At 48.5% G+C, this 132,548-nt stretch overlaps 9 protein-coding genes across 12 annotated transcripts in view; 3 read left to right on the top strand and 6 right to left on the bottom strand.

The window, feature by feature from the left end:
* Window positions 1–1,287: 1,287 nt before the first annotated feature.
* Window positions 1,288–3,468, bottom strand: LOC118715904 (leukocyte immunoglobulin-like receptor subfamily A member 6). Its single transcript, XM_045579693.1, has 5 exons — window positions 3,237–3,468; window positions 2,818–3,102; window positions 2,370–2,672; window positions 1,861–2,157; window positions 1,288–1,604 (listed from the first exon to the last, which is right to left on the bottom strand). The coding sequence occupies exons 1-5, from the start codon at window positions 3,301–3,303 to the stop codon at window positions 1,288–1,290; spliced, it is 1,269 nt and encodes a 422-aa protein (XP_045435649.1). The 5' UTR covers window positions 3,304–3,468.
* Window positions 3,469–7,767: 4,299 nt separating this feature from the next.
* Window positions 7,768–12,831, bottom strand: LOC118715902 (leukocyte immunoglobulin-like receptor subfamily A member 6). The gene is made up of 9 exons (XM_036432490.2): window positions 12,710–12,831; window positions 12,257–12,541; window positions 11,809–12,111; window positions 11,324–11,620; window positions 10,757–11,059; window positions 10,440–10,490; window positions 9,149–9,256; window positions 8,366–8,424; window positions 7,768–8,287 (listed from the first exon to the last, which is right to left on the bottom strand). The coding sequence occupies exons 1-9, from the start codon at window positions 12,813–12,815 to the stop codon at window positions 8,141–8,143; spliced, it is 1,659 nt and encodes a 552-aa protein (XP_036288383.2). The 5' UTR covers window positions 12,816–12,831; the 3' UTR covers window positions 7,768–8,140.
* A 12,635-nt stretch (window positions 12,832–25,466) lies between these two features.
* Window positions 25,467–59,716, bottom strand: LOC118715895 (leukocyte immunoglobulin-like receptor subfamily A member 5). The gene is made up of 6 exons (XM_045579694.1): window positions 59,683–59,716; window positions 59,482–59,517; window positions 59,045–59,320; window positions 58,598–58,900; window positions 29,834–30,136; window positions 25,467–26,166 (listed from the first exon to the last, which is right to left on the bottom strand). The coding sequence occupies exons 1-6, from the start codon at window positions 59,714–59,716 to the stop codon at window positions 25,988–25,990; spliced, it is 1,131 nt and encodes a 376-aa protein (XP_045435650.1). The 3' UTR covers window positions 25,467–25,987.
* Window positions 34,016–45,869, top strand: LOC118715901 (leukocyte immunoglobulin-like receptor subfamily A member 6). The gene is made up of 7 exons (XM_045579698.1): window positions 34,016–34,233; window positions 34,400–34,684; window positions 34,830–35,132; window positions 35,337–35,633; window positions 35,905–36,213; window positions 44,553–44,849; window positions 45,066–45,869. The coding sequence occupies exons 1-7, from the start codon at window positions 34,053–34,055 to the stop codon at window positions 45,395–45,397; spliced, it is 2,004 nt and encodes a 667-aa protein (XP_045435654.1). The 5' UTR covers window positions 34,016–34,052; the 3' UTR covers window positions 45,398–45,869.
* Window positions 54,796–56,386, bottom strand: LOC118715909 (leukocyte immunoglobulin-like receptor subfamily B member 5). The gene is made up of 3 exons (XM_045579697.1): window positions 56,112–56,386; window positions 55,185–55,334; window positions 54,796–55,103 (listed from the first exon to the last, which is right to left on the bottom strand). Exons 1-3 carry the CDS (start codon window positions 56,127–56,129, stop codon window positions 54,957–54,959), a joined length of 315 nt encoding a protein of 104 aa, XP_045435653.1. The 5' UTR covers window positions 56,130–56,386; the 3' UTR covers window positions 54,796–54,956.
* A 10,894-nt stretch (window positions 59,717–70,610) lies between the features above and the next one.
* LOC123652103 (leukocyte immunoglobulin-like receptor subfamily A member 5) lies at window positions 70,611–72,997 on the bottom strand. Its single transcript, XM_045579696.1, has 5 exons — window positions 72,878–72,997; window positions 72,683–72,718; window positions 72,241–72,516; window positions 71,792–72,094; window positions 70,611–71,164 (listed from the first exon to the last, which is right to left on the bottom strand). Exons 1-5 carry the CDS (start codon window positions 72,909–72,911, stop codon window positions 71,109–71,111), a joined length of 705 nt encoding a protein of 234 aa, XP_045435652.1. The 5' UTR covers window positions 72,912–72,997; the 3' UTR covers window positions 70,611–71,108.
* Window positions 72,998–84,014: 11,017 nt separating this feature from the next.
* Window positions 84,015–87,729, top strand: NCR1 (natural cytotoxicity triggering receptor 1). Its single transcript, XM_036432528.2, has 5 exons — window positions 84,015–84,245; window positions 84,325–84,360; window positions 84,585–84,869; window positions 87,121–87,399; window positions 87,655–87,729. The coding sequence occupies exons 1-5, from the start codon at window positions 84,212–84,214 to the stop codon at window positions 87,711–87,713; spliced, it is 693 nt and encodes a 230-aa protein (XP_036288421.2). The 5' UTR covers window positions 84,015–84,211; the 3' UTR covers window positions 87,714–87,729.
* An 8,699-nt stretch (window positions 87,730–96,428) lies between these two features.
* Window positions 96,429–104,376, bottom strand: NLRP7 (NLR family pyrin domain containing 7). The gene is made up of 7 exons (XM_036432529.2): window positions 102,812–104,376; window positions 101,403–101,573; window positions 100,884–101,054; window positions 99,433–99,603; window positions 98,438–98,608; window positions 98,127–98,294; window positions 96,429–96,776 (listed from the first exon to the last, which is right to left on the bottom strand). The coding sequence occupies exons 1-7, from the start codon at window positions 104,374–104,376 to the stop codon at window positions 96,440–96,442; spliced, it is 2,754 nt and encodes a 917-aa protein (XP_036288422.1). The 3' UTR covers window positions 96,429–96,439.
* A 15,758-nt stretch (window positions 104,377–120,134) lies between these two features.
* LOC118715903 (leukocyte immunoglobulin-like receptor subfamily B member 3) overlaps window positions 120,135–132,548 on the top strand; it is a 27,769-nt gene continuing 15,355 nt past the window's right edge. Inside the window, exons 1-2 of one of the 4 annotated variants that reach the window (XM_045579691.1) lie at window positions 120,135–120,265; window positions 120,723–121,022. In XM_045579691.1, coding sequence (XP_045435647.1) covers window positions 120,172–120,265; window positions 120,723–121,022 — 394 coding nt within the window. In that variant the 5' untranslated portion in view covers window positions 120,135–120,171. Of the gene's footprint in view, window positions 120,266–120,722; window positions 121,023–126,977; window positions 127,024–127,847; window positions 127,968–129,881; window positions 130,182–132,548 lie in introns of those variants that run through there. The other 3 variants (XM_045579692.1, XM_045579686.1, XM_045579690.1) reach the window with 3 other exon arrangements.

Genomic DNA, 132,548 nt, shown 5'->3' on the forward strand with positions numbered 1-132,548 from the left:
AGGGACTGGGTGAGAGGTGGACTCTGAGTCTCTCCTGGATTCATCCCTACCCACAAAGGTACTGACACTTCCTTGGGAAGGTTGGGCTGGGCTGGGGCTCTGCCTTCCTGAGCTCTGTGAGGCCCTTATGTCACCTCATCTCCCAGCAGACTGTGAGCAGGATGGGACCAGGGATGATCAGACAGAAACCCAACACTCAGAGAAGGAAAGCAACCGCCCAGCCCTACAGAAGGTGAGGCAGAGCTAGGAGCTGATCCAGGGCAGATCCTCCCTGTTCCCTCCTCTGAGCTGAGCCTGAGCTGAGAGGGGCAGAGGGGACTGGGTGTCCAGCCCCTTGTCCTGCCTGTCCCTCCCTGTACAGTGTCACCATCACTGAGACAGAGAGGACAGACCCCATAACAGCATGTCTTGGGGTGTCCCTTGTAAGGCCTTCTCTCAAGAGGTCAGGGCTAGAACCAACAGGAAGTTTAAGCTTTGGACAAAGATTCTCTCCTTTAAAGTTGGAGACACAGGCCCAGGCAGGGGAAGGGTGGGTCCAAGTCAGGAACTCCACAAGAGCCCGAACCCCTGTGTGGCTGAGCCCCTGTCCCAATGGAGGGATTCCACCACCTGCTTCACTTACCCCTCTGGGTGCCTGACTCCATGTTGGGGAACAGCCCATCCTTAGAGCCTCCTGTGGATAAGGATATGGGGTCAGACTAGAAGCTGGATTCTCCCCAGCTGAGATCAGTTGCCCATCCCAAGGAAGGGCCACAATGTCTTCCCCTGCCCTGTGCACCCCCCTTCACCTGGCAGCCTAGCAGCCTAGCAGCCTCAGGAGCCTGGTAGTTCCTGCTATCACTGCCTAACTCCCAGCTCCCCACCCCACACATAAGCCATCCGTGAGTATCTGGGGAGATTCAGTGCCCTCACAGACTCTCAGGACTTCCTGGGTGGTCCGTGCTCCCTCCGAGCCCAACTCTCAGTGAAGCACGAGCTGTGGGCCCTGTGGGTGGTGCATGGGGTCCCACAGGGTCCTGGGAAGGACAGGAACAGAGCGAGGAGCTGGTGCTGACCCTGGAGTGGGAATTGCACTCAGAATTCTCCTACATCTGTGCTGTGGCCCCTGAGACCCTCCCACTGCCCAGCTGATCCCTTCTGGATACAGGAGAAAAGGCTGTGGACAGAGATAGGGTGCCTCTAAGGGACAGATCTCCTCTGGATGATCTTCCCTAAGCCCCTTGCTCCCCTTTCAGCCCATTATTCTCCTTGAGACAGGTCTCTGAGCTGACAGCTCAGTAGACAGTGTCAGGAACCCTCACCTGAGATCAGGAGCTCCAGGGGATCACTGGGATATGACAGCAGATAGGTGGAGGAGCTGAGTGAGCTGTAGCAACTGTAGGTGCCCCCATCGGCTGAGGACACAGGATTCATGGAGAACTCTGCCTGGTACTCCTGACCTCGGTGCTCTGATCTCAGACGAAGGGAGGGATCGGCTGCCCCCTCCTTTGACAGAAGAAACATGGCCATTGGTTTCCGTGACTGACACAGCAGGGTCACGTTCTCTCCTGAGGCGACCCTGGGTCCTGGCTTCACTGAGAGAGAGGGTTTGTCATGAAGCCATCCTAGAGAGAGAACGGTAGGAAGAATGAGGGCTGCCTGTCCATCTTGTTCTGGCCTGAGAGTCACCAGGCCTCTCTCTGGGGACTCTCCTCTCTGTCTCTGTTCCTCTGAGTCTCCCCCTCTAACCTCCCACCCGCTGCCTCTCTCTGTCTCCCCCGCCCCCTGGGGATGCAGCACCTTCACTCTGGCCTCCCTACCTGATACCCCCAGAAGGGCCTGTGAGAGTCTGGGTCCCTGACGGACCCACTTGCTCCTCACCTGCTACCAGAATGTCCAGGGGGTCACTGGGGGCCGACCACTCAGAGGAGAGGTTGTATCCACCGTAGCATCGGTACCGGCCCCCGTGGGAGCTTCTCACAGTGTCCAGGAGGAAGTGGGCCTGAGAAAGCCCAGCCTGGGGCTTCAGGACAAGGCTCTGGGGGAGGTCCTGTCCCCCCTCCTTGTGCAGAGTGAATCTGTCATAGCCGACATCAGAGCGACACTGTAGGGTCAGGTTCTGTCCAGAGGCCACAATTGGGCCCTGCTGGCTCAGGAGGGAAGGCTTCCCAGACTCACCTGGGGAGACCAGACATAAATGACCTGGGCTACTCCTCCCATAAACCCCTTCTCCTGTCCTGGCCCCCAGGTCTCACTGTCTCTTTCTGTGTCTCTGGCCCAGGAGCTCCTGTGCTCCCCTCATCCTCTCACATGGGGTTCCCTTCCCAGAGAAGATTCCAATGTGTCTGGTGCCTCAATCCATGGATGGAATTAGAAGGGGACTTACTCACCTGAGACCAGCAGTTCCAGGGCATTACTGGGATGTGAGCACACCTGGGATCTGTTCTTGTAGCAGCCATAACATCGGAACCTCCACCTGTGGCTGGGGGTCACAGGACTCACAGGGAACAGGGCCTGTGACAGCCCACTGGGCTGTGGCTGCGAATCCAAGGACCAGGAGAACCTGTGATCTCCTTCCTTAGTCAGAAGGAACCTGTCAAATCCCCGCCCTGAGCGACACTGGAGGATCACCTTCCCTCCTGAGGTCACGACAGGACTGGGAAGGGCTGAGAGGCTGGGTTTGCTGTAGAATCCTAGGAGAGGAGGAGGCAGCGTGTTAACTGGGGATCACACCTCCCCCATGTTCCCCAGGACTGGGCTGTGAGAGGGAGATACCATGAGAGCAGACCCCCTACCTGAAGGCAGAGCCTGATGCTGGGATCCTGAGTGTCCTCTCACCTGTCCCCACCAGCTCCAGGGTGTCACTGGGCTCTGACCAGTCACTGGGGCTGTTATAATAATAGGAGTATCTCCCTGCATCCTGCCCTGTCATGTGTGTGATGGTGAACTTGCCCTTGGCTGTGGACTTCCTTTGAGTCCATGTGTTCGCAAGCACACATTTTCCTTTTTTATACAGATCAAACTTTTTGGCCTCCCTGGTCCCCTGACACCGGAGGGTCACAGGGCTCCCTTCAGGAATCACAAAGCCTGGCTCAGCCCAGAGAGTGGGTTTGGGGAGGGGCCCTGGAAGGAAACTAGAGGCTGCATTACAAAGACCTTCCCCACCCTCATCCCCAGCTCAGCCCAGGACCTCTGTGCTCCCTCCTGAGCCCCAGTGGTGAAGGAAAAGGAGGGACAACAAGCTGGGGAGGACTCACCTGTCTGCACTTGCATCTTATGGCCCAGACTCAGCCCTGGAAGAGAGTCCCTGTGAGAGATTTGCATCCTGACGTCTCAGCTGATTCCCCTCCCATCAGGCCCCGTCCACTTGAGCTGCCTGAGCCTGAGGTTCCCCATGAATAAAGGGGTGCCACCCCCTCCTGCTGCCATTTCCCATGTCCACAACTGACCGAGGCAGAGAAGAACGAAGAGGATGGACATCATGGCGTCTGATCTGGCGGCCCTCGCTCTGCAAATGGAGGAGAATCAGGGCCGGAAAAACAGACGCACAGGATGTGGTGGGTCAGAAGCTGCTGCAGCCCTTCCGAGTCCGTGAGCTCTGAACCCACAGCTTGTGGACTCTCCCGCCCTGGGCCTGGCTCTGAGTTTCCCCAAACTAAGGGCTCAGGAGGAGAGAATTCTCTCCGCTGGTCAGGTGCCCTATCCCTCCAGGCGCTGAAGGAATTTTGGTCCTTGATTCCTAGAGAGTATACATTCCGTCTGGCCTTTGGATTCTGTGGCCAGAACTTTGAATGGACTTTGCAGAATCAGGTTGGTGCTGTGCATCCATCAGGAAGCAGTCTCAACTCCCACTGGACGTTTTTATAGCAGAGGCGTTAGTCGTTTATTCCTCAGTTGTTCACATGGAGCTCAAAAATGGAACTGCCCATGGACCCAGTAGATCCCACTTGTGGGAATATATCCTCAGAACCCAAAACACCAATATGAAAGAATGTATGCTCCCCTGTGTTCATAGCAGCGGTATTTGCAATAGCTACGACCTGGAAACAACCCAAGTGCCCATCAAGTGATGAGTGGGTAAAACAGTTGTGGTACATTTACACCAGTTAATCCTACACAGCTGGGGGGAACAAAGGAAATCTTACTATTTGAAACATTATGGAGGGACCTGGAAATTATTACACTAAGTGAAATAAGCCCATTAGAGAAAGACAAGTATCCCATGATCCTACTTATATGTGGAATCTAATGAACAAAGTAACTCAATCAAAAAAATAAGTCCAGAGGCATGCTACATGGAAGAAATGGACAAAACTCAGAGAAGGGAGGGGACAGAAAAATATTAACCAAAGGACTTGCCTGCATATATGCATAGCTCAAAGACATAGATATTAGTTGGTATGCAGTAGGCCCATGGTTGGGTGTGTGCTGGGTGGAGGGGGGCATATAGGCAGATATAAAGGTCATCTGTAATCATGTCAATAAGAATACAAAAGTTACAGTATTATCTTGAAGGGGAAGCTATCTATATAAAAGCCTAAGTAACCAAACAACCAGTTGACTGGTCACTATGACAAACACTGACCCCCAAGGGGTAGACGCTAAATGCAGGATCTGGCCCTGGTTGTCAGTGCACTCCCACAGTGGGAGCACCTTTCAGCTGACCTATGTGAGCCAGACACTGGGCTCACTGCTGGTGAGCACAGCTGTGGGGGTGTGAGCCTCACCTGCCTCCGTGGTAGCACTACCACACGGTGGCAGGTGCAGTGGGCGGTCAGGATGAGCAGGTTTCTTTGATTATATCCCCAGAAGTGGAATCACTGGGTCAAACAGTAGTTTCATGTTTTGTTTTGTTTTTCTTGAGGAACCTCCCTTCAGTTTTCCACACTGGCTGCACCCGGCTGCATTCCCAGCAGCGGTGCACGAGAGCTCCCTCTTCTCCACATCCAGCACCTGCATTTCTCTGATGATGAGTGACTTTGTGAATATACAGCAGAGTGAGGACAGGCTCTGCAAAAATGGTGCGGGGAAAATTGGACAGGCACATGCAAAGAAGAACAAGAAGGAGAAGGAGAAGGAGGAGGAGGAGGAGGAGGAGGAGAAGGAGGAGAGGGAGAGGGAGAGGGAGAGGGAGAGGGAGAGGGAGAGGGAGAGGGAGAGGGAGAGGGAGAGGGAAAGTGGAGGAGGAGAGGGAGAGGAAAAGTGGAGGGGGAGGGGGATGCGGAGGGGAAACGAGGAAGAGGAGGAGGAGGAGGAGGAGGAGGAGGAGGAGGAGGAGGAGGACGACGACGACGACGACGACGACGACGACGACGAGGAGGACGACGACGAGGACGAGGAGAAGGAGGAGGAGAAAATCTACCACCTACTTACACTATACACAAGAGTACACCCGAAATGAATACAAGCCTTTAATGTCGGTCACAAAGGCACAAAATTCCCAGGAGAGTGACACTTCCTGTGTTGTCCCCTTAGAACCACGCGAGGAGCAGAAATTCACAAACACTAAGTCCATATTCAGCTCCTGTGGACCTGCACTTCCTGAGGCTGAGGACTTGGGGACCAGGGTGTTTCTGTGGAAGGGGAGGCAGGGGCTGAGCCCAGCAGAGAAGGTCACAGGATGTGGGGGGCAGGGTCCTCACACCACACATACACACTGTTCACAAGGCGCTAGCCTCACAGGAAGGCGACAACCTGCTTCTCAATCTAAAAATAGCAGGTGCTGAGGGTCTGACTTTCCAGACTGCCTACACGTATTTTTTTAATTTTTTTAATTTTAATTTTTATTTATTTATTTATTTATTTATTTATTTATTTATTTTTAATTTTGTACAGAGAAGAAGGGAGAGAAATAGAGAGTTAGAAACATCGATGAGAGAGAGTCATCGATCAGCTGCCTCTTGCACACTCCCTACTGGGGATATGCCTGCAACCAAAGTACATGCCATTGACCGGAATCAAACCCGGGACCCTTCAGTCCCCAAGCCAACACTCTATCCATTGAGCCAAACCAGTCTCGGCACGTATTTGTTTTTTTATTGAAATGTTTATTTACTGGGGTGACATCAGTTCATAAAATTATACAGGTTTCAGGTATATGATTCTACACCAGGTCATCTCTATATGGTATTGTGAGCTTATCACCCTAAGTCTAGTCTATTTACCCACTTTTTTACTTCCCCCAAGCCCCACCCTTTCCTCTGGCAGTCACCACAGTATTGTCTGTGTTCATAAAGACTTTCTTTTATTTCTCTGCTTAACCCATTCGCCCTTCTCCCCAAACCTCTTTCCTCTGACAGCTGACAGTCTGTTCTCTGTATACACCAGTCTCTCTCCACTATGTTTTATTTTGTTTATTAGATTCCAAATATGAGTGAAATCATAGGGAACTTGTCTTTCTCTGACTGGCTTATTTCACTTGACATAATTCTCTCTGGGACCATCCATGCTGTGGCCAAAGGTAAGAGTTCCTTCTGTATTTCACAGCTGCATATTATTCCATTGTGTGAATGTACCACAGCTTTCCTCTGCTGGTGGGCCCTTGGGCTGTTTCCAGATCTTGGCTTTTGTAAATAATGCTGCTGTGATCACAGAGGGGGATAGATTTCTGTGTATTTATTAATGATAAGCCATTCTGAAAGTTGTGTGGTTTCCATTTCCCTCTCTCTGATGATTAGTGATATTGAGTATCTGTCCATATGTCTACTGGCCATGGGTGTGTCCTTCTTGGAGAGGTGTCTATTTAGGTCCTTTGCCCAATTTTTTACTGAATTGTTTGTTTGTTTGTTTGTTTGGTGTTGAGCTTTATAAGTTCCTTATAAATGTTGGACAATAAGCCCTTATTACATGTATTGGAAAAATAGTTCCCCATTCAGTGGGCTGTCTTTTCATTCTGTTGATGGTTTCCTTTGCTGTGTCAAAATGTATCCTTTCCTGTGCCGTGCCAGCACCTCCAACGGTTCTGTGAGTCTGAGGAGGGTCAGTGAGGAATTAAAGATAAAACAAAGAAAGAGAATATAGCTGTGGCTCTGTGGACCTCCTGTGCCTGGATGAGGCCACAGAGAAGGATCCAGCCAGCAAGCTGAGGTTTTATTTTGTAGTCAGAGGGAAACAAGGTAGTGGTAAACATAGTTACCATGTTCTTGTGAGTTTCACTTGTTTGGGCAGCACCTGCTGCACCTCCCACAGCCCATTAGCTACCCAGGAAGGATCTAGGGAGAAGCTATAAGGTCAGGCTTAATTATTCTAAGAGGGCTCTGCCCTCTAAGCTAGGACCTGTTTGTGGCTCTGACACAGGTCAATCCAAGGTTTAACTCTAGAGCTGCTCCCTACAATTTCCTCCTTACACCTTCATTTAAAAATTTTTTTCTACTGTTTAATCATTTTTAATTGACCATTTTTATTAAAGCATAGTTGACGTACAATATCATATTAGTTTCCAGTGTACAGCATGGGTAGGATATTTAATATTGACTATCTGCCCTTTCCCTTCTCACCCATCCTTCCTTCTCTCCCTTCTGGAAACCATCAGTTTGTTGTTGATTTCTATGGGTCTGCTTTTGTTCCCTTTGCTTTAAGGATGTGAAAAATCCCAGAGATAAGTGACATCTTTTCTTGTCTGAATCCTTTCACTCAGCATAATACACTCTAGGTCCATCCATGTTGTCCCAAATGGCACGATTTCAATCTCTTTGTGCCTGATCTATATTCCATTGTGCATACATGTCACATCTTTATCATCTAGTTGTCTATGGATCTAAGGATTCAATGCAATATTTGTTTTTCCCCCTAAGTTCTTGACATGATAGATTAGGCCATTGATTTATTAAGGTTCTTAATTTTATTATTTCATGGGTTTGATGTGTCACATTTACATTACCATTTCAGTTAAAACTTTCACTTGTTTTTGTTCACACTTTGGTTATTGAGAAGTCTATTTTCCAAAATTGATTACCAAATGTAGAGATATTGGCTTAACTCTACATTTCCAAATGTAGAGGTATTCACTATAGAATGAAGTGATTCCCCCAAAGTCCCAGGGGCACCTCCGGTCTCCACGGTGGATGAGGCACTAGCTGAATGTCCAGGGGGGCAGCTTTCCTGTCCTCTGGGGTCCCTGCATGCCCCTCCATAGAGTGTCTGGGTCTGAGTCTCTCCAGAGCTAGTGGATGGCTAGAGCAGCATACACACAGGGCTCTTCTGGGGGCTCCTCTGATGGGGAGGATGGGAGTGCACTTGTCTGCCTTCTAAGGGCCAAGAGGTTCAGCTGGGCATAGGTCACATCCTGGGGGGCATCAGGTGCAGCAGCCTGGAGCAGGGGGAGAGAGAGGGATGAAAAGTGTTTGGGTTCTGAGAAGTCTCAAGGCCCAGGGAGGATGGGACCCACCTGACTATCCATCTGTCTGCCCTCTTCTGCTTGTCTGTCCTTTGGGTCCAAAACTGCCCCTGATAAAGAAGAAGGAGAGGTGATCATTACCTGCCTGAGTCTTGATGTTGAGCAGTTCACCTGGGCATTCAGATTTTAACAGCCTGTTCTGCTGGGGAGAGACAATGAGACAGAACAGCATTTCCTGAATCATTTCACTCAGCATAATACTGTCTAGGTCCATCCATGTGGTCCCAAATGGCAGCATTTCATCCTCTTTATGCCTAATGTATATTCCATAGTGCATACACGCCACATCTTTATCATCTAGTTATCTATGGATCTAAAGATTCAACGCAATGGGTTTTTTCCCCCTAAATTTCACTGTTGAAATATTCCTGTCACTTATCCTCATGTTGCCAGATCCAGCAATAACTTTAAAAAATCATCCACCATGACCAAGAAGGACTTTTTCTGGAGATGCAAGGATGGTTCAATATTCCCAAATCAATAAATGTGATATACCACTTCAACACAATGAAGGATAAAAATCACATGGTCTTATCAATAGATTGGGAAAAAGCATTTGTGAGAATGTTGCATATTCATGAGACTGAAAAGGATGAAAGATGACCTTACATCTGTGCATTTGTGCTAATAACAAGGGTATTCTTCCTAGGTTTTCTGATTTGAGATTCTGGAGAAATCTTTTTCTCAGCTGACCTTCTCCATCTATTTATTTTTCCTGTGCAGGTGCTCTGTGATCCCCACTGTTTGACCCAGGTCACCCCGTTCTCTACTCACCTGAGGTCCTGCCTTTGTTCTGACACCAGTGTTGGAGGAGGAGGAAGAGGAAGAGGGAGAGCAGCGGGACCATGGCCACCAAGACCCCTATCCAGTACCATTTGGGACCTAGGACATTAGTGAGTCAATGATGCCCTTTAATGATCACATATTGTATGGGAGGCATGTACTGGGGTCTGTCATTTATCTCCTCTCACCTCACACGGTCATGCACCAGGAATTGCTGACACCACCACCCACTTCATTGAGGCTCAGAGAGGTTAACCATGTGCCCCTGGTCACCAGCCTGGATGGGACAGGGCTGGGACTGAAATGAGACTCCTGGTATGAGGACCTGGGGTTCCCTGGGCTGGCCTCAAGCTGCCCCCCCCAGGGGGACACCAGCTTCATGCTCTGGGCTGGGCCTGTCCACGTCTCATCTGGAGCTGAGGGTCCTTCCTCATTACCTGCCCCCTGCACAGCAGGGACAGGATAGTCCAGGTAAGGGGTGGACTCTGAGTCTCGCCTGGATACCTCTCCATCCTGCAGGCCCTGATGCCTCTTGGGAAGGTCAGGCTGGGCTGGGGGCTCTGCCTTTCTGAGCTCTGTGAGGCCCTTAAGTCCCCTCATCTCCCAGCAGCCCGCGAGCAGGATGGGACCAGGATTGAGCAGACAGGAACCCAACACTCAGAGGAAAGAAGGGACTGTCCAGCCTCACAGCAGGAGCAGCAGAGCCAGGAGTTTACCCAGGGCTGATCCACCCTGTTCCCTCCTCTGAGCTGAGCCTGAACTGAGGGGGAGTGTAGAGGGTCACCTGAGAAGGCACATGGACATCCTTTAAATTGTCAGCTGAGCCCACAGGAAATCTAAGCTGTGGAAAAGGATTCTCTTATTTCACACCTGGAGACACTGACGCCCAGACAGGAAGGGCAGGCCCACGTCAGCAAATCAGAGGGGCCTGACCCCCTGCATGACTCAGCCACTGTCTCCCATGGAGGCACCCACCACCTTCCCACAGAGCCCCTCACACACCGTGGATGAGAGAGACCGATCCTCATAGACTCCTGGGATGAGGATGGGGCAGTAGGGTGGAGGCTGTCATCTCCCCACATGAGCCCAGCTCCTCCCCAGCCTGCACCCCCAAATCTCCTTCTGCCATGACCACCCATCACCTGCCTCAGACCCAGGGACTCACTGCCCTCCCATGACACCCGCCCGTCCTTGAGGATCTGGGTCACTCGATCCCCTGACAGACTCTCAGGACTTGCTGAATGAGCTGTGCTCTGTGTGAGCAGAGCTCCCCAGGACTCACCAGCTGTGGAGGTGGGCTCTGTGGGTGGAGGGCTGGTGCCTCCAGAGGATTCTGGAAGTGAGCACAGGAAGAGAGTGAGGGGCTTGGGCTCACCCCGGACAGACACCTTCTTACATCTGTGGGGTGGCCTCTGAGACCTCCCACTGCTTCAGTATCCAGGTGAGGGGAAAGGGGATGGACGGGGTTGAAGGCCTCTAAGAAAAGGATCTCCTGGGGGCGACCATCCCGAGAGACCCTCACCCTGCTTTCAGCCCATATTCCTTCTGGACACAGGACCCTAAACTAACAGCTCAGCAGACAGGTTCAGGAGCCCTCACCTGAGACCAGGAGCTCCAGGGGCTCACTGGGGACTGACAGCAGGAAGGCAGAGGAGCTGCGTGAGCTGTAGCACCTGTAGGTGCCCCCATGGGCTGAGGTCACAGGACTCATGGAGAACTCTGCCTGGTACTGCTGAGCTTGGTGGTCTGATCTCAGACGCAGGGGGGTATCGGCGGACCCCTCCTTAGACAGAAGGAAAGTGTCCCTCTGGCTCTGTGACTGACACAGCAGGGTCACATTCTCTCCCGAGGCCACCCTGGGGCCTGGCTGCACTGAGAGGGAGGGTCTGTCAGATAGCCATCCTAGAAAGAAAGAGGGAGGGAGAGTGAGGGCTGCCTGTCCACCTTATTCTGGCCTGAGAGTCAGCAGGCCTCTCTCTCTGAGGAACCCCCTTTCCATCTGTCTCTGTTTTTCTGTGTCTTCCCCTCTCCCCTCCGACCGTCCTTCCCCCCCTGTCACTGTCTCCCTCCCTGCGCCCTGCACTTTCATTCTGGCCTTACCACCTGAGACCCCCAGCAGGGCCTGTGCAGAGTCTGGGCCCCCGACTGAACCCACTGGCTCCTCACCTGCCACCAGGATGTCCAGGGGGTCACTGGGGGCTGACCACTCAGAGGAGAGCTTGTATCCACCATAGCATCGGTACCGGCCCCCATGGGAGCTGCTCACAGTGCCCAGGCGGAAGTGGGTCTGAGAGAGCCAAACCTGGGGCTGCAGAACAAGGCTCTGGAGGAGGTCCCGTCTCACCTCTTTGTGCAGAGCGAATCTATCATAGTTGGCATCAGAGTGACACTGGAGGGTCAGGCTCTGTCCATAGCCCATGATGGGGCCCAGCTGGGTCAGGAGGGAGGGCTTCCCAAACTCACCTGGGGAGACCAGACATGAATGACAGGTGCTACTCCTCCCATAAACCCCTTCTCATGTCCTGGCTCCCAGGTCTCACTGTATCTCTCTGTGTGGCTAGCCCAGGGGCCCCTAGGACCCCCTCACAGCAAAAAATGTCCATAACCTGGTTGATATCTCAGTCCTTGAATGACACAAGAATGGGACTCACCTGGGACCAGCAGTTCCAGGGCATTACTGGGATGGGAGCACACGTAGGGCATGTCCCTGTAACAGTTATAGCATCTGAACATCCACCTGTGGCTGGGGATCACAGGGCCCACAGGGAACAGGGCCAGGAACTGCCCACTAGGCAGCTGCTGTGAGTCTAGAGCCCAGGAGAGTCTGTGCTCTTTTTCCTTAGTCAGAAGGAACCTTCCAAACCCCTGCCCTGAGCGACACTGGAGGGTCACATTCCTTCCTGAGGACACGAGAGGGCTGGGCAGCGCTGAGAGGCTGGGTTTGCTGAAGGATCCTAGGAGAAGAGGAGGCAGGGTGTTAAATCAGCTCACACCTCTCTCATGTCCCCCAGGGCTGGGCTGTGAGAGGGAGACACCCTGAGAGCAGACCCCCTTCCTGAGGGCAGAGCCTGAGGCTGGGACCCCTGAGTGTCTTCTCACCTGTCACCACCAGCTCCAGGGGGTCACTGCGTTCTGACCAGCCAGTGGGGTTGCAATAGTAACAGTGATATATCCCTGCATCATGCTCTGTCATGTATGTGATGGAGAACTTGGCCTTGTTCCCGGGTTGCAGTGGCTTCTCTTTGTATCGAGGTGCTATGATTGTCCCTTGATTCAGACGGTACTCCTTAGCCCCTGGGGAACCCTGACACCAGAGGGTCACGGGCTGCCCCCTGGGCATCACAGAGTCTGGCTCAGCCCAGAGGGTGGGTTTGAGGAGTGGCCCTAAAAGGAAGCCAGAGGCTGCTTTACAAATCCCTTCCCTCTCCCCCTTATCCCCCAGCTCAGCCCAAGACCCTCTAATTTTACCACTTCACCCCAGCACCTCTGTTCTCCCTCCTGAGCCCCAGGGATGAAGGAAGAGGAGGGACATGGAGCCTGGGGAGGACTCACCTGCCTGCACACGGGTCCTCTGGTGCAGACTCAGCCCTGGAAGAGAGTCCTTGTGAGAGATTTGCACCTGGACGTCTGAGCTGATTCCCTTCCCATCAGGCCCCATCCACTGGAGCTGCCTGAGCCTGGGGAATAAGACAGGCAGCCACCTTTCCTATTCCTCCTCCCCACGTCCACAACTGACCTAGGCAGAGAAGAGCAGAGAGGATGGACGCCATGGCGTCTGCTCTGAGGTCTCCTGCTCTGCAGATGGAGGAGGTCTGGGCCTGATGGACAGACACACACAGGATGTGGTGAGTCAGGACCTGCTGTCCTTCAGGGTTTTCACAGCTGTGGACCCACAGCCAGGGGAGGGTACCACCCTGGGCCTGGCTCTGCATCTCCCCAGAATGAGGGCTCTGGAGGCAACAGCTTCTCAGGTTTCACCTGATCCTCAGGGTCTCCTGTGTCTGCTGATTTGACTCCTGCTCAGAGAGGATGGGACCCACGTTCTGGTCCTGACTCAGGCCCTGAGAGTCTGGCTCTGAACAGCCCAATGGGACACCCGGCCACAGCTCTTGAGGGAGCTCATTTATGAAAGACTCTGCTGAACTGTATCCCAGTGGCCTCAGCATCCCCCCCACCCCGCCTTTTCCTGGTTCAAGGGTCCTGGTAGGTTCTCATCCCTGCCAAGCCTTCGTGTTCACTGCCTTTTTAATGCTCATGATTCAGTGGAGGTATTGGTACTACCCTGTGCTTTGATGTACATTTATTTCTTCAATGGTTTATATAGCGCAACACTTTTTAAATTTTTTTCTTTTTTTTTTTTTTAATCCTCACCCCAGGATATTTTACTTCCATTGAATTTGAAAGAGATTGAAAGATATAGAGAAAGGTAGAGAGACAGAGAAAATAGAGAGAGAAACATCGATGTCTGAGAGGCATTAATTGGTTGCATCCTACATGAGAGTTGAGAAGCAAACCTGCAACCAAGGCACAGCCCTTGACCAGGAAGCAAACCTGTGGCCCTTAGGTGGTGAGGCTGATGCTCTAACCACTGAGAACACCAGCCAAGGCCAGCTCGTCACCTGTACATACTGTCACTGCACATTGGTATGTCAGTATCAGTTGCTTGATAAAGGTGTTTGCTTGCTCTTCTATTGCTCTCTGCTGCCACATTACAGATCTGTAATATTTCTTAAGTGGTCTGAGTACCGGTCCATGATCTCATATTGTCATCACAATTACCTTTTCCCTATCTCCCTAGTGTCGATGGGGAACATAAGTTCTTCATGTTAGTGATTCCACTGTGTCCATTTCCACCTAAGTTCATGTTATGGTGTCCACTTGAAGTAAAAAAGTCTCTCCCACAAGTTAATAAGATAGTTTTGGTAAAAGAACTACTAAATTGTTTATTTTTTATGTTTTGATCTGTTGCCCATCTGGCATCGCTTATTGTAAATGCTGTGAAGCAGGTAAGATGTTCACCATGTCCCAGAGATTCACCTACTGGCCCAGCACCACGTGATGGAAAGACCACGACTTCCCACTGAACCATCCAGGTGATTCCACAGGCGGGGTCTGACCTGGAGTCTTCCTTCTGCTCCTTTGGATGAGGTGTCTCTGTTTTTCAATCTCTCAAACTTCTATAATCTCCATCAGCACTGAATGGCTGGTTTCATTTCCTTCATCTCTCAGTTGAGAAGAATTCTCACCATGTTTGTGGGGTAGTTGTTGGTATTGCTGAGAAGTCAAGGGAGGAAGTGGCTGGCTCAAGTGTCCTCCAACCACTCAGCTGGTAGTGCCACACCTGATACTGAATGTACCTGTGTATGTCACTGCCTGAGAACAGGATTTCCAGGAATGTTGTTCTTGTCTGAATCCTGAAGAGTCTCCAGAGCTTGAAGGAGAAAGTGACACCCGGCCTCAAAGGTGCTCTGAAGGGACAGAAATGACGCAGATGATTGGCCCCCAGGACATGGAGAGATCCCGTGCTCACAGAGACAGGGAGTCAAGTGGAACCTGTGTGAGATGTAGAACCTGCAGTGCCCAGAGGAGGCGCTGAGCTTCCTGTGGGAGCAGAGGCATCTTGCGCAGCCCCAGACTCCTACCTCCCCAACCCTGGGCTCACTGTCCTGAGGGCCCCTTGGTGCCCCAGGAGGGCACCTTCACACCCCCCAATGCAGCCATCAAGTCCACCTCCTTCCTGAGCTCTGAGCTCCACACCCTCCCCTCTCCAGTTCACTCTCAACATTGGCCCTTGCCACTCCCTGTCAGAAACTGTTTATGACTAAAACCCTCTTATGGTCCTCACTGTCTTCAGGGAGAGTCCAGTCTCTTCCTCTGAGCTCAAGGCTGCTCATGATCATCCAGGTGTGACCCTCCCATTTCAGCTCTCACCCCTGCTTCCCTCAGACAGATGAGTATAGCTGCCCATGAACACACACACTTACACACACACACATGCACATTCATACACACATTCACACATACATACACACACACACAAACACACATAGCTTCTAATTTTTTAATGTAATAGTTTCATTATCATTTAATCTAAAATATTCACTTTGATTTGGATTCACACATTGATTATTGGGAAGACTGTTGCTTTATTTCTGAAATGTAGGCAATACGTGTTGGAATTAATGTATGTTGTTTCAAGTCTATGAGGTTTGGAGATGGTCTCAGGGGCCCCATGAGGGGTCACGGTGTGACCCTACCACTCAGCTGGTAGCACCACAGGTTGTGTGGGCAGGGAGGGGAGGAGGTTCACTGGGATGAGTTTAGTTGGAAGATGAGTTGGCCTCACTGGGACTGGAGAGTATAGCTCAGCCTGATCAGCATCAGCATGGACTGCGTGGTAGAGATCCTGGATGAGGCTGGAGTCAGGGGGGAACCGCGGACAGGCTTTATGTAGGGATGGTGGGTGACAGGAACATTTGGGGCCATGAGAATGAAACACCTGAGTTGACAATGAGGGTCTGGAGGAGGCCAGAAGAAGGCTGATGCGGTCACACCAATCAGCTGTCCTGAGCCTTCACCCAAGCTTATCTGTGGGGAGAACTAGGTCACAGAAAGAAGAACCTAAAGCCAGAACAGTGGGATTGGTTCAGTGTGTGAGTAGGTGGGAGGGAAGAATGGAAGGCTCCTCCTGTCTATACCTTGGCTGCCTGCAGGAGTCCATGGTGTGCCCTAGGCTCTGTCAAGGTTTTTGACAGCCTGAGAGATGTTACAACACTGTCAATCACCCACAGAGGCAACCAGCACTGCCCTCGGAGCCTGGGTGTGTGCGTCTGCTTCTCCCTATCACTTCCTCCCTCTGACTTCCTTGTTTGGTGAGCAGAGCTCCTGCTTTCCATCAAAACTTCGGAATCCTTTCTGCCTCCTCATAGCCTCTTGTCCCCCAGACTGTCCCTCTTTGTCTAATGCTGTTTATTCCATCTCCTTGCTTTGGGTAGAAGAAAATGTGGAAGAAAATTTCCAGGTCATAATTTAAGACAGGGGACACATCTATTGAGAGTCTACTTGGAGCCAGTCTCTTTCCCTCTCCCTCTTTGCCTGTTGGGCAAAATTGTGAAACCTCGCTTCTGAGGGTTGTAATGAGGATCGGCATTTCCTGAGACATGAAGGACCACATTTGTCATTTTCTTTCTTTCTTTTTTATAACTATACATATATTTTATTGATTTCCGAGATGGAGAGACAGGAGCATCAATGATGAGAGAGAATCATTGATTGGGTGCCTCCTGCTAGCCCCACACTGGGTATGGAGCAGACAACCCAGGCATGGAATCTTGGAATCCAACCTTGCCCTCCTGGTTCATAGGACAATGTTAAACCACTGCACCACACTGGCTGGAAATCTGGTGTCATTTTCTGAGCTAGTGAAGGCATGTGTATGAGAGATGTGTGGTAGGAAGGGCTGTGTGGAAGCTGCATGTGTATCCCCCAGTCTACAAGATAGATCAGAAGCTGAAGTGTATTCTTGGTTGAATGGCAGATGAGCACAGACAAAAGGATGCAGGATGGTAAGCCTCATCCTAGATCCTAGACTCAGCCCAAGTCAGGAGTAAAAGTGGACATTTCATCGGCGGGTTGGTCCCTAAGCACTAAGGCACTTAGGGCACCTAGGACCTGGTGGGAGTCCTACTCCCATAAAACTCCACGGACACCAGTGGGGCAACCTCCAAGGTAAAGGCAGCTGAAGGGAACCATGCATGTTTCACTTGCATTTATTTTTATTAAAACAACAGCCACATAACATTCAATTGAAACCTTTGAAATATGAAATTCAATAGGATGCAGTAAATACAGAATGTCTCAAAGACAATGTCTATCTAGTTTCAAGAAGTTTTTATAACCAAACACCAAATAGTCCATCTCCCATCTGCCCTCCTGATCAAGCCCAGACAAACCAATTTGACTTCAGTTTCTATGGGTTTCCTTCTTCTGGACATTTTGTATAAATGGAATCACACAACCTCTGATCTCTTGTGTCGTCTTCCTGTCACTGAGCTGCATTATCTTGACGTTCGCCCACTATGTACCAGGTACGCGTGCTTTGTTCTTTATGGTTTAAAAAATTCCAAGGTTATGCAGATACCTTATTTTGTTTGGATGGATGTGACCCAGCACGAAGGGGTTTACAGATGGGAATCGGAACCAGCTATGTGGGATGCACCCTCATGTCACAGGGTGAGAACAGGAGGGCAGTGGAAGAGGTCAACGAAGTCAGGGACGGAGGGAGAGCACCCCAGGTGGATGGCAAAGGACATGGCCCATGTTCTCATGCACCCAATTCTCATCTACCTCGTCTGCTATCCTGGACATTCTCAACAGACAGTTTCTCCAACTGTGGTCCCAACTTTCCTTCAGCACCTCTTGGGATCCTCCGATGGGCTCCAAGCTTCCCCCAATATGAATGGTGCATTGTTCCCTCTGTGTTCACATCCTGGCTGCTTGGAGGGCCATTTTGGTGTCATTTTGAGCCAGAAATAGCAGCACCCCGAGGACCACCAGGACCAAGCCAGTCACGCCTATCCGGATGAGATTCTCCACTGTGTAGTCTTGGGAATAGAAAATATGAATTGTGGGTAAAGAAGTCTGAGTTCAGAGCAGATGTAAAACTCCAGGATGTGGATGTTCAACCTGGGCTCCCACCTCCCCTTCACATCAGCATCCCAGTGATGTCCTGAACTCTGCACCTGCTCTGAGTCACCTTGATAAGAGTTAACTGTGCCCAAGAGCCGAGGATGAGTAAGAAATTGTGTCGGTTCAGAAATAAGAGCTGTGTGTTCTGTGTTCAGCCTGAGACTCAAGACCCCATCAGCTTATTCCCCTAAAGCTGAGATATCCCCATTCTCAACAGCTGGAGACCCAGGGTCCATGGAGGAGGGGTTGATGTTGGGCTCCTGAATCTCAGGAGCATGAAGGAGTGAAAGTATGGGCTGGATCTCCTTCACCGCACCCCGCCCAGGTCCCTCCTCTTATGGGTCTGCTATGTTCATCCTCACCTGAAGTTGTTCATCTATTCATTCTCTTATTAACTCGCTTTATTTTACAATAACAAATATCTACAGGGGTAGATGTGTTTTCCAGATGAAAAAAATATGGGTATGTGGATGCTATCCATGTGATTTTTTTTAACTTAAAAGACAACTAAAGTCAAAACCAAGGAACTCCTCAGTTCTAGTTCAAATGTTAAATCACAGAGAAATTCCCCCTAAATCAATGTTTAGTGGGCACCAAAAGTAGGAACTTCAGTCAATCTCTTGCCCCATTTTTGATGCAAATCCCATGAAATAAACAGAAATTATGAACCTCTCCTTATTACAAAGATCAATGCAACGATTCTAAATCCCATGCCCTAGAATTCAGCTAATGCCTATGGACAATCAACATTACTCTGTAGGGTTAATATCAAAATGGGTGACACCAAGAAGCCTTTGTAATGTGTGTCATGTGGTTAAAAGTCAGAGAAAAGGTAATTATGGGGGATGTGCATCTGTCAGGAAAAGAGAGTATTCCTAGTAAAACCTAATGATTCAGAAGAAGGGATTGGAACAAAGCGTCCAATAGTGCTTCCAATATAAAATGCTGATTTGTAAGTAGATTTGCCTTGACATAACTTTGGGTGTGAATTAAGCTGTTTACTGGAGGGGAAGCTATGGGCTATTTTACCTCACCATTCCATCCTGTGGGATGTGGAGTGAGAAAACTAGGTATGCCATTGGGAATAAAGAAGTGGCATTCCCTTTGACTGCTGGGGATTATAATTTTATATCAGAGGATCAACTGAAAAGCACCCCACAGAGAGGGTCTTTGGGTGGCTCTCAGGTCATGATATAAGTGTCCACATAAGAGCTTTCCTATGTGCACTCACTACCATTTAGAAAATCTACAGGAATCACACCGCTTATACACAAATTACAATGTTAGAAGTGCAATTCTCTAGTAAGTGGGCTGTGCGTTTACTCAATTGTACAAATAGGTGTCACATGGTTCATTCATAAAGCTTATTTGAAAATGTGTAGAGGAGAGAAGGGAATGTCCAGCCCCACAGCAGGAGCAGCAGAGCCAGGAGCTGAGCCAGGGCTAATCCACCCTGTTCCCTCCTCTGAGCTGAGCCTGAGCTGTGGGGTAGGACTTGGGGCCCAGACCCTTGTCCTGTCCGTTCCTCCCTGTACAGTGTCACCTTCACTGAGACAGAGGGGACAGGCCCATAACATCACATCCTGGTGGCTTCCCTGTGAGTCCCTCTCCCAGGAGGTCAGGGCCAGGACCGACAGGAAATCTAAGCTCTGGGCAAGGATTCTCTCCTTTTACACCTGGAGACACTGAGGCCCAGACAGGAATGAGTGAGTCTAAGTCAGTGAATCCAGAAGGGCATTACCCCCTTAATGCCCCCATGGTTCAGCACGTGTCCCCATGGAGGAACCCACCACCTATCCACATGCACCCTCACTTACCCCTCTGTGGGCCCGACTCAGGGCTCCTGGGATGAGAATGACAGATGAGGGGTAGGGGCTGCCTTCTCCCTCTAGAGCTCAGCTCCCCCTCCCCTAGCCTGCACCCTCACATCTCCCTCTGCCACGACCACACCATCCATCACCTGCCTCAGACACTGGGACTCCCAGCTCCCCTGGGACACAAGCCTGTCCTTGAGGACCTGGGTCACTCAATACCCTGACACACTCTCAGGACTTCCTGGGTGGGCTGTGTTACCTCTGGGCAGAGCTTCCTGGGACTCACCAGATGTGGGTGGGGTGCTGGAGCCTCCAGAGGTTCCTGGAAATGAGGATAGAAAGGGGTAAGCCTAGGGCTCACTCTGGAATCTCCAAATCACTTGGTCGCTTCTAGTACATCTGCTCTGTGACTCCTGAAGACACTCCCGCCCCCCACTTAACATTTTCCCAACCCAATGAATGGGAGGATTCATCAAAAGTTAGAGTGTCTCTGAGGGCAGATCTGTACTGGGTGACCAAGACTCAGACCCCTCACTCTCACCCCAGCTCAGATGTCTCTTAGGGGAGAAACCCTCAGCTGTGTATGCTCAGAGAGGCTGGGGTCAGGGGCCCCTCACCTGACACCAGTAGATTCAGGGGGTCACTAGGATCAGACCACTCCTGGGGATTCTTCTCAAAATTGCCATAGCATCTGAAAGTCCATCTGTGGCCGGAGGTCACGGGGCCCACAGGGAACAGGGCCTGGGACCCTCCATTGGGCTGTGGCTGTGAGTCCAGGGTTGAGAAGAGCATGTGATCTCCTTCCTTAGTCAGAAGGAACCTGTCAAATGCCTCCACTGAGACACACTGAAGGATCACGTTCCCTCCTGAGGGCAGGACAGGGCTGGGCAGGGCTGAGAGGCTGGGTTTGCTGTAGGGTCCTAGGAAAGGAGGAGGCAGCGTGTTAAATGGGCTCACACCTCCCTCATGTCCCCCAGGGCTGGGCTCTGAGAGAGAGACACCCTGAGAGCAGACCCCCTTCCTGAGGGCAGAGCCTGAGGCTGGGACCCCTGAGTGTCCTCTCACCTGTCACCACCAGCTGCAGGGGGTCACTGTGCTCTGACGAGCCCGTGTGGCTGAGGTAGTTACAGGTATATCTCTCTGCATACTTTCCTGTAATGAGGAACTTAGCCCGGTCTCCAGACTCCAGTGATTTCTGTGTTTCCAAGTGCTGAAGACTGCCATCTGCATACAGACGGTACTCCTGAGCCTTCAAGCTCCCCTGACACCAGAGTGTCACAGAGCTCCCATAAAGGATCACACGGCCTGGCTCAGCCCAGAGGGTGGGTTTGGGGAGGGTCCCTAAAAGGAAACCAGAGGCTGCATTACAAAGATCTTCCCTCTCCCCCTCATCCCCAAGACCCTATCATTTTATCACCTCATCCCAGCACCTCTGTGCTCCCTCCTGAGCCCCAGGGATGAAGGAAGAAGAGGGACATGGAGCCTGGGGAGGACTCACCTGCTTTCACATGGGTCCTCTGGTCCAGACTCAGCCCTGGAAGATAGTTTCTATCAGGTATTTGCACCCGGACCTCTGAGCTGATTTCCTTCCTATCAGGCCCCATTCACTGAGCTGCCTGATACTGGGGAGTAAGACAGGCAGCCGCCTTTCCTACTCCCCCTCCCTGTGTCCACAACTGACCGAGGTAGAGAAGAACAGAGAGGATGGACATCATGGTGTCTGCACTGATGGCTCCTGCTCTGCAGGTGGAGGAGGTCTGGGCCTGAAGGAGAGACAAACACAGGATGTGGTGAGTCAGGAACTGCTGAGGCCTTCTGGGTTTTCACAGCTGAAGACCCACATCCAGGGGAGGGCACTGCCCTGTGACTGGCTCTGCATCTCCCCAGAATGAGGGCTTAAGGGGAGCCCAGTTTTCAGGGGATGGGTCAGCAATGTCTGAGATCTCACCTTATCCTCAGGATCTCATGTGTCTGCGTGTTTGACTCCTGCTCAGAGAGGGCGGGACCCAGGATCTGGTCCTGACTCGGCCCCTGAGTGTATGGCTCTGAACAGCCCAATGCAACACCTGACCACAGCTCTTGAGTGAGTTCATTTGTGAAAGATTCTGCTGAGCAATTTCCCAGTGGCCTCAGCATTTCCTCCACTCTCCCTGGCTCAAAGGTCCTGGTAGGTTCCCATCCTGCCGACCCTTCGTGCTTCATGCCTTTTTAATGTTCATTATTCAGTGTAAGTATTGGTACTATTCTATGGTTTGATGTGCATTTATTTCTTCAATAATTTATAAAACTCAGACAGTTCCGCAGACATGTACACATAAGGAACTGTTTGACATTAAAATTGGGTCTTCAAAGAACTGGTAGCCCAGAAAGAAGCTCACTACAGACTGATTCATATGCCTTTCAACATAATGATTATTGCTTGTCTCATTTTTGATTCTTATAAGTATATTTCCAGTAGGACATGATCTCACTCATCTGGGGGAAATGGTGAACAACATAGACTGATGAACAAGAACAGACCCAGAGATATGGAGCCATGGGTCAGACTGTTGGACCTCAAAGGAAGGGTGGGGATAAAAAGGAGAGATCAACCAAAGGACTTATGTGCATACATATGAACCTAACTAGTGGTCAAGGACAAAAGGGGCATGAGGGCATGAGTGGGGGGGGGGGGGGATAGGAATGGGGGTTTGAGGACAAATATGTGATACCTTAATCAATAAAGAAATTTAAAAAAAACAGACAAAAAAAAAACTCAGCACTTTTTAAAAAATATTTTTTTTCTAAATCCTCACCACAGCCATCATGTCCACCACCTTCCTGAGCTCTGAGCTCCACACCCTCCCTCCCGTCTCCAGATCACCTTCCACGTCGACCCTTGGCCCTCCCTGTCAGAAGCTGTTTATGCCTAAATCCCTTCCATGGTCTTCACTGTACTCAGTGTGAGTCCAGTCTCTTCCTCTGAGCTCAAGGCTATTCATGATCATCCAGATGTGACCCTCTCACCTCAGCTCTCACCTCTGCTTCCCTCAGACAGATGGGTATAGCTGCCTATGGACACACACACACTCCTAAACTCTCTCTCTCTCTCTCTCTCTGTCTCTCTCTTACACACACACACACACACACTCTCTCTCTCTCTCTCTCTCTTTCTCTCCTCTCTCTCTCTCTCTCTCTCTCTCTCTCTCTCTCTCTCTCTCACACACACACACACACACACACACACACACACCGGCTCTCTCTCTCTCTCTCTCTCTCTCTCTCTCTCTCTCTCTCTCTCTCTCTCTTTCTCTCTCTCACCGGCTCACACACAGTCATGTCTATACACTCTAACACACATGCGCGTGCACTCTCATTACTAGTCACATAACTCTCACAGACATATATGCTCACAAGCATACACACACATTCACACATATGTAGGCAGTCCACTAATACACCAACACATATACGCTCAAACACTCACATGCTATACATTCCCATGTACACACTTATACACATATATAGGCCAGGAAAACTCAAACACACACATTATACACACTAACACCTTAAAACACAGACATACACCTTCACACACATACACACAAATCACTCTCCAACATTCACATATACATTCATACACCCCACCCACATATATACTCACACACACACACACACACATTCACACACACACTCACAAACACACATTTTTTTTAAATTTTCATTTCATAGGTTTGATGTTAATTGTTACATTATTGTTTAATCTAAAACATTCACTTCTGTTTTGATTCATACATTAATTATTGCAAAGTCTCTTGCTTTTTCCCCAAAATGCAGGGAATACGTTTTTGAAATAAATATACGTGTGTTTTTTTCTGTCTAAGAGGTTTGGAGAGGAGGCAGCTCTGTTCAGATGGGCTCAGGGGACCCCATGAGGAGGCACAATGTGGTCCTCACCAGGGTTGTGTGTGTCAGGGAGGGGAGGAGGTTCACTGGGATGAGTTTGGCTGGAGGAGGCGTTGGCCTCACTGGGACTGGAGAGTGTAGCTCGGCCTGATCCTCAGCAGCATGCACTGCCAGATAGAGATCCTGGATGAGGCTGGAGTCAGGGGGGAATCACAGACAGGCTTTGTGCAGGGGATGGTCGGTGACAGGGACATGTGGGGCCATGAGAATGAAACACCTGAGCCCACAGTGAGACCAGAGGAAGCTGATGTGGTCACACCAACGAGCTGTCCTGGGCCTTCACCTGAATTTGTCTATGGGGAGAACTGGGTCACAGAAAGGAGAACCCTAAGCCAGAACTGTGGGATTGGTTCAGTGTGTGAGGGGGAGGAAGAGGAGGATGGAGGGCTCCTCCTCTCTCCATCTTGGCTGCCAGCAGGAGCCAATGGGGCGGGGCCAGGGTTGCTGACCCCAAGAGGAACAGGAGGCCTGGGGGATGTCACAACACTGTCAATCACCCACAGAGGCAACCAGCACCCTCCTGCTTCTCCCTATCCCTTCCTCCCTCTGACTTCCTGGTTTCTGTGAGCAGAGCTCCTACTCTCCATCAAACCTTTGTAGTCCTTTCTGTCTCCTCACCACCTCTTGTCCCCCAGACTGTCCCTCTTTGTCTAATGTTGTTTAGTCCATCTCCATGCTTTGGGTAGAAGACTGCGTGGAAGACAATTTCTAGATTGTAATCTAAGACGTGGTGACACATCTAATGAGAGTCTACTTTGAGCCAGTCTCTTTCCCTCTCTCTCTTTGCCAGTTGGTCAAAATTGTGAAACCTCACTTCAGAGAGTTGTTATGAGGATCGGCAGTGCCTGAGACATGAAGGACCCCACTCTGATGTCATTTTCTTTTTTTTAAAAAATATACATATATTTTGCCGAAGCCGGTTTGGCTCAGTGGTAGAGCGTCGGTCTGCGGACTGAAAGGTCCCAGGTTCGATTCCGGTCAAGAGCATGTACATTAGTTGTGGGCACATCCCCGGTAGGGGGTGTGCAAGAGGCAGCTGGTTGATATTTCTCTCTCATCGACGTTTCTGGCTCTCTGTATTTCTCCCTTCCTCTCTGTAAAAAATCAATAATATATATATATATATATATATATATATATATATATATATATATATATATATATATTGATTTCAGAGGGAGAGACAGAAGCATCAATAATGAGAGAGAATCATTATTTGGGCACCTCCTGCTAACCCCACACTGGGTATGGAGCCTACAAACCAGGCATGGAATCCTGGAATCCAACCTTGACCTCCTGGTTCATAGGTCAATGCTCAAACACTGAGCCATGCCGGCTGGTCATCTGGTGTCATTTTCTGACCTGATGAAGGCATGTGTATGAGAGACATGTGGTAGGAAGGGCTGTGTAGAAGCCGCATGTGTATCTCCCAAGCCTAAAAGGTAAATCGGAAACTGTAGTTCAGGCTTGGTTGAATGGCAGTTGAGAGCAGACAAAAGGATGCAGGGATGGTGGGGCTCATCCTGGATCCTAGACTCAGCCCAAGTCAGGAGTGAAGGTGGAAATGTAATGAGTGGGTTTGTCCCTAAGCACTAAGGCACTTAGGGCACCTCTGACCTGGTGGGAGTCCTACTCCCATAAAACTCCACGGACACCAGTGGGGCAACCTCCAAGGTGTAAGGGAGCTACAGGGAACCATGCGCGTTTCACTTGCATTTATTTTGATTAAAGCAACAGTCACATAATGTACAATTGAGCGTTTAAAATATGAAATTTACTACAATGCAGTAAATACAGAACGTCACAATGACAATGTCTATCTAGTTTTGATAAGTTTTTATAGCCAACCCCAGAAACAGTCCATCTTCCCTCTGCCTTCCTGGTCAATCCCAGACAAACCCATCAGATTTCTGTTTCTATGGATTTCCTTCTCCTGGACATTTTGCATAAAGGGAATCACACAAAACCTGATTCCAGTTTGTATCTGGTTTCTGTCACTGAGCTGCATTATTTTGACCTTCACACACAATGTACCAGGTACCCGTCCTTTGTTCTTTATGGTTTAAAAATCCCAGGGTTGTGAAGATCCTTCATTTCGTTGGGATGGATGTGACCCAGTATGAAGGGGTGTATAGATGTGATTCCAAACCAGTCATGTGGGACAGATTCTCATGTCACAGGGTGAGAAGGGCAGTGGAGGAGAGTCAGAGAGGTCAGGGAAGGAGGGAGAGCACCCCAGGTGGATGGAGGAGGCATCCTCTACAGGAACATGGCCCACATTCTCCTGCACCCAATCCTCACCTTCCACATCTTCTCTCCTGAACGTTCTCAGCAGACAGTTTCCCCAACTGTGGTCCATATTCTCTTTCAGCACCTCATGGGGTCATAAGATGGGTTCCAGGGCTTTCCCACTCTGAATGATGCATTGTTCGCTCTGTGTTCTCATCCTGGCTGCAACAGGGGTCCTTCTGGTGTCATTTCGAGCCTGAAATAGCAGCACCGCAATGGCCACGAGGATCAATCCAGCCACGCCCATCCGGATGAGATTCTCCACTGTGTAGTCTTTGGGGTGGAAAGTAGAAATTGTAGACAAAGTGTTCACAGATGTCAGAGCAGAACCGAGAAATCCCAGGACCAGGGATCTCAACACAGGACACCCACCTCTCCTTCACAGGACATGACCCTTTACCCCTCCATCCCCATCCCCATAAGTGAGAGCTTCTCCCATCATTGATTTTGGGTTTCACCTATTTTGTGGTGGGCTGATGGTGTCAATTGCTCCTGAAAATTATGAAAAGAGGGTGTATGTGAGGACTTGAGGAGAGGTGAACCTTCCTTCAAGGTTCTGTGCTCTCAGAGGCCTCAATTTTCAGGTCATAAATTTTACACAGTGCCTTATTGAGCCCTTTATCTACACTGACAGGTTCCCTGGTCTCCTCATTGGATTATTATTAGTCTGCCTTGGTCTGTGAATTTGGAACCTGCATTGAGCCTCTTTGCAGTAGAGTTTGGCTGCCCACCATAGCTCAGTATCAATAAGAAAAGTGGTTTCAATAGAGAAATTAAGTGCTATTGTTCAGTGTTTTGTCTGCAATATAAGACCTCATAATAATATTGTATTTCCCTATGGAATATGTTCCCTGAGGAACAAGAATCCATGGGTGAGGGGTTAGAATCAGGGTCTCTGCAATTTTTGTATTTATTTTCTTACTCTTTGTTTGTGTTGTTATTGGTGAAGGGTTTTTTAGTTTTGCTTTGTTTTTCTTGTTTTGTCTGTCAGCACCTGCACAGCTATTTGCACCATGTTGTTGGAGGTTAGCCTCAAGGTGAGCCTCCCTGAGGGTTGATCCTACCCACCAATGGGCCAACAGCAAACAAGACCCAATTACAATAGGAGGGACTACATAATACACACATGGCACATTCCTAGAACATATAGCTCAGAGATCCAAGGAGACTGCCCCTGAGAACCATGGGATACCTACGGCATAAGGTTGGGGAGTCACAGCTGATCTCTCTAATAGAGTGTTTCCCAAACTCTTGACATATGTGTACCCTTTCTATAATTTTCGTAACACTGAGTACCCCTCGTACTCATGAAAACATAGAATTAGATGCAGCTAAGCACAGTGCAGTGCATATCCCCACCAAACTCCGGTGCAACGCGTACCCCCACCAAACTCTTCCCTTACCTCTGGGGGTAGGTGTACCACACTTTGGGAAACACTGATCTAATACATAGAAGCAAACACAAAGAGACAGATAAAATAGGAGAGACTAAGAAACAATCCACTTATTAAAGAAAAGGAGCAATCTTCAGGGAAAATTGAGCTAAATAAAATGGAGGTAAGCAATGTATCAGATATAAAGTGCAAAGTAATGGTTATAAGGATTTTCAAGGAACCTAATAAAAATTACAAGGAACTTAGTGGGAACTACAATGGCATAAGAGAACAAATAGAAACCAATTATAAGAACCAGTATGAAATGAGGAAAAACACATCTGATGTTAAGAATACACTGGAAGAAATCAAAAGTAGAGAGAATGAGGAAATTCAAACAGTGATTTATTTGGATGACAAAGTAGGAAAAAAACACCTAATTAGAGCAGCAAAATAGAAATGGTAGTTTAAGATAACTTTGGGGAAATGTCAAATGAAACAACATTCACATCACAGGAATACAAGAAGAAAAGGTGCTAAAATCTTCAACAAAATATTAGCAAATCAGATCCAGAAATAAATTTAAAAGATCCTACACCATGACCAAGTAGCTCTGTTTCTGTAGATGCAAGGATGGGTTCAATGTTCACAAATCAATAAATATGATCACCACAGAAACAACATGAAGGATAAAAATCACATGATCATATCAATAGACTCAGAAAAAGAATTCAACAAAATCTAGCACCCATTAAGTGATAAAAAAAACTCTCAGTATAGTGGAATCTAATGAACGAAATAAACTGACAAACAAAATAGGTCCAGAGGTATGGACACATGGAACAGACTGACAGATCTCAGTGGGGGTCAGGGGAGGTGAGGGAGGGAGGCACAGGAAGAGATTAACCAAAGAACATATATGCATATATGCATAACCCACAGGCATAGATATAGTATGGCAAAGGCCTGAGGTAGGGTGGGTGTTGGGTGGAGGGAGCCAAAAAGGGAGAAAATATGGGGATATCTGTAATATTGTCAAAATAAAAAGGAGAGAAAAATTAAGATGTAAACCAAAAAAGAAAAAGTTGTCTCAATAGAGAAATTGAGTGCTATTTCCAGTGTTTTGTCTGAAATGCAAGATCACAACATCTTATTTCCCCATGGCTGAGAGATCCCCCTTATTCAAAACCTGGGGAGCAGGAATCCATGGGTGAGCATTAGTGTTAGGGGGTCTAGAACCTATTGTTTGGTGGAGCCCCAGGGTCTCATTGAAGGTCCCTGAGCTGACTGAGCATAGAGAGAAGTGTGTCAAGCTCTAACCAGTTTGGTTCAGTGGATAGAGCATTGGCCAGTGAACTGAAAGGTCCCAGGTTCAAGCCCCCTGTAAGGGACTTGCAGGAGGCTACCGATCCATGATTCTCTCTCATCGTGGATGTTTCTATCACTCTCTCCCTCTTCCTTCCTTTCTGAAATCAATAAAAATATATTTTTTAATAAAGAAAAGGAAGAAGTGAGTCAAGGACCCCTCGCCTAAGACCAGGAGCTCCAGGAGGCTCACTGGGGAGTGAGAGCAGATAGGGGGAGGTGCTGCGTGAGTTCTAGCACCTGTAGGTCCTTCCCCCTTCTCTCTCTCCCCCCTCCCCTCTCCCCGCCCTCATGGGCTGAGGTCACAGGACTCATGGAGAACTCTGCCTGGTACTGGCGAGCTGAAAACTTTTATTTGAAATCAGGAGATTGCCCCCTCCTTGGACAGAAGGAAAGTGTCCCTCGATCTCTATGACTGACAGAAGGGCCACGTTCTCTCCTAAGTTGCCTGGTTGCATTGATAAGGAGGGGACTGTCAGGTATGCATCCTAGAGAGAGGGAGGAAGGTGAGAGCTGCCTGCCCACATCATTCTGCCCTGGGAGTCACCAGGCCTCTCTGAGGACCCTCCTCTCTGTCTGTCTCTGTTTTCCCTGAGTCTATTCCTCTTTCTCCCTTTCCATGACTCATGCTGTCTCCTTCCTTGGAGAGCCCAAAGCCCTTGTCCTGGCCGTCATCACCTGAGACACCCCCCCCATCAGCCCAGCCTGTGCAGAGTCTGGGTATCTTACTGAAGCCACTGGCTCCTCAACAACCATACAGATGTCAACGGGGTCACTGGGGGCCAACCGCTCAGAGGAGAGCTTGTATACACTGCAGCATCTGTATCAGCCCCTGTGGAAGTGGGCCTGAGAGAACCCAGTCTGGGGCTGCAGGACAAGGCTCTGGAGGAGGTCCTGTGCCCCTTCCTTGTGCAGAGCAAATCTGTCATAGCCGACATCAGAGCGACACTGGAGGGTCAGGCTCTGTCCAGAGGCCATGATGGGGCCTTGCTGGCTCAGGAGGGAGGGCTTCCCAGATTCAGGGGCTGCCCCTCCCATAAACCCCTTCTCCTGGCCTAGCCCATAGGTGTCACCGTGTCTTTCAGACACTGTGTCTCTGATCAAGAAGCCCCGGATCTTGCCTTGCCCCACCCTCTCACAGGGAGCTCCCCTCTGAGCAAAGATATCAAAACATGGATACGATAGGGATGGGAATATCTCACCTAAGATCAGGAGTTCCAGGGTGTCACTGGGGTGTGACCACACCTGGGGCACCTTCTTGTAGCAGCCATAGCATCTGAATGTCCACCTGTGGCTGGCGGTCACGGTGCCCACAGGGAACAGGGCCTGGGCCTGCCCATTGGGCTGTGGCTGAGAGTCCAGGGACCAGGAGAGCCTGTGATCTCCTTCCTTAGTCAGGATGAACCCATCAAATCGCTGCTCTGAGACACACTGGAGGATCATGTTCCCTCCTGAGGACACAATAGGGCCGGGCAGGGCTGAGAGGCTGGGTTTGCTGTAGAGTCCTAGGAGAGGAGGAGGCGGCATGTTAAATGGGCTCACACCTTCCTCATGTCCCCCAGAGCTGGGCTGTGAGAGGGAGACACCCTGAGAGCAGATCCCCTTCCTGAGGGCAGAGCCTGAGGCTGGGACCCCTGAGTGTCCTCTCACCTGTCACCACCAGCTCCAGGAAGTCGCTGGACTCTGACCAGCCGGTGGGGCTGCGGTAGTAACAGTAGTATATCCCTGCAGAATCCTGGTTCATCTGTTTGATGGACAACTTGGCCCTGTACGTGGGCTCCCATGGGGTCTGCATGTTCCAAAGCAAACGTTTTCTTTCCTTATACAGATAGAACGTTTTGGCATCCAGTGTCCCCTGACACCAGAGGGTCACGGGGCTCCCATATGGGATCACAGAGCCTGGCTCAGCCCAGAGGGTGGGTTTGGAGAGGGTCCCTGGAAGGAAACAAGACTCTGCATTACAAAGACCTTCACCTCCCCATCCCACCCCCTCATCTCCCATATCAGCCCTATATAGTCTCATTGTATTACCTCATCCCAGGACCTCTTTGCTCCCTTCTGAGCCCCAGCGTATGACATAAGAGGTGGGACATGGAGCCTGGGGAGGACTCACCTGCCTGCACACTGGTCCCTTGGTCCAGACTCAACCCTTGATCAGAGTCCCCATCCGTGTTTTCCACCCGGATGACTGAGCTGATTTTCTTCCAATCAGGGCCCCATCCACTTGAGCTGCCTGAGTCTGAGGTTCCACAAGAACAAGGGGGAATTTCCTGCCCGTCTCCTCCTGCTGTCACTCTCCACAAGTGACCGAGGCAGAGAAGAGCAGAGAGGATAGACATCATTGGATCTGAGGGCTCCTGCTCTGCAGATGGAGGAGACCTGCGCCTGTAGGAACAAGACACACAGGATGTGGTCAGTCAGGGGCTGCTGCTGCTGCCTTTCTGGGTTTTCACAGCTTTGGACTTACAGCCAGAGAACAGCCCCGCCCTGGACCTGGTTCTGCGTCTTCCCAGAATGAGGGCTCAGGGGGAGTCCGGGCTCTAGGGAGGCAGCTCAGCAGTATCTGAGATCTCACCTGTTCCTCAGAGTCTCATCTGTCTGCCAGTCTGACTGATCTGGAGACTTCCTTCTGCTCCTTTGGATGAGGCGTCTCTGCTTTTCAATCTCTCAAACCGCCACCGTCTCCATCTGCGTTGAATGGCTGCTTTCGTTTCCTCCGTCTCTCGGTCAGGAAGAATTCTCACCATCTTTGAGGGGAAGGCGTTGGCATTGCTGAGAAGTCAAGGGAGGAAGTGGCTGGCTCAAGTGTCTTCCAACCACTCAGCTGGTAGTGCCACAGCTGATACTGAATGTGCCTGTGTGTGTCACTGCCTTTGAGCAAGACTTTCAGGAAAATCATTCCTGTCTGAACCCTGAAGAGTCTCCATATTTTAAAGAGTAGAGTGATACCCGGCCTCAAAGGTACTCTGAAGGGACAGAAATGACGCAGATGATTGGCCCCCAGGACATGGAGAGATCCCGTGCTCACAGAGACAGTCAGGTGGAACCTGTGTGAGACGTAGGACCTACATCCCATGGGATCAGATGTATCTGCACAGCTCCAGGTTCCTCCCTCCCCATCCCTGGACTCACTGTCCTGAGGCCCCCTTCGTGCCCCCCGTCACCAAGGCAGGGAGGGAGGTCACCTTCACATACCCCAAGGCAGCCGATACATCCATCTCCTTCCTGAGCTCTGAGCTCCAAACCCTCACTCCCCTCTCCAGATCACCTTCCACATAGGTATCTAACCTCATTTCAGAATCTGTCCATTTTCTGCTCAAAATCATTCCATGTTCTCACTGAACTTAGGATAAATCCAGGCTCTTCTTTCTGAACTGAAGGGTGTTCATGATCATCCAGATGGGACTCTCCAGCCTCAGCTCTCACCTCTGTTTCCATCCAATCAGACAGTCCAGTTACCCAATGAGCGCATGCGCAAACACACACACACACACACACACACACACACACTCACAATATACACACTCATTAACACACACACTCACAAACACACACACTCATTAAACACATTCTCACAAACTCTCACACTCACATGCACACATGCACAGACACATAACACAAAAACACGTACATACACATTCACACAGCCACAAATACACATACATACACACACTCACACACATACACACTCACATTCATACATGCACACTCATACACAATTGCACCCATACACACTGACACTTAACACAGACATACACACTCACACATACACACATTCACACACAATCTCATATAATTCACAATCACACGCTCACACTCACACACATTCACATACAATGGGCCATTTTTAACCCTCCCATTCTTTCCCGTATCTAACTTTTAAGGCCATGTGGACCTCACAAATCCCTCCCACAACCCCCAGCTTGGACTAGAAGGAACACTGAGACTTCTGGTTTCCCTTCTCTACATGTGTTTGTGACTGACCAAGGGTAGGTGAAGGGTACAAGAAAAATCCATATAAGCCACTTATGGAACAGCACTTTATTTAGTATATTATCATTTAACTAGAGGCCCAATGCATAAAATTTGTGTATGAGGTGGGAAAGAGAGAGTCTTTCAGCCTGGCCTGTACCCTCTCCAATCCAGAACCCCTCGGGGGATATCCAACTGCCAGTTCATGGGCAGTTAGGCATCCCTCTCCCAATCTAGGACCACTGACCCGTAACTGCTCACCTGCCTGCCTGCGTGGTCACCCCTAACTGCTCTCCCCTGCCAAGCTGATCATCTAACTGCTCTCCCCTGATGACCTGATTGGCCCTAACTGCTCTCCCCTGCTGGCCTCTGCCTCGATCCCCAACACTGTGGCTTTGCCCGGAAGGATGTCTGGAAGGATGTCTGGAAGACGTCCAGTCTAATTAGCATATTACCCTTTTATTAGTATAGATTACTGTTGGTGTTTTATTTACAAATATTGCACTTCTCTCATTTATTTGTAATATGTGGTACATAGGATTTTATAAGATGATCTGACCAAACAGATCATCTTATAAAATCCAAACAGATCATCTTATAAAATCCAAACAGATCATCTTATAAAATCCTATGTACCACAAGGATGTATAAGTTTGTTTCTTATACATTTCTTTTCTGTTAAAGATATCATGCCATTACCACACCCATGACCAGCCACCACCTCCCTCTCTCTTCCTCCCTTTCAGACAGTCTGTATGTGTCCAGGGGCTCTAGAATGTTCTTTCCTCTCAATATCACTCCACCTCTTAGGTCTCCACCTACTCACACAGTCGTTCCTTCAAACCCAGTTGTTCTCATACTTTTTCAATTTCTCCTTTGTCAACAGTGAATTACAACATTAGCCTTAGAATGCCTGAGTCTACTCAAATACAGGAAATGGGTCTCCTGGGTCACGGATGTATTTCTGTTCTTGGTACACATACTCGGCAGGCAGTAGGTGAGCAGTAAATACTTGTTTATGGACAAGTCAAAGGCAGAAAGAGAATTCCCTTTGGGGGAGGCTGAGGACACAGGCAGTGAGCTACAGGTAGAGCCAGCCTGTTGAGGGTGGGCTCAGGGTGGGAACCTGGGTCCTGCTTTCTCTGAGCAGGACTTCCAAACCAGGCAGAGGGCCCTAGGAATCAGAAGTGACCCCAGATCTGGGCTGAGAGTTTCCAGTGGCCTCATCATGGAAACACTCACACCCAGGCCCAGGGTGGGGCAGTCAGCTTGCTGTAGGTTCACAGCTCTGAGGGCCCGGAAGGACAGCAGCAGCTCCTGACCCACCACATCCTGTGCATCTCTGTCCTTCAGGCCCAGGCCTCCTCCATCTGCAGAGCAAGAGCCCTCAGAGCAGACACCAGATGTCCATCCTCTCTGCTCTTCTCTGCCTCGGTCAGTTGTGGACACATGGAGAGGGGGAGTGGGAGGGGCAGCTGCGCCCTCTTGTTCATGGGGAACCTTAGCCTCAGGCAGCTGGAGTGGACGGGACCTGATGGGAACGGAATCAACTCAGACATCCGGGTGCCAATCTCTCACAGGGACTCTCTTCCAGGGCTGAGTCTGGACCAGATCATCCACGTGAAGGCAGGTGAGTCCTCCCCAAGCTCCATGTCCCTCCTCTTCCTTCACCCCCGGGGCTCAGAAGGGAGCACAGAGGTGATGGGATGAGGTGATAAGCCAAGAGAGTCTTGGGCTGAGCTGGGATATGAGGAGTTAGGAATGTCTTTGTAATGTAGCCTTTGGTTTCCTTCCAGGGACCCTCTCCAAACCCACCCTCTGGGCTGAGCCAGGCCCTGTGATCCCTTATGGGAGCCCTGTGACCCTCTGGTGTCAGGGGACCCTGGAAGCCCAGGAGTTCTGTATGTATAAACAACAAAAGCGTGTGCTTTGGAAAACACAGACTAAGTGGAATCCCCGAGACAAGGTCAAGTTCTCCATCACACGCATGACAGAGCATGATGCAGGGAGATACTACTGTTACTATATCAGATTCACAGGCTGGTCAGACCCCAGTGACTCTCTGCATCTGGTGGTGACAGGTGAGAGGACGCTCAGAGGTCCCAGCCTCAGGCTCTGCCCTCAGGAAGGGGGTCTGCTCTCGGGGAGTCTCCCACTCACAGCCCAGCCCTGGGGAAATGAGGGAGGTGTGAGCCCCATTTAACACGCTGCCTCCTCCTCTCCTAGGATCCTTCAACAAACCCAGCCTCTCAGCCCTGCCCAGCCCTGTTGTGCCCTCAGGAGGGCACGTGACTCTCCAGTGTGGCTCAGGGCAGGGGTTTGGCAGGTTCCTTCTGACTAAGGAAGGAGATCACAGGTTCTACAAGCATCTGGACTCACAATCACAGCCCAGTGGGCGGTCCCAGGCCATGTTCCCTGTTGGCCCCATAACACCCATTCATAGGTGGACGTTCAGATGCTATGGCTATTACAGGGACAGGCCCCATATGTGGTCACACCCCAGTGACCCTCTGGAGCTCTTGGTCTCAGGTGAGTCCCATTATTGTCTCATCCATGGATTGAGGCACCAGACACATTATTGGCATCTTTGCTGTGAGGGGATTGGTGAGGTGAGGGGAGTAGAGGGGTCTATGGATCAGAGACACATAGAGATACAGTGAGACCTGGGATACAGGCCAGGAGAAGGGGATTATGGGAGGAGCAGCCCCTGTCATTCATGTCTGGTCTCCGTAGGTGAGTCTGGGAAGCCCTCTCTCCTGACCAAGCAGGGCCCCATCGTGGCCTCTGGACAGAACCTGACCCTCCAGTGTCGCTCTGATGTCGGCTATGACAGATTCGCTCTGCACAAGGAGGGGGGACAGGACCTCCTGCAGAGCCTTGTCCTGCAGCCCCAGGCTGGGCTCTCTCAGGCCCACTTCCCCCTGGACACTGAGAGCAGCTCCCATGGAGGCCGGTACAGATGCTACGGTGGATACAACCTCTCCTCTGAGTGGTCAGCCCCCAGCGACCCCCTGGACATCCTGGTGGCAGGTAAGGAGCCAGTGGATTCAGTCAGGGATCCAGAGTCTGTACAGGCCCTGCTGGGGGTCTCAAGTGGTGAGGCCAGAATGAGAGTGCAGGGCCCCAGGGAGGAAGGGAGACAGAGAGAGAAAGACCGGGGGGGCAGGGGTGTGTGAGGGGGAGACTCAAAGAAACCAAAACAAAAAAGAGAAGGGTCCTCAGAAAGAGGCCTAGTGTCTCTCAGGGCAGAACAAGGTGGGCAGGCAGCCCTCACCCTCTCTCCCTCCCTCCCTCTCTCTAGGACACCTGCCTGACAGACCATCTCTATCAGTGGTGGTACACATAGGCCCCAGGGTGGCATCTAAAGGAACGGTGATCCTACGGTGTCAGTCACAGAGCTCAAGGGACACTTTCCTTCTGTCCAAGGAGGGGACAGCTGATCCCCCCCTGCATCTGAGATCAAAGCGCCAAGCTCGGCCGTTCCAGGCAGAGTTCTCCTTGAGTCCTGTGACCTTAGCCAATGGGGGTACCTACAGGTGCTACAGCTCAAACAGCTCCTCCGCCTTCCTGTTGTCACACCCCAGTGAGCCCCTGGAGCTCCTGGTCTCAGGTGAGGGTCCCTGACCCTGCCTGCTGAGCTGTCAGCCCAGGGTCCTGTCCCCAGAAGGAATATGGGCTAATAGAGAGGGAGGGGATCTAGAGATGGTCACCCAGAGGACATATTCCCCACAGACACCCTGCTACCTTTGTACATCCCTGCCCTTTACCTGGGTCTTACAGGGGTCCTCAAACTTTTTAAAGTGGGGGCCAGATCACAGTCCCTCAGAGAGCTGGAGGGCCGGACTATATGAACTACTAATTCCTACTGTAACACCTGGGCTGCGCTCACTGCCCAAAAAACCTGGCGGGCCGGATCAGACTCCTCTGCGGGCCGCATGTGGCCCGCGGGCCGTAGTTTGAAGACGCCTGAAGAAGGTACCAGGTGGGAAGCAGTTGGGCCCTGACTGGGCCACAGCACTGATGTAGAAGAGAAACCTGAGTTTTGAGGGGCCCAGAGTCCCCAGATCCTCCCCTCCTTCTGTCCTCATGCTGGACCTTCTAAGGACCCTGCCCCCTCCCACACACATACACACACACACCTCCACAGGGCCCCTGCCCACAGCTCATGAGTTACTGGGTTATTTTGCTCTGAGGGAGCTCAGAGGCCCTACTCTGAGTACAGACCAGGCAGAGAGTCCCAGGAGTTAGAAGAGACCCCAGATCTGGGTGGAGGGTCTCCAGGGGCGCCTGGCATCATCCGTGTCCTCATCATGGAACAACCTATGGGCAGTTCTGAGTCTCTCAGGGGATCCAGTGCCCCCTCAGATCTCAAGAACAAACAGGCTGAGTCCTAGGAGAGCTGGGACTCAGGGAGAGATTTCATGGGACTACAGGGGGGCAGGGGCTCAAGGATTCACTCCTTCTCAGCCATAGCGTCAGGCCTGCAGAGGAGTGAGTGAGGGTGAGGACAGGAGGGGTGGTCATGGCAGAGGGAGACATTGGGGCTCAGGATGAGGAGGAGAAGCCGGGCTCAAGTGGGAAGAAGGCAGCACCAAACCCTCATACTTTATCCTGATCCCCAGGAGCCTCTGATGATCCCTCCCTCCACACCATGGCATTGGGCCCTCAGATGGGTAAGTGAGGGTTTCTGTGGGGAGGTGGTGTCTCCATGGGGAACAGAGGCTGAGTCATGTGGGGGTTCAGGAGTTGGCTTGGACATGCCTTTCTGTCCAAGGAGGGTCAGTCCAAGGTGTAAAAGGAGAGAATTGTGACTCAGAGCTTACGTTTCCTGTCAGTGCTGCATCTGAGCTCCTGGAAGAGGGGCCTCACAGTGAACCCACAGGATGTGACATTATTGGGCCTGTACCCTTCGTAGCAGTAACTATGGTTATAATACAAAGTCAGAGACATAAGGAGCCGGCTGAGGTGGAGGAACTACCCCTTCACTCCTTCACTTTCCTGATCTCAAGTCACAATGGAGCCCCAGATGTTCCTCTTTGCATCCTAGTTACATATAAGACAAGACACCAAAGATGCTCATCTCAAGGGATTGCGATGGGCATTATTAGTTGGGGGACTCCTTGGAGATCAGAGGAGAGATGACAAGCATTCCCACACCTCCTCAGCACTCACTGTGTGTGTTTGGTTCTCAGGAGCAGCTGGTCTCCTGGGACCATCACAGAACAAGTCAGACTCCAAAGCAGGTGAGTGTGGGACATGGTCAGTGATGGGGCTGAGTGCAGAGGGTCACATCCAGACAGTGGAAGTCAGGTGACCTGGATACACCTCCAGGGGATGCTGGGCTGGTTCGATATTGCTCTGACCTCTGTGACCTCTCTGTCCACAATCTCCAGCCTCAACCCCCCAAGACTACACCGTGGGGAATATCATCCGGATGGGCGTGGCTGGCTTGGTCCTGGTGGTCGTTGGGGTGTTGCTGTTTCAGAACTGGCAGCCGGGACGGAAACCAAAAGACAACAAACCCACCACGCAGCGAGGCAGAACTTTGGAAATGGATCTGATGCTCCCAAGAGGTTCTGGAGGATCACTGGGTCCTAAGGCAGATCCATTTTAATTGTTTTGAGAAAAGTCCATATTGATTTCCACAGTGGCTGCACCAGTCTGCATTCCCACCAGCAGCGCACCAGGGTTCCCTTTTCCCTACATCCTCACCAGCACTTGTTGTTCATTGATGTATTGATGGTAGTCATTCTGGCAGGTGTAAGGTTGTACCTCGTTGTTGTTTTACTGTGCATGTCTGGTGATTTGTGACGTTGAGCATTTTTTTTTTATTTTATTGATTTTTTACAGAAAGGAAGAGAGAGAGAGATACAGAGCTAGAAACGTCGATGAGAGAGAAACATCGGCCAGCTGCCTCTTGCACACCCCGTACAGGGGATGTGCCCACAACCAATGTACATGCCCTTGACCGGAATCCAACCCGGGACCTTTCAGTCCGCAGACCGACGCTCTACCACTAAGCCACACCGGTTTCGGCGACGTTGAGCATTTTTTCATATGTCTCTTGGCCATGTGTATGTCCTCTTTGGATACCTGTCTATTCAGGCCCTCTGTCCATGTTTTATTTGGATTATTTATCTTCCTTTTTGCTGAGTCATAGAAGAACTTTATGCATTTTGGAAATTAACCCCTTATCAGACATGTCATCAGCAAATAGCTTCTCCCATACAGTGGGATCCCTCTTCATTTTTTATGCCGGTTTCCTTTGCTGTGCAGAAGTCTCTTAGTTTGCTGTTGCCCCATTTGTTTTTCTTTTTCCCTTTGTTTCGAGAAAGAAACCAGAAACACCAATCAGAAAGAATATATGCACCCCCTTGTTCATAACAGCGTTATTTACAACTACCCAAGTGCCCCTCAATAGATGAGTGGATAAAAAAAAGCTGTGATACATTTACACAATGGAATGTCATACAGCTGTAAAATGAAGGAAGGAAGGAAGGAAGGAAGGAAGGAAGGAAGGAAGGAAGGAAGGAAGGAAGGAAGAAAGAAAGAAAGAAAGAAAGAAAGAAAGAAAGAAAGAAAGAAAGAAAGAAAGAAAGAAAGAAAGAAAGAAAGAAAAAAGAAAGACAGACAACATGGAAATTCCTGGAGATTATTATGCTGAGTGAAATCAGCCAATCAGAGAAAGGCAAATATCACATGATGTCTCTTATATGTGGAACCTAATGAACAACATAAATGGCAAACGATATAGGTCCAGAGGCATGGATGCATGGAACAGACTGACAGACCTCAGAGGGAATGGGGGGAGAGGCAGTAAGAGATTAACCTAGGAACTTACATCATATAGACACAGACAATAGGGTGGTGAAGGCATGGTGAGGGCAGGAAACAGATGGAGGGGAGCTAGGGGGATGTGAGCACAAAGGGAACAATACACGGTTGAGAGAAGGGGAGCCTTGGAGCCCATCTGATGACCCCAGGAGGTGCTGAAGGAAAGTGGGGACCAGCAGTTGTGGGAACCATCTGCTGAGTGTGTAGATGTAGTTTGGGTGCAGGAAATGTCTCTCTGCCTGTTCCCTGTACTGGACTCTTCGCCTATTAAAAGTGTATTTTCTTAGGAGGCTGGGGGAAGGTCATTGGGGGGGAAAAAAGGATATATATATATACTACTATTTGTAATACTTTAAACAATAAAATAATTTTTTTTAAGTTTTCTCTCCCTGTTTGTCTTTCTGAGACGAACCCCCTTTTTTTCCCACCCCTGTGACTTGGGGGTCCATCCACATGGCTGGTGTGGGTCCCCACCTCTAGCACCTCATGCTCTCCCCCACTGTTTTGTAGTAAAATATTCTTTTTTAAAATTTTATTGGGGTGACGTTAGTCAACATGAACAAATAGGCTTCATGTGTGGATTACTAATTTACATAATCTGTAGACAGGACCATGTGCCCACCACCCAAAGTCAGATCTTCTCCCATCACCTCGTATTAGGACCCCTTTCTCCCCCTACCCCCTCCCTCTGGCAACCACCACACTGCTGTTTGTGTTCATATGTTTCAGTAGAGATCTCCATTCATGAGTTAAATCATATAGTTCTTAGCTTTTTCTGTCTGACTTATTTCACTTCGCATAATGTTCTCAAGGTCCATCCATGTTGTTGTAAATGATGCTATTTTATCCTTTCTTATGGCCGTGTAGTACTCCATTGCATATACAACTGAGTGGCCAGATGATGATGATCTCTGAACACATAATAACCTGGCCACTCAGTGTATATCCTATAGAATAAAAGGCTAATCTGCAAATAATTGTCCCCTCAACCAGGAGTTAGACCAGCAGGCAGGCTGGCCAACCACCCACGTCTCCCTCGCCTACCTCCTCTACGCCCCCTCCCTCCCCCCTCCCCCCCACCCCCCGCTGCTGGCCAAGCTGGCCGGAACCCATCCATGTATTATAACCACAGTGACACCGTCACTGCTATGAAGGGGACAGGCCCAATAACGTCACGTCCTGGAGGTTCACTGTGAAGTCCCCTCTCCCAAGAGCTCAGACCCAGAACTGACAGGAAATGTAAGCTCTGAGCCACAATTCTCTCCTTTTACACCTGGAGCCACTGATGCCTAGCCAGGGGAAGGGCGTGTCCAAGCCAGCGCCTCCACAGGTGCCTGAACCCCCACATGACTCAGCCTCTGTTCCCCATGGAGACACCACCACCTCCCCACAGAGACTTTGACTTACCCATCTGTGGGCCAAATGCTGTTGTGGGGATGGAAGGACCCTCAGGGCCTCCTGGGGATCAGGATGAAGTGTGAGGGTTTGGTGCTGCCTTCTCCCCACTTGAGCCCAGCTTCTCCTCCTCAGCCTGAGCCCCAACGTCTCCCTCTGTCATGCACCAGGCCTCTAATGTGTGTGTGTGTGTGTGTATGTGTGTGTGTGTGTGTGTGTGTGTGTGTGTGTGTGACTACAAAAACAATACCAAAAAAATCAGTGAAACCAAAAGACGGTTCTTTGAAAAGATAAACAACTTGGCGAACTTTTAGCCAGATAAGAAACAAAGATTTAAAAAATCAGAAATGAAAGAGGCTCAGTAACAACTGACAATACAGAAATACAAAGCATTGTAAGAAAATACTTTGAACACCTACATGCCAACAAACTGGACAACCTGGGTGAAATGCACAAATTCATAGAAACATACCTTCCAAAACTCAATCAAGAAGAATCACAGAACTTAAATAGACCATTAACAGCTAATGAAATTGACTAAAAAAAAAAAAATCCATAGCCCAGACAAATTCACAGGTGAGTTTTATCAAATACTCAAAGAAGAATTAAGCTGAAACTGGTTTGGCTCAGTGAATAGAGCATCGGCCTGTGAACTGAAAGGTCCCAGGTTTGATTCTGGTCAAGGGCATGTACCTTGGTTGCAGGCACATCCCCAGTGGGGGGTGTGCAAGAGGCAGCTGATCAATGATTCTATCTCATTGATGTTTCTAACTCTCTATCCCTCTCTCTTCCTCTCTGTAAAAAACCAATAAAATATATTTTTTAAAAAGAATTAACACCTATCCTCCTGAAACTAATCCAAAATATTCAAGAGGAAGTGACATGTCCAAGCTTTTTTTATGAGTTCAGTGTTATCCTGATTCCAAAACCAGATAAAAACAACTACAAAGAAAGAAAATTACAGGCCAATATCCCTGATGAGCATAGGTGCTAAAATCTTCAACAAAGTATTAACAAATCAAATCCCTTAATAAACTGAAAAGATCATACACCATGACCAAAGACTGTTGCGGGGATGCAAGGATGGTTCAATACTCACAAATTAATAAATTAATAAATGTGATGCACCGCACAAACAACATGAAGGATAAAAATCACATGATCATATCAATAGAATCAGAAAAAGCATTCGGCAAAATCCAGTACCCATTGATGATAAATTAAAAAAAAAAAATAACTCAGCAAAGTGAGAATGGAGAATTGCATGTATCTGGCCAATTTTCCCAACACCATTTATTAATGATCAAGAAATTAAAAATGGAACTACCATCAATCATTCCATTCTTTCACAAATATACTTTTAAAAGCCATTGTAGACCTCACAAATTCCTTTCCTTGCCCCCAGCTTGGACTAGACTCCTCTTCTCATTTTTCTTCTCTACGTGTGTTTGTGACTGACCACCCATAGGCGAAGACGATGTAACAAATCCATATAAGCCGTTTATCTAACATTTAACAGACAATATTAGAATTTAATTACTGTTGATATTTTATTTCTATTGACAGATATTGCACTCCTCTAGTCCACTGGTAACACGTGACACACAGTATTGTAGTATGATCCGACCAAACAGTTTGCTTCTTATATATCCCCTTTGAGTTAAAGACATCACGCCATGCCCTTGTGTGGTGATCACCACACCTCTGCCTCCCTCTCGCTTCCTCCCTTACAGACACTCTGAATGTGTGCAGGGGTCTCAAGAACGTTCTTTATTCTCTAGAATGTTCTCACTCCACCTCTTAGGTCTCCACCTACTCACACCGCCAATCCTTCAAACACAGTCTAGACATGGTCCCCAGTTGTTATCATATATTTTTTTTAATGTTCTCCTTTTTCAACAATGAGTTACAACATTGGCTTTAGAATGCCTGAATCTACTAATGAGAGTCCTCAAAATACAAGAATCTGGTCTCCTACACCACAGATGTATTTCTAGTACCTGGATAAATTCCTGGCAGGTGATTAGTAAATACTTGTTTATGGGCGAGTCAAAGGCAGAAAGAGAATTCCCTTTGGGGGAGGCTGAGGAAACAGGAATTGAACTGCAGATAGAGTCAGCCTGTTGAGGGTGGACTCAGAGTGGAAACCTAGTTCTGGCCTCTCTAAGCAGGACTTCCGACAAGGCAGAGAGTCCTGGGAGTCAGAAAAGACCTCAGATCTGGGCTGAGAGTCCCCAGAGGCCCATAGTCCTTCTGAGTTCTCATCATGGAAACACTCACACCCAGGCCCAGGGCAGGGCGGTCAGCTTGCTGTGGGTTCACAGCTCTGAGGGCCCGGAAGGATGGCAGCAGCTCCTGACCCACCACATCCTGTGCATCTCTGTTGTTCAGGCCCAGACCTCCTCCATCTACAAAGCAGGAGCCCTCAGAGCAGACGCCATGACATCCATCCTCTCTGCTCTTCTCTGCCTCGGTCAGTTGTGGACACAGAGAGGGGGGAGCAGGAGGGGACAGGGTGGCTATAACCTTTGTTCATGGGGAACCTCCAGCTCAGGCAGCTCGAGGAGATGGGGCCCTGAGAAGAAAGAATGAGCTACAATGTTCAGTGCAAAGGTCTCACAGACACTTTCTTGCAGGGCTGAGTCTGGGCCAGATCATCCACGTGAAGGCAGGTGAATCCTCCCCTGGCTCCTTGTCCTCCTCTTCCTTCACCGCTGTGGCTTTAGGAGGGAGCACACAGGTCCTGGACTGAGCTGGGGGATGAGGGTGGGGAAGGGCTTTGTAATGCATCTTTTGGTTTCCTTCCAGGGACCCTCCACAAACCCACTCTATCAGCTGAGCCAGGCTCTGTGGTCTCTTATGGGAGTTCTGTGACCCTCTGGTGTCAGGGGACCCTGGAGGCCCAGATGTTTCATCTGTACAAGGACGGAAAACCTGTGGTTTGGAACACACCAAGCCGAATGAAGCCTGAGGTCATGGGCCAGTTCTTCATCACACGCATGGCAGAGCATAATGCAGGGATGTATCGCTGTAACTACCTCAGCCCCACTGGCTGGACAGGGCACAGTGACCCCCTGGAGCTGGTGGTGACAGGTGAGAGGACACTTAGGTGTCCCAGCCTCAGGCTCTGCCCTCAGGAAGGGGGTCTGCTCTCAGGGTGTCTCCCTCTCACCAGCCCGGCCTTGGGGAGTATGAAGTCCATTTAACATGCAGTCTCTGTCTCTCCTAGGATACTACCATGAGCCCAGCCTCTCAGCCCTGCCCAGCCCTGTCGTGACCTCGGGAGGAAATGTGACCCTTGAGTGTAGCTCATGGCAGGGATTTCACAGGTTCATCCTGGTTAAGGAAGGAGATCACAGGCTCTCCTGGATGCAGGACACACAGCCGCGGCCCAGAGAACCATCATGGGCAAAATTCTCTGTGGGCCCTGTGACCCCCAGCCACAGGTGGACCTTGAGATGCTATGGCTGCTACAGAGAGAGCCTGCAGGTGTGGTCACCACCCAGTGATGCCCTGGAGCTCGTGGTCTCAGGTGAGTCCCATTGTTGTCTCACCCAAGGAGAGACAATATTATTTGGATCTTTGCTCTGAGGGGAGCCCCATGTGAGAGGGTGAGGTGAGTGGAGCGATGGGGCACATGAGTCAAAAACATAGAGACAGTGAGACCTGGACGCCAGGATGGGAGGGACAGCCCCTGTCATTCATGTCTCCTCTCCCCAGGTGAGTCTGGGAAGCCCTCCCTTCTGAGCCAGCAGGGCCCCATCGTGGCCTCTGGACAGAGCCTGACCATCCAATGTCGCTCTGATGTCGGCTATGACAGATTCGCTCTGCACAAGGAGGGGGGATGGGACCTCCCCCAGAGCCTTGTCCTGCAGCCCCGGGCTGGGCTCTCTATGGCCCACTTTCCCCTGGGCACTGTGAGCAGTTCCCACGGGGGCCGGTACAGATGCTACGGTGGATACAAGCTCTCCTCTGAGTGGTCGGCCCCCAGCGACCCCCTGGACATCCTGGTGGCAGGTGAGGAGCCAGTGGGCTCAATCAGACTCTGCACAGGCCCTGCTGGGGGTCTCAGGTGGTGAGGCCAGAATAAAAGTGCAGGCCCCTGGAATGGATACAGAGAGACAGGGAGTTGGAGGGGAGAGGGGAAGAGTCAGAGAAACAGAGACAGACAAAGAGGAGGGTCCTCAGAGAGAACAAGGGCAGGCAGCCCTTACCCTTCCTCCCTCTCTCCAGGACACCTGCCTGACAGACCCTTCCTCTCGGTGCAGCCAGGCCACAATTTGGCCTCAGGAGAGAACGTGACCATGCTGTGTCAGTCACAGAGCCCGAGGGACACATTTCTTCTGTCCAAGGAAGGAGTAGCCAATCCTCCCCTATGTCTGATATCAAAGCACCCAGCTGAGCAGAATCAGGCAGAGTTCTCCATGAGTCCTGTGACCTCAGCCCATAAGGGGACCTACAGGTGTTACAGCTCACACAGCACCTCCCCTTTCCTGCTGTCACTCCCCAGTGACCCCGTGGAACTCCTGGTCTCAGGTGAGGGGGCCTTGACCTTATCTTGCTGATATGTCACCTGATGTCCCTATCCCTGGAGATTCTGAGACAGTGCTGGGGCCCAGAAGTTTGCCACTGACAGGATATTCTGAAGTTCCTACCACTAATCCTTCCTCCATGAATCCTGGGTCCTTCGCTGTCAATTTAGTGGGATTTCTCAGCTGTAGATGTTTAGCCTTATGAGTTCTGTGTCTCTAGCAAGACACGAAACACACAGCACCAAATTATTTCTGCATTGAGATCATTGTTCTCCATCATCCTCAACTTGAGAAGTACAGCTCTTACCAAAGTCACTCAGAACAGGTTCTGAACTCAGGGATCATAGGAGGCTGAGGTCATCCAACGAAGAGCCCATGGAACCTGGCCTAGTAGAGACAGGCTCATGGAGGGACGGTGTAAAAGTCATCATCTGAGAAGTGGGGCATCTGAGAGCACAGGGCCCAGGTGGAAGGCTTCTGTATCCACAGGTCCTCACTCACACCTTCATGTCATGATTCTTAGGAGCAGCTGACACCCTCAGCCCATCACCAAACAACTCAGACCCCAAGATCAGTGAGTGGGAGAAACTCTCAGTTATGGGGTTGGGGGTAGAGGTTTCTGTCCTCTCAAAGGGAGGTGGGTCTCCTGGGTGGACAGCCAAGGTTCTGGATGTCATCCTAGTGTGACTTTGGTCCACTCTGACCTCTATGACCTCTTTGTCCACCTCCCACCCCTAAGACTACACGGTGGGGAATTCCATCCGGATGGGCGTGGCAGGCGTGGTCCTGGTGGTGCTTGGGGTACTGCTATTTGAGGCTCAAAACAGCCTGAGAAGAACCCAGGATGTGAACACAAAGGAAACACCACACTGTTCAGAGAGGGGGAGCCTTGGAGCCCATCTCATGATCCCAGGAGGTGCTGAAGGAAAGTTGGGACCATAGTTGTGGAAACTGTCTCCCAGGAATGTCCAGGGGAATACACATGATTTGGGTGAAGGAAATATTTGTGTGCTCCCTGGACTCTTCCTCCATTTAATGTCTACTTTCTCTCCCTGTCTTGGTTGACTTTCTGTGATGACACCCTCCCACCCCCCGGATTCTTCTCTCAACCCTTCACTTGAGGGTCCATCCCACATGATTGTGTGGGTACCCACCTCTAACACTCACACTCTCTCCCACATTCATGTAATAAAATGTTCTTTACATCTAATCATCATATTACCCGATGGGCATTATCGCTTCTTCATCTCTTCAGTTCACAGGGGTTAACCTGGGCTTCATAATGAAATAAATGGGCTAAATCAGATACAAGCCTGGGAATTAAAAATCCAACATGATACCCAAACCCTCTCTGGAACCACAGTCCTTCCTCTCCTCACCAGACGCCACCCCTGTCATTTCCCCAGAGCTGTCCCCACGTGGCATCAGCACATCAGTGTTTGTGGGGATGGTCTGGGGGAGTGCTGCCCTCAAAGCTCGTGTGTAAAATGCTCTGACTGGCAGAAATTGCCCATTTCTGAATTGACATAAAGTTAAATATTATTCAGCCACAAGAGAGGAGGAAATCCTGCCATTTGTAATGACCCTAAAAGACCTGGAGGGTGTTATGCTACATGAGGTAAATCAGACAGATGAAGACAGGTGCTGATTAATCGCACATACGTGTGGGGTCTGAAAAAGCCAAACGAGTAGAAACAGAAAGAATGATGGTTACCACAGGGAGTGGGGGGGAAAGGAGAGATGTTGGTAAAAGAGTATCAATTTTCAGTGATAAGATGGACAATTTGGGGGGCTAATGTACAGCATGGTGATTACAGTAAACAATGCTGTATCATATTACCCCCAAAGTACCTAAGAGATTGTATACTAAAGGCTCTCACCTCCAATAAAAAATAAAGGGAGCAATTATGTGACTTTTTAATGGAATTGTTAACTAGTTTTATATCCTTAACCATTTTATTCATTAGCTTAGCACCAGAATATTAAATACTATAGATGGAACAAAATAATTGTTTTGACTTCCACATGGCAGTGATCTATGTTAAAATCAATATGTGATTGTAGAGTTTAGGAAAACTAAACAGGACAGTTCAGAGATAAGGCTCAAGTCAGACCCTCAGCACCTGATATTTTTGGGTGAGGTGAGCTGGTCCCCTTCCTATGTAACTGCTACCTTGTGCCCTGCACACACAGTGGTGTGGGAACCCTGCCCACCACATTCTGTGAACTTGCCTCTCAAACTTCACCTTAAGATCTGAAAAATAAGTCATCAAAACCTCTGCTTTAAAAACATCCACAGGGAGTTCACCCCTTTTCCTGATGCAGGAAGAGAGCGAACCTGAAACCACAAAGTGAATTCAAAGTGGTCATTACAGAATCCACAGGTCAAGACAGCTCTTCTCTTTCAAGAGGTTGTGCTGACCCAGACCTGGCCCAGCCTTGACCAGGAATGTGGTGGGTACCTAGGAGAAGTTTCTTAAGACCATGGGCCACCTCCATCTCCCCTAATTCTGCCCTTTTTTGGATGTTGAACCTGAGAGGTACTGTGCATTCAGCACTGGATCATGGACAACTCCACCCCACCACCACCTTCAAACCCCCCCACCTCCAACCCCCCCACCCGCCATTTATAGGGCACCTAGCTATGTCTCTTTTCTAAAATCTCATCAATCTATAATAATAAAAGCATAAATATGCTAATTAGACCAGACAGACAAATGACCTTCCAGACGACCTTCCAGACAAAGCAGTGGTGGTGGGTGCCAAGGCAGAGGCAGTTAGGGGCAATAGGCAAGCAGGTGGGTGGTTAGGAGTTATCAGGGAGGCAGGTGAGCAATTAGGGGCAATGAGAAAGGGAGGCAGAGTAGTTAGGGGCAACCAGGCAGGCAGACAGGCAAGTGGTTAGGGGTGATCAGGCAGGCAAAGTGGTTAGGGGCGATCAGGCAGGCAGGCAAGAGAGTGGTTAGGAGCCAACAGTCCTGGATTGCAAGAGGGATATCTGACTGCCGGTTTAGGCCTGATTCCTGTGGGATCAGTCCTAAACCATCAGTAGGACATTCCCCAAAAGGTCTCAGATTGTGAGAGGGTGCAGGCTGGGCTGAGGGACACCCCCCCCCCCTTTGCAGGAATTTTGTGCACCAGGCCTATAGTTTCATATAAATGGGCAAGAATTATGAGTATATTATAATACTTACATATGTTTTATGTAGAATGTTTTCTAGGTCTTTATTTTTAAAGGGTTTACCTTCACTACAAGTATATTTTTAAAAAAATAGAAAACCTCATTGATGTTTCTCTCTCATCATTGATGTTTCTATTTTTCTCTCAACCCCTCCCTTCCTCTCTGAAATCGATTTAAAAATATATTTTAAAATAATAATAATTGAAATAAATTAATAAAGGACCAACACAAAAAATAATTTTCAGCCACTCACCCAAGGAGAGTTTGGGGTGGCGTGGCCACCAGGACCCAGTGCAAGAGCATCCAACACCACAACCACCATTCTTCTTGGGAGGAACAACAGACCCAGTCTCTGGGCTTCCAAGGCTCCACCCACATGACCACTAGGGGCTCCGCCTGCTGAGTCAGGGAACCATCCTGGGCAGACTCAGAGGTTGGGGACCCACACCCACCCTCTTCCCTGAAGTGCAAAGGGCACCTCCCCTCATGGGAAACGCAGTCACCCCAATATCCTGATGCCATCACAAGCTCTTTCAGTGCCTAAGCCTGGCAGTTCGCCAGCAGGTGGAGGGAAGCAGAAGCAGACCCCAAGGAGCCTGGAGACATTGGCTGACCCACTTCGGCTCCTGCGATGGTGAAAACGGGCCATGGAGCACAGCTTGGTTTTTCCCTCATGTAGACAAGCCCAGCAGAGGCAGTCGCATTCTGGGGGTCAGCTGTAGATTCAGATAGATAGGTGGGGGTCAGGAGCCTACAGCCCACATGAGTGGCTTCAAACATCCTCAGAGCAGATCCAACAAGCTTCACCATCTTCTCCTCTCCCGGCCATTTCATTTCAATTTATTTTCTACTAGAGGCCTGGTGCACAAAAATTCGTGCACTTTGGGGAGGGGGGGGTCCCTCAGTCCATCCTGAGCCCTCTCACAGTCCAGGAGCCCTCAGGGATGTCCAACTGACAGTTTAAGTCTGCTTCTTGGGGAAGCAGGCCTAAGCCACAGTTTGACCTCCCTCTGCAGGAGGCAACTGATGGGCCAATAGGGGGGTGGTTTTTAACCAGCTGGCCCCACCTCCTGATTGCCTTTCCACCACTGCTGGTCCCTGTCCCCTGATTGCAGTTTCTCCCTCTGCCCACTGGCACCTGCGTTGGCTGGCCTGGCACTGTCCACTCACTGGCCCCAGCCCTGCTAACCAGTCATTCTGCTATTTGGTTGATTTGCACATTAGGCTTTTATTATATAGGATTGTTCATTTTCGTTTTTCTTCTCCTTTTTCTTTAAAACTTCATACTTCTCTGTTTCCTTTTATAATTCTATTTCCTTCTCTCTCTCTCTCTCTCTCTCTCTCTCTCTCTCTCTCTCTCTCTCTCTCTCTCTCTCTCTCTCCCTCCCTCCCTCCCTCTCTTCTTACACTTTTTTCTGGCTTTGTTTTCTTAATATGTCTTTCTCCATAGGACTTGGCTGCACGTGGTAGGGGCCAACCTGTTATCTAAGGCCCATTTGTTCATAGCATAGGACTCAGGGGCAGGTCAGCAACCTCCCTCAGGTTTCCTGGGCTTCACCTCCACCTGCCTTCACCTGTCAGCCAGCTGTCCATCTTAATCACTCAACTGTGTGTTTCTGAAAGTGCTTCAGTGGAATGGGGAGTCTAAACCTCTGGGTCTCCCTGAAGGGGGAGGTGCCATTCAGATTTCAGGGAAAGGGATGGTGTGTTTCCTGTCCCAGAGTTACTCTGCTCAGCATGTCCCGGAATATCTTCCTGCCCTCGGCTAGGTGGAGACCTACTCATGCAGCCCATTGGGAACCTGGAGTTGCTCAGCTCTCCCGTGAGGGGGGGAAGCACCAGTCAGGGTCCTGGGTTAGTGGAGCTCTCCGTCCCACCCCCATGTCAGTGACTGACACTTCCTGAGACTGTTCAAACCCATTGGCTTGGCCTCTGCGGCTGTCTCCTCAGTAGAGATCAAGATGTAGGGTGTGCATATCACATGATCTCACTCATTTGTGGGTTATAATGAACAATACAAACTGGTGAACAAAAACAGATCAGAGGCAGAGAAGCATTGATTAGATGCTCAAACCTCAGAGGGAAGGCAGGGGAGGGTGAGGGTAAGGGGGAGAGATCAACCAAAGGACTTGCAGGCATGCGTAGAAGCCTAACCAATGGACACAGACACTGAAGAGGGTGAGGGCATGAGCCTGCAGCCCACATGGGCGGCTTCAGACATCCTCAGAGCAGATCCAACAAGCTTCACTGTTTTCTCCTTCCATAATGATAAAAGCGTAAATATGCTAATTAGACCAATGACCTTCAGCTGAATGATCTTCCGGATACCTTCCATTTGAAGCCACGGTGGAGTGGGTGGGAAATGAGGGGTTAAGGACACATATGTAATAACCTTAATCAACAAAGAAAAAAAAAGATGCAGGGTGTGGTAGGCAGGGTACCTGAGGGGTGGGGGCAGCTGTGTCACAACCAAGAGCTAGGTTTTTTTCTTTCCCTGAGCTGTGGCATCTGGAATGGGCCTGAGCCTCTCTGGAAAAAAGCTGTTTCATGGGTGGTGCGGGGAGTGGGGAGCCAACTGCAGGTCTCCCAGGCACCTCTTTTCCATGTCTCCCCCCAATGCTTCCTACACCGGCCTCTCCTCAGGCACCTTCAGCCCACACCACCCTCCCTCCACTGAAGCCTCAGGTGAGGAGCTGCAGATGAAAATTCTGTGCTCTGGCGGAAACCAGTTTGGCTCAGTGGATAGAGCATCGGCCTGCAGACTGAAGGGTCCCAGGTTTGATTCCAGTCAAGGGTATATACAGGAGAGGGTGTGCAGGAGGCAGCTGATTGATGATTCTCCCTCATCGATGTTTCTAGCTCTCTGTCCCTCTCTCTTCCTCTCTGTGAAAAATCAATAAAATATATTTTAAAAAAAAAGAAAAATTCTGTGCTCTGGTGTGTATGTGTGTGGGGGGGCGGGGGTTTGTCTGTTTTAATAAAGAAAAATTTTTAAACTGTAAATAAACCAAGTATTATCAACAAATGAACTGGCTAAACAAATCAGCATATCCATACAATGGAATACTATTCAGCGGTACAAATAAATGAACTGTCATTTAAACAAAACAAAACAAACAAAACAAAAAAACAACAACAACAACCCTGCAGTAATATGTCTGACCCGGTTGGCCAGCAGCCCTGCCAGATGTTACACAGCTGGATGGTACACGGTCTCAGTTCTGGTGCTTCGGGCTGTGGAGCCCAGCCTGGGTTCCAGGCCCTGATCTTCTCACCCACCCACAGCTGTGAGACCCCCTCCTCATCCTTGGCCTATCCCCCATGAGAGCTGGGGCAGCCCTTCTCATGGCCTCACCTTTCCTGCTGGTCTCAGGTGTTTGCTGTCCTTCCTTGAGGTATCTGTCTCCTCCTCGGATGGACCTCAGTTGATAATCGTGAGTGAACGTGCCCCATGTCAATATTCCCAGCCTGGCCCCGGGAGGAGGTGCATAAAGATCTGCCTATTCGTCTGCCATCTTCTCCGGCCAACCAGAAATACATTTTTAAAAGGAAAATAAAATGTCTCCCTCTTGACCTGGTGTCTGTCTCTCTCCCTCTCTCTCTCTCTCTCTCTCTCTCTCTCTCTCTCTCTCTCTCTCTCTCTCTCTCTCTCTCTAACACTTCCCTTTAGCGACTTTCTTGTTCTATTAATAGCACCCCCTTTCTCTTCTTCTGCTTCTTTCAAAACGTCTGAGTCACTTCTGCTTCCTCCGCAGCCCCTTCTCCCCGGGGCAGGACTCTACTCCTCACACTGGGTTTTTTTCTGCAAACACTGGTGAGAGGAAATTCAGGCTAAATGCAGGGAGAGCTGTGAGGTCTGCGGACTGTCCGCCCGGAGCAGGTCTTTCTCCTCCTGGCGCTCTTTCCCTCTCTGTGTCAGTCCTGCTGTGGAGGAGCAGGGTCCCGAGACCGCAGGGGTGCCATTGGGCAGGTGTCACGAGACAAGGCACCCATGGGCAGGTAGGAGACCCTGCGGGGACCCTGAAGGCAACCTCCTCACACCACTTCTCCTCCAAACCCATAGAAAAGCTGGGCTACTGGTCCTCAAACACGTGGTCCCAGTCCAAACAAACAAAAGAATCCTCAGTGTCAGGAAAGCAGGGTAACTCACAGAAATGAACAGAAGCCATTGGGAGTGGCATTGGGGGGGTGGGGAGGAGGGGAGGTTCCAGAGAAGGGACTACAGGGCCGACTTCACCAAATCTATCCCCCAGAGTGACACTGGGGTCCTGGTGTGAAGTCCCTGCATTGCCACACCCCAAGTTGGGGATCATGTTGGTGTTAAATTGCAGGTGATGACCTCTGGTTGACATTCTCCTGCCCTGATGGAAGGTGTTTGGATGTGTTTCTTCTTACTCTTTCCCTGGGAAAAATGTGTGTAATCTTGGGGGGAGGGAGGGAGGTGCCTGGATTTCACAAGTGTTTAGAATAAATCGCCAGGGAAACTCCCTGCACAGGACTTTGGATATGGACAATTTTCTAGGGAGAGAGAAATGAGAGAAAAAGGAAGAGGAGGAGGAGGAGGAGAAGGAGGAGGAGCAGGAGGAGCAGGAGGAGGAGGAGCAGGAGGAGCAGGAGGAGAAGGAGGAAAAGGGAAACATCCATCAGTTGCCTTTTATACAAGCCCCCACCTGGCATCAAACCAGCAACCTTTCAGTGCACAGGATGTCGTTCAACCAACTGAGCCACCCCTGCAGGGCCTGGGACAATTTTGGATAACACAGTCGTTGTATTTAATCCATATAGAGCAAGCATGTCAAACTCAAAGGCTAACACAGACCAAATAAACAAGGCTTAAGTGTATGTGGGCCACAAGAAAAACACACACAAAAGCTTCCATTTTCATAGAAATGTAGGTTTATCTCGATAGAGACATGCTGAATACAATGCATGGTGAAATAAATGAGTCATCATTAACATAAAATAATGGAACATTTTAATAAAAAAAGTTTTTTATGATTTTAATTTAATTAATTTATTTATTTATTTTTACATATTTTATTGATTTTCCCCCTCCCTCCCTCCCACACATCCCCTCCCTCCCCAGAGCTTTATGTCCATTGGTTGTACTTATATGCATGTATACAAGTCCTTCAGTTGATCTATTATCTCCCCCAGTTTCTCCTCCCCTCCCCGCTAAAATTTGACAATCTGCTTGTTGCTTTACTGTCTCTGTATCTATCTTTTGGTTCATCAGTTTATAATGATCTTTATTATCCACAAATGAGTGAGGTCATGTGGTGTTTCTCTTTCATTGATTGGCTTATTTCACTCAGCATGATGTTCTCCAATTCCATCCAGGTTGCTGCAAATGATGAGAATTCCTTCTTTTTTATGGCAGCATAGTATTCCATTGTGTAGATGTACCATGGTTTTTGGATCCAATCATCTGCTGACGGGCACCTAGGCTGTAAATTAATATTTTTTCTTGAACAAGAACTTACCAGACACTGAATAACTGCACAAATGAATAAGCATAATGCAAAGAAACCTATTTTTTTTGTTCCCCGAAAGTGAAATATTTCCTGATGTGCACACCAAACAAATCAGTTCAAGACTAATGATGTGACCATCAGCTGCTAAATATCAGCATTTCATTCTTTTTTTCATTTTTTTTTTCTGATTTCTATTCCATTGTGCATGCATGCCACCTCTTTCTTACCCATTTGTCTATGTAGCTAAAGATTTGTTGCAAACCTTGTTTTTAAATTCTTTGTTTCAGTGTATGTGCCATTGATGGCAGTATGACAGATATCCCCTATTTGTCCTTCACATACCCCCTCCACCCAAGCCTTCAATTCTTGATATAACAGCTTAGGACATTGATTTTTAAAGGTTTTTTATTTTCTAATATATTCATCATTGTTTTTAATTTCATCATTTCATAGGCCTGTTGTGAAGTATTTAGATGATCATTTAATCTAAAATGTGCATTTATGTTTGACTATCAAAAACTCTGTTGCTTTATTTCCAGAATGGAGGGATATTGGTTATCTTTTTCATTTTTATTTTTTATTGATTTCAGAGAGGAAGGGAGAGGGAGAGAGCTATAGTAACATAAATGATGAAAGAGAATCATTGATCGGCTGCCTCTTGCAAGCCACCACTGGGGTTTAAACCCACAACCCAGGCATGTGCCCTTGACTCGAATCAAAGCTGGGAGCTTTAAGTCTGCCAAACTGACTAGGGCTAGGTTATCTTTGACTATAGAACCAGGTGACTCTCAGAGGGTCCCAGGAGCTGCTGGGGGTCCACATCTGGTCTCCAGGCTGGCTGGGGTCACCAGCTGAGTGTCCATGGGGTAAGTACCCATGGCCTCTGGGGTCCCTTCAGGCCCCCTCCCTGGACTGTGGGGTCTGGGTCCTTCCTGGGCTAGTGGAAGGCTAGAGCAGCGTACAAGCTGGGCTCTTCTGGGGGCTCCTCTGATGAGGAGGAAGGGGATGCACTTGTCTGCCGTCTAAGGGCCAAGAGGTTCAGCTGAGCATAGGTCACATCCTGGGGGCCATTGGGTGGAGCAGCCTAAAGCAGGGAGAGAGAGAGATGGGTGACACCTGGTTGGGGTTTTGACAAGCCTCAGGGCCTGGGGAGAATGGAACCCACCTGAGTGTCCTCTTCTGCTTGTCTGCCCTTCTGGTCCAGCCACCCCCCACAAGGGGAGGAAGGAGAGGTGGCCATTCCCAGTGCAGGTCTTGGTCTTGAGCGGTTCACCTGGGCATACGTCACTCCCTGAGGGCCGCCATCCTGCCTGGTCTGAAGGAGTCAGTGAGACAGAACAGCATCTCCTTGATTTCACAGTAGAAATCCTCCTGTCAATCATCCTCATGTCGCCAGAGAGATGGTTTAGATTTAGACCTTAAATAGACCAGGTCCCTCTCCTGTTGGAACCTGCAGGGCCTTCTAGAGCCTCGGGGCCTCTGGGTGTTTCTGTGGTTCTGACTCTCATCCTAACGCGCTCTCTCTCGCTCACTGGGCTCCAGCCTCATGGCTTCTCCTCCTGAAGAAGCAGGTCCTGCCTCAAACCTCTGCTTCAGCTCTTTCCCTGCCCACCCTCCCCCACCATGCACTCTCCCCCCTCCTCTTGCTTTTTATTCCTTCACAGCACTTTGCTCTCTGGGACACTGTCTGCTTGTTTGCATATTGTCTCCCTCGCCCACAGGTGAGCTGAGGGCTGCACCTTGGCCCCTAAATGGACTGGTAAACAGTGAGCCCCTCACATCTGCGGGGTGAATGAGTGAAGGGATCCTAGGACTTGTGGGTGAGTCGCTTATTCCTGTCTCCTCCTGAGACCTGGGACTGCACAAGGTCAGACAGGGGACGAGGGGCCAGCGAAGGGGGTCCCATAGGAGGGACTATGGGGTCACAAGGAAACCAGGAGGAGTAAGTCACAGCAGGATGACCTGGGGGCCCAGAGGAGAAATCAGTGTGGATGCTGCTGAGAAGCTGGTGAGGTGGAACAGGGAAGGGTACACTGGATTAAACTGGGAAACAGAAGGTCCTTAGTGGCCTGGACAGGAGTAGGGGTCTCACCCGAGGGTCCAGCTCCATGCTCTCCCCAGGCTGCAGGTCCTTCACAGAAGCATCTGCTGGGGGAGAACAGGGGGTGTCTCCTGGCAGGTCCCCGAGACTTGAGGTCTGCAGACCCCGCCTGCTCCCAGATGGGCCACTAACCCAGGGTGAGGTGAGGCACCAGGTCACACAGTGTGGGTCTCAGTCCTTCTCACCCTGACTCCCAGCCTCCCAGCCTAACCCTCCCCATCGCCTCCTGAAATCCCTGTGCCCCCTTCTCCAGGGCAGCTGTCTCTTCCTCTCACAGAGGGGCTCCTGCTGGGTGTCAGCAGCTGGGCCTCAGCTGGCGGAAAAGACAGGAGTGTTAGGGGCAGAGATGAGCCATGGGTGGTGGAGTTCTAGGGTCTTTGGGTCAGGAATTACATGATCTGCAGGCCTCTGTCTTTGGCCTCTGGGTGTGCGGTCCCTTCAGGAGGTTGGACATGAGCCCCTCTCTGGGCTGGTCCAGAGGGTCCATGTCAGCCCTGGGTGGTTAGGAGCCCCTCCCCAGGGATTCTACTGGAAAGAAGGAAACCCTGACACTCACTTGTGTGCATATTTCATGAGACTGAACGTCTGGGCTTACACTCTTTCTAGGGTTTTTTTTTTTTTTTTCATATTCTGGAGAAGTCTTTTTTCAGCTGACCTTCTCAATCCATTTGGTTTCCTGTGGCAGGTGCTCTGAGCACCCCGTTGTGTGGCCCAGGTCACCCCGCCCCCTACTCACCTGAGGTCCTGCATTTGCTCTGACGCCGGTGTCGGAGGTAGAAAAGAAGGAGGGAGAGCACCAGGACCAGGGCCACTGAGACCCCGATCAGGATGTTCATGTTCCATGAGGGACCTTGGACACAATTGATGTCATAAATGAGCCAGTGAAGCCTTTGAATGAGCATCTACTGTGTGTGAGGCACGAGCTGGGGTCTCACTCATCTCCTCTCACCTCATGCACCAGGGATTGAAGACCCCACCACCCACCTCACTGAGGCTCAGAGAGATTAACCACGTGCTCCAGGTCACCCAGCCTGGACGGTGCAGGGCTGGGACTGGAACCCGGTACTGTGGGTTCCCTGGGCTGTCCTCACACTGACCCCAGGGGTCACCAGCTACATATCCACGTCTCATCTGGAGCTGAGGTTCCTTCCTCATTACCTGCCCCCAGCACAGCACAGACAGGAGGGCTGGGTGTGGGGTGGACTCTGAGTCTCTCCTGGGTCCATCTCCCCACTGCAGGGTCCTGACGTCACTTTGGGAATATCAGGGTGGACTGGGGGATCTGCCTTCCTGAGCTCTGTGAGGCCCTTATGTCACCTCATCTGCCAGCAGCCTGTGAGCAGGATGGGACCAGGGTTGAGCAGACAGGAACCCAAAACTCAGATTGGAGAAGGGACTTTCCAGCCCCACAGCAGGAGCAGCAGAGCCAGGAGCTGACCCAGGGCTGATCCACCCTGTTCCCTCCTCTGAGCTGAGCCTGAGCTGAGGGAAAGGATTGGGTGCCCAGACCCTTGTCCCTCCCTGTACAGTGTCACCGTCACTGAGACAGAGGGGACAGGCCCCATAACATCACCTCCTGAGGACTTCCCTATGAGACTCTCTCCCAGGAAGTAAGGGCCAGGACCACCAGGAAATCTAAGCTGTGGACAAGGAATCTCTCCTTTTACACCTGGAGACACTGAGGCCCTGACAGGGGAAGGGCGGGTCCAAGTGAGAGACATCAGAGTTGCCTGAACCCCCACATGGTTCAGCTGCTGTCCCCGAGAAGGCTCCAAACACCTCCCCACAGAGCCACTCACTTACCCGTCTGTGTGCCTGACTCTGTGAGTGGGAGAGACTGATCCTCAGAGCCTCCTGGGTTCAGGACTGGACAGGAGTGGGAGGGGGCTGTCATCTCCCCTCATGAGCCCACCTCCTCCTCCTCAGCCTGCCCCCCCACATCTCCCTCTGCCATGACCCATCACCTGCCTCAGATCCTGAGATTCCCAGCCCCCACCAGGACACATGCCCGTCCTTGAGGATCTGGGTCACACAATCCCCTGACAGACTCTCGGGACTTGCTTCGAAAGGTAGGGGGGTAGAGGGCGGGGGAAGGCTGTGCTTACTATGTGCAGAGCTCCCCAGTACTCACCAGCTGTGGAGGTGGGCCCTGTGGGTGGGGGGCTGGGGCCTCCAGAGGGTCCTGGAAATAACAATAGAAAGGGGTGAGGCTGGGGCTCACTCTGGAGTCTGCAAATCACTCAGTTTCTTCTCCACCATCTGCTCTGTGACCCCCGAAGACACTCCCTCTGCTCACTTAACATCTTCCCAAGCCAGTTAATGGGGGAAAGTCAGCAAAAGTAAGAGCATCTCTGAGGGCAGATTTCTGCTGGGTGACCAATACTCAGACCCTCTCTCTCACCCCAGCTCATATGTCTCCTGGGGGAGGGACCCTCAGCTGTCTGTGCTCAGAGAGGCTGAGATCAGGGGCTCCTCACCTGACACCAGTAGATCCAGAGGGTCACTAGGGTAAGACCACTCCTGGGGATGCTTCCGAAAATTGCCATAGCATCTGAACGTCCATCTGTGGCCGGGAGTCACAGGGCCCACATGGAACAGGGCCTGGGACACTCCACTGGGCTGTGGTTGTGAGTCCAGGGCCCAAGAGAGCCTGTGATCTCCTTCCTTAGTCAGAATAAACCTGTGAAATCCCTCCCTTGAGCCACACTGGAGGGTCACGTTCCCTCCTGAGGGCACGACAGAGCTGAGCAAGACTGAAAGCCTAGGTTTGCTGTAGAATCCTAGGAGAGGAGGAGGCAGAGTGTTAAATTAGCTCATACCTCCCTTATGTCCCCAGGGCTGGGCTGTGAGAGGGAGACACCCTGAGAGCAGACCCCCTTCCTAATGGTAAAGCCTGAAGCTGAAACCCCTGGGAGTCCTCTCACCTGTCAGCACCAGCTCCAGGGGGTCACTGTGCCCTGACCAGCCCATGTGGCTGAGGTAGTTACAGGTATATCTCTCTGAATAATTTCCCGTAATGAGGAACTGAGCTCTGTCTCCAGGCTCCAGCGATTTCTGTGTGTCCAAGTGCCGAGTACTGCCATCCCCATACAGATGGTACTCCTGAGCCTTCAGGGTCCCCCGACACCAGAGGGTCACAGGGCTCCCATAACGGATCACAGGGCCTGGGTCAGCCCAAATGGTGGGTTTGGGGAGGGTCCCTGGAAGGAAACCAGAGGCTGCATTACAAAGACCTTCCCCATCCTCATCCCCAGCTCAGCCCAGGATCCTCTCATTTTAACACCTCAACCCAGCACTTCTGTGTTCCTCTTGAGCCCCAATGATGAAGGAAGAGGAGGGATGGATCCTGGGGATAACTCACCTGCTTTCACATGGGTCCTCGGGCCCAGACACAGCCCTGGAAGAGAAATCTTATGAGATATTTCCACCCGGAAGTCTGAGTTGAATCCCTTCCCATAACGTTCCGATCCATTCTGGCTGCCTGAGCCTGAGGTTCCCCATGAGCCACAGAGTATGAGCCTCCCCTTCCCGCTTGCTCCCCGTCCCCGTGTCCACAACTGACCAAGGCAGAGAAGAGCAGAGAGGATGGATGTCATGGCATCTGCTCTGAGGGCTCCCGCTCTGCGGATGGAGGAGGTCTGGGCCTGGAGGACAGAGACGCACAGGATGTGGCGAATCAGGAGCTGCTGCTGCCCTTCCGGGTTTTTACAGCTGGGGACCCACAGCCAGGGGACAGCCCCTTCTCTGGCCTGGCTCTGTATTTTTCCATGATGAGAGCGCAAGAGGACTCCAGGGCCTCTGGAGGCACAGCCCATATCTGGAGTCGCTTCTGACTCCCAGGATTCTCTGCCGGGTCTGAAATCCTTCCGCGGGACCCAGGTCCTTGTCCTGACTTGATCCTCTCAATAGAAGTTATTAATTTCCTCTCACACACAGAATTGACTTTTGGTCTTTGACCTATTCATAAACATATTTATTGATCACCTACGACCTGCCCAGTATTTGTGCCTGAACCAGAAATACATCCGTGATCAATCCAGGAGACCCATCGCCTATATTTTGGGAATTTTTCTTGGCAGAGTATGGGCTTTCAAAGGCTAATATTGCAACGACTTTACTTACAAAGGAGAAATGAGAGAAAATGTGGGACCATCTGGGGACCATGACTAGACTGTGGTTGATGGGGATGGCTGTTTGAAGAGGTGGAGTCCGAAGAGGTGGGAGTGAGAATATTCTTGAAGAAAGGAACATTCTAGGGAACCCTACAGACATAGTCTCTGGACAACAGTAAGAGATGGTGAGGTGGTGTCTGGTCATAGGCATGGTCTACCTCCCCACGCCCACCCCACCCATGCAAGGATGTGGGATTCTGTCTATAAGGCAAAAGGAATGCATAGGGATGGACTGGGATGCTCAGCCTGAGTTATGAAGATTATATGGGCCATGTATTACAAACCAACCAGAGAAATGAAATGTGTGTCAATAAAAAGGTAACATCAACTCTAACTGAGCTCCAACCTTGTGTTTCCAGCCATGCTCCATGAATGTCTTACATGGATTTAACCACACAATACTTGCATAGCCCTGAGCAGTCACAACACATGTGCATGGAAGAGAAATGAGAAGAAGGAACATCAGTCTTGCTTCTAGCCCTGTGCTTTAAGCTGTAGGCTTGGGAAGGAGCTTGCTAGTCCTACAGAACTCTAAGAAAGCAGCAGAGACATGTTCAATAGTAGACAGTGTGAGTGTGTGTGTACTATGTGTGTGCATCAGTGTGTGGGGGGGGGAGGGGGTTTCATGCACCTGTCTGGTTGAATGAAGCAGAAGTGAGAGCTGAGATTGGAGGGTCCCATTTGGATGATCATGAATAGCCTTCCGTTCAGAAAGAAGAGTCTGGGTTCACCCTGAAAACAGTGAGAACCATGGAAGGGTTTTGAGCAGAAAATGGACAGATTCTGAAATGAGGTCAGATGCCTATGTGGAGGGTGAACTGGAGAGGGGAGTGAGGGTGTGGAGCTCAGATCTCAGGACGGTGGTGGAGGTGACAGCTGCTTTGGGGTGTGTGAAGGTGACCTCCCTCCCTGCCTTCGTGACTGCGGAAATAAAGGCGTCCTAAGGACAGTGAGCCCAGGGGTGGGGAGGGAGGAGCCTGGGCCTGCCCAAGATGCATCTGCTCCCACAGGAAGCTCAGTGCCTCCTCCTGGCCCTGGGATGCAGGTCCTACATCTCACTCAGGTTCCCCCTGACTCTCTGTCTCTGTGAGCAGCTGGATTTCTCCATGTCTTGGGGTCCAATCATTTGAGTCATTGTTACCCCTTCAGAGCACCTTTGAGGCTGGATGTCACCCTCCTCTTCAAAATGTGGAAAACTTCCAGGTTTCAGAAAAAAAATGACATTCATGAGAGACCTGTCCCAAGGCAGTAACACACAGAGAGACACACTTTAAATAACTATTGTGGCTCTACCACAGCCTGAATGGTTGGGGGACACTTGAGCAGCCTGCTTCCTCTCTTGGTCTCACTTCCCCCATTTGTAGACCCGTGTTCCAAACACCACTCCTACAAATGTGGTGAAAATTCACCCTATCTGAGATACAGGGCAGTGGAAACCAGCCTTTCAGGTTTAAGTGGAGCTGGTGGCGGTTTGAGAAATTGAAAACTAGAGACATCACATCCAAAGTAGCAGGAGGAAGACTCCTCATGTGGAGTCACCTGAATCATGACAGACCCTTGATGTGCAGTGGGAGGGGGCAGGGATCAAGGTCTTTCCATCAGGTGGTGCTGTGCCAGTTGGTGAGTCTGTGGGACACAGTGAATTTTCATGCCTACTTCATGTCTAATCTGTCATATTTAGTTTTCTAAACTCTACAATCATATATTGATTTTTTAAAATAATTTTATATTTTATTTCTTTTTTAATATTTTTACTGATTTCAGAGAAGTGAGAGGAAAGAGAGATAGAAACATCAATGATGAGAGAAAGCCATGGTCTTCTGCAGGCCTCCAACCAGAGACCGAGCTCACAACCCAGGCATGCTCCCTGGATCGGAATTGAACCTAGGACCCTTCAGTCTGCAGGCCGGCACTCCATTCTAGGGAAATATATTTTATTGATTTTTTACAGAGAGGAAGGGATAGAGAGAGTTAGAAACATTAATCAGCTGCCTCCTGCAACCCGCCCCCCTCCACTGGGGATATGCCCAAACCAAGGTACATGCCCTTGACTGGAATCAAACCTGGGACCCTTTAGTCCGAAGGCCAACGCTCTATCCACTGAGCCAAACCGCCTAGGGCTATTTCTTTTATAACAAGCTGTTTTTTGTTTTGTTGCTCATCTTCTTCATGCTCAACACACCAAGAGGATAAAAGATATTAGATAAAACATACTTGTAGTGAAGGTAAACCATTTTGAAATTTTAGACCGAGAAGAGACTCTACATAAAACGTATGAAAGTCGCATGCTGATATTTCTATGCCCCTTCTGTAAGAAATTGAAGGGATATGAGAAAGAGACATTTCTAGGCGCCCAATGGATCCAGTGAGGCGCTGTCCAGGACGCAGTACTGAATTCACACCACCTCTCAAGATTAACATACTAAAAGGGCAGAATTTGGGGAGATGGTTGGTGGTCCATGGTCTTAAAATAAACCTCCTAGATAAACACCCCCATTCCTGGTCAAGGGAAAGCAGGTCTTGGTCAGCACGACCTATTGAAAGGAGGTGAGCCCTAACCAGTTAGGCTCAGTGGATAAAACGTCGGACTGCGGACTGAAGGGAACCAGGTTTGATCCTGGTCAAGGGCATATATCTTGGTTGTGGACACATCCCCAGTAGGAGGTGTGCAGGGAGCAGATGATTGATGTTTCTCTCTCAATGATGTTTCTAACTATCCCTCTCTCTTCCTCTCTGTAAATATAAATATAGATATAGACATAGACATAGACATAGACATAGACATAGACATAGACATAGACATAGACATAGACATAGATATAGATATAGATATAGATATAGATATAGATATAGATATAGATTGAAGAAAGAAAAAGGTGAGCTGTCCTGACTTGTGGATTCATGATGACAACCTTGAATTTTCTTTGCAGGATCAGGTTGGTGCTGTTCACCCATCAGGAAAAGGCATAAAATCCCAGTGGAAGATATTGTTCTAATATATTTTTATTGATTTCAGAGAGGAAGGAAGAGGGAGAGAGAGATAGAAACATCAATAATGAGAGAGAATCTTTGATTGGCTGCCTCTTGCATGTCCCCTAATGGGGATGGAACCCAAGACCCGGGCAGGTGCCCTTGACCAGAATGGGACCTGAGACCCTTCAATCCACAGTCTGACGCTGTATCCACTGAGCCACACCAGCTAGGGCCCAGTGGAAGCTTTTACAGCAGAGTCTCCAATGACTTATTTTTCAACTGTTAAAGTGGCATTCATCAGACAAGTTCACAGGATGTGGTGGGCAGGGTCCCCACAGAGCACAAGATGCCTGTTACACAGGATACCAACTCTTATCACCCCAAAAATAGCAGGTGCTTGAGGGTCTGACTTGAGCCACATCCCTGAACAGGCCTCTTGTCTATACTGACATGTTTAGTTTTCTAAACTCTACAATCACATGTTGATTTTTAAAAAATAATTTTTACATTTGACACTATCACAGATGGTCCCCATTTTCTGCCCATTTGCCCACCTCTACCCAACCCATGCCTGCCCCTCCCTTGTCCTTCACCACACTGTTGTCTGTGTCCATGGGCTATGCATGTATGTGTTTGCCTAATATCTTCATCTTCTGTCATCCAATCCAAAAGGCAGTTTGATTCTGCATTTTGACAAGAAAATAAAATCTACAAGATCTGTTTTGTTTTTGTTGTTTTATTGAAATCATCTCTGGTTTATGTGTCAAAACTCAGTTGAGAGAGAGAGAGAGAGAGAGAGAGAGAGAGAGAGAGAGAGAGAGAGAGAGAGAGAAAGAGAGAGAGAGAGAGAGAGAGAGAGAGAGAGAGAGAGAGAGAGCGCTCATTATTGGTGTATAAAAATGCCATTGATTTCTGGATAATTTTATATCCTACTACTTTGCTGAATTCAATTAATTCCAGTACCTTTTTGGTGGGAGACTTTAAGGTTTTCTGTGTGCAATATCATGTCATCTGTGAATAATGAGAGTTTTACTTCCTCCTTTCCAATTTGGATGCCATTTTTTCTTCTTCTTCTTGACCGATCAGGGTGGCTAGGACTTCCAGCACAATGTTGAGTAAGAGTGATGAAAACAGACAACCCCGTCCTTTCCCTATTTTTAGTGGAAGTTGTTTTAGTGTTTGCCTATTGAGTACGAAGATGGCTGTAGGTTTGTCATATATGGCCTGTATGGTAGTGAGGTATGTTCCCTCTATTCCCACTTTGCTGAAAGTTTTTATCGAAAATGTGCGCTGGATTTAGTTTATTGATTTTTTTGTTTTTTGGTTTGTTTGTTTGTTTGTTTGCTTGTTTTTTGCACCTATTGATAAGATTGTGTGCTTTTTCTATCCTTCATTTTGTTTATGTGACGGACGCATCACATTTATTGATTTGTGAATATTGTACCAACCATACATTTCTGGAGTAAATCTCACTTGATCATGGTGTATGAACTTTTTAATGCATTACTGGACCCGATTTGTTAATATTTTAGTGAGGATTTTGGCATCTGTGTTTATCAAGGATTGATTCAGTGGGTAGAGCATCAGGCTCTGGTTTGATTCTGGTGAAGGGCAGGAAACTCGGTTTCAGGCTCCTCCCTGGCCCCGGGCCTTGTTCGGGGCTAGAGAAGGAGGCAACCAATCGATGATGTGTTTCTCTCACATCGATGTTTCTCTCTGTCTTTCCCTCTCTCTTCCACTCTCTCTTTAAAAAATGGAAAAATATCCTCAGATGAGGATGAACAAAAAATATAAAATAAAGTAAAGCAGAATTGCATGTGGACGAGAATTACCATCGCAACCAAATCCCAAGCAAACTTCATGGCAGACAAGGGGTTGCTAGGGGCAAAGAAGAGGGTAGGGTGGGGAGTGACTGCTTAACGTTCCTGGATCTCCTTGCCGGGAACCAAAATGGAACGAGATGGAGGTGATGGTTGCTCCATATTGCAAATGTCCTCAAGGCCACCGGATCCCATGCGCTTAAAATGTTTTGTTGTGAATTCCACCTCAGTAATATATATAAAGGAAGAGGTTTGGTTCCCCAACAAGCTCTTCACTGCTTCAAAAGCTAAACGTGGGATCCAAAAATGGTACTCCTACATTTGTAACCAAAGGAATTGAAAGTGGGGACTCAAACAGAGTGGCCCCGTATTCACAGCAGTAATAGTCACAATAGACAAAAAGTGGCAACAGCTCAAATACCCACTGACGTGAACGACTGGATAAAACATGGTCTCTTCATTTAATGGAATTTTATTCGGCCATTTAAAAGGGACATTCTGGACATAGCCAGTGTGGCTCACTATATAGAGTGTCAGCCTGGGGACTAAAGGGCACTGGGTTCAATTCCAGGCAAAGGCACATGCCCTGGTTGCGGGCTCAATCTTCAGTAGGGGGCAAGCAGGAGGCAGCCTATCAATGATTCTCATCATTGATGTTTCTCTCTCTCTCCCTCTCCCTTCCCCTGTAAAATCGATTAAAAAATATCTATCTTTTAAAGGGACATTCTAACACATGCTATAGCATGGATGAACCCTGAGGACATTATGCTACGTAAAAAGCGCCACGAGCAGAAAGAGAAACATGGTGTTAGGAGACGAATCCACAGAGGCAGAAAGTAGGTTAGAGGTTACCAGAAGCAAGAAAAAGAGGAAGTGGGGAGTTGATGCTTCATGGTGATGGCAGTAATATGTAAACGATATAACAAATGCAATGAATGCCATGGATTTGCACAGCTAAAAATGGTAAATTTCATGTATAGATATTTTAAAACATTAGAAAACAACCCCCCCCCAAAAAAAAGTAACTAAGGGAGGAATTGGCCTGGCCAGAGTGGCTCAGGTGGTTGAGAGTCATCCATGCATCACAAGATTGCTGGTTCGATTGCCAGTCAGAGCACATACTCAGGTTGTGGGTTTGACCCCCAATCTGGAGCCTATTGAAGGAAACCAATTGACATGTTTCCCTCACATTTTTTAAATTAATTTCTTTATTGATTAAGGTATCACATATTTGTCTTCAACCTCCCATTCCAATCCCCCACTACCCCTCACTCATGCCCCTACCCCCCTATTGTCCTTGACCACTGGTTAGGCTCCTATGTGTGCACATAGACCTTTGGTTGATCTCTCCCTTTTATCCTCAGCCTCCCTCTGAGGTCCAACAGTCTGACCCATGGCTCCTTATTTCTGGGTCTCTTCTTGTTCATCAGTCTATGTTGTTCACCATTTCCCCCAGATGAGTGAGATCATGTCCTACTGGAAATATACTTATAAGAATCAAAAATGAGACAAGCAATAATCGTTATGCTGAGAGGCATATGAATCAGTCTGTAGTGAGTTTCTTTCTGGGCCACCAGTTCTTTGGAGACACAACTTCAATGTCAAACAGTTCCTCATGTGTACATTGTCAGCAATGATATTTCACTAATGATTATTTAATATATTTTTATTGATTTAAGAGGGGAAGGAAGAAATAGAGAGAGATAGAAACATCAATGATGAGAATCACTGATCAGCTGCCTCCCGCATGACCCACATGGGGGACCAAGCCTACAACCCGGGCATGACCTTCTGATTCATAGGTCATTGCTCAACCACCGAGCCACTCTGGCAGAGTTTACTAATGATTTTTATGTTTATTTTTTTAATTTCTTTATTGATTAAGGTATCACATATTTGTCCTCAACCCTCCATTCCAATCCCCCACTCCTCCCCACTCATGCCTCGACCTCTCTATTGTCCACTGATTTTTAATTAAATATTTTAATGAAAGTATTGTGGGTATACAATATCATATTAGTTTCACCAAGTTATCTCTCATTATTGACTGTCTTCTCTTCTCCTTTTTGCCCATCTCTACTCCCCTTCTCTCTGGCAATCATCAGTTTGTCCTTCATTGCTACATGTCTGTTTTTATTCCCTTTGGTCTGTGATGTGAAAAATTCCAGGAACAAAAATAAATAAATAAATTCCAAGTACTAGTGAAATCTTTCCCAGTCTGAATTATTTCACTCAGCATAATACACTCCAGGTCCATCCCTGTGGTCTCAATACCACCGATTCATTCTTTTTTTTTTTCTGATTTCTATTCCATTGGGCATGCATGCCACCTCTTTCTTACCCAGTTGTCTACAGAGCTAAAGATTCATTGCAAACCTTGTTTCTAAATTCTTTGTTTCAGTGTATGTGCCATTGATGGCAGTATGACAGATATCCCCTATCTGTCCTTCACATACCCCCTCCATCCAGCCTCACCACAGGCCTTCAATTCTTGATATAACAGCTTAGAACATTGATTTTTAAAGTTTTTTTTTATTTTAATGTTTTCATTCAGGGTTTTTAATTTCTTCATTTCGTAGGCCTGTTGTGAAGTATTTACATGGTTATTTAATCTAAAACATGCGCTTACGTTTGATTATGGAAAACTCTGTGGCTTTATTTCCAGAATGGAGGGATATTGGTTATCTTTTTTTCTTTTTCTTTTTCTTTTTCTTTTTATTGATTTCAGAGAGGAAGGGAGAGAGAGAGACCTATAGTAACATAAACGATGAAAGAGAATCATTGATCGGCTGCCTCTTGCAAGCCCTTACTGGGGATTGAGCCCATAATACAGGCATGTGCCCTTGCCCCGAATCAAAGCTGGGAGCTTTAAGTCTGCAGGCCGATGCTCTATCCTTTCAGCCAAACTGACTATGCTTGGTTATCTTTGACTATAGAACCAGGTGACTCTCAGAGGGTCCCAGGAGCTGCTAGGGGTCCAGATCTGGTCTCCAGGCTGGCTGGGGTCACCAGCTGAGTGTCCATGGGGAAAGCACCCATGCCTTCTGGGGTCCTGCAGGCCCCGTCCCTGAACTGTGGGGTCTGGATCCTTCCTGGGCTAGTGGAAGGCTAGAGCAGCGTACAAGCTGGGCTCTTCTGGGGGCTCCTCTGATGACAAGGAAGGGGATGCACTTGTCTGCTGTCTAAGGGCCAAGAGGTTCAGCTGAGCATAGGTCACATCCTGGAGGCTGTAGGATGGAGCAGCCTGGAGCAAGGAGAGAGAGAGATGGGTGACACTTGGTTGGGGTTTGACAAGCCTCAGGGCCTGGGGAGGATGGGACCCAGCTGAGTGTCCTCTTCTGCTTATCTGCCCTTCTGGTCCAGCCACCCCACCTAAGGGGAGGAAGGAGAGGTGGCCATTCCCAGCCCGGGTCTTGGTCTTAAGTGGTTCACCTGGGTATACATCACTCCCTGTCGACCGCCATTCTGCCTGGTCTGAAGGAGACAGTGAAACAGAACAGTGTCTCCTTGATTCCACAGTGGAAATCCTCCTGTCAATCATCCTCATGTTGCCAGAGAGATGACTTACACTTTAAATCGACCAGGTCCCTCTCCTGATGGAATCTGCAGGGGCTTCCTAAGCCTCGGGGCCTCTGGATGCTTCTGTGTTTCTGACACATCCTAACACGCTCTCTCTCACTCACTGGGCCCCAGCCTTATGGCCTCTCCTCCTGAAGAAGCAGGTCCTGCCTCAAACCTCTGCTTCAGCTCTTTCCCTGCCCACCCTCCCCCACCATGCACTCTACCCCCTCCTCTTGCTTTTTATTCCTTCACAGCACTTTGCTCTCTGGGACACTGTCTGCTTGTTTGCATATTGTCTCCCTCGCCTACAGGTGAGCTGAGGGCTGCACCTTGGCCCCTAAATGGAGCCAGTAAACAGTGAGCCCCTCACATCTGCGGGGTGAATGAATGAAGGGATCCTAGGACTTGTGGGTGAGTCACTTATTCCTGTCTCCTCCTGAGACCTGGGGCTGCAAAAGGTCAGGCAAAGGACGAGGGGCCAGCGAAGGGGGTCCCGTAGGAGAGACTATGGGGTCACAAGGAACTCAGGAGGAGTGAGTCACAGAAGGACGACCTGGGAGCCCAGAGAAGAGGTCAGTGTGGATGCTGCTGAGAAGCTGGTGAGGTGGGACAGGGAAGGGTCCACTGGACAGGAGCAGGGGTCTCACCCTAGCGTCCAGCTCCACGCTCTCCTCAGGCTGCGGATCCTTCACAGAAGCATCTGCTGGGGCAGAACAAGGGGGTGTCTCCTGGCAGGTCCCTGAGATCTCAGGGCTGCAGACCCCGCCTGCTCCCAGATGGGCCACTAACCCAGGGTGAGGTGAGGCACCAGGTCACACAGTGTGGGTCTCAGTCCTTCTCTCCCTGTCCCCCAGCCTCCCAGCCTAACCCTCCCCATCACCTCCTGAAATCCCTGTGCCCCCTTCTCCAGGGCAGCTGTCTCTTCCTCTCACAGAGGGGCTCCTGTTGGGTATCAGCAGCTGGGCTGCAGCTGGGGGAGGAGACAGGAGTATTAGGGGCAGAGATGGGCTGTGGATGGTGGAATTCTAGGGTCTTTGGGGCAGGAATTACATGATCTGCAGGCCTCTGTCTTTGGCCTCTGGGTGTGCGGTCCCTTCAGGAGGTTGGACATGAGCCCCTTTCTGGCCCAGTCCAGAGGGTCTGTCTCAGCCCAGGGAGGTTAGGAGCCCCTCCCCCAGGGATTCCACTGGAAAGAAGGAAACCCTAACACTCACTTGTGTGCATATTTCATGAGACTGAACGTCTGGGCTTACACTCTTTCTAGGGTTTTGTTTTTTTTTTCATATTCTGGAGAAGTCTTTTTTCAGCTGACCTTCTCAATCCATTTGGTTTCCTGTGGCAGGTGCTCTGAGCACCCCATTGTGTGGCCCAGGTCACCCCGCCCCCTACTCACCTGAGGTCCTGCATTTGCTCTGACGCCGGTGTCGGAGGTAGAAAAGAAGGAGGGAGAGCACCAGGACCAGGGCCACTGAGACCCCGATCAGGATGTTCATGTTCCATGAGGGACCTTGGACACAATTGATATCATGAACGAGCCAGTGAAGCTTTTGAATGAGCATCTACTGTGTGTGAGGCACGAGCTGGGGTCTCACTCATCTCCTCTCACCTCATGCACCAGGGATTGATGATCCCACCACCCACCTCACTGAGGCTCAGAGAGATTAACCACGTGCTCCAGGTCACCCAGCCTGGACGGGGCAGGGCTGGAACTGGAACCCGGGACTGTGGGTTCCCTAGGCTGTCCTCACACTGACCCCAGGGGGACACCAGCTACATGTCCACATCTCATCTGGAGCTGAGGGTCCTTCCTCATTACCTGCCCCCAGCACAGCACAGACAGGAGGGCTGGGTGTGGGGTAGACTCTGAGTCTCTCCTGGGTCCATCTCCCCCTTGCAGGGTCCTGATGTCCCTTTGGGAAGATCAGGCTGGGCTGGGGGCTCTGCTTTCCTGAGTATTGTGAGGCCCTTATGTCACCTCATCTCCCAGCAGCCTGTGAGCAGGATGGGACCAGGGTTGAGCAGACAGGAACCCAACACTCAGAGCAGAGAAGAGACTGCCTAGGCCCTCAGCAAGAGCAGCAGAGCCAGGAGCTGACCCAGGGCTGATCCACCCTGTTCCCTCCTCTGAGCTGAGCCTGAGCTGAGGGGGAGGATTGGGTACCTAGACCCTTGTCCTGCCTGTCCCTCCCTGTACAGTGTCACCGTCACTGAGACAGAGGGGACAGGCCCCATAACATCATGTCCTGGGAGCTTCCCTGTGAGGCCCTCTCCCAGGAGGTCAGGGCCAGAACTGACAGGAAATCTAAGCTCTGGACAAGGACTCTCTCCTTTTACACCTGGAGACACTGAGGCCCAGACAGGGGAAGGGCAGGTCCAAGTGAGAGACTTCAGAGGGGCCTGAATCCCTGCATGAATCAGCCGCTGTCCCTGTGGCGGCTCCAACCACTTCCCCACAGAGCCACTCACTTACCCGTCTGTGTGCCTGACTCTGTGGGTGGGAGAGACCGATCCTCAGAGCCTCCTGGGTTCAGGAGCAGACAGGAATGGGGTTGGAGGCTGTCATCTCCCCACATGAGCCCAGCTCCTCCTCCCCAGCCTGCACCCCCACATCTCCCTCTGCCATGACCCATCACCTGCCTCAGATCCTGAGACTCCCAGCCCCCACCAGCACACATGCCCATCCTTGAGGATCTGGGTTACACAATCCCCTGACAGACTCTCGGGACTTGCTTCCAAAGGTAGGGGGGTAGAGGGCGGGGGAAGGCTGCGCTTACTATGTGCAGAGCTCCCCAGGACTCACCAGCTGTAGAGGTGGGCCCTGTGGGTGGGAGACTGGGGCCTTCAGAGGATCCTGGAAATGAGGATGGAGAGGTGTAAGCCTCGGGCTCACTCTGGAGCCTGCAAATCACTCAGTCGCTTCTCTTCCAACTGCTCTGTAATCCCCGAAGACACTTTCACTGTCCACTTAATATTTTCCCAACCCAGTTAACAGGGGGAGTCAGCAAAAGTAAGAACATCTCTGAGGGCAGATCTCTGCTGGGTGACCAACACTCGGACCCCTCACTCTCACCCCAGCTCAGATGTCTCCTGGGGGAGGGACCTCAGCTGACTGTGCTCAGAGAGGCTAGGATCAGGGGCTCCTCACCTGAGACTGTTAGATCCAAGGGGTCACTAGGGTCAGACCACTTCTGGGGATACCTCCTAAAATTGCCATAGCATCTGAACATCCATCTGTGGCCTGGGGTCATGGGGCCCACAGGGAAAAGGGCCTGGTACCCTCTATTGGGCTTGTGCTGTGAATCCAGGGTCCAGGAGAGCCTGTGATCTCCTTCCTTAGTCAGAAGGAACCTGTCAAATGGCTGCAATGAGCCACACTGGAGGATCACGTTCCCTCCTGAGGGCAGGACAGGGCTGGGCAGGGCTGAGAGGCTGGGTTTGCTGTAGAGTCCTAGGAGAGGAAGAGGAAGCATGTTAAATGGGCTCACATCTCCCTCATGTCCCCCAGGGCTGGGCTGTGAGAGGGAGACCCCTAAGAGCAGACCCCCCCTTCCTGAGGGCAGAGCCTGAGGCTGGGACCCCTGAGTGTCCTCTCACCTGTCACCACCAGCTCCAGGGGGTCACTGCGCTCTGACCAGCCCCTGGGGCTTAGGTAGTTACAAGTGTATCTCTCAGCATAATTTCCTTTAATGAGGAACTTAGCCCAGTATCCAGGCTCCAGTAGTTTCTCTGTGTCCAAATACCGAGGACTGCCATCTGCATACAGACGGTACTCCTGAGCCTTCAGGTTCCCCTGACACCAGAGTGTCAAAGAGCTCCCATAAGGGATCACACGGCCTGACTCAGCCCAGAGGGCGGGTTTGGGGAGGGTCCCTGGAAGGAAATACAGAGGCTGCATTACAAAGACATTCCCCACCCTCATGTCTCAGGCCAGGCCAAGACACTCTCATTTTATCACCTCATCCCAAGACCTCTGTGCTCCCTCCTCAGCCCGAGGGATGAAGGAAGAAGAGGGACATGGAGCCTGCGGAGGACTCACCTGCTTTCACATGGGTCCTCAGGCCCAGACTCAGCCCTGGAAGAGAAACCTTGTGAGAGACTTGCACTAAGACGTCTGAGCTGAATCCCTTCCCATCACGGTCCGGTCCACTGTAGCTTCCTGAGCCTGAGGTTCCCCATGAACAAGGAGGGGCAGCCGCCCCTCCTGCTCCCCCTCCCCATGTCCACAACTGACCGAGGCAGAGAAGAGCAGAGAGGATGGACGTCATGGCGTCTGCTCTGAGGGCTCCCGCTCTGCGGATGGAGGAGGTCTGGGCCTGAAGGACAGAGACGCACAGGATGTGGCGAATCAGGAGCTGCTCCGCCCTTCCGGGTTTTTACAGCTGGGGACCCACAGCCAGGGGACAGCCCCTTCTCTGGCCTGGCTCTGGTTTCTCCCATGATGAGAACTCAAGAGGACTCCAGGGCCTCTAGAGACACAGCCCATATCTGGAGTCTCTTCTGACTCCCAGGATTCTCTGCCGGGTCTGAAATCCTTCTCCGGGACCCAGGTCCTTGTCCTGACTCGATCCTCTCAATAGAAATTATTAATTTCCTCTCACACACAGAATTGACTTTTGGTCTTTGACCTATTCATAAACATATTTATTGATCACCTACGACCTGCCCAGTATTTGTGCCTGAACCAGAAATGCATTTGTGATCGATCTAGGAGACCCATTGCCTATATTTTGAGAATTCTTCTTGGCAGAGTATGGGCTTTCAAAGGCTAATATTGCAATGACTTTACTTACAAAAGAGAAATGAGAGAAAATGTGGGACCATCTGGGGACCATGACTAGACTGTAGTTGAGGGGAAGGCTGTTTGAAGAGGTGGAGTCCGAAGAGGTGGGAGTGAGAATATTCTTGAAGAAAGGAACATTCTAGAGAACCCTCGAGACATAGAGTCTCTGGACCAGGGGTCCTCAAACTTTTTAAAGTGGGGGCCAGATCACGGTCCCTCAGAGAGCTGGAGGGCCGGACTATATGAACTACTAATTCCTACTGTAACACCTCGGCTGCGCTCACTGCCCAAAAAACCTGGCGGGCCAGATCAGACTTCTCTGCAGGCCGCATGTGGCCCGAGGGCCATAGTTTGAAGACCCCTGTCTGGACAATAGTAAGAGAGAGTGAGGTGGTGTCTGGTCATAGGCGTGCTCTACCTCCCCACGCCCATCCCGCCCATGTAAGGATGTGGGATTCTGTCTATAAAGCAAAAGGAATGCATAGGAATGAACTGGGATGCTCAGCCTGAGTTATGAAGATCATATGGGCCATGTATTACAAACCAACCAGAGAAATGAAATGTGTGTCAATAAAAAGGTAACAAGAACTCTAACTGAGCTCCAACCTTGTGTTTCCAGCCATGCTCCATGAATGTCTTACATGGATTTAACCACACAATACTTGCATAGCCCTGAGTAGTCACAACACATGTGCAGGGAAGAGAAATGAGAAGAAGGAACATCAGTCTTGCTTCTAGCCCTGTGCTTTAAGCTGTGGGCTTGGGAAGGAGCTTGCTAGTCCTACAGAACTCTAAGAAAGCAGCAGAGACATGTTCAATAGTAGACACTGTGAGTATGTGTGTACTATGTGTGTGCATCAGTGTGTGTGGAGGAGGGGGTTTCATGCACCTGTCTGGTTGAAGGAAGCAGAAGTGAGAGCTGAGATTGGAGTGTCCCATCTGGATGATCATGAACAGCCTTCTGTTCAGAAAGAAGAGTCTGGATTCACCCTGAAAACGGTGAAGACCATGGAAGGGTTTTGAGCAGAAAATGGACAGATTCTGAAATGAGGTCAGATGCCTATGTGGAGGGTGAACTGGAGAGGGGAGTGAGGGTGTGGAGCTCAGATCTCAGGACGGTGGTGGAGGTGACGGCTGCTTTGGGGTGTGTGAAGGTGACATCCCTCCCTGCCTTCGTGACTGGGGATATAAAGGCATCCTAAGGACAATGAGCCCAGGGGTGGGAAGGGAGGAGCCTGGGCCTGCCCAAGATGCATCTGCTCCCACAGGAAGCTCAGTGCCTCCTCCTAGCCCTGGGATGCAGGTCCTACATCTCACTCAGGTTCCCCCTGACTCTATGTCTCTGTGAGCAGCCAATTTCTCCATGTCTTGAGGTCCAATTATTTGAGTCATTGCTACTCCTTCAGAGCATCTTTGAGGCCGGATGTCACTCTCCTCTTCAAAATGTGGAAAACTCTCAGGTTTCAGAAAAAAATTGACATTCATGAGAGACCTGTCCTAAGGCAGTAACACACACAGAGACACAATTTATTTTTTTTAATATATTTTATTGATTTTTTTTGCCCCCCTCCTTCCCTCCCATACATCCCCTCCCTCCCCAGAGTTTTGTGTCCATTGGTTGTACTTATATGCATGTATAAAAGTCCTTCGGTTGGTCTATTATCTTACAGAGACACACTTTAAATAACTATTGTGGCTCTACCACAGCCTGAATGGTTGGGGGACACTTGAGCAGCCTGCTTCCTCTCTTGGTCTCACTTCCCCCATTTTTAGACCCATGTTCCAAACACCACTCCTACAAATGTGGTGAAAATTCACCCTATCTGTGATACAGGGCAGTGGAAACCAGCCCTTCAGATTTAGGTGGAGCTGGTGGCAGTTTGAGAAATTGAAAACCAGAGAATCACATCCAAAGAAGCAGAAGGAAGACTCCTCATGTGGAGTCACCTGAATCATGACAGACCCTTTCTGTGCAGTGGGAGGGGGCAGGGATCATGGTCTTTCCATCAGGTGGTGCTGTGCCAGTCATTGAGTCTGTGGGACATGGTGAATGTTCATGCCTACTTCATGTCTAATCTGTCATATTTAGTTTTCTAAACTCTACAATCACATATTGATTCTTTAAAAATAATTTTATATTTTATTTCTTTTTTAATATTTTTACTGATTTCAGAGAAGTGAGAGGAAAGAGAGATAGAAACATCAATGATGAGAGAAAGCCATGGATCAATTGTCTCCTGCAGGCCTCCAACCAGGAACCGAGCTCACAACCCAGGCATGCTCCCTGGACCGGAATTGAACCTAGGACCCTTCAGTCTGCAGGCCAACACTCCATTCCTTGAGTCAAACTAACTAGGGCAATATATTTTATTGATTTTTTTGCAGAGAGAAAGGAAGAGGGAGAGATAGAAACATCGATGAGAGAGAGAAACATCAATCAGCTGCCTCCTGCACATCCCCCACTGGGTATGTGCCCCAACCAAGGTACATGCCCTTGACCAGAATCAAACCTGGGACCCTACAGTCTGCAGGCTGACGCACTATCCCTGAGCCAAACCAGCTAGGGCTATTTCTTTTATAACAAGCTGTTTTTTGTTTCGTTGCTCATCTTCTTCATGCTCAACACACCAAGAGGATAAAAGATCTATATTAGATTGAAACATACTTGTAGTGAACATAAACCATTTTGAAATTTTAGACCGAGAATATACTCTACATAAAACATATGAAAGTCGTATGCTCACATTTCTATGCCCCTTTTGTAAGAAATTGAAGGGATATGAGAAAGAGACTTTTCTAGGTGCCCAAAGGATATAGAGAGGAGCTGTCCACGACGCAGTGCTGAATTCGCACCACCCCCTCAGGATTAACATACAAAAAGGGCAGAATTCGGGGAGATGGTTGGTGGTCCATGGTCTTAAGATAAACCTCTTAGATACACACCCATATTCCCGGTCAAGGCTGGACCAGGTCTGGGTCAGCACGACCACTTCAAAGGAGGTGATTCCTAACCGGTTAGGCTCATGAATACATTGTCAGCCTGGGAACTGAAGGGTCCCAGGTTCGATACTGGTCAGGGGCATATACCTTGGTTGCGGGCACATCCCCAGTAAGAGCTGTGCAGGAAGCAGCTGATCAATGTTTCTCTCTAGTTGATGTTTCTAACTCTCTATCCCTCTCCCTTCCTCTCTTTAAAAAAAAATCAATAAAATATATTTTTTAAAGAAAGAAAGAAAGAAAGAAAGGAGGTGAGCTCTCCTGACTTGTGAATTCGTGATGACAACCTTGAATTTCCTTTTCAGGATCACATTGATGCTGTTCACCCATCAAGAAAAGGCATGAAATCCCAGTGGAAGTTATCGTTTTAATATATTTTTATTGATTTCAGAGAGGAAGGAAGAGGGATAGAGAGAGAAAAACATCAATGATGAGAGAGAATCATTGATTGGCTGCCTCTTGCATGTCCCCTACTGGGGATAGAACCCAAACCCCAGGCAGGTGCCCTTGATCAGAACTGAACCTGGGACTCTTCAATCCACAGTCTGACGCTGTATCCACTGAGCCACACCAGCTTGGGCCCAGTGGAAGCTTTTAAAGCAGAGTCTCCGATTACTTATTTTTCAAGTGTTAAAGTGGCATTCATCAGATAAGTTCACAGGATGTGGTGGACAGGGTCCCCACAGAGCACAAGATGCCTGTCACACAGGATACCAACTCTTATCACCCCAAAAATAGAAGGTGCTGAGAGTCTGACTTGAGCCACATCCCTGAACAGGCCTCCTGTCTATACTGCCATGTTTAGTTTTCTAAACTCTACAATCACATGTTGATTTTTTAAAAATTATTTTTATATTTGACACTACCACAGATGGTTCCCATTTTTTGCAACTTTGCCCACCTCTACCCAACCTATGCCTGCCCCTCCCTTGTCCTTCACCACACTGTTGTCTGTGTCCATGGGTTATGCATGCATGTGTTTTGCCTAATATCTTCATCTTCTGTGTTCCAGTCCAAAAGGTAGTTTGATTCTGCATTTGGAGAAGAGAAAAAAAAAAACACAAGATTTGTTTTGTTGTTGTTGTTTTATTGAAATCATCTCTTGTTTATGGGTCAAAACTCAGTTTCCTGAGAGAGAGAGAGAGAGAGAGAGAGAGAGAGAGAGAGAGAGGGAGAGGGAGAGGGAGAGGGAGAGGGAGAGAGAGAGAGAGAGAGAGAGAGAGAGAGAGAGCGCACTCATTATTGGTGTATAAAAATGCCATTGATTTCTGGATAATTTTGTATCCTGCTACTTTGCTGAATTCATTTACTAAGTTAAGTACCTTTTTGGTGGGAGTCTTTAAGGTTTTCTGTGTACAATATCATGTCATCTGTGAATAATGAGAGTTTTACTTCCTCCTTTCCAATTTGGATGCCTTCTTCTTCTTCTTCTTCTTCTTCTTCTTCTTCTTCTTCTTCTTCTTCTTCTTGACTGATCACCGTAGCTAGGACTTTTAGCACAATGTTGAATAAGAGTGATGAAAGCAGACATCCCTGTCCTGTCCCTATTCTTAAGGGGAAGTGGTTTTAGTTGGCTGTAGGTTTGTCATATATGGCCTGTGTTGTGGTGACGTATATCCCCTCTATTCCCACTTTGCTGAGAGTTTTTATCAAAAATCAATGCTGGATTTTGTTGAATGCTTTTTTTTTCACCTATTGATATGATCCTGTGCTTTTTCTATCCTTCATTTTGTTTATGTGATGCATCGCGTTTATTGATTTGTGAATATTGTACCAACCTTACATCCCTGGAGTAAATCCCACTTGATCATGGAGTATGATCTTTTTAATGCATTGCTGGACCCGATTTGCTAATATTTTACTAAAGATTTTGGTATCTATGTTTATTAGGGATTGGTTCAGTGGATAGAGCATCAGCCTCTGGACCAAAGTGTCCCAGGTCAATTCCAGTGAGGAGCACATACCTCGGTTGCAGGATCCTCCCTGGCCCCAGGCCCTGGTCAGGACTCAAGCAGGAGGCAACCAATTGATGATGTGTTTCTCTCACATCGCTATTTCTGTCTTTCCCTCTCTCTTGAACTCTCAAAAAAAATAATGTAAAAATATCCTCAGATGAGGATGAACAAAAAATATAAAATAGAGTAAAGCAGAATTGCAGGTGGATAAGAATTATCATGGCAACCAAACCCCAAGCAAACTTCATGGCAGACAAGGGGTTGCTAGGGGCAGAGGAAAGGGGAGAGTGAAGAGTCTCTGCTTAATGTTCCTGGGTCTCCTTGGGGGGGGGGGGGGAAGCAAAATGGATTGAGATGGAGGTGATGGTTTCCCCATATTGCAAATGTCCTCAAGGCCACAGGATCCCATGCGCTTAAAATGTTTTGTCATTGCATATAAGTACAACCAATGGACATAAAGCTCTGGGGAGGGAGGGGATGGGTGGGAGGAAGGGAGGGGGAAAAATAAAATAAAATTAAAATTAAAAAAATAAAATAAAAATAAATAAACTTCAAAAAAAATGTTTTGTCATGACTTTCACCTCAGTAATATATATATATATATATATATATATATATATATATATATATATATATATATATATATATAGGAAGTGGTTTGGTTCCTGAAATAAAGCTCTTCACTGCCTCAAAAGCTAGATGTAGCATCCAACAATGGCACTTTTACATTTATAAAGGAATTGAAAGTGGGAGAGCACACAACCTGGGCATGTGCCCTCGACCAGAATCGAACTTGGGACCCTTCAGTCCACAGGCCAATGCTCTGAGCCCAACCAGCTAGGGCTAAAAAATATATATATTAAAAAAAATAAAAATAAAAATTGGCTCCCATTCCTGGGCTCTGGAGCTGAAGTGGTATGGGACATGACCAGTGATGGTCCATCCCCTTTGAATGGTGTCTCTGGGTACCGGGAGCCAAGACTACATGGTGCAGAGAATTTCTTTTTGGGCCACCAATTCTTTTGAGGCCCAATTTCAATGTCACACAGATCCTTATGTGTACATGTCAGCAATGATATTTCATTTCTAGATAGTGGACAAATGGTGGTAATGCAGGTCCAACCCTCTATGGTTTGGTCCTGGGCAACCTGCAGTGATACACAGCTGCTGACTGCTATTGTGGCAAGGCATCTTCAGTGTCTTCCATCTCTGGACTGCTTCTCTTCTGTCTTCATGATTGGAGTAGTCCTATCAATTCCTCTCTGTTGCTGGAATCCACATGGTCTCAGACTTGATCTACAGACTGATTCATATGCCTCTCAGCATAATGATTATTGCTTGTCTCATTTTTGATTCTTATATTTCCAGTAGGACATGATCTCACACATCTAGGGGAAATGGTGAACAACATAGACTGATGAACAAGAACAGACCCAGAGATAAGGAGCCATGGGTCAGACGGTTGAACCTCAAAGGGAGGGTGGGGATAAAAAGGAGAGATCAACCAAAGGACTTATGTGCATACATATGAGCCTAACCAGTGGTCATGGACAATAGGGGGGTGAGGGCATGAGTGGGGGAGTGGGGGAGGATTGGAATGGGGGTTGAAGACAAATATGTGATAACCTTAATCAATAAAGAAATTTAAAAAAAAAAGATTACACAGTGCAGAACTTGATCAGAATGGATGCGGCCGTGCTGGTCTTCCCGGCTCTCCTGGCCACACCGGCTGAAAACTGGCCCAGCTGTAGGGTCTCACACGGAGGACACTGGCGAGCAGTGCCTGACCTGAGACTGGGTGAGCAGAAAAGCCAGGCAGGCTAGCCCCGTGGACCGAGCCCTGAGGGCACCAGGAGGACGCCCGGGCCTGCAGGCAGATAACGTCCAAGCTTGCGGGGTCCGGCAGCGCACACGGGATCCACTTTCAAGCCCTTCGAGCGGTGGTTTCTTACAGGAGCTGACCTGTTTGCACCCCACCTTCCAGAACGTGGGTGAGAAAGTTCTCACCTGCAGCCTCAGTACAACTCATTTCCCGTCGTTTAAAAAACAACCAAAAAAAAAAAAGGTCTGTTCTTGTTCATCAGTCTATGTTGCTCACCATTTCCCCTAGATGAGTGAGATCATGTCCTACTGGAAATATAAGAATCAAAAATGAGACAAGCAATAATCACTATGCAGAAAGGCATATAAATCAGTCTGCAGTGAGCTTCTTTCTGAGACACCAGTTCCTTTGAGTCCCAATTACAATGTCAAACAGTTCCTTATGTGTACATGTCAGCAATCATATTTCAGATCTGGATGGTGGGCAAACAGTGGTAATGCAGGTCTGGGGATTGAATGGGGCGAGCCGGGGTCGGGGGGAGGTTGAGGACAAATATGTGATACCTTAATCACTAAAGAAATTAATTTTTTAGAAAAAGGTAATGCAAAGCATTCTCGATTCACCTGGCTGTCTCCTCTTTTCACCCTTTCATTTTGATTTCTTGTATCTTTATTGTTGAGAGTATTACAGATGTCCCATTGCCCCCTCCACCTAGTTCCTGCCCCACCACGCTGTTGTTTGTGCCCACGGGCAATGACTATATGCATGCAAGTTCTTTAGTTAATCTCTTCCCATCCTTCCCTGCTTCCCTCTGAGATTCGTCAGTCTGTTGCATGTTTTAATGCCTCTGGTTCTATTTTATTCATCTGTTTATTCTGTTCATTGGATTCCACTTATAAGTGAGATCATGTGATACTTGTCTTTCTCTGACTGGCTAATTTCTCTTAGCACAATGCTCTCCAGGTCCCTCCATGCTGTCTCAAGGGTAATAGAGCTATCTTTTCCACAGCTGCATCGTATTCCATGGTGTACATATCCCACAGGGTTTTTTTTTAATATATTTTATTGCCCTGACTGGTTTGGCTCAGTAGATAGAGCGTCAGCCTGTGGACTGAAGGGTCCCAGGTTCAATTCCTACTAAGGGCATGTATCTTGGTTGCATGCACATATACAGTAGGGGGTGTGCAGAAAGCAGCTGATCAATGTTTCTCTCTCGTTGATGTTTTTCTCTATCCCTCTCCCTTACTCTCTGTAAAAAAAATCAATAAAATGTATTTTTTAAAATAAATAAATAACTATTTTTATTGATTTTTTTTTTTACAGAGAGAAATTGAGAGGGATAGAGTTAAAAACATCAACCAGCTGCCTCCTGCACACTCCCTACTGGGGATGTGCTGGCAACCAAGGTACATGCCCTTGACTGGAATCGAACCTGGGACCCTTGAGTTTGCAGGCTGATGCTGTATCCACTGAGCCAAACTGGCCAGGGCATCCCACAGCTTTTTTATCTACTCATCTGCTGATGGGCACTTGGGCTGTTTCCACATCTTGGCTATTGTAAATAACGTTACTATGAATATAGGGTTGCATATATTCTTTCTGATTTGGTGTTTGGGGGTTCTTAGAATATATTCCTAGAAGTGGATCAAATGGCAGTTCGTTTTTTAATTGTTTGAGGAAACTCCACGCAGTTTTCCACAGTGGCCGCACCAGTCTGCATTTGCTCCAGCAGTGCACGAGGGTTCTTTTTTCTCCACATCCTCACCAGCCCTTGTTGTTTGTTTATTTGTAGACATTCCGACAGTTCACCCTTTCTTTTAATCCCCCTGGTGAGGACGTATGTGGGAAGCAACCAATCGATGTGTCTCTCTCACATCTATGTTTCTCTCTCTCTCTCTCTCTCTCTCTCTCTCTCTCTCTCTCTCTCTCTCTCTTTCTCTCTCTATCTAGCTATCTCTCATTCCACTCCTTCCCACTCTTTCTAAAACTCAAAGGAAATCATGTCCTACTGGAAATATACATTTCCATTGAGTTTTAGAGAGAGTGGGAAGAAGTGGGGTGAGAGATAGATACATAGATAGATGATAGATAGATAGATGATAGATAGATAGAGAGAGAGAGAGAGAGAGAGAGAGAGAAACATTGATGTGAGAGAGACACATCGATCTCACTCATCTAGGAGAAATCGTAAACAACATAGACCGATGAACAAGAACAGACCCAGTGATAAGGAGCCATGGGTCAGACTGTTGGACCTCAAAGGGAGGGTGGGGATAAAAAGGAGAGATCAACCAAAGGACTTATGTGCATACATATGAGCCTAACCAGTGGTCAAGTACAATAGGGGGGTGGAGGCATGTGTGGGGAGGGGGTGGGGGATTGGAATGGGGGTTTGAGGACACATAGGTGATACCTTAATCAATAAAGAAATTAATTAAAATAAAATAAAATAAAAATAAAACTCAATGGGAAAAAAATGTTCTTTGGGTAAAGATTAACAACAGCGACAAACAAAAAGCCCATAGCCCATCACTGGCTTTCTCACCTGCATGAGCTGTGTTCTCGCTATCTACATGCGGTCAATGTGGAAACTCTGATGCACGGCCCTGGCTTCTCACCCACTCCTTCCTGTGCGCCCATCAAGACTAAGGTCTCCGGACTGTGCAAAACAGGAAGTTAGCTGGAAGCTCAACCTTATTCTTGGCGGGTACCCTATTGGAGGCGCCACTGCGGGAAGACAAAAGGAAGCAATCCAACACGTGGCACCTTCCCCGGGGAGAGCAGCGCTTCGATTTTAGGTCAAACTCCCACCTAGGAACTCAATCAGGAGTGAACATCGAATGAATAGCAGATCGATGTTTCTAGCTCTCTATCCCTCTCTCTTCCTCTCTGTGAAAAATCAATAAAATATATTTTTTAAATAGTCAGCTAATCTACCAAAGTTCAACTAAATATTCAGTCTTTTTTCATATTTGTGCACCATAAAACACTCCAAGAAAATAAAAGCTCTTTTATATAATTTATCATTATAACCCAGATAATATACATTTCTTATTATTGGCGAAAATATGAATTTAAATTTGCTCTGCATACAAAGGTCAGTGTATTGTTTTAAATTAAAGTTTACCCAAAACATTGAAAAAAATAATAATGATTCTAAGATTTTTTTTTTTGCTTGAACAAATAAGGCCTGCATTTCAAAATGTAGACATTTATGCCTACTGGAAATATACTTATAAGAATCAAAAATAAGACAAGCAATAATTGTTATGCTGAAAGGTATATGAATCAGTCTATAATGAGCTTCTTTCTGGGCCAACAGTTCTTTTGAGACCCAATTTCAATGTCAAACAGTTCCTTATGAGTACGTGTCAGCCATGATATTTCAGATCTGGTTGATGGGCACATGGTGGTGATGCAGGTCCAAGATCTCACTCATCTAAGGAAATGGTGAACAACATAGACTGATGAACAAGAACAGACCCAGAGATAAGGAGCCATGGGTCAGACGGTTGGACCTCAGAGGGAGGGTGGGAGAGATCAACCAAAGGTCTTATGTGCATACATATGAGCCTAACCAGTGGTTAAGGACAATAGGGGGGTGAGCATGAGTGGGGAGGTCTGAAGGATTGGAATGGGGGATTGAGGACAAATATGTGATACCTTAATCAATTAAAGAAATTTTTTTAGAATTAATGAGGAAAAAAAAAACAAACATAGACGTTGACCCAGAAACCAGTTTCAGACAAGACTGTCCGAGGATCGGGTGAGGCCTCTGGCTGCGATCAGATGTGGTGTAAGGCCATGTCCCTCTCCTTACACCGCCCGCCCGGTCGGAGGTGAGGGAGGGAGAGCCGAGCGCCTTCTCGCAAACCAGTCCATCTGAGAGCCCCTTGTCGGGCAGGTGCTGGGCCTCACTCACCACATCCTGTGCATCTATCTGCCTGGCCTGCTGGGCTCTGCCTCCACCACGCTGCTCCCCGTCCACCCGCCCGCCTGGTAGACTCTGCTATGTGGTCTACACTCCCTGCCCTGCTCTGCCTCGGTGAGTTCCTACAGACACAGGATGTGGGGTCCGGGTCCAGGTGGGGGGCACCCCAGCCATGGTTCCTATCTTCTTCCAGGACTGTACCTGAGTCTGAGGGTCGGCACCCAGAACCGTGAGTCCTCCCTTCAAAACCCTTGAGGGTTTAGGCTGGGCGTAGCGTCCGTGGTTCAGAGGGCAGACGCTGGCCCAGAAATGGGTTTCGGGTGGTGCTGACCACCATTTCCACTTGAGAACAGAGGGAGGACTGGCCAGCAGCTGGGTAGGAATTGGGGGGTGGGGGTGAGGGGGGTCAAGGGGCTTTCTCTGGAGTCCCTGCAGCCTCTGATTCCCTTCCAGAGACCCTCTCCAAGCCGCTCATCTGGGCCAACCCCAGTTTCATGGTTCCAAACGGGGCATCGGTGTCCATCTGGTGCCAGGGGACTCACGGGGCAGTGGATTACCAGCTGCACTTTAATGGACTCCCCTTCACCTTGGCGAAACGGGAGCCCCCCAGGCTGGGGAACAAAGTCAAGTTCTCCATCCAGCCCATGACCTCCTACATGGCAGGGCAGTACACATGCTTCTATCGAACTGGGGGGCTCTTGTCAGAGCCTAGTGATCCTCTGGACCTGGTGATAACAGGTACTTGTTCCCTGCTCTAGCCGGAGAGCCTGAGTCCTGGGGAGCATCATCATTTATTAATATCTCTCTCTCTCTTTAATATATTTTTATTGGTTTCAGAGAGGAAGGGAGAGGGAGAGGAAGACCTAGGAACATCAACGATGAGAGAGAATCATGGATCGGTTGCTCCCTGCACTTCTCCTGGGGATCGAGCCCGAAACCCGGGCCTATGCCCTGACCAGGAGTCAAACCATGACCTGCTGGTCCACAGGTGGACACTCAACCACTGAGCCACCCCAGCCAGGCTATTCTTCTCTTTTAGTCTCTTCCAAACCTCACTCAGACACCATTTGCCTTGGGGGAGGGCGTTTGGTCACTTCCTACAGGGGTTGTCTGTTTGAGAGTTATCTCTGCATCCTAAGATCAGATTTGTCTTAGGTCAAGTTCAAGTTCTTCCGGTAAGAGACCCTGAGATGGATGTTTGTGAGCAAAGAAGGATAACTGGGGTTGGGGGGGGGGCAGGTGGACCTCAGAAAACAGCCCCTGTGATGAATGAGAGACACAGACCGGGCAGATGGGGTGAGACTGGGAGACTTACTATAAACCCAGCCATGCCTATGCAGCACTCCAACCCTGAGAGGGCCCTTCAGACTGGTCTCAAATGAAGCTAGAAGCCCCCCCTCCCGCCCCCAGCATCAGCCAGTGATTGGATGAGAACCCTTCCCAGGGAGGTTCCACTAGGTACCCTTGCTCTTACTGCACTTGGACTCTCGCCCAAGACAGACCTGGAGTCAGAGTCAGGATGCATAAGTCAATACGGTAGCCTGTGAGGAGGAAATGGCGGCCTGACAAAGTAGGACAGGGTAAAAAGTTGATGGGAGGAAGGGAGGGTAATCTTGGGGTCCCTTCGGTTGAGGAGTGTTCTCAAACATAGGCCAATGTGGACTTGCCTGGGGTGCTCATTGAACACAGACACTTCAATACCGCCGTGTTCATGGAAGCACCGTCCACAGTCGCCAAAGGGTAGAAGCAACCTAAGTGTCCATAGACAAAGGAAGGGGTAAACAAGATGTGGTGTGGCTCGATGGATAGAGCATCGGCCCGTGGACTGAAGGGTCCCAGATTTGATTCCTGTCAAAGGCACACGCTGGGGTTGCAGGCTCAATCCCCAGTAGGAGAAGTGCAAGAGGCAGCTGGTCAGTGATTCTCTCTCATCATTGGTGTTTCTGTCTCCCTCTCCCTCTCACTTCCTCTCTGAAATCAATAAAAAATATTAAAAAAAAAAAAAGATGTGGTCCATCCACACAAGGACATATTGTCCAGACTTACAACAGAAGGACCTTCTGGCATGTGCTACGATGGGGGTAAATGCTATGTGAAATAAATCCATCACACAAGGACAAGTACTGTCTGATTCAGCTCCTCTGAGGTCCTGGAATAGTCACATTCATGGAGACAGGAAGTAGAATAGAGGTGGAGGGAGTGTCAGGGGCCTCAGGGGAGGGGAAAGAGGAAGTTGTTGGTTATGGGGCCAGAGTTTCAAGTTTTGCAAGATGAAAGTCCTGTGGATAGAAGGGGGTGATGGTGGCACTGCAGGCAATGCGAATGTACTTAATGCCACCACACTGTGTTCTTCAAAGTGATCGAGATGGCCTGGCTGGGTAGCTTGGGGTGCTGGAGCATCCTCCCATACACCAAAAAGGTTGTGGGTTTGATTACTGGTCAAGGAATGCACAGTAGACAGCCAATTTCTCTCTCTCTCTCTCTCTCTCTCTCTCTCTCTCTCTCTCTCTCTCTCTCTCTCTCTCTCTCTCTCTCCTTCTCTCTTCTTTGTCCTCTCTCCTCCATTCCTCTCTAAAGTAAATGAACACATCCTCAGGTGAGGATTTTTTTTTAAGTGGTTAAGAGGGCCCTAACAGGTTTGCCTCAGTAGATAGAGCATCAGTCTGCTGACCAAAGGGTCCCAGGTTCAATTCCGGTCAAGGGCACGTACCTCAGTTGCAGGCTCCTCCCCGGCCCAGGCCCTGATCTGAGCGTATGCAGGAGGCAACCAATGGATGTGTTTCTCTCACATCGATGTTTCTCTCTGTCCTTCCCTCTCTCTTCCACCATCCCTAAAAATCCATGGGAAAATATCCCTCGACTAGGTGAGGATTATTTAAAAAATAATAATAATAAAAATTTTTAAAGTAGAGACAAGGGAAGGGATGGGTGGGAAGTTTGGGAGGCAGGGTAAAGATGCCCTCTACCTTCCAACCCCTTTCTCCCACAGGAATGTATGACACGCCCACCCTCTCCGTTCACCCGGGGCCCCCTGTGCTCCTGGGAGAGAACGTGACCTTCTCCTGCCACCTGGAGACGGCAACGACCACGTTCTTCCTGCGCAAGGAGGGGCTGGCCAGCCGCCCATGGCGCAGAGTCGGCAACACTCGGGCAGAGTTCCCCATGGGCCCCGTAACCACTGCCCACAAGGGGACATACAGGTGTTTCGGTTCTTACAATGAGCACATCTGGTCTTTCCCCAGTGAGCCCGTGACGCTCCTAGACACAGGTGAGGATGCCCCCGGTGTCTCCCCAGGGCCTCTCTGGGACCCCAAGGGATCCCCATGAGATGAGGGCCAATTGGGATGATGGAGAGAGAGAGATAGCTTGTACCTCTCAGCGATGCCTCATCCTCCTCCATTTCCTTGAGGCCCTGTTGACTGTTGGTGAGGAAGGCTATCAGATGAGTAGGCATAGATAATAGTGGGGTGACAAAGGAAACCCAAAACCCTCACGTTTTCTTTCTTCTTGTCTCCATTATCAGGAGATGTGGGGGTCACTGACCTTGCATCCCCAGGACAGCCCTCTTCCCCAGGTGAGTAACAGGTGCTTCTAAACGTGGGGAGGAGCCAACACCCTTTTGGCTCAGTGGATAGAGCGTCGGACTGTGGACTGAAGGGTCCCAGGTTCAATTCCAGTGAAGGGCATGTACCTTGGTTGCGGGCACATCCCCCATAGGAGCTGTGCAGGAGGCAGCTGATTTATGTTTCTCTCTCATCGATGTTTCTGACTCTCTATCCCTCTTCCTTCCTCTCTGTAAAAAATCAATGAAATATATTTTTTAAAAATAAATAAATAATGAATGTGGGGAGGGACTCGGAGCCTCCCAGTGCCATCAACTACAGCTCTGTAGGTCAACCACACAGATGCCCTTGATTCCAGCAGAAGGGCATGGACAATGAGTCGGTCACAGCCCACTTGTCCATCAGACAGCTCCTTGCACAGAAAATGGTGGGATGGGAGGAGACAAAGCAGAACCTTGTCGCTAAGGTGATGTGGGAGGCAGGTCACAGTAGTACATGGGGTTGTCTCAGCTGGCCTCACAGAGACAGAGGCCTCTGAGCAAAAACTGTGACTGTCTGGAGAAAGAAGGTTCCAGGGAGATGGCCAGTTTGCTCAGTGATTCGAGGATCGGCCTTCAGACTGAAGAAGGGCCAGGGGCTCAACTCCCAGTCAAGGGCATGTACCTCGGTTGCAGGCTCAATCCCCGGCCCCAAGTGGGGTGTGTGCAAGATGCAACCAATCAATGTGTCTCTCTCGCATTGATGTTTCTCTCTCTCTCTCTCCGTCTGTCTGTCTCTCTCCCCCTCCAACCTTCCACTCTCTCTAATAACCAATGGGAAGAATATCCTTGGGTGAGGATTAAAAAACAAAAGTTTAAAAAATAATTTTTTTAAAGGAGGCCAGTGGGACTGGAAGTCATGTCCAATGGGGATGGGTTGAGGCTGGGGCAGCTCATGTAGGACCTTGAGGAGGCGGCAAGCCTGACTTTTCCTGTGTGTGAGGAAGAAGAGATGATACTGATTGACTCGCTGAGGAAACAGGCTCAGCGAGAAGACAGGCCTGGCATGAAGAAAGCCCCAGAGCTGAACTCTTCCTCGAGTTCTTCTGCCTTTTGACTCTTCCATACCACCTGCCAGATGAAGCCGCCGAGGCCTGGAGGGCAGGGCAGGGACCCTGAACAGCCCTGGAAAGCCATGGGGTGTGTCCAAGGGGAGGAGAGAGGCCCACACCATCTCCTTGGCTCCCTTATCCACGTTCCCTATCTCCTGCAGACAATGGGGAACCCCACTCGGCAACCACAAGGAAGGGACTCCAAAAAGGTAAGCGAGCAGCTGGGGATGCAGACTCTAGAGCAAGCATGTCAAACTCAAAGGCTACCACGGGCCGAATAAACAAGGTTTATGTGGATGTGGCTGGGGGAAAAAAATAAAGAAAAAAAAAAGCTTCTGTTTTCATAGAAATGTAGGCTAATGTCAATAGAGACATGCTGAAGACAAAGGGCTGAAATGCACTGAGTGGCCAGATTATTATGATCTCTGAACACATAATAGTCTTGCCACTCCATATATATATATATATATTAGAGGTCTAGTGCATGAATTTGTGCATGGGTGGGGTCAGGCTAACCTGGCCAGGGGGAGGGAATATGGGCAGTTGGCCTGCCTGCCGGCTGGCCGAACTCCTAGTCAAGAAGACAATTAGCATATTAGCCTTTTATTCTATAGGATACAAACTGAGTGGCCAGATTATTATGTGTTCAGAGGTCATCATAATCTGGCCACTCAGTGTAAATGAGTCATTGTTAACACAAAACAGTAGAGCATTTTAATAAAAATTAGTATTTTTTTCTTGAGCATAAACTTACCAGACACTGCATAACTGCACACATTAACAAGTGCCACACAAATAAACCTATTGTTCTCCAAAAGCAAAATATTTCCTGTTGCACACACCCAACAAGTCAGTTCAAGACATTGGCTGCTAAAACATTCGCTGCTGGTGTTAGTGGAGAGAAATGGTGCACCTGGATGTAAGGCGAGGAAGGGAAATGAAGGCAACACAAAGATACAAGTCATCAATCACTAGTGAATGTTATTTTATTTAATATATTTTATTGATTTTTTTACATAGAGGAAGAGAGAGGGACAGAGAGTTAGAAACATCAATGAGGGATAATCATATCAGCTGCCTCCTGCACACCTCCTACTGGGGATGTGCCCGCAACGAAGGTACATGCCCTTGACCAGAATCGAACCTGGGATCTTTCAGTCCGCAAGCCAACGCTCTATCCACTGAGCCAAACCGGTTTCGGCTGTAGTTCCTTGTTAATAATCATGCATGACAGGATATTGTAAAAAGTAAGTTATGAGATTTTTATTAAAACGTTTCGTACATGCCATTATATTGTCTGGGCCACAAAAATATTCGTTGTGGGCCGCATGTGTCCCGCGGGCCACAAGTTTGACACGCTTGGTCTAGACAGTGTTTCCCAAACTTTTGACATGTGTGTACCCCTTCTATAATTTTTGTAACGCTGAGTACCCCTCGTACTCATGAGAACATAGAATTAGGCACAGCTAAGCACGGTGCAGTGCATATCCCCACCAAACTCTTCCCGTACCCCCGGGGGTACGCGTACCACACTTTGGGAAACACTACCGACCCGTTCCTGCCTGTGACCACCCTCCTTCCGACCCCAGATCTGGCCTCCTGGGATCACACGGCAGAGAATCTCTTCCGGATGGGCCTGGGCCTCCTGGTCCTGGTGGCCCTTGCGTGCCTCCTGACCCACCACTGGCTTCTGAGGAAGAAGACGATGACAAGGGCTCTCAGCATGGCCTCGAGTCAGGAACACAGGAGAAGGTTCAGAAGGCAAGGAGCCCCGGACGAATGACAGAGAAATGCGGCGGCTGTAAGTGAAGCTGAACGTTGACCTTGACCTTGAGCTGGGCAACCTCTGTGTGGGAAGCAAACCGGGGGAAAACTGATGAGCCAAGGCAGGAGGAGGGATGAAGAGGCTAATTGTCTCGTGCAGGCAGACCCCCTGTCTCTTGTAGGTTCTGAGTGTATTGTTGTTGTTGTTGTTGTTGAATGTATTGGGATGACATTAGTTAATAAAATGGCATGGGTTCCAGGGGTACAATTCCATCGTACATTGCATCGTGTGTTCACCGCCCTAAGTCAAGTCTCCTTCATCACAACTTGTCCCTCCTTTACCCTTGCCTAGCTTCCCCCACCCTATCCCCTTTCCCTCTCCCACCCTCCCTTCTGACAGCTGTCAGTTTGTCCTCTATCAATGAATCTATGGACTGTTGTTTGACTGTTTAAAAGGAAAAAAAAAAATACAACATCTGCCATGGCCAGGGGAGGCTCCGTTGGTTGGAGTGTCTTCACATACACTAAACGGTTGCAGGTTCAGCCCTGGCTGGTGTGGCTCAGTGGATAAAGGATCAGCCTATGGACTGAAGGGTCCCAGGTTCGATTCTTGTCACGGGCACATGACTGGGTTTGCGGGCTTGATCCCCAGTCGGGGACGTGCAGGAGGAAGCCAGTCAATGATTCTCTCTCTCATTGATGTTTCTCTCTCTCCCTCTCCCTTCTCTCTGAGAGCAATAAAAATATAGTTAATATAAGTATATTCAATGAATGAAAATAAGGAACATTAGCAAGTGTTTTTATGTCAAGCATTTACCATTTTCTGTAACTGCTTTAAGGACTTGATGATGTCCCAGTAAGGTATTTTTATGTAAGGAAAAGTAGGCGAGGTATTTTTTACAGGAAATGCAAGTGATAAATGCAAGGAGGACTTTTTTTTTTTTTTTTTTTTTTTTTTTTTTGCAGAACTCTTCATTTAAATAATAATTGTAATAATTTTTATTTTTTTAACAGTGGGGAGGGGAGGGAGATATGGGGGAGATAAGAGATCAACCAAAAGACTTGTATGCATGCATATAATTATAATGGACGCAAAACTCTGGGGAGGCAGGGCATGTATGGGAGTTGGGGGGGGGGGGATTGGTAAGATATGTACACATATAATACCTTAATTAAAAAAATGAAAAAATAAAACTGTGAAGAAAAAAAACAAAAATTGTCAGAGTTGTCAAAATACACTCTGAAGTATATTCACTATGCCTGTAGCGCGTGTCTTGTAGACTCTAACTGCTACTTGCTAAATCATCTATACTGTTCCTGATATTTAAAAAAAGTCATCCTATATAATAAAAGAGAAACATGTAAAAAAAAAAAAGCAGCAGCAGAAGAAGAAGAAGAAGAAGAAGAAGAAGAAGAAGAAGAAGAAGAAGAAGTTAAAGCTTCAGAACGTGGAGTCAATTCTGCAGGAGAACGTCCATCTCCCTGGTGTTACGGGTCCCTGGGTGTGGAGCCCGACTCCCCTGAGAAAGGACCCACACCCTCAGTGGGCTGTGCCCCTTCATGTCACTCCTCAACCACTGGAAACTGGTTTCTCACCCCTACTTCCTCTGCAGCTGTTTTCATGACAAACGCTAATGGGTTTCCTAGAACTCGCCCTGGACACGTGGCCACATCGGACCTTTTATCTCTGCCTACGACCACTTCCTCCTCGCTTCTCACTGCCTTTCTCTGCTCATTCTGCGGCCACTCCTGCACCATCCCATTCCCAGCCTCCCCAACGACAGAGCTTTGGGGTTCGCTGGCAGCCCCCTCACACACTTTCTCCGGACCCACTTCTGGGTTGATCTCATTGAAGCCCAGGGTTTCACTTTTCCCAAGATGAATGGCCCGATCTGTTCCTCTGTACCCTGATTTTATTCTATTTTCATTTCTTGCCAGACCTTCAGGTTATTTTTATCAGCTTTTCTTCCCCCCCAACAACTAATCTGAATGCATCGTCTTTCCACCTACAAAGGTGTCCCTCTCACTTGTAAGAATCCCCACCCTGTTTTCGGTCACTTTGCTCTGTTCTCTGTACTTACACTTGTGCTTCCAGTGCCTATTAGAAAAATGTGTCACCCAAATCAGCAGGGAACGGAACAATTTATCATTTATGGGTTTGTTTATTTACTTATTTACTTATTTATTTACTTATTTACTTATTTATTATTTTAATCCTCCTTCGAAGGTATTTTTCCATGGATTTTTAGGGAGAGTGGAAGTGAAAGGGAAAGACAGAGACAAACATTGATGTGAGAGAAACACATTTTTTCTTTATTGATTAAGGTATTACACACGTGTTCTTATCCCCCTTTGCCCTCCCACCCCCACCACCACTCATCCCCTCACCCCCCTGGCTTCTGCGTCCCTTGATTATGCTTATATGCACCCTGAATGCTCCCAATCTTGTCTGGCTTCCTCTCTTTAGAAGACCACCCATCCTCTTGAATTAGCACCCCACCTTTACGACCTCCCTTGACTTTCATAGCTCCTAAATGCCCATACCTCAAAACACAGTCACACGAGAGGGGTTAGGGCTTCAACATGTGCATTTGGGGCTGGGGGGGGGCGGGGGAGACACACACAGTTCATTCCACAGCAGTGACCTTCCTGAGCATTGTATGATGTCAAGCTGCACCCCCTGCCCTCCAGCCAGCAGATCCAGGAGGCAAACACCCACCCCTCCAACTGTGACAGACAAAAGTATCTCTGGAATTCCAAGGGTCTCCTTGGGGACAAAAATCACCCCCCAGATAATCCCTGGCTTAGAAGGATATAGACAGGGGAATGGGAGAAGGCATATATGGTGGGAGGGGCCTGCGTGGGATCTGGTCGGGGCACAGCAGGGCGAGGAGGCGGTGCCTGTGCTGAGAAGGAGTGGTGTGAGACAAGGCTGCCTGTGATACCCAGGACATCCACTGCCAGGCAGAGAGCAGCAAGGGCAGAGCCTGCGGTGGGTGCGCCCTCAGCTGGAGCAGAGGGAGCTGGGAGAACCCTTGTGAGAGGTGAGTGGAGAGGTCAGCAGGGCCGGGCAGAGAACTTTTAAAAAATGCCTCAGTCTGTTTCTCTCTTCCAGCTGTGCCTTGCCTCTTTTCAGGGACACGAGCCCTAATGCAGAGTTCTCTGGGAACAGGGATATCTCGCTCTGAGCTGAGTTTGGAGAATCGCCCTGGACTTGCAAGCCTGCCTTCGCCCACATTGAGTGGCCCCAGGTAGTTCTTCCTTTCTGGCAAAGGGTCGGCTAAGCCAGGGTTTCCGAGCGTGAGCATTGCGGAAATGTGGGACCCATTCTTTGCTGTCAGGGTGAGGGGGCTGTACTGTGCATTGTGAGGTGTCTTGCAGCATCTCTGGTGTCTACCCAGCAGGAGCCAGGACCATCTCCTCCCCGAGTTGTGACAACCAAAAGTGTCCCCGGATAGTGAGCTGGGAGAGGGGGAGACCGGCATCGCCCTCCGCTGAGAAACACTGGGCTAGAGAGAGGTCCAGGCGGCGAGCCTGGGTCCCAGAACGGTACTAGGCATGCTCTAGCCCAGTGGTCGGCAAACTCATTAGTCAACAGAGCCAAGTATCAACAGTACGACGACTAAATTTCTTTTGAGAGCTAAATTTTTTTAACTTAAACTTCTTCTAATGCCACTTCTTCAAAATAGACTCGCCCAGGCCGTGGTATTTTGTGAAACAGCCACACTTGAGAGCCGCAGTTTGCCCACCACTGCTCTAGCCCGATCCTAAGGACTGTGTTAGGGTTGGAGGTTGAGCAGTAGATCTACTGGTTCCCTCCTTGGTCTATGATGGAGTGTTCTACCTCTGCCCACCCCTGTGGTCTACGATGGAATGTTCCACCTCTGCCTCCCCCATCCCCCGGTTGTCTTGATGGGATGTTCCATCTTTGTCTCTCCCCTTGGCCTGTAATGGAATGTCCCACCTCTGTCCCCTCTGTGGTCTATGATGGAATGTCCCACCTTTGTCCCCCATGTGGTCTATGATGGAATGTCCCACCTCTGCCCCCACCTTGTGGTCTATGATAGGATGTCCCACCTCTGCCCTCCCCCACCCCCATGGTCTATAGTGGAATGTCCAACCTCTGCCTCTCTCCCCCTCCCCGACCCTGTGGTCAGCATTGTGAATACACCAAATGCCACCGAACTGTACACTTTATAATGATTAAAACAGTAAACTTGATGTATTTTGCCTCTCTCTCTCAACATTGCCAAGTATCCCTTATAGGGCAAAACTGTCCTCACTTGACAACCACAGTGATTTAAGCCCGCCTACTTCCGTACTTGAGTTAAGAAAGGATTCTGTGTCGATTTGGGGCCTTTATCTTCCACTTGGGTCATTCTTTCTCAGCTCACCAAGGTGATGTTTAACCCACAAAATGTGGCAGGAAGGAAAAATGTGAAAGGTTAAGAGATGAGGAAAAAAATGAGAGACAGCTGGTCACAGAAAGACAAACACCATACGCTTTCACTTACATGTGGAATCTAAGGAACAAACTAAACCAGCCAACAAAGTGGAAACAGACTCATAGACACAGAGAACAGACCGAAAAACAAGGGAAGAAAAATCAACCATCATCAGCATCATAATATTTTTTCCTAGACTACCTATGCCAAGCGTCAAGTTTATGCTAAGTTAGCTCTGGGGCATATTGATAAATGCAGGTTCACCCCAACCCATGTGGCTCAGTGGGTTGGAAATTCATCCTGTGCACTGAAAAGTTGTGGGTTTGATTCCAGTCAGGGCACATACCGGGTTTCCTGTTCAATTCCCCAATCAGCAAGGTTGTGGAAGGCAACAGATTGATGTTTCTCTCACTCATTGGTTTCTCTCTCATCTATTTTCCTTCCCCTTCTCTTAAAATATATAAGCATGTCCTCAGGTGAAGACCTTTAGAAAATTAAAAGTTGCCCTCACTGGTGTGGCTCCGTTGGTTGGGCACCAAAGTGGTGCCGGTTCCATTCCCCGCCAGGATACATGCCCAGGTTGTGGATTCCACTTCCATCAGGGGGCGTGCAAGAGGCAACTGATCTATATTTCCCTCTCTCGTGGATGTTTCTCTCCCCTTCTCCCTTCCTCTCTCTATAAAGCTGTAAAAGCCCAGGACCAAATCAAAGAGGGTTAGACCTGCATTATCACCATTTGCCCACCATGCAGAACTGAAATACCATGGCTGACATGTACACATAAGGAACTGTTTGACATTGAAATTGGGTCTCAAAAGAACTGGTGGCCCAGAAAGGAGCTCACTACAGACTGATTCATACGCCTTTCAGCATAACGATTATTGCTTGTCTCATTTTTTATTCTTGTAAGTGTATTTCCAGTAGACATGATCTCACTCATCTAGGGGAAATGGTGAACAGCATAGACAGCTGAACAAGAACAGACCCAGAGAGAAGGAGCCATGGGTCAGACTGTTGGACCTCAGAAGGAGGGTGGGGATAAAAGGGAGAGATCAACCAAAGGACTTATGTGCATACATATGAGCCTAACCAGTGGTCGAGGACAATAGGAGAGTGGGGGCATAAGTGGGGGGGGGGTTGGAATGGGGGGTTGAGAACAAATATGTGATACCTTAATCAATAAAGAAATTAATTTTAAAAAATAAATAAAGCTGTAAAAGATCAAATAAAACAAAGGCAATTTCAAACACTGTGCTTTGCCTTTTATTATCCCGAATCCTTGTGGAAAAAAAAAAAAAAACACAACACAGACATTTGACATCCAGTGAGTAGGTGACTCCTGCAGAACTTAACTATACACTGCAGAGCAGAGAGTGGAGAGTGTCCACTCCCTTGTCCACTGTGACCCAGTAATTAACATTGACCGTCTGGTCCCCACCAGAGAGACTAGTAGATAGCCGGGAAGTTATCTCGGGGCATAAAGAAAAGGGATTCGCAGCAGAAGGAGCTGGCCGCTCGGGCAGCCTTGCAGTCGATATTCAGCTTGGGGTTGCAGTCTCTCACTTCCTTCAGCAGCTTCTGGGTCTGGGCACTGGACTCATCGGCCCTCAGCCTTAATCTCTTCAAAGGGCTGGACCTCTGCTTCAGGGTCTCGAAGAGCACGGTGATCCCACTTGGCCCCATGGCGTTCTGGCCCAGGTCCAGGACCTCCAGCCTCTGGTTGCTGGCCAGGGCAGATGCCAGGTCTTGCCAGCAGAAAGATGGGAGGGAGCAGCCACAGAGCCTGTTGAGGAAGGAAAACGGGTGCCAGTCACTCTTGTGGAAACAAATCCTTACGGGGACCCTGCCGGGAGCCAGCCACACTCGGGCCTGCAGAGGACCTGGTAGTGAAATTGGGCGAGTTGTTTTCTTCAAAGAGCTTATTCTAGGGACATAGGCCAGTGGTCGGCAAACTCATTAGTCCACAGAGCCAACTATCAACAGCACGATTGAACTTTCTTTGGAGAGCCAACTTTTTAAACTTAAACTTCTTCTAACGCCACTTCTTCAACATAGACTCGCCCAGGCTGTGGTATTTTGTGGAAGAGCCACACTCAAGAGGCCCAAGAGCAGCATGTGGCTCTCGAGCCACAGTTTGCCGACCATGGACATAGGCCATCAGGATATGCTGTTTTTTATCTTTATTGTTTAGAGCATTACAGAGGTCCCCTTCCCTGCCCCTCTCCCCCACCTTACTCTTTGCCTTAAAGACCATATGAACAAGTTGTTGGGATAAGTCAGCCAGAGCGAAGGATTAGGTAGGTTGGTAGTGGTCAGTGAATTCTGTTGTTAATTCTCCCCCAGGGATATTTTTCCCATTTATTTTTAAAGACTGGAAGGGAGGGAGGAAGGCGAAGAGAGAGAGAGGTGTGTGTGAGTTATATTGATTGATTGCCTCTCACACACACCTGACTGTGGCCAGGGATCGAACCTGCAGCCCAGGTATGCGGCGTTGGCCAGGGATTGCACTCACAACACTTTGGTCCATCGGTCAACGTTCTCACCACTGAACTACGAACCAGGGCAGTCAGTGAATTCTTCCATGGGAAAATGATACAAGAAAAAAAAAAATCTGCCAAAACCGGTTTGGCTCAGTGGATAGAGTGTTGGCCTGCGGACTGAGGGGTCCCAGGTTCGATTCCAGTCAAGGGCATGTACCTTGGTTGCAGGCACATCCCCAGTAGGGGGTATGCAGGAGGCAACTGATCGATGTTTCTGACTCTCTGTCCCTCTCTTTTCCTTGCTGTAAAAAATCAATAAAATATATATTTTTTAAAAAAAAAAATCTGAAGGACAGTGTAGCTGAGATACTAAGCTGCCCCTCGGAGCTAACCAGAAGTGGTATGGGCATCCTTAAAACCCATTTGCACCTACAGCCACTCTTTAGGCTCCGAGTGCCTTTGTAACCACCCACTGACCAGCATTCACCGTCTGTTGGCATTTGTGCCCAACACTGGGCCAGGAGTGGTTCTATCACAGTCTCTCTCTCTCTCTCTCTCTCTCTCTCTCTCTCTCTCTCTCTCTCTCTCTCCAAACTATCTCCAAGAGGGATAACTAGTTCCAAAACACCTGGAACAGGAGAAGAAGGACCTACCCCAGGCATTTGAGGTTGCAACCTGGCTTCTTCAACGCCTCACAGAGAAACCACAATCCAGTCGCAATGGGGTTGAGACTCAGGTCCAAGAGGGTCAGGCTGGAGTCTCCTTGGAGAAAGTCGGAGATGTGTTTGCAGCCGCTTCTGGTTATGCTGCACTGGCACAACCTACAGAAAAGATGGTCAGAAGAAGAGGGGTCTGGAGCCAATTACTTCCTGTTAGGTGTGTGCATGACAGACAAATAGAATGATTGTTATAGACACAGACACACACGTGTGCTCGCGTGCACATGCAGTCAGCGGGAACTTACACCAGGGCCTGTAGCTGACATTCTGGGTAGCTCAAACCCTCGCACAGAAGTCTCACCCCACTGTCTCCAAGGTTGTTCCTGGCCAAGCACAGGTGTGTCAGCCTCGGGTTGACAATCAAGGTGGAGGCGAGCTCCTTGCAGCAGACTTCCGTCAGGTGACAGTTTTCCAGCCTGCAGAAGCACCACAGCCTCGGTCGGGCGGGGAGAACATTCCCAAAATTCAACCTTCTTTGGGGAGAGCTCTTCTGCGTCACTCCCCCTCCAACCCCGACCCTCTCTTATCTTGAGCCATGAGGGACCAGAAAGGAGAGAAAGGGCAAGCAAAAATGTAGGATTCATCCACCTGGGACCAGACACGGATGCGAGGTATCCCCTCGCACCTGTCAGAATGGCGACCATCAATACACCAGGTGTTGCCTACATCAGTAGGGTGTCCAGCAAATAGGGGTGTTCCCATTGCTCTCCTTGATGTGGTCCCAGATCTAAACACAAAGGGGCCCCGTGGACCCTGTCTGGTGTGGCTCAGTGGATAGAGCGTCGGCCTGTGGACTCGAGGGTCCCGGGTTGGATTCCGGTCAAGGGCTTGTACCTTGGTTGTGGACACAACCCCAGTAGGAGGTGTGCGGGAGGCAGCTGATGGATGTTTCTCTCTCATCGATGTTTCTAACTCTCTCTTCCTCTCTGTAAAAAAAATAAAATGGCCGAAACCGGTTTGGCTCAGTGGATAGAGCATCGGCCAGTGGACTGAAAGGTCCCAGGTTTAATTCTGGTCAAGGGCATGTACTTTGGTTGCGGGCACATCCCCAATAGGGGGTGTGCAGGAAGCAGCTGATGGATGTTTCTCTCTCATCGATGTTTCTAACTCTCTATCCCTCTCTCTTCCTCTCTGTTAAAAAAAAATCAATAAAATATATTTTTAAATCAATAAAATGTACTAAAAAACAAACAAACAAAAAAAAAACAAGATGCCCCATGGGAGAAGAGGAGACACTTACGACAACCACTGCAGGAAGCAATTGGGGTGCCTCAGGCTTCCACACAGCAACTTGATGCCCTCGTCCCCGAGCTTGCTGGCTGTGAGGTCCAGAGATTGCAGGGACTGGTTGACTTCGAGGGCCAAGGAGAAGTCATTCAACTGCTGAGTGAAGTCAAAACAAGACCCCAGCCTGTGGGACACAGGGGGAAAGTCATTCTCATGGGAGGACGGAGACCCTACAGGCTTACGCTGGCCGCAAAGACTGTATCCCGGATGCTCATCTCTTTCTCCTTCAACATGGAGCCAACCCTGGCCTGAAGGACTGGAGAAAGTGGATCTCGTTGGCTTTTCTTCAAATATCCCCAAGGCCCCTCAATCACTGTCCAGCCTCCTCTCAAATCTGGAATACAATTCTGTGTGAAGTTTCACCAACATGACCCGTTTTTGTTTGTTTGTTTGTTTGTTTTGCATCTTCTTTTTTTTTTTTAATATGATCATCACATTCGCCTGGAGTACGACATCCCTACGCTAGAGGATGCCACAGAAGTCTGCGTGTTTCCCATGCATCTCGGGGAAATGATGAGCAACATAGACTGATGAACAAAAACAGACCCGGTGACAGGGAAGCATCGATCAGACTGTCAAACCTCAGAGGGAGGGTAAGGGGAGGGTGGGGATAAAAGGAAGAGGTCAACCAAAGGACTTGTGTGCATCCATATGAGCCTAACCAATGGTCATGAACAATAGTGGGGATGGGGCAGATGTGGGGATGGGGTTGGGATGGGAATGGGCGGTAAGGACAAATATGTGATCCCTTAATAAAGAAATTTTTTAAATAAAAATAAAGAAGTCAAACCTCAGAGGGAAGGTAGGGGAGGGTGGGGGTAAGGGGAAGAGATCAACCAAAGGACTTGTGTGCATGCATATGAGCCTAGCCAGTGGTCATGGACAACAGGGGGCTGGGAGCATACGTGGTGAGGGGTTTGGAATGAGAATGGGGGGATAAGGACAATTATGTGATACCATAATCAATAAATCAATTAAAAAAAGAAAGAAAGAAAGAAAATTATCCGAAACCGGTTTGGCTCAGTGGATAGAGCGTCGTCGTTCAATTCCAGTCAGGGGCATGTACATTGGCTGTGGGCACATCCCCAGCAGGGGGTGTGCAGGAGGCAGCTGGTTGATGTTTCTCTCTCATCGGTGTTGCTAGCTTTCTATCCTTTGCCCTTCCTCTCTGTAAAAAATCAATAAAATATATTTTTTAAAGAAAAAATAAAAATAAATAAAAGAAGAAGTAGTCTGCGTGTTTCTTTGCACTGGAGGCTCATTACTCAATGCACTATACCGGCTGTAGAGAGTGTAGAGGCCTGAACCCCGCCCCGGCGTGGTGTGATAACCAATCAGATTCGTGCTCTGTTCCTGAGAGTGACTTGAGAAATACCCCGAGATGCTGCAGGCCCCGCCCTGTACCTGAGATACTGCAGCTTGCACTTCCGGTGCCTCAGGGCCTCGCACAGCAGCAGCAACAGCATGTGGTCGCAGTGGATGCCGCCCTCCAGGACCAGGTGTGTCAGGGTCTCCTTGCCCACCAGAGCCAGACAGAAGTCCCGATAAGCGTTCACCGGGTGGACGTTCTTAATCCTGGGGGACACAGAAGGGAGGGGGTCCCCTCTTGGCTGCTGAAAACGGTTAGTGCTCTGAACCCTGAGTGAGATGGGACGTCACATACATCAGGATGGGAAAGGGGAAGATGGGCCCTGCACACCCAAGGGTCACGGGTTCGATTCCCATCCCCGTAGGGGAGCGTTCGGGAGGCAACCAATGGATGTGTCTCTCTCACATCAATGTTTCTCTCTGTCTCCCTCTCCCCTCCCCCTCCACTCTTTCTAAAATTAAAAAATCAATGGGAAAGTATCCTCAGGTGAGGATTAAGCACATACACTCACACACAAGGACTGTCATTGCAAGGTGAGCTGAGCTTCTACTTACACCACCTTCTGGAGGGCACAGGTGACGCGGGTTATCTGCTCACACAGGATCCTCACGGAGGAGTGGCTCAGGAAGCTCTGACTCACTTCCAGAAGTGTCAGGTCCTTGTTGGAACTCAGCACAGAGCACAGCTCCATCCAGCAGCAAAGAGCGAGATGGTCTTCCTGGGACCTGGCAGGAAGTGAGGGAGGAGAGCGCCTGTTACCAGTACAGTCCAGGCCCAGTAGCTCGGTTGCTTAGAGCAGTGTTTCCCAATCTTCTCTCATAATGAGAATCACCTGGTGGAGTTGTTAAAACACAGATTCCTGAATCCCAACTAAGAAGTGCTAAACTAGAATTTTTGAGAACATATAGGTAAAATTGCATACCTAACTTAGTGCTCTGTATATAAAATCTGTCTTAGAGCACTAGTTAAGTATACAATTTTACCTATATGTTCCCAAAAATTCTAGTTTAGCACTTCTTAGTTGGGATTCAGGAATCTGTGTTTTAACAACTCCACCAGGTGATTCTCATCATGAGAGAAGGTTGGGAAACACTGGCTTAGAGCATCGTCTGGATACACCAAGGCTGCAGGCTCCATCCCCAGTCCGGGCAGAGAGTGGAGAAAGGATGGAAGGGAGAAACAGGGGTCATCTGTAATCACGTCACAAATCAAAATTAAACTTTAGCCCTGGGCCGTGTGGCTCAGTGGATGGAGCGTGGGCCTGTGCACTGAAGGGTCCCCAGTTCAATTCCAGTCAAGGGCACATGCCTGTGTTGTGGGCTCGGTCCCCAGTGGGGGGCGTCGAGAGCAGTCAGGTGGATGGTTCACTCTCATCATTGATGTTTCTATCTCTCTCTCTCTCCTCTCTTCCTCTCTCCGAAATCAATAAAATATATATATTTTTAAATATTAAAGTTTAACCAAAACTGGTTTGGCTCAGTGGATAGAGCATCAGCCTGTGGACTCAAGGGTCCCAGGTTCAATTCCGGTCAAGGGTATGCACCTTGGTTTCGGGCACATCCCTAATAGGGAGTATGCAGAAGGCAACTGATTGATATTTCTCTCTCATCGATGTTTCTAACTCTCTCTCCCCCTTCCTCTTGTAAAAAAAAAAAATCAATAAAATATATACTTTAAAAAAATATTAAACTTTAAAGAAAGAAACAAATCCATCCGGTGTGGCTCATTGGTTGAGCATCACTCTATGAACCAGGAGGTCAGGGTTGGATTCCCCGTCAGAGCACACGCCCGGCTGCAGGCTTCATCCCCACTAGCGGGCGTGCAGGAGACAGCAGATCCATGATTCTCTCATCATTCATGTCTCTCTCTCTCTCTCTCTCCCTCTCCCTTCCTCTCTGAAATCTGTAAAAATATTTTAAAAATAAAATAAAAACACGAGTGAAGTCCTTACCGCTCCGCCCACGTGCCCGGCTCCTGGAACCTGTCCTTCTCCGCGAAGATGCCCTTCTCCACCTGCAGCGAGAGCCTGCGCAGGGCCCGACTGTGCCCGAGGCAGTAGGCTGCGTGCACCAGGTCCCGCTCGCTCTGCAGGTGCAGGGCCAGCTCCGTGACAGGCTCCAGCGCCTCCCGCACCAGCGCCCCATCCTGGGACTCGTACAGGCAGTGCAGCAGCTCCCGGGTGTCAGCCCTGGAGGAGGAGGGCCAGTCCCGGGCAGTGGAGCGCGCCGCCAGCAGCAGCTCCTGCCTCACCTCCCGGCACACGCGGCAGCCGAAGGCGGCCTCCAGCTCCCGGGCGCGCTCCTCGTTGGCCAGGCCGAACAGGAAGCGGCCCACGTGGGCCAGGCTGGGGTTCCGCAGCCGCTCCCCCTTGGAGAGCAGCGCGCGCACGTCCCCAATGCCCTGCCCTGCACAGCCACAGCCGCAGCCGCCTGCGCCCCCGTCCAGCAAGTAGAACAGGGCGGCCAGGAACTGCTGGACGCTGAGGTGCAGGAAGGCATAGCAGCCCTCGCAGTCCGCGTCCGCCTGCAGCACCTTGCCTTCCAGGAAAGGGCGCAGGTCGGCCTCGCTGACGCCCAGCTGCCCGAGATCTTGGCCATCGAACAGGGACTTGTGCGCCCAGACGCCCTGGGCGGCCAGGAGGCTCAGGGCGCGGAGCCCAGTGGGGAGGCGCGGGGCGGGGGCTGCCAGGTGGGGGCACTGGCCGCACAGGAAGCGCAGGAACAGCGAGGTGGGGGTCTTGCAGGTGGAGGCCGGGTCCTCCCCCTTGTCTAGCTGCCCCTTCAGGCAGGTGCACGCGACCCAGCACACGGCGGGCGCCGCGCCCATGCGGAACAGCGCCGGGCTGGCCTTCATGCCCTGGAAGGCGCGCAGGGCCTGGTCCTGCTGCTCAAAGTGCTCCAGGAAGTAGCCCCTGCGCTCCGCCTCCTGGAACCCCTCCACCTGGACCAGCAGCGGCTGGTCCAGCAGGAGCCGCAGCTCGCCCAGGGCCTCGGGGCGCGTGGTGACCAGCAGCGTGGCCTTGGGCAGCAGCTTCCTCTTCAGCAAGCTGCCCAGCAGGACGGGCACGGGCTTGGGCTCCTTCCAGTCGCCGCAGATGTCATGGATGAGGGAGCCCGAGGGGACTCGGAGCTCGTCGAAGCCGTCGACAACCACCAGGACCTCCTGGCCCTGGGCGAGGACCTGGCGGCCGGCCTCCTGTGCGTCTGGACGCTTCTTGGCCAGGAGTTCCGCGAAGGTGCAGGCGCAGGCTCCCTGGCGGCCCAGCTCCTTGCAGCTGAGGTAGAAGGCGGAGTGGAATGTCTCCGGGAGGTGGTCCTGGGCCCAGTCCAGCATCCACTTCTTGGCCAGCGTGGTTTTGCCCACACCCGCCGCGCCCTGCAGCACCACGGTCAGCAGCCTGCGCTGGGAGGACGTTTTGAGACTGGGGAGCCCTGTGAACTTCTGGCCCCCCTCGATGACTTTATAGTGCAAGTCGTCACCAACTCCATTCCAGAACGTGTGCTTCCAGATAGAGCAGAATTTCTCCATCGCGTGGCTCGATCGCTCTCTCCTTTCCGCCTGGAATGAGAGGCAATGGGGGGAAGTTGGCACGCCAGTCACTCTACGTAACCAGAACATACACTTTGTCAAGGACCAGAAACGAGGAATACCAGGAAGGAATAAAGTGTCTCGTACTGTACCAAATACTGATTGTATAACACAGTCTTTAAGACAATATTTGCCTACCTGGCTTCTCTTTTTTTATTTTTAATATATTTTTTTATAATTTCAGACCCCACCCATGCATGAATTCATGCATGGGTGGGGTCTGGCCAGCCTAGCCACGGGGAGGTGACATGGGCAGTTGGCCAGCCTACATTGAGTGGCCAGATTATTATTCGTTCAGAGATTATAATAATCCGGCCTGCCTGCTGGTAGAACTCCTGGTGGAGGGGACAATTTACATATTAGCCTTTTATTACATAGGATATGCACTGAGTGGCTGAATTATTATGCGTTCAGAGATCATCTGGCCACTCGGTGAATTTTTATTCAACATATTTAATACTTAATATTAAAATGCACATGCTAAAATTTAAAATCAAAACAGAACAAAAACCATCAAGTCCTCCGTCTCCTCAGGTGAAAAAGTCACGGAACACGGGCACCCCAGAACCCCAAAGACCCGCTTGAGTGTCCATGTCACGGATGAGTTTGTCCTGATAGCATCCTTTTTCCATGCTGTCTGGGAGCAGGGTGCATTTGGTTTTGTGAGGAAGAAACTTAAAAGGGTGCATTACGCTGAGCGAAACAAGCCAGGCAGAGAAAGACAAACATCACATGATCTCACATATAGGCGGGAGCCTAATGAACAAAATAAACTGATGAGTAAAACAGAACCAACCAGAGGCATGGATGCATGGAACAGACGGACAGATCTCAGAGGGAGGAGGGTGGGGTGGGAAGAGATTAAACTAGGAATTTATATATCAATATGCATAGCCCATGGACACAGACAATAGGGTGGTGAAGGGGTGGGGCAATGGGGGGAATGGGGAACATTTAGTATCAACAATAAAAAATTTAAAATAATTTTTTTTTAAAAAAAGCAACCAACAGGCGTTAATTACTGGTAAGCAAACTCCACATTTTTTTTGCAGGTTTCACTGGTTTTTTCACTAAAGCCCTTTGCCTTCCAGGAGCCAATCCACAGGGTATTGAGTCATATTGGTATTTCCATCAGCCTCCATGTCCTTGTATTGTCATCTGTTATAACCCTATGGTTCTATACTCATATCTATTTTTACAGAATGAAAAAAGTGGGGGGAACACAGCACCTCGGCCACGTTTTTCCGGTTCCGATTGAAGGAAGTGAGTGATTTCGGGAAGGTAGTGGGTCAGGAAGTTAGACGCCAGGCTCCTGTGGGCCGGACACACAGGTGCAGCAGTAAAGACTTGGAGGTGAGAACAGCTGCTCATAGGAACCCCATTGGGAGAGTGAGAAATTAGGTCTGGCTGTGAGAGCCCATGAGCAGACCAACAGAGGGGAGAATGAGGTCTGGTGGAATTTATTTAGTTAATCCTCATCTGAGGATATTTTTTCCATTGATTTCTAGAAAATGGGAGAGAGAGAGAGAGAGAGAGAGAGAGAGAGAGAGAGAGAGAGAGAGAGAGGGAATTCTAGAGAGTGGAAGGGAGAGGGAGGGAAGAAGAGGAAGGTAGGGAAGGAGAGGGAGGGAGGAAGAGAGAGGTGGTTGTCTCCTGCCCACCCTGTGTGACCCGACTGGGGTTGGGATGGAACCAACAACTAGGGTTTGTGCCCTTGACCAGAATCGAACCCTCAAATGGGCCAACTGGCGCTCTAACTACTTAGAAACACCAGCCAGGGCTGGTCGGATGGACTTTCTGAGCAGACAGTGAGGAGGGAAAAGGCTTGCACCTACAGAATGCACACAGAGAAAAGTAGAGTGAAGCAGGCAGGAAGGTAAGCAGAGAATCACCCCCCTGGGACTATGGAGATCTCTGCTTACCAACTCAGATCTTGGTCCTAACATGACTCAAAGGAGACCGGCCAGGATGGAAGTTAACACCAACTGCCCGCCCAGCCCAGCAGGGCTTAGCTGTGGAGTGTGGACCTATGACCTAGGTCCTAGGAGATCATGGTTCTGTTCCTGGGTTGCAGGCTAGATCCCCAGTGTGGGGCGTGCAGGAGGCAGCCAATTGGTGATTCTCGTCATGGATGTTTCTATCTCTCTCTTTCTCCCTTCCTCTCTGAAATCAGTAAAAATATAAATAAATAAATAAATAAATAAATAAATAAATAAATTTTAAAAAAAAACAGCTGACACCGGTTTGGCTCAGTGGATAGAGGGTCAGCCTTTGGACTGAAGGGTCCAGGGTTCGATTCCGGTTAAGGGCACACACCGTGGTTGCTGGCACATCCCCAGTAGGGAATGTGCAAGAAGCAGCTGATTGACGTTTCTAACTCTCTATCCCTCTCTCTTCCTCTCTGTAAAAAATCAATAAAATATATTTTAAAAATAATAGAATATTTAATAAAATAAAACACCGACTGAGATCTGCTCACTTTCTAGGAAGGGAGCGTGGGGCAGCCAAACCACACTAGATGTCAGAGCCACGTGGTGCGCGGAGGTGTGAGCTGTCCAGACCACTCAGGGGGTGGGGCTTAGCTCAGCGAGGGAGGAATGGGGTAGAGGCGGAGGAGGAAGCCAGAAAGGTTTCCTACAAACAGGTAAGGAGTTTGCGCATGTGTTGGAAGCCCCTCTGACCCTGCTCCCTATGGATAATATCTCATTGAAGTCCAGTTTACACCCACAACCAGCCAACTGCCCCATGTGGGCTGATAAGACTTGAGAGGGAGTCTAGGAAAACGAGTAACAAGCAGGGAGTGGGTGGTGGAGCCAGGTGGCAAGCATTTCCCTGGGGAAAGGTCTGAGTGAGAAAGGAGAAAGGCCAGAGTGGATAACCAGGCAGCAGCTGAGCAGAATGAGCCTGAGAGGCCCTGTCGTCCAGGTGAAATGAAAATTAAGGCACCGGGGCCCTGGCCCCTTAGCTCAGCCGCTTAGCATCCTCCCCAGAGGCCAGAGCCCAGTCAGAAAACATAACAAGAAGCAACCAACGGTCCAGCTAACATGGCTCAGTGGTTGAGCGTCCACCTATGCAACAGGAGGTCACGATCAGATTCCCAGTCAGAGCACAGGCCCGGGTTGCAGACTCAGTCCCCAGGGTGGGGCGTGCAGGAGGCAGCCACTCCATGATTCTCTCTCATCATGGATGTGTGTGTCTCTTCCTTTCCCTTCCTCTCTGAAATCAATTTAAAAAAAAAAATTTAAAGCAACGAATGAATGTCTAAATAAGTGAAACAACAAACCAATCTTTCTCTTCCTCCCTCTCTAAAAATCAACTTACATTTTTTTAAACTTACAGTAAATAAGGACACCTACTAAACTGTGCACCTGAAATGAATATAAAATATTGAATATCAACTGTAATAGAAAAGTAAATGAATAAAAGCCAGTCATGCTGCCGAAACTGGTTTGGCTCAGGGGATAGAGCGTCGGCCTGCGGACTGAAAGGCCGGTCAAGGGCATGTACCTTGGTTGCAGGCACATCCCCAGTGGGGGGGGGGGTGTGCAAGAGGCAGCTGATGGATGATTCTCTCTCATCGATGTTTCTAACTCTCTATCCCTCTCTCTTCATCTCTGTAAAAAAAAAAATCAATAAAATATGTTTTAAAAAGAGAGAGAGAGAGAGAGAGGGAGAGAGCTGATACTCACCATCTGAGGCGAGGGCTTAGGTCTAGCCTGAGAGTATCCACCCAAATGAACCCCCCAATAAGAGCAGTTCTGCTGCCCGCCCACGCTCCGTGATTGGCTGGGGAGCAGATCTTCCCACCCAGAGTCTTGAAATAGCCCCACTGTGATCATCACCTTGAAAACGAAGCTCACATTGAAATGACCTGGGCCCTATTTGGAGCGATCCTAATTGAACTGGTCAGAAGCTCCCCGGTGATTTGAATGCTCAGTCTCACTTCTAGACCATCCAGGGTGGGGTTTTCAACCTCTCCAGATGAACGATTCTTTGGGGGCGGTGTATGGAGGGGTTAGGGTAGGGTGTTTATCGGCATTTCTGGCCCCTGGCCCCCACCCACAAGGTGTCAATAGCATCTCCAGTTGTGACCACCAAAAAGGTCTCCAAACATTGTCACATGTCGCCAGGGGTTGAGAACCACCAACATGGTTGCAATTGAGTGCTTTCCAGCACCAAGTAGATTGAAATGCATGCGCATTCTATGTCCAATAAAATGCACATCTAAGGCCCTGGCCAGGTAGCTCAGTTGGGTAGAGTGTCATCCCGATACACCAAGGTTTCGGGCTCAATCCCTAGTCAAGACACATACAAGAATCAGCCAGGACCGGTTTGGCTCAGTGGATAGAGCGTCAGCCTGCGGACTGAAGGGTCCCAGGTTCGATTCCGGTCAGGGGCGTGTACCTTGGTTGTGGGTACATCCCCAGTAGGGGGTGTGCAGGAGGCAGCTGGTCGATGTTTCTCTCTAGTCGATGTTTCTAGCTCTCTATCTCTCTCCCTTCCTCTCTGTAAAAAATCAATAAAAATATATATTTAATCATCCTATGATGTTTGTGCACTCTTTTTTTTAAGTGGTTACAGGGCTGTGGGTTGAGCCTGCAACTGAGGTATGTGCCCTTGACCAGAATTAAACCCAGGAGTCTTCAGTCCACTGAGCCAAACCAGCCAGGGCTATATATACTCTTTTTTAAAATATATTTTTATTGATTTTAGTGAGGGAGGGAGAGATAGAGAAGATAGAATCGTCAATGATGAGAATCATTGATCAGCTGCCTCCTGCACGCCCCCTACTGAAGATTGAGCCTGAAACCTAGGCATGTGTCCTTGACCAGGAATCCTAGCTAATAAAAAAGTAATATGCAGATTGACCATCACTCCAACACACAAGATGGCTGCCCCCATGTGGACACAAGATGGCCAACATAAGATGGCCTGCAAGGGAGGGCAGTTGGGGGCAATCAAGCCTGCAGGGGAGGGCAGTTAGGGGAGACGAGGCTGGCAGAGGAGGGAAGTCGAGGGTGACCAGGCCTGCAGGGAAGGGCAGTTGGGTGTGTCCCAGGCCTGCAGGGGAGAGCAGTTGGGGGGGGCCAGGCCTGCAGGGGAGGGCAGTTGGGGGTGACCAGGCCTGCAGGGGAGGGCAGTTAGGGGCAAACAGACTGGCAGGGGAGCAGTTAGGCATCAATCAAACTGGCAGCAGAGTGGTTAGGGGGTGATCAGGCTGGCAGGCAGAAGCAGTTAGGAGCAATCAGGAAGGCAGGCAGGCAAGCAGTTGGGAGCAGGCAGTCCTGGATTGTGAGAGGGATGTCCAACTGACCATTTAGGCCTGATCCTGGTGGGATCAGGCTTAAATGGTCAGTCAAACATCCCTCGAGGGGTCCCAGATTGGAGAGTGTGTAGGCTGGGCTAAGGGACACCACCCCCCCTCCATGCATGAATTTCATGCACGGGCCTCTAATCAAACCATAATCTCCTGCAACAGCCTTTATAGGTGTCCTCTGAACACCACCTTCCCTCCCCCCATTGACAAGTGAAGAAATTGAGACTGAAATATTGAGTGACAACCCCCTCAAGTCCACAGAATTCACGGGTGGCAAGGAAAGGGATGGACTTCAGCGGACTTCTGTTGGAGTGAGTTTGGGTGTGACAGGCGGAGCCTGAAATGGTGGCTAACTATGAAAAAGAGGAACAATGTGGCCAGAACAGAGCACGGGGTGAGCTGACAGGAAGCCACAATCAAAAATACTTTAACTGAACGCCCAGTGTCGTTAAAACAGAGCCCAGGCAGGCCGCGGTCTCTGAAATGGGGTAGGTGAATGAGGTGGAGAGGGCGGGACCATCACCTGGAGAGGGAGAAATAAAACCCACTTCACCCTCAAAACCACCTGCTTCAAAATAAGCTCCCCAAATTCTGCCATCTGTGACAACGTGGATGAACCTGGAGGACGTTATGCTGAGTGGAGTCAGTCAGAGAAAGACAAATACTGCGGGATCGCACTTACAAGTGGAATCTAAACACCCTAAACTCAGAAACAAAGAGTAGAATTGTAGTTACCAGGAGGTGAGAGTGGGGGAAATTGGAAGATTTAAGTCAAACGATACAAACTTCCCTTTCTACAATGATTAAGTCCTGAGGATTTAATGAAGAGCATAGTAATTTTATCATTTTTAAAAATTTTTATTAAATATTTTTATTTTTTTATTGTTTGAAGCATTACAAATAATAGTACATATGTCTCCTTTTTTCCCCCTTGACCTCCCCCCAGCCTCCCCTACCCCCCAGCATATTCCTTCACCTGCCCCGCCCCCATGTCTTGTATCCATTGGTTATGTTTATTTTTTTTTATTGGTTATGCTTATATGCATGCATACAAGTCCTTCGGTTGATATCTAACAACTCCAGCCCCCAACTACCCTTGCCTTTCCGCTGTAGTTTGACAGTCTGTTCAACGGTTCTTTATCTCTATAACTATTTTTCCCCATCTTTTTTTTTCTTTGAAAATCTTGCAACTGCACACTGGAAATAATCATATAATAACAAAAACAAAAACAAATGTTTGAGTCCCAATTTCAGTGTCCAACCGTTCTGAGACCCAGTTTCAATGTCAAATAGTTCCTTATGTGTACATGTCAGCAATGATATCTGGATGATGGACAGATGATCTCATGCAGGTCCGACCCTCTCTGGTTGGTCCTGGGCAACCTGCAGCGACCCACAGCTGCTGACTGCTAGCGTGGCCAGGCATCATCAGCGTCTTCCATCTCTGGGCTGTTTCTCCTCTTTAAATCTTTTTTAATATGTGGTTTTTTTTATTTCAGAGAGAAAGGGAGAGGGAGAGAGAGATAGAAACATCAAGAATGGCAAGAGAATTATTGATTGGCTGCCTCCTGCACACCCCCTACTGGGGATGGAGTTTGAGCACCAGGCATGTGCCCTTGACTGGAATTGAACCCAAACCCTTCAGTCTACAGGCCAACGCTCAATCCACTGAGCCAAACCAGCTAGGGCAGCAGCATAGTCATTTTAGTTAGCAGCATGATATTATGTATTTGAAAGTTCCTGAGAGATATGAAATATTCCTACCAACAAAACAAAACAAAAAACAACTCTGTAATCATGTGAAGTAATGGCAGTGTCAGCTAGCGTTGCGGTGGCAATCATGCCGCAACGTATACATGACAGTCAGATAAGAGTGTGAGCTTCAGGGTGATTTTGAGGGCTGGTAAACGAGCCTGGAGACTCCTGGTCAGGAATGCCCTGATACTCCCACAGGCCAGGTCTGATGTGGCACTGACGCTCCTACCACAGACCACACATGCTTCAGTCTCATTGCTGCTCCATCATCTTCAGGAGCCTTGCATCCTCACAATTAGTCACCAGCAGCTCTGGCCCAGCATCCCCCCTGTAACCAAGAGGGGCAATGGGAACTCCACCTCAAAGCTTCGATTCTTCCTTGCCCCGTGGACCTCATAGAACTGAGACTGGGGAGAGAATGGTCTAGCAATCACTGCTCCCGTCGAGGGGGAAATGCTATGCTTATACCTCAAGAAGAGTTATTTTTCTAATCTTCACTGGAGGATATTTTTCTTTTTTTTAGATTTCTTTATTGATTTAGGTATCACATATTTGTCCTCAATCCCCCATTCCAACCCTCCACCCCACCCCACTCATGCCCCCACCCCCTCTATTGTCCTTGACCACTGGTTAGGTTCATATATATGCACATAAGTCCTTTGGTTGATCTCTCCTTTTTATCCCCACCCTCCCTCTGAGGTCCAACAGTCTTACCCATGGCTCCTTGTCTCTGGGTCTGTTCTTGTTCATCAGTTTATGTTGTTCACCATTTCCCCTAGAGGAGTGAGATCATGTCCTACTGGAAATATACTTATAAGAATAAAAAAAATGAGACAAACAATAATCGTTATGCTGAAAGGCATATGAATCAGTCTGTAGAGAGTTTCTTTCTGGGCCACCAGTTCTTTTGAGACCCGATTTCAATGTCAAACAGATACTTTTCCATTGATTTTTAGACAAAGTGGAAGGAAGGGAAGAGAGGGGGAAGGAAGAGAGAGAGAAAGAGAGACACAGGGCTCTAGCCAGTTTGAGTAGTAGACAGTACAATGGCCTGCAAACCGATGGGTTTGAGTTTGATTCCGGTCAAGGGCAAGTATCTCAGTTGCAGGCTCCCAGCCTGGTTAGAGGCATGAGGGAAGCAACCAATCAATGTGTCTCTCTCACATCAGTGTTTCTCTCTATCTCTGTCTCTCCCTTCCAATCGCCCTAAAAAAATCAATGGGGGAAAAAATGTCCTTGGATGAAGATTTAAAAAAGAAATTATTTCTTTCCTGTTCATTATCCTGTGATTATCTTACCCCATCCATAATTTTAAAAGATTAAAGTGGGGCACAGAACATACAAATCAGATTAGACTGACAGCCAGGCTTTTTGTTGTTTTTTGTTGTTGTTTATTTTTGTTTGTTTTGGTGTTTTGGGGGTGTTTTTGAGCTATAGTAGCAACATTTATTAGCAAGCCCTTGACATGGCAGCCAGAGTGGGTGATGCACTTCTGCGGGGGGAGGAGGGCTGGGTGCAGCAGGAGGAGCCTGTGGACCTTTGGGATCTGTCCCCAGAGACACCACACCCACATCTCCTTCTGCGCTCACAGCAGTTTGAGATTTAGATGGTCAATGACATCATGCTGTCAGCTGTGGCTCCAAGCCTCCCAGAGGAACTACCCTGTTTCCCCGAAAATAAGACAGTGTCTTATATATTAAGTTTTGCTCCCAAAGATGCATTAGGTCTTGTTTTCAGGGGATGTCTTATTTTTCCATGAAGAAGAATACGGTACACATTTATTGTTAAATGAAAATAAAGTAAATTTAAATTACCTGTATACGGTACGGTAGTACAGTAGTTGTCAACACAAACCAGACAAATTGTGAATCCTACAGTATCAAGAATTTACTCATTTATTCAATGACAATCATGTCATCATCATCTTCTGGAACATCATCATAACAATCCAATTCCTGAATTTCCTGGTGAATTTCTTGTGACTCCATTTCTTTCAGAATCAGTGGGCCAAATCTCTCATGTTTAGCCTGGGGGGGGGGGCTTATTTTTGAGGGGATGCCTTATATTTCACTCAGAAGGAAACCTGAAAGTAGGTCTTCTTTTCGGAGGATGTCTTATTTTCAGGAAACACGGTAGGAAAGGGGATATGGACCTGCCTTCCCTTTTGACAAGCCCCCCAGAGGAACTAGGAAAGGGGATATGGACCTTCCCTGCCTTTAGGGGCGGGACCACATCCACACTCCCTGTAGGGCGGGGTTACTTTCACACAAGTCTGCCAAGCATTCCTGAAGCCAGAGGCCCACCAAGACTCAGGATCATGTCCCTGGTTCTTCCCACCTTGCTCTACCTCGGTGAGTCTGGACGAAAGGGCAGCAAGAAGGTGGTTCCGTAAGGCGGGGCTGTTCTCACCTGTTTTTCCTTCCAGGGTTGTATCTAGCCCACAGCACTCGGGTTCAGGACAGTAAATATTCCCTCTAATATTCCCAAAGACTAAGTAGGGTTTTGCCAGATTTCAGCTCTTGGGGGCTAGGAAGACGGGTTCTGGCCTTTATTTATTTTTTTAAATAAATCTTTATTGTTCAGATTATTACAATTGTTTCTTTTTCCTGCCCCCACCTGGTCCCCACTATACCCTCTGCCATTACCTTCCCCCTCCCGCTGTCCTCATCCATAGGTACATGATTTTTGTCCAGTCTCTTAGTCTCTTCCCGTACCCCACACACAGACACCCCTTTCCCCCTGAGAATTATCAATCCCCTCCCATTCTATGCCCCTGATTCTATTATATTCACCAGTTTATTCTGTTCCTCAGATTTTTTCATTCACTTGACTTTTAGATTCACTTGTTGATAGCTATATATTTGTTGTTCATAATTTTTATCTTTACTTTTTTCTTTTCCCCCCTCTTTTTAAAGAACACCTTTTAGCATTTCATATAATACTCATTTGGTGGTGATGAACTCCTTTAGCTTTTTCTGATCTGTGAAGCTCTTTATCTACCCTTCAATTCTGAATGATAACTTTGCTGGGTAGAGTAATCTTGGTTGTAGATTCTTGCTATTCATCACTTTGAATATTTCTTGCCACTCCCTTCTGGCCTACATAGTTTCTGTTGAGAAATCAGCTGATAGTTGTATGGGTGCTCCCTTATAGGTAACCAATTTATTTTCTCTTTCTGCTTGTAAGATTCTCTCTTTGTCTTTTGCCCTTGGCATTTTAATTATGATGTGTCTTGGTGTGGTCCTCTTTGGACTCCTCTTGTTTGGTGTTCTGTGTGCTTCCTGTACTTGTAAGTCTATTTCTTTCACCAGGTGGGGGAAGTTTTCTGACATTATTTCTTCAAATAGGTTTTCAGTATCTTGCACTCTCTTTTCTTCTGGCACCCCCATAATTCTGATGTTGGTACGCTCGCTTGAAGTTGTCCCAGAGGCTCCTTACACTATCTCCAACTTTCTGTATTCTCTTTTCTTCTTGCTTCTCCAGAGGAGTGTCCTTTGCCTCTTTGTGTTCCAAATCTTTGACTTGATTCTTGTGTTCCTCCAGTCTGCTGTTGGGTCTCTGCATAATATTTTTTATTTCAGTCAGTGTATGTTTAATTTATAGTTGGTCCTTTTTCATATCCTCAAGGGTCTCATTAAATTTATCAGCCTTTTCTAGGAAAATCTTGAAAAACCTTATAACTGTGGTTTTGAACTCTATATCCAGTCTTTTGTTCTCCTCCATCTCTTTCGTTTGAGATCTATTTCCTTGTCTCAGCATTTTCACTGCTTCCCTGAGTTGGTAGGGTGGCTTTGTGTGTTTGGTGTCCTATATGTCCCAGTGGGGTCAGCCTCCGCAGTTACCTGAGGTGGACACTCTTGGTGCACCCCTTTGTGGATGTGTGTACAGCCTTGTTGTAATTAAACCTTGATTGTTGTTGGTATCAGGGGAGGAATTGACCTCCAGGCCAATTGAATGTGAGTGTCTACTCCGGGATACCTTCTGTATTGGAGACAGTCTTATAGGATCAGACTTTTTGCAAAATTGCAAAAGCCTATTTGCTCAGCTTGGATGGGGCAGAGTCTCAGGGCTCAGCCGACAGTCTTGGCTTCCCATCAGCCCTGCCCTTATGGGAGCACCTCAGACCTCTGCCTTCCACAGATCCCCTGAGTTTCGACCTGACCATCCAGATTCCACATACAAGAACATGAGTGCCCCAGGGGCTCGCCCAGAATTGGGTTCAGTCTCTGTAGTCTGGAGCTTCTGACTCCTCCTGCTATGGAGCGGCTGCGGCAATCTCCTCAGTCAGACCTCTCTGCACGCACTCTCTCACACGCAACTGTAGACCCTGCCCACTGTGGCTTCTGGCTTCCCCAGTCTCCCAGTCTCTGAGTCTCCGGGCGCCTTTCTCTACACTCCAGACTCCACCTGTGTGAGCCTAGGTCCATGGGATTTCAGCTGGGGTTGAGTTTCTGTGCAGTCAGAAAGGGTTCAGTGCAACCGGGGACTTCCTTTCCCTTCCCACCAGCCAGGCACTCAGCCACCCTTCTCCTCTGCACACAAGTGTCCCCCTACCTCAACGCTTTGCGGCTCCCCTGATCCGAGAGCCTCTCTCCTTCTTTCTAGTTTATAGATTTCCCACTCTGCCAGCTTTCCTGTGGTTTTGGATGATGTCCGTTCTGTCTTTTAGTTGTTGTTTTGAAATTGTTGTGTGAAGCAGCAGCTTAGGTGCTTACCTAGGCCGCCATCTTGGTTTCTCTCCACTGAATATTCTTTTAATGATCAATGGTTGAGTAGAGGTTGATGAAATATCAGCTCTCTTGGGAGCTGGAAAGAGGGGTCTTGGCATTTAAACTCGTGGCTGTAAAAGGGGAGGAAGTGGATGGTGGCATGAGAAGCAGACATACCTGTAAATTTATTACCTTTTTTCTAGGAAATCTTCCCCCACCTGTTATCACAGCTCAGCCTGGATCCATGGTTCTATATAATACACCAGTGACTATCCAGTGCCAAGGACCTCCAGATGCTGAAGCCTACAAGATATATAAAGTGGAAGAACATGAGCCTAGGAACATGGATGGACCTTCAGAATATTATGCTAAGAAAAATTAGTCAGGAAAAGCTAAGAACCATATAATTTCACTCCTACGTGGGATATAAAACTGAAACTCATAGACACAGACAACAGTATGGTTATTGCCAGATGAAACGGAGTGGAAAGGTAGTAAAGGGGACCACCCAGCTGTTGTGTCTCTATGGTTGAGCATCAACCTATGAACCAGGATGTCATGGTTTGATTCCCTATCAAGGCACATGCCTAGTTAGCAAGCTCCATCTCCAGTGTGGGACATGCTGGAGATTCTCTCTAACCATTAGTGTTATTATCTTTCTCTCTCACTCTGCCTTCCTTTCTGAAATCAATAAAAATATAACTTTTTTTAGAAAAGGATAAATGGGACCAAACAGATGGTGACCTTAGAGGATTTGACTTTGGGTGTGTATGTAGGCTCCCCAAAAGTGAAGAATAAAGTTATTGACGGATGCTATGACTCACTTGGTTGACCATCATCTCAGGCACCAAGAGGCCTCTGGTTCATTTCCAGGTGAGGGCACAAGCTTGAATTGCAAGCTTGATCCCCAGTAGGAAGGAAGGGAGCAGGACAGAGCTGCTCAATGTTTCTCTCTCTTTCCCTCTTCCTTCTTTTCTCTCTAAAATAAATAAAACATAGCAGAGAAAGAAAGGTGGTACAGATGATTCATAGATAGTTGGATGATAGAGAAATATAATAAATTATATATAGACAATAAATAGTTAGACATAGATATAAAAATGACAGAAAGTATGTAGATGAGAGAGAAAAAGCTGGTATGAATGATGATTGATAGGTAGATAGATAGATAGATAGATAGATACATACATACATACATACATACATACAAACATACATACAAAGATAACTAAAATAGATGATAGATAAATATAATACATTATAAATAGATACATATTAGAAACAGATGGAAATATACATGATAAAACATAGGTAGACAAAGAGACAGAAAAACACAAAGGCATATTTTGCACCAGTGTCAAAGTAAATATAATCTTATTTACCGTTTTTGACCTATCTCCTCCTCCTCAAAGTTGGAATCTTCCATTATCTTCTTAATCCTGAGAAAACTCTCATTTCTCATCTGTGATTATCTGCACTTACACCCTCTGCTTTTTGTCCAGGCCATGCACCAATGGCACAAACACAGGGACTCACTACCTCAGCTAATTGAACCGGTTGTGCTGATGCTGGGGTTAAGTTTAGATGTATATTCACTGAAACCCCACAACCACAGGGAAACCCTAGAAGCAGCAGGAGATATTTCTAAACCTGAAGAACCAGGAGGGATTTATCATTGTCTACGTAGGGGTGTCAAACTCAATCAGAGAAGGGGCCAAAATCTAAAATCCAGCCTAAATCGCGGGCCGAATGGTTTACTGAACAGTCATAAACTGTCATTGTGATGGAAACGCAGTGGAGTGCAGTGATGACAGCGCGGTGCGGGCCACATTGCAAGCCCTGGCGGGACGGATTTGGCCCGAAGGCCTTGTGTTTGACACATGTGGTCTACAGTGTCCCCAGGGTCTGATGATGGAACACATGACCAAATAACTTGGAATATTAACCCAATCCACCACAGTTCCTGTGAAGATTATGGGCAACTTTCCTCACAGTATCTGGATAAAAAATGAAAACCCAGTAAAGGTCAGCTGTTACGTATCATCAGATTTGAGAGTGAATCATGTGGGTGTAGAGAGGGGAAGATTTAAATCTATGTTTTATGTTGATTGAGAAGAGTGGGTGGCATAGCTAGTCAGTAAGGGTCAGCCAGTGAGATGGTTTAAAAACAAAGGGGCAATGCCCAGCCCACGGGGCTAAAGAGTTCAGCATTGACCTATGAACCAGAAGGTCACAGTTCTATTCCCAGTCTGAACACATGCCTGGATTGTGGACTCGATCCCCTATGTGGGCCATGCAGGAGGCAGCCAATCAACAATTTCCTGGCATCATATATGTTTCTACCTCTCTCTCCCCTCCCCTTCTCCTCTCTGAAATCAATAAAAACATATTTTTAATAAACACCGAGAGTAAAGAGAAGCCAGCACTCGAATAAACCTCTTTCCTCTATCACCAAAAATAAAAGAAACAAAGGCTGACAAAACCCAGTGTAATTACCTTGCTTAGGTTCATCATTTTCACCCATGGACAGAGTCAGTGCTATCAGCATGGTGGGCACATGCACAGCAAACAAAGAACTAATCATTATGCCATTGCCTCTCTAGTTGGTTCTGCTCTGGGCCACATGCACATGCTGTGAGTACAGCTTTGCAGAAAGACACAATTATTGACCAATTTTGTACTTGAATCGAAGGAAGTTCAGCATATAGTAGCAGGAGCCATGAGCTCACAAATTATTTCAGAGCTGATCTCAGACTGGGAACTACTTCTGTCTTGTTCTTCATCTGTGATCCCTCTTCCTGCTCACTTTATACAGAAAGATTAAATGTCATGAGGAATTGGGGACAGAAAATAGAGACCAAGCAGGGCTGATGGAGGTTTGAAGTTCAGATGACTAACATCATAATCTCAGCAGCTGCCTCTGCAAAGCTTAGCAGAAGAGATGGTGAAATGCCTTCACTCTGGAGATAAGAACCAAGGCCCTCCCACCACTTCCTGTTGCTTGGTGTGATTTTCAGAGAAGTCCCTTCCGCATACAGGCAGCATCTCTGAGGACAACAGGCCAGAGAGGACCCAGAATCATGTCCCTGGTTCTTCCCACTCTGCTCTATCTCGGTGAGTGTGGGTAGAAGGGTCGGGGTGCAAACACAACCTACAGGAGCAGGTCTGTGGTTCCATAAGGCTGGGCTGTTCTCCAATATGAATGAGCAAACAAAACAGTCACAGACTCACAGAGACTGATGGTTGCCAGAGGAGAGTGTATGGGGACTGGGTATAAGGGTGAAGGGATTGAGAATTATAGATTGGGAGTTACAGAATACTCCTGGAGGCATAGAGTACAGCTTAGAGAATATAGTCAATAATATTGAAACATCTATATGTTGTATGGTGCCAGGAGGGTACTGGCCATAGCAAGAAGAAGTACTTTATTATGTGTATGATTATACAACCACTAGCTTATACACCAGAAAATAATACAAGAGATATTGAATGTAAACTGTAATTGATAATATAAAAACTTTTTTTAAAAGCTGTTCTCGCCCAACATTTCCTTCCAGGGTTGTATGTAGCCCAGAGCATTCAGGCTCAAAATGGTGAGTATCCTTTCAATGTCCAAGGATTGAGTAGAGCTTGGCCAGATATCAGCTTTCTTGGTAGCTGGGAAGAGTGGTGTTGGCATTTAAACTCATGGCTGTAAAAGGGAAGGAAGTGGAGGGGGCATGAGAAGCAGATACACCTGTAAATTTATTACCGCTTCTTCTAGGAAATCTCCCCCCACCGGTTATCACAGCTTATCCTGGACCCATGGTTCTACATAATACACCAGTGACTATCCGGTGCCAAGGGCCTGCAGATGCTGCAGCCTACAAGATATACAAACTGGAAGCAGTTCCGCCTTCGACCTTCAGAACATTACCGAAGACTGAGAAGACCAACACTTTATATATCCAAGAGATGAAACCAGACCGGACAGGACTGTACTGCTGTTTCTATCAGAGTGGAGAACACAAGTCACAGCTCAGTGACCCCCTGCGTTTAGTGATGACAGGTGAGTGGGACCCAGGCAGCAGGGCCAGTGGGGACCGCTATGCAGAGGGAGAACCAGGCTCTGAGATACAGAACAGGAAGCAGCAAAGCCTCTACCTCTAGGAAAGCCTCATGGATAATGTAGAGCACATGTGTCAAACACAAGGCCCGCGGGCCAAATCCGTCCCGCCAGGCCTTGCAATGTGGCCCGCACCGCGCTGTCATCACTGCACTCCGCTGCGTTTCCATCACAATGACAGTTTATGACTGTTCAGTAAATCATTCAGCCCGCGATTTAGGCTGGATTTTAGATTTTGGCCCCTTCTCTGATTGAGTTCGACACCCCTAATGTAGAGACACATTCCCTCAGGGCGGAGATGGAGGAAATAGAAGCCAGAGCCCCGTTAGCTCCTGGGAACAGGAAGGGACAGCACATGGATGTCACTTTCCCTTTAAAAGCAAACTTCCTTCTTTCTCAGGATCTTATGACAAACCCTCACTCTCCAACATGAATGCCAAGGTGGTGGCTTCAGGACATGATGTGAAGTTACAGTGTTTCTCCAGAATCAAGTTTGATAAATTTATTCTCACCAAAGAAGAGGCACCTCAGTTCACCAGGACACAAAGCTCCACTGCCCAGGACAATGGACAACAGACCACCTTCCACCTGGACCATGTCACCTCCACACAGGCAGGGACCTACAGGTGCTATGGATCCTTCAACACAGACCCCGATGTGTGGTCTCACCCCAGCGACCCATTGCAGCTTGAGGTCACAGGTGAGGAACTGGTGCATCCCCACATCCCCTTCTGGAGATGACACTGTCCAGGTAGGGACTGACTGGAGGAAGGAGAAGACTGTGGTGGGAAGTCCTTGGCTACACCATCTGCTTCCACAAAAGCCAAGAGCACCTCACCATGCAGGCCTCCTAGAAATAGCAAGGGGAAACACTTTTTGAAGCATACGATTATCTGACCCATATCCTATACATCTGACAATAATACAAAGTTATAGTGAATGTAAACTATAATTGAAATTTTTTTAAAAATTTTTAAAAGTGAGCTGTTCTCTCAGTTTCGGTTCTTACAAGGGTATTACTTGGATCACATGATCTCACACATCTAGAGGAAATCATGAACAACATAAATTGATTAACAAAAACAGATCCAGAGAAAGAGAAGCAGCCATCAGACTTTCAAACCTCAGAGGGAAAGTAGGGGAGGATGGGGATAAGGGGAAGAGATCAACCAAAGGACTTGTGTGCATGCATATGGGCCTAGCCAGTGGCCATGGACAACAGGGGGCATATGTGAGGAGGGGTTTGGGATGGAAATGGGGGGATGAGGACAATTCTGTGATACCATAATCAATAATTTAAAAAAAAAAAAAAAAGAGTGAGCTGTTCTCCCCCAATATTTCCTTCCAGGCTTAAATCTAGCCCAGAACACTCAGGCTCAGAATGGTGAGTGTCATTTTAATGTTCAAGGACTCAGTAGGATTTGAACAAATGTCAGCTCTCTTGGGGGCTGGGAAGAGGGGTCCTGGAATTTAAACTTGTGACTGTAAAAGGTAACGAAGTGGAGGGTGGTATGAGAAGCAGATACACCTGTAAATTTATTACCTGATTTCCTAGGGTATTACACCCACACATACCTGTTATCACAGCTCAGCCTGGATCCATGGTTCTATATGAGGAACCAGTGATTAATCTGTGCCAAGGGCCTCCAGATGCTGAAGCCCACAAGACATATAAAGTGGAAGAATATGAGCATAGGGACAGAAGGGAAATACCAATGACTGGGATGACTGACACTCCATATATCCAAGAGATGAAACAAGAATGACCAGGACTGTACCGCTGTTCCTATAAAAGTGGAGGACATTGGTCCCAGCTCAGTGACCCCCTGCATCTACTGATGACAGTTGAGTGGGACCAAGGCAGCAGGACCAGGAGGGTCCGCTTTGCAGAGGGGAGGACCAGGCTCTGAGATATGGAGCAGCAAAGCCTCTACCTCTAGGAAGGCATAAGGGATGATGTAGAGACACATTCCCTCAGGGCAGGACATGGAAGGGATAGACACCAAAGCCACATCTTCTCCTGGAAACAGGAAGGGAAGTGGCCTCCTCTTTATCTGCAACTTCCTTCTTTCTCAGGATCTTATGACAAACCCACACTCTCCAGCATGAGTGGCACGGTGGTGGCTTCAGGACACAATGTGAGGTTACAGTGTTTCTCCAGAATCAAGTTTGAAGCATTTATTCTCACCAAAGAAGATGCACCTCAGTTCACCCACAGAAAAAGCTCCACAGCCCAGGACAATGGACAGCAGACCACCTTCCACCTGGACCGTGTCACCTCCACAGAGACAGGGACCTACAGGTGCTACGGTGCCCTCAGCCAAGACCCCAATGTGTGGTCTGACCCCAGCGAGCCATTGCAGCTTGAGGTCAGAGGTGAGAAAGCCGGTCCATCCTTACATTCCCTTCTCAAGATGACACTGTCCGCTTAGAGCATTGCCTGGTGGGAAGCTATATCTTCACCACCGGCTTCCACCCAAGCTATGAGGTCCTCAGCACTCACTCACCATGCAGGCCTCTGACACATGCCCAGGGCCTGGCAGAGCATGCAGGTCGTTGTGAGTCTGAGGAGAGAGATCCTGAGCACAGATAAAGGAACAACCCCATTTCCTCCCCATTTGCAGAAGCTGCTGACAATCCTAATCCCACAGAACCCAGCCATATCCTTGTTGAGTAACGGTAGTCTTTTTTTTTTTTTTTTTTTTTTTACTGTAATTAAACCATTTCCTGGATACATTACAGAGGTAGAATAAGTAAATCCTAGAAGAAGGGTCTTAGGAAACACGTCATGGAGGTAAAGCATGGGCCCTTTAAACCTGGCAGTTAGGAAGCTAATGGTCAGGTGAAAAAAGTAGGAAAGGAAAAGGGAGATGGAGAGGAAAGGGAAGGACAGAGGAGGGCTGTCTGCATGAAGAGCACCAACTGGTATTCTTTGCAGAAGGAGCAGGAAAGGTGAAGGAAGATGAGGTGCAAAGGGAACGAGGGAGAGAGAAGCTTTAGTGCCCACAGAGGACCAGGGAGGCCATCCTCCATCTGCTGAGTCTAAAGTTTGCAGATGGGGGTCCCAAAGAAGGACCCAGCGGAGCTCTGAGGGAGAAGATTTAAAGCTTCCTACCCAGTCCCCATCCCTGACTTTTATGACCCAGAATTCCTTATGGAAATCACCACAGGGCTCATAATGACATCAGGAAAGAAGGCACATATTGCTTATGCAGAAGGTGGCTGTGCACCGATCTCCTAGTTCCATCAGACTGGAGACAGGAGCTCAGGTTAAGGGCATCTTCCTGCGAGGGCCTTTGGCTCCAAATCTGTGACCTCTGTTTTTTTCTCTCTCAGGACCTACTGGTGGGAGTGTGTCCCAAGTGAACCAAGTCCGGCTTTATCTGGCTGCCCTGGTTCTCTTGGCCCTGGTGGTGGTGTTGGCAGAGACCTGCTACAGCGACGAGAGGTCTCTCCCCAGACTCAGATGAGAACCTCCCCCCCACACCTGAGCATCATGACAAACACCGAGGACACTCATGTTGTCTAAAGACAGTGTGGACTTGAGGGGTGGATAACCAGAGGAAAATAGGTGCTGGCTGTATTGTCTACTGAATGATGGAGTGTGTCCATCTCCTGCAGAATCTGGCACAATGTCCCAACATCACAGTGAATTAACTCTGTACTAATGAGTTCTCTTGGAGGTCTGAAGGGCTAATGCCTAAAATGTGCCACCTGGCCTACATGGCTTTTTTTTTCTTCTAACTTATCCTTTTTTGTTTGAAATATTGCAGATGTTTCTTTCTTTTCCCCATGGACCCCATCCAACATGCACCCATGCGCAATCCAGGCCTTTACTGCATTATAATCTGTGTCCATGGTTTTTGCATATAAATACTTTGTTTTGTCTGGTTTGATCCCTGACCCCCTTTGCCTGAGACTCATCAGTCTGTTCCATGGTTCTATCTCTGGATCTATTTTATTCATCAGCTTCTTCTGTTCATTAGATTCTACATATGAATGAGGTCAATAAATAATTGTCTTCCTCTGACTGGCTTGGTTCACTCACCATGAAAAATTAAAAATGGAACTTCCATTTGACCCATCGGTCTCACTCCTAGGAATATATTTTAAGAAGCCTGATATACCAGGCAGAAAGAATAAATTCACCCCTGTGCTCATAGCAGTGTTGTTTACAATAGCTAATATCTGGAAACAGCCCAAGTGCCCAACAATAGATAAGTGGATACAAAACTTGTGGTGCATTTACACAATGGAATACCATGCACATTTTAAAAAAGGAGGACCTATGCTATTTTAAATTAAATGTATTGAGGTGACATTGGTTAATAAGATTATATAGGTTTCAAATGAACATTTTTACGATACATTTTCTACATATTGTATTGTATACTCCTCAGCCATGAGGGAAGATGAAATACTGCAGTTTGTAACAATGTTATTGGACTTGTGAATATTATGCTGAGCAAAATGAGTCAGTCAGGAAAAGCTAAGAACTATATAATTCTCTCATAGGTGGGATATTAACTTAAACTCATAGACACAGACAACAGCATGGTTATTGCCAGAGGGAATGGAGTGGAAGGGTAGCAAAGGGGACCACCCAGCTTGTGTGGCTGGTTGAACATCCTCTCAGACACCAAGAGGTCTAGTGTCTGGTTAAATTCAGATCAGGGAGCATGCCTGGGTTGCAGGCTTCATCCTCAGTAATGCAGGGATGGGGGCTAGGGGGTTGGGTTGCAGGACAGAGCTGGTCAATGTTTCTCTCTCTTTCTCTCTCTCTCCCTCTATTCTTCCTTCTTCTTTTCTCTCTAAAATAAGTAAAACATAGGTGAGAGTGAAAGGTGGTATAGATGATTTATAGATAGATAGTTGCATGATAGAAAATATAAGAAATTATATATAGATAATACATAGATAGTTACAGATAGATATGTACATGACACAAAGGTAGGTAGATGAGGGAGAGAAAGCTGGTATGAATGATAGATAGATGATTGATGATAGATAGATAGATAACAAAAAAGATAATAGATAAATATCATAGAATAAAGATAGATACATATTAATAAGAGATGGAAATATACATGATGAAACATAGGTAGACAAAAGATAAAGAGACAGAAAACAACAAAGGCATATTTTGCCCCAGTGTCAAAGAAAATCAAGACTTACCTAACCATTTTGACCTGTCTTCTCCTCCTCTCAGTTGGAATCTTCCATTAACTTCTTAATCCTGAGAAAACTCCCATTTCTCATCTGTGATTATCTCACCTTACACCCTCTGCTCTATGCCCAGGCTGTGCACCAGTGGCACAAACTCGGGGTCTCACTTCCTCAGCTAATTGCACTGGTTGTAGCAATTGTGGGGGTTAAGCTTAGATGGATATTCACTGAAACCCCACAACCACAGGGAAACCCTAGAAGCAGCAGGAGATATTTCTAAACCTAAAGAATCAGGTGGGATTTATCATTGTCGACAGTGTCCCCAGGGTCTAATGATCGAACACATGGTAAAATAACTGGAAGCATTAGCCCAATCCACCACAGTTCTTGTGAAGATTATGGGCAACTTTCCCCACAGGATCTTGATAAAAAATGAAAACCCAGTAAAGATCAGCTGTTCCATATTATCAGATTTGAGAGTGACTCCTATGGGTACAGAAAATGGAAGATTTTCAATCTATGTTTTATGTTTATTGAGAATGGATGCACAGCTACTCAGTAAGGGTCAGCCAGTGAGATGGTTTAAAAACAAAGAGGCCAGGACCAGCCCACGGAGCTAAAGAGTTGAGCATTGACCTATGAACCAGAAGGTCAAGGTTCCATTCCCAGTCAAAACACATGCCTGAATTCTGGGCTCCATCTCCTGTATGGGGCATGCAGGAGGCAGCCAATCAATGATTTCCTGTCATCATAGATGTTTCTACCTCTCTCTCCCTTCCCCTTCTCCTCTCTGAAATCAATAAAGGCATATTTTTAATAAAAAACAAAAGAGTGAAGAGAAGCTGGCACTTGAATAAACCTCTTTCCTTTTATCGACAAAAATAAAAGAAACAAGGGCTAACAAAACCCAATGTAATTACCTTGCTTAGGTTCATCACTTTCACCCATGGACAGAGTCAGTGCTATCAGCGTGGTGGGCACATGCACAGCAAACAGAGAACTAATCATTATGTCATTGCCTCCCTAGTCAGGTCTGCTCTGGGCCATATGCACACACTGTGAGTACAGCTTTGCAAAAAGACACAATTATTGACCCATTTTGTACCTGAATCAAAGGAAGCTCAGCATATAGTAGCAGGAGCCATGAGTTCACAGAGTATTTCAGAGCTGATCTCAGACTGGGAACTACTTCTGTCCTCTTTTCATCTGTGATCCCTCTTCCTGCTCACTTTATACAGAAAGATTAAATGCCATGAGGAATTGGGGACAGAAAATAGGGACCAAGCAGGGCTGATGGAGGTTTGAAGTTCAGATGACTAACATCATAATCTCAGATGCCTCTGCAAGGCTTTAGCAAAAGAGGTGGTGAAATGCCTTCACTCTGGAGATAAGAACCAAGGCCCTCCCACCACTTCCTGTTGCTTGATGTGATTTTCAGAGAAGTCCCTTCCGCATACAGGCAGCATCGCTGAGGACAACAGGCCAGAGAGGATCCAGAATCATGTCTGTGGTTCTTCCCACTCTGCTCTATCTCGGTGAGTGCGGACAGAAGGATCGGGGTGCAAGCACAATGCTAAAGGAATGGTGAAGGGTTCCAGAAAGCTGGGCTGTTCTCCAAAATGAATAATCAAACAAAACAGACACAGAGACACAGATACATATAACAGACTGACGTTTGCCAGAGGATAGTGTATGGGGACCGGGTGTATGGGTGAAAGGATTGAGAAGTAGAGATTGGGCATTACAGAGTACTCCTAGGGGTGTACAGTATAGCATAGAGAATACAGCCAATAATATTGTAACAACTATATCTTGTATGGTGCCAGGAGGGCATTGGACATAGCAAGGAGAAGCACTTTATAATGTGTATGATTATCCAACCACTAGCTTATACACCTGAAAATGATTCAAACTGATATTGAATATAAACTGTAATTGATAATATAAAAACTTTTTTAAAAAGCTGTTCTCACCCAACATTTCCTTCCAGGGTTGTATGTAGCCCAAAGCACTCAGGCTCAGAATGGTGAGTATCCTTTCAATGTTCAAGGATTGTGTAGAGTTTGGCCAGATATCAGTTCCCTTGGGGGCTTGGAAGGGGAGTCTTGGCATTTAAACTCATGGCTGCAAAAGGGGAGGACGTAGAGGGTGGCATGAGAAGCAGAAACACCTGTAAATTTATTACCTGTTTTTCTAGGAAATCTCCCCCCACCTATTATCACAGCTCAACCTGGACCCATGATTCTATATAATACACCAGTTACCATCTGGTGCCAAGGGCCACCAGAGGCTACAGCCTATAAGATATTCAAAATGGGATTGGTTTCGGCCAGCAATGATATATTACCGAAGACTGAGAAGACCAGCACTTTATCTATCCAAGAGATGAAACCAGAGCAGACAGGTCTGTATTGCTGTTTCTATCAGAGTGGAGAACACTGGTCACCGTACAGTGATGCCCTGCATTTAGTGATGACAGGTGAGTGGGACCCAGGCAGCATGGCCAGGAGTTATCTCTTTGCAGAGGGAGAACCAGGCTCTGAGATACAGAGCAGGAAACAGCAAACCCTCTACCTTAGGAAGGCTTAAGGGATGATGTGTCTCGACATCTCTAGGGTGGGACACAAAGAAAATAGAAGCCAGAGCCCTATTAGCTCCTGGGAACAAAAAGGGAAAGCACATTTACATCGCTTTCCATTTAAAAGCAAACTTCCTTCTTTCTCAGGATCTTATGACAAACCCTCACTCTCCAACATGAATGCCAAGGTGGTGGCTTCAGGACACGATGTGAAGTTACAGTGTTTCTCCAGAATCAAGTTTGATAAATTTATTCTCACCAAAGAAGAGGCACCTCAGTTCACCAGGAAACAAAGCTCCACTGCCCAGGACAATGGACAACAGACCACCTTCCACCTGGACCGTGTCACCTCCACACAGGCAGGGACCTACAGGTGCTATGGATCCTTCAACACAGACCCCGATGTGTGGTCTCACCCCAGCGACCCATTGCAGCTTGAAATCAGAGGTGAGGAACTGGTGCATCCCCTTGTCCCCTTCTGGAGATGACACTGTCCACATAGGTAGTGACTGGATGAAAGAGAAGACTGTGGTGGGAAGTCCTTGGCTACACCATCTGCTTCCACAAAAGCCAAGAACACCTCACCATGCAGGCCTCCTAGAAATAGCAAGGGGAAACACTTTTTGAAGCATATGATTATCTGTCCCATATGCTATACACCTGACAATAATATAAAGTTATAGTGAATGTAAACTATAATTGAAATTTTTTAAAAAATTTTTAAAAGTGAGCTGTTCTCTCAGTTTCGGTTCTTACAAGGGTATTACTTGGATCACATGATCTCACACATCTAGAGGAAATCATGAACAACATAAATTGATTAACAAAAACAGATCCAGAGAAAGAGAAGCAGCCATCAGACTTTCAAACCTCAGAGGGAAAGTAGGGGAGGATGGGGATAAGGGGAAGAGATCAACCAAAGGACTTGTGTGCATGCATATGGGCCTAGCCAGTGGCCATGGACAACAGGGGGCATATGTGAGGAGGGGTTTGGGATGGAAATGGGGGGATGAGGACAATTCTGTGATACCATAATCAATAATTTAAAAAAAAAAAAAGAGTGAGCTGTTCTTACCCAATGGTTCCTTCCAGGCTTGAATCTAGCCTAGAGTACTCAGGCTCAGAAGGGTGAGGGTCGTTTTAATGTTCAAGGACTCAGTAGGATTTGAACAAATGTCAGCTCATTTAGAGGCTGGGAAGAGGAGTCTTGGCATTTAAACTCGTGGCTGTAAAATAAGAGGAAGGGGAGAGTGGCATGAGAAGCAGATACACCTGTAAATTTATTACCTGATTTCCTAGTATATTATACCCACACATACCTAGTATCACAACTCAGCCTGGATCCATGGTTCTATATGAGGAACCAATGATGATCCTGTGTCAAGGGCCTCCAGATGCTGAAGCCCACAACATATAAAGTGGAAGAACATGAGCCTAGGGACAGAAGAGAAATACCAATGACTGGAATGGCTAACACTTTATAAATCCAAGAGATTAAACTGACCAGGACTGTACCGCTGTTCCTATAGGAAAGTGCAGGACATTGGTCCCAGCTCAGTGACCCCCTGCATCTACTGATGACAGTTGAGTGGGACCAAGGCAGCAGGACCAGGAGGGTCCGCTTTGCAGAGGGGAGGACCAGGCTCTGAGATATGGAGCAGCAAAGCCTCTACCTCTAGGAAGACCTCAGGGATGATGTAGAGACACATTCCCTCAGGGCAGGACTTGGAGGGGATAGACACCAAAGCCACATCTTCTCCTGGAAACAGGAAGGGACGTGGCCTCCCCTTTATCTGCAACTTCCTTCTTTCTCAGGATCTTATGACAAACCCACACTCTCCAGCATGAGTGGCACAGTGATGGCTTCAGGACACAATGTGAGGTTACAGTGTTTCTCCAGAATCAAGTTTGAAGCATTTATTCTCACCAAAGAAGATGCACCTCAGTTCACCCAGAGAAAAAGCTCCACAGCCAAGGACAATGGACAGCAGACCACCTTCCACCTGGACCGTGTCACCTCCACAGAGGCAGGGACCTACAGGTGCTACGGTGCCCTCAGGGAAGACCCCAATGTGTGGCCTCACCCCAGCGACCCACTGCAGCTTGAGGTCAGAGGTGAGAAAGCCGGTCCATCCTTACATTCCCTTCTCAAGATGACACTGTCCGCTTAGAGCATTGCCTGGTGGGAAGCTATATCTTCACCACCGGCTTCCACCCAAGCTATGAGGTCCTCAGCACTCACTCACCATGCAGGCCTCTGACACATGCCCAGGGCCTGGCAGAGCATGCAGGTCGTTGTGAGTCTGAGGAGAGAGATCCTGAGCACAGATAAAGGAACAACCCCATTTCCTCCCCATTTGCAGAAGCTGCCGACAATCCCAATCCCACAGACCCCAGCCATATCCTTGTTGAGTAACGGTAGTCTTTCTTTCTTTTTTACTGTAATTAAACCATTTCCTGGATACATTACAGAGGTAGAATAAGTAAATCCTAGAAGAAGGGTCTTAGGAAACACGTCATGGAGGTAAAGCATGGGCCCTTTAAACCTGGCAGTTCGAAAGCTAATGGTAAGGTGAAGGAAGTAGGAGAGGAAAAAGGAGATGGAGAGGAAAGGGAAGGACACAGGCGAGCTGTCTGCATGAAGAGCACCAACTGGTAGCCTTTGCAGAAGGAGCAGGAAAGGTGAAGGAAGATTAGGTGCAAAGGGGATTAGGGAGAGAGAAGCTTTAGTGCCCACAGAGGACCAGGGAGGCCATCCTCCATCTGCTGAGTCTAAAGTTTGCAGAGGGGCATCCCAAAGAAGGACCCAGCGGAGCTCTGAGGGAGAAGACTGAAAGCTCCCCACCCAGTCCCCATCCCTGCCTTTCATGACCCAGAATTCCTTTTGGAAATCACCACAGGGCTCATAATGACAAGAGGAAAGAAGGCACATATTGCTTATGCAGATGGTGGCTGTGCACTGATCTCCTAGTTCCATCAGACTGGAGACAGGAGCTCAGGTTAAGGGCATCTTCCTGCGAGGGCCTTTGGCTCCAAATCTGTGACCTCTGTTTTTTTCTCTCTCAGGACCTACTGGTGGGAGTGTGTCCCAAGTGAACCAAGTCCGGCTTTATCTAGCTGCCCTGGTTCTCTTGGCCCTGGTGGTGGTGTTGGCAGAGACCTGCTACAGCGACAAGAGGTCCTTCCCCAGACTCAGATGAGAACCTCCCCCCCACACCTGAGCATCATGACAAACACCGAGGACACTCATGTTGTCTAAAGACAGTGTGGGCCGAAACCGGTTTGGCTCAATGGATAGAGCGTCGGCTTGGGGACTGAAAGGTCCCGGGTTCGATTCCGGTCAAGGGCATGTACCTTGGTTGCGGGCGTATCCCCAGTGGGGGGTGTGCAAGAGGCAGCTGATCGATGACTCTCTCATCATCGATGTTTCTAACTATCTCTCTCCCTTCCTCTCTATACAAAAGCAATAAAATATATTTAAAAAATAAATAAATAAAAAAATAAAAAAATTAAAAAAAAATAAAAAAAAAATAAAGACAGTGTGGACTTGAGGGGTGGATAACCAGAGGAAAATAGGTGCTGGCTGTGTTGTCTACTGAATGATGGAGTGTGTCCATCTCCTGCAGAATCTGGCACAATGTCCCAACATTACAGTGAATTAACTTGGTACTATTGGGTTCTCTTGGAGGTCTGAAGAGCAAATAAATATAATGTGTCACCTGGCCTGCATGGCTTTTTTTTTTTTAACTTATCTTTTATTGTTAGTAATATTACAGTTGGTCCCTTCTTTTCCCCATGGACCCCATCCAACATGCACCCATGCCTGCCCCTCAGGCCTTTACTGCATTATAATCTGTGTCCATGGCTTTTGCACTTAAGGTCTTTGATTCATCTCTTTCTGATCTCTGAGACTCATCAGTCTGTTCCATGGTTCTATCTCTGGATCTATTTTGTTCATCAGCTTATTTTGTTCATTAGATTCGACATATGAATGAGGTCAATAAATAATTGTATTTCTCTGACTGGCTTAGTTCACTCACCATGAAAAACAAAAACTGGAACTTCCATTTGACCCAGTGGTCTCACTCCTAGGGATATATCCTAAGAAGCCCTGTCTACCACCAGTAAGAAAAAAAGCATCCCTGTGCTCATAGCAGTGTTGTTTACAATAGCTAATATCTGGAAAAAGCCCAAGTGCCCATCAATAGATAAGAAGATACAAAAGTTGTGGTGCATTTACACAATGGAATACCATGCACATTTTAAAAAAGGAGGATCTATGCTATTTTAAATTAAATGAATTAAGGTGACATTGGTAAATAAAATTAAATAGATTTCAAATGAACATGGTATAGTCCTCAACCATGGGGGCAGATGAAATACTGCTGTTTGTTACAACATGATTGGACCTGAGAATATTATGCTGAGCAAAATAAGTCAGTCAGGAAAAGCTAGGAACTATATAATTCTCTCATAGGTGGG

This window comes from Pipistrellus kuhlii, unplaced genomic scaffold, assembly GCF_014108245.1.
Source record: "Pipistrellus kuhlii isolate mPipKuh1 unplaced genomic scaffold, mPipKuh1.p scaffold_m20_p_111, whole genome shotgun sequence".
Lineage (NCBI taxonomy): Eukaryota > Metazoa > Chordata > Mammalia > Chiroptera > Vespertilionidae > Pipistrellus > Pipistrellus kuhlii.

Bases quoted from the DNA above. Each gene is read 5' to 3' on its own strand.
- LOC118715904 (XM_045579693.1), bottom strand. From the start codon at position 3,303: ATGCAAATCTCTCACAGGGACTCTCTTCCAGGGCTGAGTCTGGGCCAT. The intron at 3,103-3,236 runs GTGAGTCCTCCC...GTTTCCTTCCAG, and splicing joins TAAGATGCAAGTGCAGACAG to GGCCCCTCCCCAAACCCACT. The intron at 1,605-1,860 runs GTGAGGAGCAAG...TTCTCTCTCTAG, and splicing joins CCTGGACATTCTGGTAGCAG to GATGGCTTCATGACAAACCC.
- LOC118715902 (XM_036432490.2), bottom strand. From the start codon at position 12,815: ATGGGGCCTGATGGGAAGGGAATCAGCTCAGACGTCCAGGTGCAAATC. The intron at 12,542-12,709 runs GTGAGTCCTCCC...GCTTCCTTTTAG, and splicing joins GAGGACCCGTGTGCAGGCAG to GGCCACTCCTCAAACCCACC. The intron at 11,621-11,808 runs GTGAGTCCCATT...TGGTCTCCCCAG, and splicing joins CCTGGAACTGCTGGTCCCAG to GTGAGTTTGGGAAGCCCTCC.
- LOC118715901 (XM_045579698.1), top strand. From the start codon at position 34,053: ATGGAGAGGGGGAGTGGGAGGGGCAGCTGCGCCCTCTTGTTCATGGGG. The intron at 35,634-35,904 runs GTAAGGAGCCAG...CCCTCTCTCTAG, and splicing joins CCTGGACATCCTGGTGGCAG to GACACCTGCCTGACAGACCA. The intron at 44,850-45,065 runs GTGAGGAGCCAG...CCCTCTCTCCAG, and splicing joins CCTGGACATCCTGGTGGCAG to GACACCTGCCTGACAGACCC.
- LOC118715909 (XM_045579697.1), bottom strand. The intron at 55,104-55,184 runs GTGGGTTCCATT...TCCCTGCTTTAG, and splicing joins AAGCAGAAGAGGACACTCAG to GCTGCTCCACCCAATGGCCC.
- LOC118715895 (XM_045579694.1), bottom strand. From the start codon at position 59,716: ATGACATCCATCCTCTCTGCTCTTCTCTGCCTTG. The intron at 58,901-59,044 runs GTGAGAGGACTC...CTCCTCTCCTAG, and splicing joins CCTGGAGCTGGTGCTGACAG to GATTCTACAGCAAACCTAGG. The intron at 30,137-58,597 runs GTGAGGAGCCCC...CTCCTCTCCTAG, and splicing joins TCTGGATCTACTGGTGTCAG to GACTCTACAGCAAACCCAGC.
- LOC123652103 (XM_045579696.1), bottom strand. From the start codon at position 72,911: ATGACGTCCATCCTCTCTGCTCTTCTCTGCCTCG. The intron at 72,517-72,682 runs GTGAGTCCTCCG...ATTTCCTTCCAG, and splicing joins GAGGACCCATGTGAAAGCAG to GGACCCTCCCCAAACCCGCC. The intron at 72,095-72,240 runs GTGAGAGGACAC...TTCCTCTCCTAG, and splicing joins CCTGGAGCTGGTGGTGACAG to GACTCTACAGCAAACCCAGC.
- NCR1 (XM_036432528.2), top strand. From the start codon at position 84,212: ATGTGGTCTACACTCCCTGCCCTGCTCTGCCTCG. The intron at 84,246-84,324 runs GTGAGTTCCTAC...ATCTTCTTCCAG, and splicing joins CCCTGCCCTGCTCTGCCTCG to GACTGTACCTGAGTCTGAGG. The intron at 84,361-84,584 runs GTGAGTCCTCCC...ATTCCCTTCCAG, and splicing joins GAGGGTCGGCACCCAGAACC to AGACCCTCTCCAAGCCGCTC.
- NLRP7 (XM_036432529.2), bottom strand. From the start codon at position 104,376: ATGGAGAAATTCTGCTCTATCTGGAAGCACACGTTCTGGAATGGAGTT. The intron at 101,574-102,811 runs GTGGGCGGAGCG...ACTTCCTGCCAG, and splicing joins AGGTTCCAGGAGCCGGGCAC to GTCCCAGGAAGACCATCTCG. The intron at 96,777-98,126 runs GTAGGTCCTTCT...CTTCCTCAACAG, and splicing joins TGCAACCTCAAATGCCTGGG to GCTCTGTGGCTGCTCCCTCC.